We start from the raw sequence: 125,293 nt of genomic DNA on the forward strand, positions 1-125,293 counted from the left end.
GACAGACATTTGTTTGCACAACAAATATGACTACAACAAGCACTCCACACAGAGATCTGATCTGGATTTTTACAATTAATGGCAAATTGAATGTTTAGAAATGTAAACTGACATTTATACTGACACTACAGCAAAAGATAGAAATAACCAGGGGCACCTTAATGCACGGGCTATAAGGGGCTGAAGCCCAGGGGCCTACACTTGGGAGGGGCCCACTGGCTGCTGCGAAATTATATTTTTTGAATAATTATTTGTATATTTGGGAGTTTGCAGCAGTGACAACAGCATTCTGTAAACAAACTTACACACTCATTTTCAGCGACGCCCTGCTTGTAGTATTTGTAGTGAATGGTTCAGTTTAGGTTTCCCTCACACAGTTTGTATAGGCCTAGTTGGTATGTTCCACCGATAAAGCGTATGAGCGCTATTCTGTGTGCGTGTCTCTATATGAATGTGCTAGAGTCCTTCATCCCAGGCCAGCCCGGGCCCGATGGAACCCGACTTTATTACGGCCCTCGGGCCGGGCTTTGGGCCAATTTTCACGTCATAGGTCAGACGCGGGCCGGGCCTTGGGTCGGTTTAAGGCTTCTCCTTATTTTGATATTTTAGACATCCATCAATTAGTGATGAAAAAAATTGCCGCGCTGGTGGAAACCACATGCGACCGTGCTACCACGACTGTCAAGAGCGGCTCTACGGTGTGTAGTGTCCCGCAGCAGCAGCAGTGTGGTGCGTGCCATCAGCGCAGCTGAAGAGTTCTGCGTTCAAATTCACTCAATAGGCTAACGCTTGCCGCAAAGCATCGGCAAAAGTAATTACCATAAATGTGTCAGAGGGTAACAGTAAGCAGATATTTGAATTATTTACTAATAAATAGTGTTTTCTGAGTAGGTGTCAAGGATGAAGTTGCCGATCCTGACTCGCCATCTTCTCATTAGACGTGCCTTTAGAGAGAAGTGCATCTTTACAGATTGTAAAAGTTTTTACAGTTTGTTTCAAAATAAAAACGCATGTTAGCGTTATGCTACCTACCGTACCGTAATGCTGTTGCCCAGGGGCCTCTGGATATCTTAAAGCACCCCTGGAAATAAGTGACTTAAAACCATTTTTACCTGGTGAAAATACTAGTGTTCTGATCATTTTGGCCACCACTGTATATGCTAAATATAGAAAATGTGCAAGAATGGGGTTGTCAGTTTATGATTTAATTTAAAGAGACTAGAGAAAAGCTCATGGTCAAATATAAACAAGGAGACAACTGGGACAAGGAACTGTTTTGTACATTTTTTTAAAAAGAAATTAGAGTTTTGCAAATTTCCACTGTTAAAAAAAAAAAGCGTTAAACATACGTATCTCTCGTTTCACAGACACATGTGCCTAAAACACTACAATCAGGTTGAAACAGAGCATGCAAAGCTCTGCTCCTGATGATCACAAGATCCAGATCCCGCGTGCTGCCTGTTACAATGCTTGCTTTCATGCACTCATTGGCCATGGGGCCTTGTGATCCAGACAGCTAATTTAAGGCAGGCAAACACACTTGACCACATACTTGAAATCACAGACTCAAGAGAGAAATATATATTACAAAAATAATGCTTGCCTTTAGCAACACTTTATTTTATGGGCAAGCACTGCTTTATCATCTCTAACCTTACAATCGTGTTTGCATTTACAGTCTTATTTGCGTTCATTTAAATGATTGGGTTGGCAAAATAAAAAAACTGCAAAAGAAAAAAGAAATGAAGATATGTTGTAGAAGTCAGATGTTGATTAATTGTTGTTTTTTTTAGTGAATCAGACTACATTGGCGTATGTGTTTGATTCACTAAAAATGAACTGGGCTCATGAGAATCGTTTGTTCATGAATCAGTCTACACTGGTGCTGCTGTATATGTTTTTGATTCACTGTAAAGAAGCAAGCGTTCAAAAGAGTCAGTTGTTCATGAATTGGACTACATTGGGTGTACTTTATGATTTTGATGAACTATAAAAAGACTAGGGCTGGTCCAAATACCATTTTTTGAGCTTCGAAGCTTCGGTAGTAATCAACACCGAATATTCGAAGCTTCGGAGGGAGGGGCTGAACATATTCTTCTCCGTACAAAAAAACCACTCTACAAACCAAGCAAAACACAATACAAACTCCCTACACTAAACTCCTGCCGCATGCGGCTGACAAATTCCCGACAGTAAACTGCTGCTGCATTCTATTTATGACTGACATAAATTTCAAATGATTTTCAACGGTCGCTTTGACGCATTCAGTGTAGAACTTTCATACAGTCTATTGTGTAGACAGACTTTAGCTGTTGCGGCACAGCACAACACTATAACTGTCGCGTCCGGTGTAGACACAGTGTAATAAAGTGTGTCAAGAGTGTGTCTCTCTGTCTATTTGCATTTGTATTATGTTGAGAACCGTTCATCCAATCGACTTCACGCGTGGCGGGTGTGTTGCTGCGGTCCCAAGGGAGTGCAGTGTAACATTTTGGCGCAATATGGACATGCGACACGTTCAGAATGAATAAACTTTTAATAAACTACAGAACAGCTCGAGCCAGAAGCAGCGCGCCTAACGTGGACAGGGCTTAGCCTATATGCTCCGAGAACAGACACTGCACTAGTGATACAAAACACACAGGTCTGTTAAGAGCAATACTTTTAATATAGACAAATTATTATTAGGCTGGGCTACTGAAAGGTTTTTTTTTATGTATTCGCAAGTATTTTCCAAGCAAAATAAGTGCACGTTTTCATCATGTGTAAAATTACTGATTAACATGCCGGATAAAAGCAGTTAGTTTTTTTTTTTACACCAACAATATACTATAGGCGCCTATACTACTTACAGAACTACTTTCAAACTTGATGTGCTGTCCTTGTCCTCACTCAATTTAAAGTGCTCCCACACAGCTGAGGTCTTCTGCATTTTTGTCTTCTCTTCCAGATGAACTGAATCATGACGTTAACTAATGGGCTATTCATATTCAAGGGCAAATGGGAACCATTTCGCAGGGGATGCCAGGTGTTCGAAAAAAAAAAAAGAATATTCGAATCAGGAAAATCGAATGTCAACCCACCGAACGAATATTCGAATAATCGAATATTCTGGTCCAGCCCTAAAAAAGACACCAGGTCGTAGTGTCATTAGTTTGTGAATCAGACTGTATCGTTTGCATAATGTTCTTTTTGAGTTCATCCTGCAAAAACAACTCAACAGAAAGACATTTCTTGCCATTAGTTTGAGGTACAGAATTCTTTAATTGCATGACAGTCAATACAAGCCTACATTCAAAATTCAGTTTTTTAGTTCTAAATTCCACTTCTAAACTGCAATACAGGAAATACTGTTAAGTGCTGAGGATTTGGAAGGTAATCCCATGGAATGGATTTAAATGTTACAATGTGATAAACAGAGATTAAAGTCCTATATTATACTATAGGACTTGATTTTACCTTAAATTATTCTTAAGTCAGCCGTGATGATATCTTGTTTATATGTGCTTGATAGATTAAGATAAAGGTTTGAATGAGCCATTGAACCTGTATCTTAGCAATTCCGTGTTTATTGGATTTGATGTTGCCAAACCCCTTAACATTAGTTTTAAAATAAAGCTGATTCCTTGGATTAAATCAAGGGCTTGTAGCTGCAATTAGGGAATAACTATGGGACAGTTTGCTGGTAGCCAAGAGCATTTTAACTTAATTGTAAGAGTGGAGTAATGAAGTGTCTCTTTCTCACTCTCACACATTGAGACATATTGTACAGATGCACAAGCCAGCTGTTAAAACCCTGGCCTTTGCCAAAAATTGCCTCCATCCTCTTGAAGACTGTCTGTTTCTCTGGAGCCAAAAAGAGAACATGGGCTCATCTGAATCCAAAAAGGCCCTTATTATTATGGAAGTGTCAAATCTACCATATAGCTTCCCTGTAGAAAACAAACCCAGTAACAACAAGAATTTTTTTTTTTAAAAACAGACATTTAATGCCTTCTGTGGTGATAGATTATATCTGCACACAATATTTTTAGCAAGAACTTGCGGTTGGGTGCAAAGAAACAATTTAATTTGTGCTTGTTTCTTTACTAGGAGAGCTTAAATCAGTACTACAGTGGGCATAAATAATATTTTATCAGCTTTAGTTGGGTCTGTAGGGCTTTTGACAGAAAAAATCAAGTTCATTGCAAACCTAAATTTAAACACCTCAAAAAAAACAAAATCACTCATACAAAAATATTACAACACAAAACTGAACCCTTTCCAAATCGATGCTACTAAACTGAACCTTTTCCAAATCCAGTGATTAGTTCTTCCTCAAAAGCACTTGTATTAACCTGGTACCTTGCATTTCACCTCTTCTCCACCTCGTACTAATCTAGCTTACACTTAAAACTTGCTATTGTATACTATGGATAAAGTTGGCTCTTATAATGAAGTATTGTGTAAATGAAATTAAGTGTGACAAGTGCATATCACCTTCATTTCACCTTCTTCCTTCGTGTTCTTCTTCTTTTCATTCCCCTCCTCAGATCTTTTCCATTGTGATCTTCGGATGCATTGCTAACGAGGGCTATGTGAACCGTCCGAACGAGGTGGAGGAGTTTTGCATCTTTAACCGCAACCAGCATGCCTGTAACTATGCCGTGGGTATGGGATCCCTGGCCTTCCTCTGCTGTGCCGCTTTTATGGCACTGGACGTCTACTTTCCTCAGATAAGCAGCGTTAAAGACCGCAAGAAGGCTGTGTTAGCTGATATTGGTGTTTCAGGTAAACTGCTGATATTACATGTCAGCATTTTTCTATCACTAATAACGATGCATTTACTGCAAGCCTCTGGCCACACTCTTTTTATACTCTTTTCACCATATTAAAAGCTTCTCTAGGAAGGTAATGTTTCCCATAGACAATTGATTTTAAGGTGTTCTTGGTTCAAAAGCACCCCTAGAGTCTAGATCTGAACGTCCGCTGCTGCAGCATTAACTTAAGCTACACTGCCCTCTATTGGTAAAAGGTAACTTCAGCTAGACTTATTGCAGTGCTGTGCTGAATTTGTTGTGGTGCATCAGCACCATCTCTGTCTGTACATATGAATTGACTGCTTTGATCAGATCACTATTAAAATATGCTATCACTCTATTTTCAGTTTATTTGTTTTCAATCAAAAGCATTTATTGTAATGCTTCATTGATATGAAACCTGCACCTTCCCATTTTTCTTCCCCTCAGCCTTCTGGTCTTTCATGTGGTTTGTGGGATTCTGTTTCCTGGCCAATCAGTGGCAGGTGGCTAAACCAGAAGACAACCCCCTCAAAGAGGGTGGAGACGCAGCCAGAGCAGCCATCACCTTCGCCTTCTTCTCCATATTTACTTGGGTCTGTACTGACTTAATTATATCTTCTTTAAATTTTCATTTAAATTGAATGTTTCCTACAAAATCGAATTGATCTGAATCATATTTAATGTGCAAGATTTAATATCTATGTTTTCTTCTCCGTCAGAATTTTCATTTTATTATATAGATGATAGCTGGGCTGCTTGCTCTTCCCAAGGCCTTTTATTAGATCAGATTACACTGGTGATGAACCAGTAATATTTGTATGACTTCGGTAGTTTTATTGTTTTTCTTAATATGTTGAATTAGCTTCTTTATATTTTCAGTTTTCATTTCATTCTAGTTTGACTTCCAATAATTTTGTGTGTTTTAGTCATTTTTGTTTTTTTAAAACATATTGTACTTCTATATCACGTTAATACATTTTTTTATTTCAGTTTTAGTTTTAGTCATTTAAGTACTTTTTTAGTTAGCTGCCAAGTAATATTTCAAATTTCCTTTGAAGTGTTTTCATCTAATAATTGAATTTTATTAGATTGCATGCATGTCATGCTTTCTTCTCAGTGAATGGCCTGTGAACATCAACCACTGTACATGACCTGTGCTTCTGATCCACATGGCTTCATTCACTAATCTTCTTTCTGTACTTTGCTCTCTAGCTTCTTTTCCAGAGAATTCACTTATTTACCCCAGTAATCCTTTCTTCGCTGTTTGCAGATTTCTCTCTAATCTCTAATTCCTCAAAGCACTTCTCTTACAGAAAACACCCAGCTGCATCAATAAGATTAACCCGGTGTTTTTGAAATGTTATTCCTGTCATTCTTTCTGTTGACCGTTGGCTCTGGCTGATCTGTTTTTCCTTTAGGGTGTTCTTACATTCCTGGCCCTTGAGCGCCTAAAGAAAGTCTCATTTGAAGAGGAATACAACAAACTGTTCACCCCTCATACACCACCTCCATTTGTCTAGCATTTACCGCGCACATATTTGTTTACTATGCCATAGACATCAACTACAGAAGCACCCCTCAAAAAATCCAACAGTCATGGAGACCAATGAAGACGTGATGTTTTTTGATATGATATGTGGTTGTTTTTTGTTACAGTGCCATATCAAGCCCTGAATTTCCTTGTACGAACTGGGAAGAGTTTTAAATAACATATGATCCTGTACATATCTGCCTGGAATTATGAAAGGATAGGATCTACAGTGAGATGATCTAATTTTCTCCTTTAGGTCTATTCCAGCGTTTATCATACAAGTAAAGACTGGGGTTAAAGGTACAGAACTTTTCAGAGGTTTGGGGACAGTCAGATTTTTTTAAAGAAATTAATACTTTTGTTCTGCAAGGATGCATTGAATTAACCAAACATGGAATTCATTTATAATATTAAAAAATATTTCTATTACAAACAAATGCTGTTGATTTGACCATTCTTCAAAGAATCCTGAATAAAATGTATCACAGTTTCCACAAAAATATTAAGCAGCACAACTGTTTTCAACATTGATCATAAAAAGAAATGTTTCTTGTGCACCAAATCAACATATTAGAATTATTTCTGAAGGATGATGTGACACTGAAGACTGCAGTAATGATGCTGAAAATTCAGCTTTACCATTACAGGAATAAAATATATTTAAGAAAAAAAGTTATCTTTAATTGTAATAATATTTTACAATATTTTTGATCAAATAAATGCAGCCTTTGTGAGCAATAAAAAAAATGCAGCCTTAATCATCAAAAAAAACTTCCTTCAAAAACATTAACAAATCTCACCAACCCCAAACTTTTGAACTGTAGTTTGTGTGCTAGAAAATCAATGCTGTCTTGTTGATTGGTTTTTTGTTGTTTTTTTTAATTGCAGTTACAGTTTTAATTGACTAGGGGGCACCAGTTGCACATTAAAATGTTCAGCTGAGCTCTTTACAGAATTGTTTTGTAAAATAATGTAAGATTGTCTACTCTACAGGATTTGTGGCCTGATACTTTGACGACATTACATTGTCATTCACCTCTGTTGTTGTCATGGCATTTCATGATCTTATTTTAATACAGTTTGTTTACAGTTGAGCTGCTGTTGTTGCTTAAAATCTTTAATGTATATTTATCCTGTGATTGATCTTATAATGTATACTGGCAGATTAGTTTGATTAAATTGTCTTAAGTTTGTCTCAAGTTCTGGTTTTATGTTTTGTTTTGGATTTAGGTTTTCTAAGTGTATGTTAAAAGGGTTTGGTTTAAAAGGTTATAGCTAAATGTATTCACGACTCTATTAAGCTTAAAGCTGACTAACCATCTAAATCTTTTATATTAATCAGACTAATGATATTCTCTTTTTCTCTCTCTCTCTCTCTCTCTCTCTCTCTCTCTCTCTCTCTCTGGTCTATCCTGTCATTCTTGTTAATTCCTTTCATTTAATTCTTCATTAATTTCCCTAACTAATACCATTTCATTGACTATTCACCATCAAAACTGAAAATTCCTCCTCTCCTGTTGCCATAATCCTATCATTTGTATTGAATTCCCCCTGATCCCACCCTCTAAACCTCTCCTCCTGGCTTCTTCATTTTCCTAAAGGCTGGTCAAGCTTTTTTCGCATTCCAGAGGTACAAGTTAGGTGCGAGCTCGTCTCTCTTCTCTCAGGACTATATTGATCCCAGCCAGGATCCCGCAGGAGTGCCTGCTGCAGGCACAGAGTACACTGGATACAGCCCTGACATGGAGGCGAATTATGACGGCTCTGGTGGATACCAGAACCAAGACTACTAAGGTCAAGTATAAGGATGTACACAACAGCCTTAACAAGCTAGGCTGACTGGGTTACATGGGGAAAACTAAATATTTGGGGTGAAAAGGAACTTATTTTGGGGTAGAATATGGGGACCAAAGCAGGCTGACAGGAATTCAGGGGTTTGTTTGGTGCTAAAAGAACCCCTTTTGGAATTAACTTTTAGCGACAATACATGATTAACGAGCGTTTCATTAAGTCTATATTAAAATAAGATATTTTGCAGTTAAGAGACTGTGGCACAGGATCTCTAGAAAGTGAGGGGGGGTTGCCTTTGGTTTTGGGCTTATGGGTTTGATCAGACTGATTAATCTACAGATGTGTGTCCATCCTGGTTTAGTACACTTCATCCAGATTTGTGAAAATAAATCTAAATTAAACTAATGGAACTTTGTCTCTAAAACATTCATAGGAACTAACTAGCTTAATACTGGCCATACCGCAGAAGTGAGAAAACCTGACCAAACTAAATATTTCTAAAGACCACAGCGTCTTTTTGTTGGTAAAGTGTAGGCGCTTCAATGGAATATAGGCTATGTCATTTTTAATAGTAGCCTATCATGTTCGGGCTCTCTGCATAGCTCTCTGCTGCCATTTTGTCGATGCCTGAGGTTCTTAAAAGATAATTTTTAATAGTAGCCTGTCATGTTCGGGCTCTCTGCATTGTACCAAGAGAGAAACTGAATGGTATAGCCTATATGTAATACAGAGCGTGAAAAACCTCTGAGTCGCTGAACTACAATCACCTCTGAGTCTGCTGTTTTTTTAAATTGTGCGGCTATGATTTGCATTCTTTAAGGTAGGCCCTATGTTTCTTTACAGAAAAAAGGCGACATTTCATATGCACAGTGTTAAAACCACAAAGTATCCTACAAACACAAGCTCCAATAAAGCAAAACAATCCCTCAAAAATCAAACCATTTCAGCAAAAATCAAGCCATCACATCCAATATTCAACAATCAAAAGTAAAAATCAATAAATAACACAAACTAATTTGATGGTTTATAAATTCAAAACTATGGATCTATTGTAAGGCATCGCCATATAAACTATATTTCACGGGCAAAAAGCTCCATTGTCTATTGGCGATAGTTTAGCAATATACGAAAGCACGGCCCACCACACAGAAACTACGTTCAAACCAGTACATTTTCTTTTAGTGAACGGACAAATTCTCGTTACAAACTTTTCTTTTTCGCGGGTTTCTTCTGAAATGACTGAATTTAGCCCACAAAAATTCTCCTGTGAATTTGACCACACCTTTAATATGATAACCCTTACCAAAAAGTAGTATACTTCAAGTTTATTTTATTAAGTATACTTAAGTAAAGTTCAAGTATATTTAGACTTTTTGTAAGTATAAGTCAAGTATACTTAAATGTCATTTTAAGTATATTTTCTGAAAGTACATAAAGCCCATTTCTGAGAAGTACATAAAAAGTAAACTACAAGCATGGGTCAACTATAGATGCTGCTCCGTGGCCACCATGACTCACATAAAACTCCAAATTAATATTCCACACACGATTTAGGACCGCTGTGCATGTCATTTAACTACAATCACCTCGGAGTCAGTTCATGCATTTTAAAGTGTGACTTAAGAGTCCACATATGATTTAGGACCGCTGTGCATGTCATTTTCATCATGATAAATGTTTACATTTTTATCTAGACTAGACATAATGACCTTTGACGTTGTTATTAATAGATCTTTTAATCACGAATGTAAACAATGTGGTGCAACACTAAAATTCACTAGACTTTAAAACACGTTTTTTGAGAGAGAAAATGGCCAGGCTAACACTCAGCTGCATACTAATGCTTTATGCTTCACTCTTAAATGTGAACAAATACGAGGCAGAGCCCCTGACTGAGCATGAAAAATTAGCACATTGTCTAAATATGACAAATTAGTGCTAATGACTACAGAAGACAAACCCAGCCAATACCTCACAATTCTGTTAGGAAGAACAGACTAATAGACTTAATTTCAATGCTAATGTGTCAAATATTTAGGGCAAATGGTCATGTCATTATAATGGTCTGTCACTTGTGGAAATATTATTCATAGTTATGTATGCCAATGAGTTCCTTAGTAGCACCCCTAGTATTGTTCTCTTGTGATCTTTTTTATCATTTACATTTTTTTATCTATTTTTTGATCATAGTTACTGTAACATCTCTTGCACTAGAGCAGCAGCGTTGTGCATTACAGATCAATTATTTTTTATTTTAAATTAAGTTTAAAATAAAAATAAAGAATTGTTCATAATTATGTACCTGAATATATAAAACCAGCATATTTTTATTTAATGACAAAGATGTAATATATAATCAAGTACACAAAATATCTTTATAAATTTATTACCAAAATAACTGTCATAAATAATAATATCAATAGTGTATTTTGCATTTATATGTGTAGTAGCATAACATTTATCTTTTCTCTGTTTAGAAAGTGACATTGTTTTCTGAATCAGGAAACTTTTCTCTTATTTTATTTCTTGTTGAATCTCCTAAACATGGAAAGCTACAATACAATCAATATACTATATAGGTGATGTATCAGATGTGTTCTTATATAGGCCTACTGTATATGTGCAATTATGGAGCTGGGATAAAAATATATATATATTGTAAATTCTTTTGATGTGGTGACTGTCCATTAACTGAATCACTAGGTTAAAATGGCTCAGTGTATTTTGTCCTGTCTTGTATGTTGCTTGTCTGGTATGATGTCTGATATAGCTGAAAATAAAAGAAATTGACTTATGGATATAGTTGAGTATTCTTGTTTCTGTTCATAACTGGGTTTGTGAAAAATCATTTGAATTTCTTTTTCTTTTTATGTGTTTGTCTATAAGATTTTTTATTATTATTAATACATAAATTATATGATTTTTAGGATGTTCATGAAAAAAACAAATACAAATAAAAATTTATAGGGACCCTGTAGACCTATACAACCTTATAAAAATGTCTAATTACTACTGTATACTACCATATAAAAATCCTAATTTCGTATTTATTTATTGAACCATACATAAAAAGGATTTTATGCTTTAAAATAAATGTTACTGCACTCATTTGTAATGTTATGCAATGACATTCATTTATATTGAAGTATTGCTAGATACTTTTTGTGGATAGTGTATGAACATGCAATGACAGGAAAACAAATTTAGTGTGCATGTCATAATCTACAGAACCAGCTTCATTACTGGAGTGATGTGACATTTCCTGGTTCTCATGCTTGTGTAACTCCATACCAATTTCCATACCATAGAGTGCTGAGTGGCCACATTGCAGGAGGAGGACGGCACAAGGGTGAGATCAGTTCCTGTAATCGCCCGGTGCGTCACTGAGAGAGCAGTCAATGACAGACAGGGGACAGAATGTATGTGTAACACGAGAATATGACTGTCCACAACCTCTGTCCACACAGCACTATATTCATCTGATGAGTGAATACAGCGCCGGCGCTCACTTGGTCTGAACACATGCTATGACTATGCTTTTCCATATTAACTATGTTTTATAGTGGTTGTTTGAGAAGAGAGAGAAAAAAAAGTTACGTATCGAAACATTTTTAGTTATTGATCATAGTTTTACAACTTTGCAACAACATATATTTAATCTGCATACATAAACAAATAAATAAATACAGCAGCATATCGTAGAGTTTTTTTTTTCTTTTATTAAACAATGTTTATTTAAGGGTTTATATTTGCAAAAGAAGATTAGTACAGAACAGTTGCTGCCACATGTTTATAATCTCTCTGGTTCCAGATCCGAACACTGTTTACTTTCCATTGAAAGCCTTTTGATGTCCGTGAATAAGCTCATGGAGGAACAAATGTCATGCTGATAGTGTGATCAAGCATTTGAGCATCAGCAACATAATCCATTCAGATAATAACTTAAGAAACAGATGGATAGATAGATAGATAGATAGATAGATAGATAGATAGATAGATAGATAGATAGATAGATAGATAGATAGATAGATAGATAGATAGATAGATAGATAGATAGATAGATAGATAGATAGATAGATAGATATGTTTATAATGTGTCATGGAAATGTGAGTTGCTGGGGATTTCTTAGGTCTTATACGCATGTTCCAGTGCTGTGCTACAGTGTGTGTGTGTGTGTGTGTGTGTGTGTGTGTGTGTGTGTGTGTGTGTGTGTGTGTGTGTGTGTGTGTGTGTGAATGTTTTCTATGTGGTGTGTTGTAGTGTCCGGTATCATTGTAGACAAAGTACAGAGTGATTCCATCAGACAGAAATAGCAGCAGAGCTCTATAAAAGTCTGACACACGCTCCGGCACACAGAGCAAGAGACAGACAGACGAATCCTCCCTCAAACTCAAGAAGAGTCTTTAAAACAGTATTGTAAATCAGTTAAGATCACTGACTGACATTTAGGTTTTTAAGCCGCTCACAAACAGAAGTTGAAGATGCAGATGTCCACAGTCCTGGAGAAGAAAGGTGGATGCGTGGTTGGAGCCGAGCTCAGCTGCAATGTGAGGGAGGAAAATCCAAATAAGAAAGAGAGCTACATCGCTAACTGGGCGCAGCATCAATATGAAGACTCAACCTGAGGATCGGTGAGTGCATAGACATTCATGTCTATACAACTAGATGGAAGATATTTCTTTTTTAGAATTTATCGAATGTCAAGGATCTCTATTAAAGCATTCTAAATCTTTTAAAGCAGATTATGATTTATTTTTAATAAAAAATAATATCAAAACACACCACTTAATTAATATTTTTTGTCAGGATTTTAAATAGTCAATTTCCCTCAGCAGCAAAATTGCTAAAAAAAAAAAAAAAAGGAGACACACTTATTTTCAGATAACTGCTGAATTACACTGGCAAATATATTTTTCCCTTGTTTAGAAACAAGTCACAAAATGTTGTTATAAATGTATCCCAAAAAATTAAAACAACAATTTGCCAGTGACGTAAGAAAATACATAAGCTTCAATCAAAAAATATTCTCTATAAACAAATCTATCTTATGTAGTTCAGTTTATGTGGATTTAAGCATCTAGATTTAAAATAAATAATAATACTTTATTATAATTAATGTTTATTAAAATAATATTGAGGTTTAGCAGTGTAGCTTGCATAAAATATGTTTAAGCACACAATTAAATGTCAAAACTTTCATTCATAATTATCTAATTTTCTCCCTGTCCAGCCAATCGATGCTGATGTCAGACGACTCTCGCCGGGAGTCCCTGTCCCGTTACTGGCAGGCGCGTCCTCTGAATCAGGCTTGCCCATCAGGGGTGTTGTCAGAGTGGGGCACCATGGACACAGGTGTAAGGAAGCACCAGCTCTTACCCTACAGGAACAGCCTGCCCCTGCCCATCTTCAAGCCCTGCTGAACTGGTGTGTCCGCTTGGGCCGTGGAGCCCCACACACCCTGCAAGATCTGCCTCCCGCCAGGGTTCCCGACGGAGCCTGTCCAGATAAGAGACCAGTGGAACAGATCACCAGGGACCTGCCACCCGTCAAACCCATGCGAATGGAGTTTTGCTAAAGCACCCAGAGCCCTGGGCCGATCCATATCTCAGGAGGCCCAGAGGGGCTGAAAAGCAGAAAGACAAATATGATTTAAAGACTGTATGGACGTTATTAAATAATGATACAAAAGGCAGGATGAGACAGAGGGGGTAAGCAAGTAGAAACCAGGTTTTTTAGGGATAGTCAAACAGCATGTGCAGTGAGTGAAACTTCAAATGATGAAATGATGTTCATGATGGCAATAAGAAAGCTGATGAGCCTGATAATGATCTTGATGACAAGAATAATGCTTTGTGAATTTGAGTTGTAAATAGTAATTGCTTGTTTTGTATTGATTATGTTAAAAACACAGCACTTTTTGTTCGGTTGCCATTAACTGAATGTGCACAGGTTCTATTTTGAGCTCATGTGGATGTTTTTAACATGCTGTCAAGGTTAGTTTATGCAAAAAAAAAAAAAAAAAAAAAGATGTAAAAGAGAAAACTTTTATTTTTGTTAAAACATGATTAACAAATAAGAATTGCACTATTTATTGACAGTTGGTATTTGTCGTTGAATTCATTGATAGTTGATATTTGCTATTTAACTTTATCACTTCAATAAAGTTGTATTAGTATAAAATCAATTTTGTTTTGTTTTTGCTTTTATATTACTATTAATAAGAAAGAAAGAAAGAAAGAAAGAAAGACTGTGAGAAACAGGAGCTATTTTTCCTGAAATAGAATAGAATGGCAATATTAATCAGAAAAGGAGATCATTCCTTCCATAGCTGCCATCAATTTATTAACACGGCACTACTTTCTTCTTTAAAGGTGCACACATACATAATAGTAATCGTAGTAAAACATAATATGTTGTTGTCATAGTGATCTCTTTTTTACGGACATAATGTAAACACGATAGGATGAATCAAATAAAAAAGAATTTCTTGCCAAATCCGACATGACCCTCAAAGTATAAATCAGGTTTCTAGAGAGCTTTTCACTGGACAAACCTTTTAAATGCCCCTGATTAAAAGAATATTTTTGCCCATTTATATTACATTGATCATTAAAAGCATACAAACAAGGACTGTGCATAGGTTCTGTAATATGATAATCAGTTCTGGGATGGGAAATGAAAAGAGGAGAGGAATGGAATGTGAAGAGGCAGTCTGTGCCACTGTGTCATTAGTTTGTTCTTTATAGCAACCCTTAAAACACTTAAAAGCTCAGTTTATGGGTGTTCCAGTATTATCTGTCTGGTTGTTTTTTGTTGCTGTTGTTGTTTTACAGTAGTATATTATAAGGGAAAATGACCTAGTCTGCGCCCATTTTACTATATTTCATTGCAACAATCCCTGGCCATTTTTACAGTGTGTTAATTAAAAGGTTCATTTTTTTTTTTTTTTTTTTGCTTGAGAAAGAACAGAGTAATTGAATTCTGAAATAAATAATATATCTGCTTCGGCGTTTTTTGATGGATGACAAACAAGTCTAGTCTATAACAAATCACATCAGAAGCGTTCGTCAGTAGAACAGAGTGCTTCAAAAAGGACAGAAGGGTGAAGCTGTGCTGTGACTCTGGTACATGCTGTCTGCTTCGGCGTTCTGTGACTTTGTGCCAAAAATGTTATCATCAGGAGGACACACTGTCTTGTTCGAATGCATTAATATCTCTATTTCTTTCTGTCTCTCACTTTATTTATCTTACTTATCTTGCACTAATTAAAAGATATCCTTTTATTCTAGTCGTAATCATGGTAATTTTTCTCAGTATGTGCTGGTGTCACACTGACGGCTGTTAGATATTTATAACTAAATAAACAGAGCCAAAGGACGAGAGACTAACAGGACGAGAGGGAGGAGAGGTGCTGGTGCTGGTGGTGATGGGGGGCTTCTGCACCCCTCCACTGATCCTTTAATCCTGCTTGTCCTCATCTTTCTGCTGTTGGTTTTTTCAGCTGCTGCAAATGTCGCCACACTCTTCCTCACATATCAGCTTTGGAAACTCAGATTTGGAGTTTATTTCTGATTATTGGACATTACATGCTGCATAACTAATAATTAGATTGTATGTTGTAGAAATTGTTAGTATTTCAGATGTATTTTTGAGATAAAAAGTGATTTTAAGAAATCAAAATTCTAATTACATGTGCAAATTCTAACTGAAGTGTGAAGACTTTTTTGATGCATGCCAGAAAAAAAGAAGAAGCTGGGGCCTCATAGTCCATCGATGAACACATTTTAAACTGAAATTATTAAAAATAGTTGTAGTTTGGTTATATAAGTCTTTATACTATGATTATAGGAGTGATTGGAACATGACTGTTCATCTTGTTTAAGCACCATCTTGAAGAGCATGTGTATCCACGTGCAGTTTTGGTGGGGTGGGTTGTCAGCTGATTTTATTTTGACCCCCCGTCTGTCTCCTGGAAGCTTATGAAGAATCTTCACCATTATGTGCCAGCATCATTAATGTGCTTGAGCTCTCAGATAACCTGCATAACAGATATGTGTTATGAGTCATTGCATGGCAACACACACAGATACACATTTATTTAGAGAACGAGTGTTGTTGTGATGTTTTCTGCATAGTGCATTTTAAAAATCCAGAGCAAGTTTATCTATGTAAAACAGATTTCTGTCCCTTTGAATGCTTGTGAGACAATATAAACAGTGTCTTCTGTTCCTTTAAATAAATGTTCCACGTGCTTATAACTCCAAATGGAAAACTGCATGTGTTTAATTGGTGTGGTGTGGAGAATTATATTGCATAAGACAGCAGATCTGATGCATCAGTCATCACTACAACAGGCTTTAGAGACACACACAGCCTGTAATCCACACCAACTGCTAAGCACTTCAACATTAAGAGTGTGTGCCTGTATACACAGGGCACTATACTAATGACAACACACAACACTTTCAACAAAAAAACAAAAAATACAACACTAAAAAAAACACCTCCTAACACACACAAGACTAATAAATACAACTGAAAAAAAATGCAAAACCCCTTGTGCATTTGGGAGAAACACGCGCACACGCACACCCTCTTGTGGTAAGAGAAGGTATTCCTGTGCACCGGCAAGTTTTTCCACAGCAACATCTAAACTGTAATCACATTGCGTAATATGTGTGTGAAAGTATTTAAAACCATAACCTAGACCCAGTTATCCCATTCCCCAGCATCCCAATACATTCCAACATATCTTTTTGCGTCTATCCATTATTTCTTTTTTTTTTTTTAAGAGCGATCAGGTCATGCACAGACTTTCCTGTCTCTTTGAATTTAAATCTATATTTATTCACGGTGAGCTTGATTTCACCTAGTACAACATGTTCCTGAATCAACATCCTTGTTGATCCTGGAACAACATTCCTATCAACCAATCAGAACTGCGGGATAACTTTTCAGGAAATATCTGTTTTAGGCTCACAATCAGGGTTGGGGGGGGGAGGGGGATTAAGTTTTACATTAAGCAATGAAGCCTAACTTTTATAGTGGGATGCAATTTACATTTTTCCTTTGATAATTAAGTATATTATATACATATGCTATTTTCATTACGGTGCTGCAAAAACTCTCCTTCTCATTACTGTACAGTACAAGTAAATCCCTTCTGGATTCAACAAATACTACTATGTATACTTTCTATGATGTATACTTATTTGTACTTTATCTATTTATATTACTTATCTCATAATATAATAAATAATATTTTTTTTGTTTTTTTTTTTATTGATTACATTTTATTTTGGGGCTGCTGCCAAATGTCCCTACAAGTATAGTAATACCAGTCATTTTTGACCTTGTGGGGACATATTTTTTTTTGTGGAAAACAGATTACAAATCATACAGAATTAAGTTTTTATCTAAAACAGGAGAAAGTTTTGTGTCAGGGGTAGGTTTATACAGTATACAAATCATTAGTATTACATATATAAAATGTCCCCATAAACATGGAAACCCAACGTGTGTGTGTGTGTGTGTGTGTGTGTGTGTGTGTGTGTGTGTGTGTGTGTATGTGTGTGTGTGTGTGTGTGTGTGTGTGTGTGTGTGTGTGTGTGTGTGTGTGTGTGTGTGTGTGTGTTGAGTACAGACGTGGTCATACTATTTATGATGATGTGATGCATCTGTGCATTCAGAGCTGGATTAATGAACAGGCCTACCAGGCACATACCTAGGGCACTAGACCAGATCTCAACTGAGAGGGACCACCCCCTCTCTAATGAGTCCTCGATGCACAGGGGCAAAAGGTGACACTGCTGCTGCTGGTAACTACTAGAACGGGGGTTCTCAACTCCTGCAGTCTTTAGCTCCAGCCTTGATAGGGAGAACCCCAGTATCGCAAGGACACAACCCTGAGCTTTGTTTTTTACTTGAGTATGTCCATGACATCATCATCCGCTCTGCTCATAAATATAGAGTATAAAGCATAAGAGTATCGCAAGGACACAATATAACGCACTGTTGAAAATTACACACATGTGCAGGTGTGTTTCCATGGCACTGAATCACAAAATGGCTTTTGAACTGCCTTCATTAAGCAAGATACCAGAAGCCAGACTGATTAATAGCAAACTGTGAGGTATGATTTGATGTTTTCTTCACACATCACATGTCTCATGCTTTATCTCAAAAGTGCGATTTACTTATATTATTGTCTCTTTGGTAACCAAGTACAAGTTTGAAAAATTACATTATTGGGGGGAAAAAAATAGTTGGATACGGTTGAAATGTTGCCACAAAAGTGGTAAATCTTCTGAAAATTAATACAAACCTTCACGAAATAAATATTATAAACATGAAAGAATTAAAATCATGAATCCTTGAGATGTAATAAAATGCTGAGTTCCTAACATTCTGAGTCAACATTCAGTGACCTAGGCCATATAGCCAGAGAGGGAGGGAGGGAGGGGGGGGCTTAAGGATAAGGACGGTTAAGGGATAGTTGAGCAAATGGCTTTCTCTTAGATCTTTTCTTTAGATTAGACCTACTCATAACATTCTAACACCGCATCATTTCACACTGCCGGTACTGTTTCCTATGTTGTTGTAATTTGATCTGAACGGAAACAACGTATCGGCGTGACGCTGCTGAAATATTCTCCAAAATGGCACCACGGTGATGTAGAGGAGACAAATTGTTGAATAAAGTCGTTTTTTTTTCTTTTGCACACAAAAAGTATTCTCGTAGCTTCTTATAATTGCGGATGAACCACTGATGTCACATGGATTAATTCTCAGATCTCCTTGCTGCGTTTCTGGACTCGGGAACATTTCGATTGCATTGCTTTCTATGCAGGGTCACACAGATCCAGTTTCCATCAAAAATATCTTAATTTGTGTTCCAAAGATGAACGAAGGTCTTAGCAGTTTGAAACGACATGAGGGGGAGTGATTAATGACAGTATTTTCATATTTGGGTGAACTAACCCTTTAAATTTAATAACCTTGAGCATATTCAGAAGTAAAATGCAACATACACATCAGTGCAGCAGTAATATTAATGCAAAACCATCCTGACCAATTCTTTTTTTCAGAACAATAAGTCCACCGCATTGTCCTCCAAGTCGCTGAGGAGGTGCTGGCCATTCGCCAAGAGATTCACCTCCTGAAGACCCCAGAACACTTGGAGGCAGGGCTGGGATCAAAACTGATGTTGGTTTTCTGATGTTAAACCTAAGCTATGTTGTAAATAGTTGTAAAAAAGTACCTTCAGTAATGTATAGAACAATTTGGTTTAATGTATAAGAAATATATATAATATATTTACAGGACAAAAAAAAACATTTAGAAGAATGTTTTGTGAAAAAATTATAAGCTACATTAAAAAAAATTAACAATGTACATAATTACTTCTCTTTTATTTACACATGTGAATATGCAAAACAAAAAATACAAACTGTACAGAAAGTACTCAGGCTCATTTACAAATAAATTACACTACAAAAATTAATAATGTATACAACTTATTCATTTCATTTTGAACTTACATCACAAAAATAAATTACAGAAATTAGATTGTTTCATTGACAATGTGACATTAAAAAAAGATATTGAAAAATCGCAATGTACCTAGTTTTTCCACGGTTTTCTCTTGGTTAATAGAGAATGGCTAATAAATAATGTATTTGTTAAGCATTCTCTCAAGAAGAGAAAACAGTCCCTCAATTCTCTCCTTGCTCTCCTGTGCTCTTCTCTCCTCTGTCTCTCTCTGGAGTTTGATATCCTCCCTAAGCAACTCCACTCACTCCCTCACCTGTCCCAGGACATTTGCAATCCTAAGGCAGAGCAAATAAACCATGCCTGTTAACAACCACTGCACAATGAATTTCAGCAAAAATCGGTCTGTTAACTTGCTTACTTGGTATTTTTGAAAAGGCTACTCCACCCCAAAATGAAAATTTTGTCATTAATCACTTACCCCCATGTCATTACAAACCCGTAAAAGCTTTGTTCATCTTCAGAAGACAATTTAAGATATTTTGGATGAAAACTGGGAGGCTTGTGACTGTCCCATAGACAGCCAAATAAATAACAGTGTCAAGGTCCAGGAAAGTATGATAAGCTTCGTCAGAATACTCCATCTGCCATCAGTGGTTCAAACCATAACGTTATGAAGCGACGACAATACTTTTTGTACACGAAGAAAACAAAAATAATTACTTTATTCAACAATTTGTCTCCTCTGTCTCTCCAAATCAACATAGCGCCATTTTGGACAATATGAGCTGGATGCAGGCAGCTTACGTTCTTCTGTGTCAGCCGTGTCAGGATACGTTTTCAATAAGTGTATTTATGCGTTGATTTGAAAGAAAACAGCACATCCTTGTGTCTTTCCCCAGCAGGCTCCTTTTCTCCAGAATAGTCCTAAACAAGAGAAAATGGATACACTTATGAAAAATACAAAGAGAGGTTTGCAATCTTAACATTAGAAAATATGACACAGCAGGACACGCATACAAAATACTGAAGTGCTAAAGTTTGGTTCAAATATTTGTAGACATATCTTGCATGACAGCACTACAAAAACACAACAAAGAGAAAGACTATAGTCTTATATAATGGTTGTCTTATTGTTTGTGGGCTTTGTCTTAAAAAAGAAACTGGCTCTTGTTTACTTGTTCGCTAGGTATTTGAGTAAATGAAAACACACTTTGAATATAAATTTCATCGTCATCTGTCAGAACTTTAATCCTACATATTCTATGAACAAATTCCATCGTCATCTGCATGCAAGTGATTCTGGGATATGGCAGGGTGCAAAATGTCCATCAGATGTACACTTCCCCTGCGTCTCAATGTGACTACTTATACTACGCTCTTAAAGTATGTACTCTTTTGGTGAAGAAAAAGTACACACTTTTGAGTGAGTAGTAGAAGAGTAGGCGAGCTTTGGGACATAGGCTACTATAACGTCATACAATTGCTTCTTTAAAGGACCCCTCTGTCGTACCTGTTACACACACCCTGTCACTGTAAACTGGCCCGTCAATCATCCTGTCACAGTTAACATCCTCCACATTTAATTTAGTTTAACTTCCTACCCTACTGGAGAGAAAATAAGTAGCTCGTTGATCTGCCAGTTGCGGGTCTTTCATGCAGAGAACTCTGCTCATTTTCTCCATAATGATGCATTTAAAAGCTAACGACCAAATGCATGTTTACAAAAGCTTACATTGCTGTTGCAGATGAAATATAATACTGATAACAATAAATAAATATTTTCACCAGGTTAAAGGTTGATTATTAGTAACCCAAACCCCTTTTTGTAAACCTCTAACCGCCGATCGCGTGCATCTACCACGTTTGTAGTTTCTGTAGTTTTATTTAAAACACGTTTTATTTGTGTTTGTAGTTCTGGATCGAATCTTTTGCCAAAGCGCAATGGATTGTGGGCAATTTTAGCCATTAGAGTGTGCACAGATCCACACTTCAAAAATCGACCTGAAATAGTAGACCATCCGGGGACTTTTGGCATACTTTTTTCAGCATGCTTTTGGACACACTTATTCTAATCTCACATACTATTTAGGATGGATAGTATGGACATAGAGACGCAGGGCAAATTTTCCTGGGAAACAGAGGGTGCATTTGAAGTCAGCTTACATCGCGACGCTGTAACGCAGTCGCACTTCAAATGCGCACTTCGGAGTCCGTGCACTTCACTTTTGGACACAGCTATAGAAGGCAATAATGTACTGTTCGGTAGCTTCACGCTGAATCAGCCATGCGCAGTATCTCTTTTCATCATTTCTCATATAGGACGTAACAGAAAGAAACGGTTCTCGGTTCAGTGTAGGTACTGGTAATCCGAAAACCGACGCAACCGGTTCTTGACTCGAGAACGAGAACTGCTCTAACCCACACGCTGCACGCACGTACACTCTACTTGGAGTAGTTGTCGGGGAGGGGTTAGGATTAGGGGTGGGGTTGGGATTAGGCGATCCAGTAGCGATTTTCATCTAGGGTATGTATTATCTGTCAGGGGGGCACAACACACAGGCTCCAGCAGTGGGCATCGGCACGCTGATCTGCTCGTGTTCATTATCATTTCTCACTTCAGTGTACTGTTTGAGCAAATGAATTAGCTACTCCGGGATATTAGTTAATTTAGACTCAGAGGTAGTGTTAGCCAATTTAAAAAAAAAGTGAATAATTTATTATTAGTGCTTACTGGTGATGCGAAGCATTTCGAACGATTCAGTCCGATTTGGTGAACTGGTTCAACCGGTTCACAAAGAAGAAACTCCAAAATCGTATGCCCTTCACTCGAAACCTACACCACAACTCTACACAGCCCCAGACCCCAGAAACCTGTTAACACAAGAATCTGTTGAGAAATGACTGATTGTTCTGCTATTTCAAATATGAATAGCTTCCACTGCACTCACATTTCACAATGGTGCCTAGTCCAGAATTATGAAAACACACAGGTCTGACAAGTTTAGAATTGTGAATGTACATGCAGGTAGGTCTTTTCTCTGTCAAAGTAAACCACCAACTATCTCATAAGCAGGACAATGCAGCGTCAATGCATAGCATCGGGTTTGGTATTTATGTCTGAATATATTGGCTATTGAACTCATGACATTTAAAGGAAGATATCATTTTTCATATCATCATTTACTTCATCATAATATCACAGTTAAGTGATCACATGTGCATTTTAAACAATTTCATTACTTAAAGCATGAAGCAAGATATTTAAATTTTAGATATACATTTTTGATATTTATGATATTTATGTTTTTGGCAACAGGTGCTTCTAACTTTTATTTTAAATTTAAACAAAATCGAACATTTATAGACATTTAATTAGCTGGGAATTTCCTTCTCTAATTAAAAAAAAAGTTGAAGAGTCCTAGGCCTACTGCACAACATTATTTTACAATATTATGTAAATATTATGTTACAATAATGTAAATATTTCTCAGCTCTATTGATGATGATCACCTAACCACAGCTGTTTATGTAGGAAAAAGGTCATGTTACAGCATCAGCTCTTGCCAAAGACAGATTGTTTTATTTTATTTTATTTTATTTTATTTTATTTTATTTTATTTTATTTTACTTTGAGGATATCATGTAAATAAACAAAAAAAATTCAAACAAACACAAATACAGCCAAGTATGGTGACCCATACTCAGAATTCGTGCTCTGCATTTAACCCATCCAAAGTGCACACACACACAACAGTGAACACACACACACACTGTGAACACACACACCAGAGCAGTGGGAGCCATTTATGCTGTGGCACCCAGGGAGTTGGGGGGGTTTCGGTGCCTTACTCAAGGGCACCTCAGTCATGGTATTGCCGGCCCAAGACTCAAACCCACAATCTTAGGGTTAGGAGTCAAACTCTCTAACCATTAGGCCACGGCTTCCCCTAAACAAGTCCTAATTGTGAGGACAGATTAAAAATTGTGAATGATCAGACGAAATAGAGACATGACGCAGTTTTGTCATTTTGTCAAACCTTAACTGTTTGCACTATAAATCATTGTGTTCATAATTAAGTGAATACATTAAAACAATATGGTAAGATACTTATTTGCAATCTCAAGCAGCAAAATGAGAGGTTTTGTACAGCTAAAAATAGCTGGAAGCAAATGAGCCTGGAAGCAAGACCCATAGAATTTACAAACGGTCGCACCTTCTCAAACAGAAAGAATTAGGTGAATAACTTCAGTTCAATTCACCCTCAGATTACTGTGACAATACTACAATAATAATCATGTTTGTATCTGAAGATATATATGTGACAAATCACACAAATATAATATGAAAAATAATATCTTTATTTGTGTTTGCAAGTTTCACCAGGTTCTGGCATATTAGTTTTTTTTCACTTAAGAATAAATACATGACAAATCTTCTTGAACAAATAAGTACAAATAAGACAAATCACAGAGTTAGCCAGTGTGTGTGTGTGTGTGTGTGTGTGTGTGTGTGTGTGTGTGTGTGTGTGTGTGTGTGTGTGTGTGTGTGTGTGTGTGTGTGTGTGTGTGTGTGTGTGTGTGTGTGTGTGTGTGTGTTTTCAGTGTAAGCCTATTATACACAAAGAGAGAGAGAGAGAGTATAGTTCCCGGTCAGCAGTTATGAAAATTTGCTTAATTTGCTCAAAACAATTTCACTACTTCAAGCATTAAGCAAGTTATTTACATTTTTTATATTTATTTTTGAAATTTAAGATATTTACAACAGGTGCAAGTTTTAGTTTGTTTGTTTTATTTCAGTTATTTAATAGTGTTGAATTAAAATAAATTTGAACAGAGAAAAAAACATTGATTACTGAATTTGATTCATATTAGGTCTCAGAAAGCACTTTTACAGATCTCACAAACATTCACCGATATTTTCATGTGTTTATATGTTTAATCCACCATCCATACAGAGATGGATTAAATTAAATATATGTCTGTGAATGTTAGACCTGGTGGGGGTATTTTATAATACATGTATGGATACTTCATAAAATTATGAAGAATGATGGATTGGAGATGTTCTTTTTTCCGTGTTCTACATGCTTTCTGCAAGCTTTTTCAATTAATTTTCATAAAGTCCCACATCCGCAATAGACGTCTATGATTTGGTGTTGTGAAAAATACTTTTTTTTTTCTGAAAAAAAATAAAAAATCACAGATAAATGTAATGGAAGGTGGGGCCAAACAACTGTTTATAAATGCAGTGGTACTTGCTTTACATCTCATTAGAAACCTGCCAGTTGAGAAAACAGCAGTCAGATCACAGACCAGAAGACAAGCATGAGGTTAAACACAGCTTTGATTGTTGCCGGAACCATACTTCTCAACATAGCAGGTAAAATCTCTCTAAATATCTGTAACATTACAAGTAAGTTTAATAGTGTTTCTTTTAATTGTTTAATAACTGACAAGCAATTGAATTCCTAAAAAACCCTTGTGAACATACACAACACACTTGACTGAATTTGTTTCTCGTGTTAAATGAAAAAAAAAAAAAAATGTATCTAAAGAATGACATATGGTTAAATGCTTGAAATTGGTTTTGTAGATATATCTAAATTGAGCATTCTTATTAATTTCCTTACACGTGCAAAATGTATGTATATATTTTAAATGGATGAGTTTGAATTCCTTCAGTACTGTTTAAAAAGCCTCCTAGGATGCAGCTCAGAGTGTACAGAGCTGAATTATGAACGGCTGGTGACTTCAAAGAAGCTAAAAGTTTGAAATAAAACTAATAGTTTTGATTTTGTTTTGAACATGAACATTTGAACATTTTGGTCATCATATAAATCCTAAATAAATATAAATAAAAAATATACCAAACAAACTCTTGTGTTTTTTATATTATATTTTACTATTGTAAGTATACTGTATATTATAATCATTTTATTATTTTGATATTCCACTAATAAATATATTTAAAATTACAACTAGCTATAAACAGTTTATAGCTAGATTCCTTTTCATAGGTCGATTGCTAAATTGCTGTACGTCTAAAAATAAGTCATTTTTATGGCATATTTATATTTTATTCGTATAGCATAATTAATTATGGAAAAATATGGAAATTATGGAGACAGCAGCTCTAAACAACAATATTGCCATTATTTCAAATGATGCAATCTGTGAAATATGACTGTATTAATAATTATTATTAAATGAAATAAAATTGAGGCCATGGTTCCAAAGCAATGGCATGATTTACAAAAAGATTTCATATTAAAACACTTTAGTCATTTATACTTTGAAACTTCAATATGTCAAAAACTGACTGGTAAATATGAGCAAGCATGTTTCCATACATCACTTTATCAGCTCTGTCCAAAGTTATTGCCTACTTAACTTTGTATTTGTCTGCCTACAGCTTCCCTCTGCCAGTTAGATGGTAAGTTGTCATAATGACCACACAAATCTTGTTGCACACAGAACATTCTTCCATGACGGTGAGTCATTTTTACAAGCAATTCTCACATTGTCTTTCCTCTCATCAGAGTGTGGTCAAGCCCCCCTCAACAACAAGATTTTTGGAGGGGAGGCTGCAACGGCAGGGGCTTGGCCGTGGCAAGTCAGCATTCATATCACCTGTGATGGGGATCTGTGTTATTGTGGTGGGAGTCTGATCAATAAAGACTGGGTTTTATCGGCAGCTCACTGCTTGCAGGGGTAAGTTGAAACCTTAGATAAGGCTTAAGATACAAAAATAGATAATAATAGTGGGATTAAAGCAGACTTTCTCGTTACAGATTTGGTACATCTGATATTATGATGTACTTCGGGCGCCTGAGACGATCGGGCTTAAACCCTTATGAGACAAACAGGACAGCGAGTCGAATCATCATTCATCATACCTTTAACAATCCTAAAAATGACAATGACATAGGACTGATCCAGCTCTCCTCGTCAGTGACTTTCACTGATTACATTAGGCCAGTCTGTCTGGCAGCTGCTGGAAGTACATTTGCTGCAGGTACAGAGATCTGGGTCACTGGATGGGGTAAGCTACATTCGGGAGGTGAGTGTAGATTTGTCTGCCATTTAACTGAATACAAACAAATACTGTTAATCTCGACAATGTTTTTAAAAAGCCATTAATGTGTCCTCTGATCTGTGTCACAGGTTCCGTTTCCTGACATACTGCAAGAGGTGCAGGTACCAATTGTGAGCAACAGTGACTGTTATAATGCTTATGGAGGGCTCATCACAAACAACATGATTTGTGCTGGATTGATAAAAGTCGGGGGCAAAGGTTCATGTCAAGTAAGACAAAATTTATTCATGTTTTTAATTCGAAGCAATTTGCAAAAAACTACTCATCAGTTTTTGGTCATCTGCAAACTTTACACTGCCAGTGGCTTAGACTTTTACTCCACTGATCATGAACTAATGCACTACGACTGCTTTTACTACACCTGATCTGCAGAGGAAAGAGTTGCAATGCAGACTATATATCAATAGAGTAAACAATACAGGCAAAAATAAAGTGTATAAGTGTATAATATATATATATATATATATATATATATATATATATATATATATATATATATACTGTACACACATATTAGGGATGCACCGATAGGATTTTTTGGGGCCGATACTGATTTTAACAAAGACTTATTGGCCGATTCCGATACCAATACCAATATTTGTCACTTCCTCTCTTATTTTTAATTTTTGGCATCAAAATAGATAGTATTTTGATCATGTTTTAAATCAGCAAAGTTCAAAAACTCCTGCATTAAATTATACTAGCAGTTTTATTGCTGCATCATCAAATAATTTCTAATGAACATGGATTGGAACAATTTAACATTCAGCAGGCCTACATAAATACAACAGAGCAAAGATACATATTAAATAAACAGTACTTTTTAGGTAGGTTTAACAGTTTTCAGGTACAGAAATAAAGTAAACAAATGTAAAATAACACTTCACTGTATAAATTAAATACATATTAATCCTTCTTTATTGTAACATACTTTACTATGATTAATCTTCTAATTTGTTTATGTATACATTTTAACAAGTTTAAATATGTATGAGATCTCCTTTACTAAGGCGGGACTCTTATTTTGACGGGGTTTCTAGTCTACGGAGCTATATGAGTATGAAAGCACGCAGTTGTCAGTTTATTAAGCACCCTCCTAATAGGCATGAGATCTGTATATGTTGATGATAATGCAACTGAGATAGAGTTTAATGTAGGGTGACCAAACGTGCCATTTTACCCAGGACACGTCCTGGCCAGGATTTCTATATTGCCTAAAATATCCACGTTTTGGCTTTGTTTGCTCTGCGCAGACTAATTGTTGTATGACAAAGTACCGTGAGAGCTCTAGAGAGCAGACGGCTTCTTGTGCTTTTGAATCGCTCTCACGGTACTTTGATGTCATACACCGGTCGGTATGCTCAGTGCTGCTTCAAGTTCTCATGCACCACGATTGGTTGATTACGTACAATGTCTGCATGTTATTGGTCAAACGATCATTACCTTCATTAAGGGGATACTCCACCCCAAAATTTAAATTTTGTCATTGTTCACTTACCCCCATGTCGTTCCAAACCCGTAAAAGCTTTGTTCGTCTTCGGAACACAATTTAAGATATTTTGGATGAAAACCTGGAGGACTGTGACTGTCCAGACTGCCTCGCTTCATATAACCCAGATTGCACATCTGATGGCAGATGGAGTATTCTGCAGACGATTTTCATAGCTTTTATGGACCTTGACACTGTTATTTACTTGGCAGTCTATGGGACAGTCACAAGCCTCCCGGTTTTCATCCAAAATATCTTAAATTGTGTTCTGAAGACGAACAGAGCTTTTATGGGTTTGGAACGACATGGGGGTAAGTGAACAATGAAAAAATCTTCATTTTGGGATGGAGTATCCCTTTAAGTATGAAAACAGGAAACCAAAGCCAAAACCTGGATATTTTAAGCAATATAGAAATCCTGGCCAGGACGTGTCCTGGGAAAATGGCACATTTGGTTACCCTAGTTTAATGTGCACTTCTCGTGCTGTGTTTTGTTTAGCTCTTATGGTGATTTTCTTGGAGTGAAAAAGGACGCAATAAACTTAATAAAACATCAGTAAAGTTTTGGTCATAATTCAGATGAGGTCCGCTAAACTTATGAAAGTTACAGAAGTTATTTAGTCAAGAATAGCATGCAATCTTTTGTCTTTTGTTATTTGATTAGCATTAAAGTGCAGTGCCTTCACACAGTTAATTAATAAACCATTGGTTTGATATATCGGGCTTTTTCCTTATATAGCCGATATGCCAATGTTGCTAAATTGAGGAAAAATCAACCGATACATCGGTGCATTCCTAATATATATATATATATATATATATATATACAATCCTCAACATATATATATATATATATATAAAATATTAGGGCTGTCATCGATAACACCATAACGCATGTGATTTATTTTACAATCCCTAACGCATTAAAATGATTTAACGCAGTTAACGCAAAATTACTGAAGCACAATTTCTATTCTAAGCTGCTAAACTCCGGAGTAGATATATGCAGTCAGCAGCCGGTTGGTTTAGGGTTTTTTTTTTTGTATCGCAACTTGACTTCTCTAAAATGTAAAAAAGCTCTTTGCTGTTTCACTGTACACATACTATAACATTCTGTTTTTTTTTTCTTTAGTATGTGCTTATATGGGCTCCTTTGGTGTCCTTTTGGAGTTTCTAAGTCTAAGTCTCATAAGGAGCCACATGTATTAATTATGTGTTGCCTTTGACTTTCAAAGTAATGGTAGCTGTGCAACCGTATATAAAAAAAGTAAAAAAAGTAAAAAAAAAAAAAAAAAAAGTAAAAAAAGTAAAAAAAAAAAAAAAGTCACCTACATCTTGGATGGCCTGAGGGCGAGTAAAAATGTCAAATGTTATATTTATTGTTCTATTTACTGTATTTGCAATAGCAAAGTCTCCCGCCTGAGTGCACACTTCCAGTGTGTTTAAGGAATTCACTAATAATCTGTGCATACTGTGCTGATAAAGACACTTATATCACAGTAGTCATGTGTAAAATGAACAAATAAATAAATAACAACATGAATAAATGCATACATAAATTAAAAAGATAGGGACCTATACTGCAGTAAGCCCCAGTGGACGTTCAAAATGTTTTGGATTTCCATTTGAGGATGAAAATTTTCTCTCAATGACAATAGAAAAAAACCTCAGTGCTCCTAGACAGACAAACAATTGGAAAAGTACACTGCCTCAGAAAAAAAAAAAAAAAGCTTCAGTGGATACACAACCTGCATAACTTTAACCTTTGTGTCTGTTACAGTTGCTTGCTGTATATTGTCAGAGATATAAATGCTCAATGTTTGTCAATACAGGGTGACTCTGGAGGTCCAGTGGTCAGTTGGAATGGCTCCCTGTGGATTCAGTCCGGCATTGTGAGTTTTGCTGGAGTCAAATGTGATGACCCCAGATATCCCAGTGTGTTCACAAGAGTCTCTCAGTACCAGGACTGGATCGCCACTAACATAGCCAACAACACACCAAGATTTGTCGAATTTAACAACAATGGATTCAGAAGTTCACTCAACCTTTTTTTATTTTCAATTTCTCTCACATTCTCCATCATTCCTTTCACCTTCTCCCACTATCTCTCTTCCTGAAGACTGTTAAAACAGTATTTCTCAGGGTTATAAGAGAAAAGCTGTAATTTACTTGCTCTCATAATTAGGTTAAAAAGAAAGAATAGCTATATTGTTATTTTTGCCATTTATTCTTTCTGTTTTAAAAAAAAAAATCTTGGAAAGCTGATGTTAATGACATTAAAAAGACATAGACTAATGAAGTTCAGCATGCTTGAACCTTGTGAAATTTAGGATGTTTGATCAGCCGATATAGATTTATAGATAGCAATTATTTTTATGTTTATATGTCTGATAATCAACATGCAGATCCAGTGTATAGGGTCTGAAGCTCTGCAATGTGATCAGGGATGATGGTTGTTAAAAATATAATTATCTTTAATCAGTTACCATGTAGAGTGTGTTTTATCATATTTTTTTTTATCATTTTTTTTTTTTGTGTGTGAATGTGTGATTTTGATATATCTTTTTTTGTGTGTGTGTTTACAAATGTTTATATATAAATACATTTTTATATATAAATAAATGGAAATGTTTTTCAACTTTTAGACAAGATCCAAAAATAAATAAATAAATAAAATTTGCATATGTTTTTTTTTTTTGCTACATCAGGCTTTTATGGCTTATATGATACAGGACAACATGGAGCTCTAACATGATTAGAAAAAAAAACACCAGTTTTATTTCAGAAGCCTAAACTGAGCAAAAATATGCAATTTGACACAGTTGCTAATATTTATATGGCCAAAAGTAAGATTAAATGACATGAAAAAATGACACGCGTGTATAAAGGTGAAGTTACCGATGGAGTACCAGCAGGGCACAATAATTACCCCAATGCCAACAACTCCCCACGGACCAAAATTCTGGCGATATAGTGCATTAAAAGACGGATTTATGACTTCAAGATGCATACAGGCTGTTTTATACAGCACAGTGGTCAACTCTTGTTGTGTTTATTTGTGCTTTAGTAAATAAATGGAATGAAATGATACAGGTAGGGTTTCCAGCCATCCCATAAAATAGTCGATCGTCCCTTATTTATAAATGAAATTATTAATTTGATATTTGTATATATCGTGGGAAAGGGATCATGTAAAAAGTTCACACATTTACCATATTTTTAGCATAGTAATTGTCGCTCGACCATGTCATGTGTAGTCAATGCACAGAAACCACAACATGTAGTCTACCATGCTTCTCCCACCATACCTGTAGTTTGTGGTAGGTTATTTGTTGGTATGGTAACCACAAAATTTATAATTTTACCATAGTAACAGTGTTTACTGTCTATTCTTTCTATTTAAAGCACAGTATAACACTGCACTTCCCTCACCAAAAAGTAGTATACTTCAAGTTTATTTTATTAAGTATACCTAAGTAAAGTTTAAGTATGTTTTTAAGTATACTTTATGTAGCAAGTATACAAATATCAGTGTTATAGAAGTATACTTGTAAGTGTACTGTTTCAATACTCCTTGGGACTAAATTGGCCCACTTTCATATAAAAGTATACTTTAAGTATAACAGTAGCAAACTTTGAGTACACAACTAGTTTACTTCTATGTTTGTAGTTTGTACTGCAATTATACTAAAAGTGAACTTACAGGTATACTGATAGTTTAATAATTAAATACTTCATCAAACTACTAGTTTAGTAGTTTTATACTGCAAGTATACTCATAAGTTTTCTTTAAAGTGAACTTTACATCATACTTTAAGTATACTACTGTGTCCCTATTTAGGTTTTAATTTGTATATATTTTGTTATATGAATATCTGAACATACAAAACATCCAAAGAAAGAACAGCGTATCTGCTTGTAAACAAAATAATTTTATTCTAGCTTCATGCAGTCTTTTTTTTAAACACTTTAATGTGGGTGTTTCATAGAAAATAAAGAAATAACATTTTGAAAAAAAAAGCTGAAAAAGACTATGAATGGGATTCAGAATGATAATCAAATGTAGAGAATGTTATTTTGTCGATCAACACCCAAAGCTTGACTATAATTATTACCTCTTCATCAGTCGACATTTTATTCCATAACATTACAGTTTTGATGCTGTTTCATGTCAGATGAACTTGTTAGATTACATGTGTTAGTATCTGTTGTTTCTTTTTCCTTTCACTTGTGTTTTTTTTGGAAATTCTGTACAGAAGATGTGTACTAGTGCCCTCTACTGTATAACAATGAAAACACAAATTCTAGGAGCACAAGTATAGCTCAAATATATAGACTTTTTTGTAAGTATAAATCAAGTATACTTAAATGTCATTTTAAGTCTATTTCTGAGGAGTACATAAAGCCCATTTCTGAGAAATACATAAAAAGTAAACTAAAAGCATACTTTCCTATTTTTAGTTTACAAGAAGTATACTAATAGCACACTTGAATAAACTTCTTTTTCGTAAGGGTTACCATGGTTTTACCACAGTGACTGTACTTTTAATGTGGTATTTGTAGCACAGTCAACACTATGGGTTTACATGTGTAATGGCAGTAAGACGAGAGCGAGTGCTCAAAACTCAGATCGCATAATTTAGTGGAACATTAATATGGAATCATCTTTTGTAAAGAAGTGCATGAACATGAGAATTTATCATTATCTTTCTAAGTGTGCGCTCTTTTGGGCTAAAGGCTTAATAGAGCTGTTTAAAGTAGCCATGTGATCAAATTAATCGGCACAGATGCAATTCAATATGTCTTTCTTCTATGTGAAATAATCATAAATAGCCTACCACTTTATGCTGTTTGATTAAAGCATCGAAGGTCACAGTTGTCAACTGTTAGCTACAGCTGGACCGTTTAGCCCTTGCATGTGCAGGCTAATAATTTCTGACTGGCATATAACTGAACTCAAACAAACGTAGACGGGTGACCCTACAAGGCAGGGCCCATGGGCTGCAGTCCAGTTAAGCTCAATAGCAAGTCTGGCCATTTAAGAATATCAAAACAACATTTTGAATATTGTGATAACATGAGCAGAATCTGAAAGCTGAAACACTGATTTTTATTAGAAGTAACAAAGCACAGATTTCTGCGTTCACATGGTTACTGCATAAGTTTGAGCATGCAGGTCCTCTGCCACAGCACTATATGGCACACTTGGCAACTAAATGGTAACTATATTTTGCAGTGCATAAACTTCATTCAAAATCGGCTAGATGCCATCTGCCAGTACAATAAGCCTATGTGCAGTTTGCCTCAACTGATAACTCAAAAGATTTTCCTCATTTATTTGGCTGATATAACATGGAATCAAACAAAATCATGTACAGGTTTCAGAAAAAAATGACATCTGGAGCCATTAGTTACATTACATAAGTTACATTCCTTCCCTGTTTATTACAGAGTGCAGTTTGATTGTTCTGCACTTCCACTACAGAAATTAAGGCCAGAGACAAAGTATTAGGTTACTGTACTCTGGTTATTGTACCACAAACATGTATTTAAATACAAAGTGACGAGTGCATTTGTATTTTTTCATCTTAATAAAATGTGTGAACAATGGCTGTGTGTGTACATAACAGAACACAAGTACCACAATAATGTTAGTACACTGATAGTAATATTTTAAAGCATACTATAATATTTTAAAGTAAAGCAAATAACCAAAATGACATAAATCAGAGAATAAAGGCTTGGTCATTAAGAGAATACAAATAAGGAGAAAATCAGAGGAATGATTAATGATGTGAGAGAAAGGGGTGAGGCTGAGCTTGATTCAGTGGAGGTGAATGAGACAAATCCTGGTAGATCGCTGCTTATTTGAGAGCTGATCCAAGACTGGTATTGAGACACTCTTGTATAAACACCAGGGAACTTGGGTATTCCACAGTCTCGACCGAAACTCACAATGCCAGACTGAATCCACTGGGAATTGTTCTTATTTACCATTGGAACCTCCAGAGTCTCCCTGCATAGATTAAAATAATGTAATGTTAATATCTCTGGTAAAGCAACGTAAAGCAATTTTAACCTCACAACAGGGCTAAAATGAATATAACACTGCATGGTTTCTCACTGTAAAAGTTTGACATTGCAGTCCAGAGCAAGGAGTCATAACCACACGCAAAAGGTGGTGCTAACACCACATCTATATTACAAGTGTGAACTGCTTTACCCAGGGATAAAAGCGGGGTTTAGAAAAACAATAACTCAGGGATAAGCCAGTGTGGAAAGTGGTAGGTAGTGATATCATACCTGACATGAATCTTTCCCTCCCTCATTTAGTCCAGCACACAGCATGTTGCTTGTAATGATTCCTCCGTAGGCCGTATTACAAACACTGTTGTTTACAATTGGTATCTGCACCTCCTGCAGTATGTTTGGAAGCTGGGTGTCTTTAACATAAATGGCATGGTGGAAAGAATTAAATCATTTTTTGGATGCGACACTATACAAAGATTGAATCATAGATGGGTTCGATTGAACTCACCTCCAGAATTGAGTTTGCCCCATCCAGTGATCCAACTCTTAGTACCTCCACCAAATACACTGCCAGCAGCCGCCAGACAAACTGGCCTAATATAATCAGTGAACGTCACAGAAGAGGAGAGCTGCAGCAGTGCTATATCATTGTTCTGGTTAATTGTGCTATAGCTGGGATGGATGATGAGCCGAGTCACTGTCCTGGAGATCTCATTCGGGTTTGAGCCCGTTTGGAGATGACGGCCGAGGTAGATTTTTACATTAGATACAGCGGTGCTGTAAATAGAGACAAATATCAGTCTTAATTCCTCTACCATCTATCTGCATAGTGTTATATTATTTAGCACTTCATACCTTTGAAAGCAGTGAGCTGCAGACACCCAGTCTTTATTGATCAAACTCCCACCACAGAAATGACTTCCAGATGTAATTCTGTGAAGGCTCGCTTGCCACGGCCAAGACCCCTGAACTGCACCTTGTCCTCCAACAATCTTGGTGTTGAGAGGAGCCTGGCCACACACTGATGAGAGAAAAGAAGGATGATTTTTCTGGTTGAAATCAACATGAAATCAAAATTAATTCAATTTTCTTTCTGAATAATCTTGAGTAGTTTTTAAATATATTACATTTATATATACTTTTTTTCATAATTTTGTTGAAAGTGATTGTATGGGCATTAAGAGCACAGAAACTTACCATCTAATTGGCAAAGTGAGCCTGTAATAAGAAAAATGGAGAAATAACAAATATTTTGAGTTGTTAAATGGATTAGAGACTATAAAAATGAATGGTATTCTGTGTTTTAGTTTTCTTGACAATGACTTTAGTTCAGAACTGGTTGACACAGAGTTATGCGGGTGTTGATGCGCCGACACAGAGCTGATAAACTGGTTCTTTTGAGTGTCGTGTTATCTGTGTTTTTATGTCATTTCAAAACAGTATGACTGTATGGAGAGATATTTGGAATTGTATATCTATTTTTATACATTGTCATATATAATCAAAAAAATATAAATAACTAAAAGGTAAACCAAATGATATATTTATTTGTAACATTTGAACATTATCTATCTTTCTTTAAGGACATGTAGGCCTACCAGTGATTAAGCTCACTTACATTTTTTTACAACATAGAAGAATACCTGTACATGGAAAATTGTGTTTTCGTGATTATAGACTCATAAACACATATTAAATGCTCTTATTTTATTCAAAAAGAGAAAAGAAATTAATGAAAAGAGTGAATGAAAAGAAATGAAAAGAAAAAAGCCAACAGCCAATTTCATTGTACCCTTATTATTTTCAATAGATTTTTTCATCAGAAATAAATATGCTTGTGTTTAATAAAGTAATATAGGTAAGGCTGAAAACCATTCATCAGGCAAGCTAGGAAAAAATAATTCTGTTTGCAACTTATTCATTTACTTTTAATATTATAATGATATTGCACTTTGCTATTCTGAATTTTTAACGAATTTTTAATTTCAGGTGTTAATATTAGGTGTTACAAATAATATAATAGAAGTTAATTAACAAAAGGGGGCCCATCATCTTGTGGCGAATTAGGCCTACATAATTTAAAACCAAAATACAACTTTAATGTATTTTTTTTAAGGTTAAACTAAAGTTATTAAACAAGATCTTGCCTATTATTTGTTGCAGTGTCATACCAGATCTTACCTGCTATGTTAAGAAGTATGGCTCCTGCAAAAAACACACACAGCTTGACACAGCGTCATCCTCTCGTTATTGTCTGTGTGATGCTTGCTGTTTCCTTTACTGAGAAATGTCTAACGACAAGGAAAGCAATGTGCTGCCGCATTCAATAGGACCCTGTTTAGTTTACCTCTGACACACCTTGTTTTTCCTTCTAGCCTGCTGCAAGTGTTTAGTACACGCCCTGCTAATCTTTGATGTCTGGATGATTCTCTAATGCTTCTAATTTGATTTACAGAATGTCACTTTGCCACATGCTGCCATTAAATGGCGATTTTATACACTGGTTTTATACACAGGCCAATCGTATGTTACTACTTAATGCATCTTGAGAAAGTAAGCTTTAAAAAGTTACACTTTTTACTCCAGCCAACATTGTGTGGAAATTATGTTGCCACAAGATGGCATCAGTCCTTTGATCTCTCTCTTTTTTTTTAAGGTATGGAACTCATTTTTATTCAGAGGCCTAACCTGAGCAGGTGTGTGCAATTATATATATATGTGTGTGTGTGTGTGTGTGTGTGTGTGTGTGTGTGTGTGTGTGTGTGTGTGTGTGTGTGTGTGTGTGTGTGTGTGTGTGTGTGTGGCCAAAAGAGGAAATTCTGATGTAATCATTGAGGTCTTTATATCAGTAGAGCAGACTGCTTAATGAATATAAATATCAATTATCACTCTATATCTCCCAATAATTTGTCTTACTAAAATAGTATTTAGATGCTTAGTTTTACGATTAAAGCTCTGTAGTTTTTATTGTGAGGCGCAAAACATAATGCAATGCAATACAATTATGACTGAGAGGTGAACAATTAAACAATCCTCAGAAGCTTCATGTATAATATTTGATACACACATTTTAACATGCTTATAAGGTTTGCATGGTTAATCAATAAAATCAATTACATGATTGATCTCTCTTGTCTTCTGTTGTAAAAGACATGAAAGAGATAAATAATTTAATTATCCATTAATTATTTGAGTCACACTGAGAAATATGAAGTCATATAAAGTTTTTGTTTGTTTTTGTTTTTTATTGTTTTGAGTTTCAATAACCAGTATCTCTAAACACAATGCAGAGCACACATGCTTTAATTACTATTCAGACCCTGAGATTAAGTGTTATTGTAAATAATATAAAACTTTAATACACAAGTGGCTGCAGTGCATTTTTTATTTTATTTATTTATTTTTTGTAAATACAGTCAGTAAATAAAAATTCAATAGTCTCTCAAAAATCAGTTCAAAGCAAAGACAATAATTAGCTATGCATTATAATTGAAAGCATCACTTGGCGTCTCATATTTAGGCCAAATATCAGAAAGTCCACCCCCATTATGCAAAAAGTCTGAGGGCAAAAGCTTGCTGAACTTTATTAATGTGCAGATATAAGATTAAGAGCATTTCAAGAATAGTACATTTTTAAAAAGATAAAGAACAAACGAAAATATGACTATGCACCTACTTCACATATTTATGAAAACTTGTATAGCACAATTGTCCTCTTAAATGATACTCCATCCCAAAATGAAAATTTTGTCATTAATCACTTACCCCCATGTCGTTCCAAACCCGTAAAAACTTTGTTCATCTTCGGAACACAATTTAAGATATTTTGGATGAAAACTGGGAGGCTTGTGACTGTCCCATAGACTGCCAAGTAAATAACACTGTCAAGGTCCAGGAAAGTATGAAAAGCATCGTCAGAATAGTCCATCTGCCATCAGTAATTCAACCGTAACGTTATGAAGTGACGAGAATACTTTTTGTACACTAAGAAAACAAAAATAATGACTTTATTCAACAATTCCTCTCCTCTGTGTCTCTCCAAATCAGCGTAGCGCCATTTTGACAAATCTGAGCTGTATACATGCGGCGTACGCTCTTCTGTGTCAGCCGCAACACAAGGATATGTTTTTTACGTGTAATTACGCTTTGGTTTGAAAGAAAACAGCATTGGCGCAGTGCGGGCTGACACAGAAGAGTGTACTCCGCCTGCATACAGCTTAGATTTGCAAAAATTGCGCTACGCTGATTTGGAGAGACACAGAGGAGAGGAATTGTTGAATAAAGTCGTCATTTTTGTTTTCTTCGTGTACAAAAATTATTCTTGTCGCTTCATAACGTTACGGTTGAACCACTGATGGCAGATGGAGTATTCTGACGATGCTTTTCATACTTTCCTGGACCTTGACACTGTTATTTATGTGGCAGTCTATGGGACAGTCACAAGCCTCCCGGTTTTTCATCCGAAATTCTCTCAAATTGGTGTTCCGAAGATGAACAAAGCTTTTACGGGTTTGGAACGACATGGGGGTAAGTTATTAATGACAAATTTTTCATTTTGGGGTGGAGTAGCCCCTTAATCAAAGAACCCTGAGAACTGTCATTCAAATTATCTCTACGAAGAGAGATATAGGGAGCATATGAAAGGAATGATGGAGAATGTGAGAGAAATGAGAATTAAAAGGAGGTTGGATGAGCTTCTGGATCCACTGTTGTTGAATTTGACAAATCCAGGAGGGTTGCTGCCTATGGTATAGGTAATCCAGCCCTGGTACTGAGAGACTCTGGTGTACACACCGGGATATCTGCGGTCAGCACATCCATCACCAAAACTCACAACGCCGGACTGAATCCACAGTGAGCCATTCCTGGTAACCAATGGACCTCCAGAATCTCCCTGTTTAATAAAAAAAAATAAAAACATATAACATATATATATATCAAAATATACACATAAAAAATGTTTAAAACTGACTATTAAAATCTGTATTAATATATAATATATATATATATATATATATATATATATATATATATATATATATATATATATATTATATATATATATATGAAATATAAAAACATAATACAATAAATTATAACATTTAAATACAGCATGTATTAATCCACTTTAACCTATTCAAGAATGTATTTAAAAGCTACAGAATAAATGTGTGTTTAAAAATTATTTAAAAATGGCTAATGTTGAAGGAAAGGAAGACTATTCCATAATTTAGGACCCATGACACAGAACAATGTTTACCCTTTGACCCACAACTACTAAAACGAGGGAACAACTGGTTACATTTTCACTTACATTTTAATATGTTAATTCTTTTTAGTTTTAAATGTAATAATATTGCATACATTATATTTGACTGAAATGCTTGCTTATTTCATATTCTAGTAATACAGCTGTGCTGCTAGATGATTCGTTGTGAGGAAGGGGCATTGATAGGACTGTTACCGATTGCACTGGTTGAGCATACTGTTTTTATAATTACTACTGGCCTATACAGTGATTTAAGTTGTGTGTAATGCATAACAGTGACAGTGTAAAATATCAGTTCTTTGGTAGTGGCAAATTTAGAGTTGTAATGTTTGGGCTAGGGTCACTGGGTTAGTGTTGATTGCTCATTAGACTGTTTTTTTAATAATATCTTGCAACACTGATAGATTTTTTAATGGTAATGTAAAGCATGCAGGTGATCAAAAATATGTGAATTAGGGTTTTGTAATCTAAAAAAAGGTTCATATGAACGACTGATGTCTTACCTGACATGAATCTTTTCCTCCCTCATTTAACAATCCAGCACAAATCATATTGCTTGTGATGCCCCCTCCATAAGCATTATAACAGTCCCTGCTGCTCACAACTGGTATCATCACCTCCTGCAGTATATCAGGAAACGGACCTGTGACACAGATCAGAGGATGATTTTGGATGCTTTTAATGTCCAGTTACAGTGAATTGTTGAGCTTTACATTTCTGTTGTTTTGCAAGCAAATCTGCACCTCCAGACTGTAGTGCTCCCCAGCCAGTGACCCAGCTGTCTGTACCTGCAGCGAATTTACTACCAGCAGCCGCCAGACAGACTGGCTTAATGTAATCAGTGAAAGTCACAGATGAAGAGAGGTGGAGCAGTGCTATGTCGTTGTCATGGGTAAGACTGTTATAGTTAGGATGGATGGTGGCACTCGCTGTCCTGAGAACTTCATTAGGGTTTGATTCCGACTGGCTCTGACGTCCCAAGTAGATCTGAATGGTACGCGAGGAGCTGTGCCTAGTAAAAGTCTGTGTTAATTCAACTAGCATCAGTTCATAATAGTGTCTTGAGTTGTATTTAAACTTCATACCCCTGAAAGCAGTGCGCTGCAGACAAAACCCAGTCTTTATTGATCAGACTCCCACCACAATAACACAGACCCCCATCACAGGTGATATGAAGGCTGACTTGCCACGGCCAAGCCCCTGCCGTTGCAGCCTCCCCTCCAACAATCTTGTTGTTGAGGGGGGCTTGACCACACACTGATGAGAGGAAAGACAATGTGACAATTATATAAAATAAAATATAAAATTATATAATACACACAAGATATGTGGAATGATAGTTTTATGGTCGTTACATCCATGACAACTTACCATCTAACTGGCAGAGAAAACCTGAAAGACAGAGACCAAACAATTAGATGGATGCACTGAGTTGATGAACTGGTTTGTGTGGCCTGCAACCTCACTTTTTCACCTTTTACATAAGTGTTGGCACATCCCATTGGCGTAAATCAAGATAATAGCTTTACTGGGTTATAGTGTTAAAGGATTATAGCCCGGTTGTGAAATGATTTCATTGTCTTGACTCTTGCCAGGAAAATAGAAGCTGAACCGGTCAGTAATGTGAGCTAAATTAGGAGGGTTGTTTCGCGCAACATGCCCTCCAACCAATACGCCCCTATGGGTCGTTTGTCCAAATCCCTGAAATACGGCTCTCAACAGGACACTATCATATTAATGCTCTGTACTCTTTTATCTGCGCTATAATTCGGGTTTCGTATAGCTCAGTTGGTAGAGCGAGCATTGCGTTACACGACAACATGCAATCATGTGATCATGGGTTCGCTCCCAGAGAACGCACGCGCTCATAATACGTAGCCGTATGCATTGTAAAGCATGATTTCTGTGAGGGTAGGTTTAGGGGTGGGGTTATGTGTGAGCATACGTATGAATTAGCCAACTAGTAAAATATGTACAAATTGCTGTGAGATCGGGTTGGACCATGCAAAAAGTCCACAGACTGCATTTAATTTAAAACGCATTTTGATTGGTAATGACAGTCATATTTTCGTTTTTCGATCATTTTTTGATCATTTTTCATGAGGACACAGACACAACACGACACTGTTATGGGATCAGAATCCCGCCTGAAGTACTGCAGTCACGGATAAAAAAAAAAAAAATAACAAGCGTGAAAAACAAAGTTAAAAACTCAAATAAAAATATATTGCATACGATTTACAAATGAAAGCAAAGTTTTCAGAATAGCAAAAAATGGTCACGGATTGAAAAATAATAAACGTAAATAAAAAAAAAAAAACATTTTTAAAAAATAATATGCATGAATCAAAACTTTAAACACGTTTAAAATCATATTGCATAAAATTGAAATATTAATGCTAAATTCATAAAACAGCCAGAAGGTGGCGGCAAGTATCTTTAGAGTAAGACATTAAATTATTCATTCAGTGAGGAATAAAGTGAATCATTCAATATAAGGCTGCTGGACACTGTTCTGCTGTGGTTTTTTTTTTTTTTTTTTTTTTTTTTTTTTGACTCTTCATCAAGCAAAATGAGAAGATAGGTACAATATTAAACTCACTCAAAATGTACTTCTTGTTATATTGATTTTATACAACAGTTCAATAAAGATTTTCAATGGAGCTGATTGGAAAAACACTCTTCCTCTTAACTGTATGTCGTTTTATAATCTCAGAGTAACACAAAATGTCATCAATCTTACAAGACCATCAACCTTATCAATGACATACTATAATGAAACAAAAAGCTGCAAAGCTGTTTGCAAAAAACATGACAAAAATGACAAAATATTGCCTACAGGCAGTTAACATTTACGAGCAATATACAGCAAACTAATCAACTGTGGCTGGGATGTATCACTCTTACTCGTATTATCCTCTCCTAACAGTAATAACCATAAGTATAATGATTATTATCAGTCAGAAAGATGTTTCCCAGCTGACAGTACATGTGAACAACACTGAACATCGGCAGGTAGTGAGGTGCACTGGAGTGATGTCCCGCCCCTCTTCATCTGATTGGCTAGAGAAAATCCAGAAAAACTAGAACAATTATACCAATTAAATCCCTCAAACCCGCCTTTAGCTGAATTGGAAAAGCAACCAAACAACTGGAAAAGCAAGCGCAGAACATGGAAACAAGTGCGAAGGGAAAAACAGCATAAGCTTACAAAAAATATAAATATGAGCAGAAAATGTCTGAGAGCAGAAAAAAACAGAAAAATATAACCAAGGAAAACATGATTTTGTGCGCAAGTCAGACAATTTAGCATTAATATTTCAATTTTGTGCAATATGATATTAAACGTGTTTAAAGTTTTGATTCATGCTTATTATTTTTAAAAATGCATTATTAATTTTTTGATTTACGCTTATTATTTTTCAATCCGTGACCATTGTTTGCTATTCTGAAAACTTTGCTTTTATTTTTAAATCTTGTGCAATATATTTTTACTTGCGTTTTTAAATTTACATATAAACCTACCTAGAGGGACGTACATTAGGTGGGATTCTGATCAGATACACTGACATTATTTGTGCGCCCGCTAGAGGGCACTTAACCTTAAAACGTAGCATAAATATAGGTCGTGATAAAAAGGTGCTTGCACAAACGACCTAGAGGGACGTTTTTTGTTGGAGGACAGTCTGGTTTCACACTGTGTGAAGTAGCAGTGTAACAACAAAAGCAGGTTTATGTGCTTCGACACTGAAAGCATTTCTGTACAGAAAACAGTTTTAGGTAACTGCATTAAGTATTTGTTTTGATAATGGCCATCATTTATAAAATTGTTATGAGTAATTGGCCTGTAAAGGCTATGCTTGATTCAATCTAATTTGCATATATCATTTTCATATCGATTTATGGAATCAAACTGATATCTAAAAGGTAATTAAACAACAAAAAGAATCAGGTTTTAACTTTTTTTTTTTAAGTGGGTAAGTAGTTTGCTTAAGTGTTTTATGCTGCTTCATTAATTGTAACAGATAATGTTGATTTATTGTGTAATTTCACCATTTATTTGTTACTAGGCATGGCAAAATGGACTCACCAAAACTATGTGCAATTACACTTCTACACTGTAAAAAATGATTTTCTGAAGTTGTAAAAACTTTTTTTACTTCAGTGTGTTATTTGCTGATTCTTTGTAATTAATTTAATATCAGTTTCTAAGTGAAAACTGTTGCTATACCAGTTTTTCCTATATGCTTGTTATACACATGTTATGCACTTGTTATATGGTGTTTTTCCCTCAGCATGCAGGCTCGTATAACCCCACTATAAGAAACCCACCCTTAACCCATCTCCTTTAGAGAACTCTTTTAGAGACCGGTTTCCCTTCTTCATTTCATTGCAAAAACACTTGAACAAGGTGTGTTCAACTAAGTCTCTGCCTTTCTCACACAGAACAACCTCCTCGACCGCAACCAGCCTGGTTTCAGAAGTGGACATTCAACCGAGACTGCCTTGCTATCGGTTGTTGAAGCCCTAAGACTGGCAAGAATCGATTCCAAATCTTCAATACTTATCTTGCTGGATCTGTCCACTGCTTCTGACACGGTTAACCACCAGATCCTCCTGTCAACCCTATTGGCAAAGGGCATCTCAGGAACCTCCAGTGGTTTGAGTCTTACCTCTCAGATAGGTCCTTCAAGGTATCTTGGAGAGGTGAGGTGTCCAAGTCGCAACATTTAACTACTGGGGTGCTTCAGGGCTCTGTTCTTGGACCAATTCTCTTCTCTGTATACATGGCATCACTAGGTTCTCTCATTCAGAAACATGGCTTTTCACAACTTGTTCAAACTCTTGTTCTGTCCAGGCTGAACTATTGCAATGCTCTCTTGGCAGGTCTTCCAGCCAGTTCTATCAAACCTTTACAATTAATCCAGAACATGGCAGCAAGATCAATATTTAATGAGCCAAAAATAATGCATGTCACACCTCTGTTTATCAATTTGCACTAGCTACCAATAGCTGCTCTCATAAAATTCAAGGCATTAATGTTTGCCTACAAAACCACCACTGGCTCTGCACCCCTTTACCTAAATTCATTACTTCAGACTTATGTGCCCTCTAGAAGCTTGCGTTCTGCAAGGGTAACCTATTGTGCAGGGCAAAGGAATCCCTGAATCAGAGTCTTAAAGGGACAAACACCCAGACCATTACACAAGTGAACATCGCTTGATTGTGCTATCCCAAAGAGGCACAAAATCACTTTCACAGACTTTAAATTAAATGCTCCCTCCTGGTGGAATGGCCTGCCCAATTTTCTGCCACTTAAATGCTTAAATATACCCTAATTTTTCGAATTTTAGAAGTCGGCAAAAAAACACATAAAAAGGTGTTTACAATCATGAGAAACACGTAGTTTATGAGTTTGCACCAACTGCCATTTCAGGTATCAGTGTGTTTAGTTACAAAGTTCATTAGCTACAGGAATTCAACTGACTTGTCATAATTAATCCATTTAATCACTATTAAATCAATAAATCATTTAACCAATACCAAGATTTACCTGTTATGTTGAGAAGTATGGTTCCAGCAACACTCAAAGCTGTGTTTAACTTCATGATTCTGCTCTTCTCTGTGACCCGACTGCTGTTCCCTCTACTCTTGGTCTCTAATGAGATGTAAAGCATGTGTTGCTGTGTTTATCAAGCATTCTCTGCCCAATCACCATCAGTTTCTGCCTTTTATTGTGTATTTACTGTTGCACGTCCCAGTCACTTTTACAGGTAAAGTTAAGGATTACTTATCTTCCAGTTCAAGGTCACTTTACTACAGATTACCACATTACATTTCAATTGTCTCTACATGGATTTTTATGACGTTGATTTTTAATACAAAGCAGCATTCTGAATGAGCATGACAGAGCAAACATTATGTTATAAATACATAAGAAGCTTTCTGTTTTCTTTTTTTTTGCTATCGGCCTAATAAACTTTCCTGAAAATAAACAATATAACATCCAGTGAGTCTACGAATCTTAGTCTTCTCTGCTTTGATTATTTTATTCATCATCTTAAAATTAATTTGTGCTAGTTAAACAGAAAGATTCATATGTACACTTCTGTGAAAATATTTTGGAAAGAAGTCTCTTATGCTCAAATATTATTAAGTTTAAAATAATGGTTTTCTATTTGAATGTATTGTAAATAGTAATTTATTCCTGTGATGCAAAGCTGAAATTTCATTTCATTACTCCAATCTTCAGTGTCACATGATCCTTCAGAAAACATTCCAATAAGCTGATTTGGTGTTTAAGAAACATTTATTATTATTATTATTATTATTATGAGAAATGTTAAAAACAGCTTAATATTGTTTGTGAAAACTGATATATTTATTTCATGAATCTTTGATGAATATAGTTGAAAATAACAGAATTTGTTGCACATAGAAATCTTGTGTAAAATTCTAAATGTCTATCACTTTTGATCAAATGTTATTTTTTTTACTTTAACAGTAACATGATTTTTATTTATGCATACCAGTACATGTTGATTTTTTAAGTTAATGCCTAAAAAACACAAAAAACACTGATATATTTATTTTATGAATCTTTGATGAATAGAAAATTGATAAATGACAGAATTTATTTCATATAGAAATCTTGTGTAACATTGTAAATGTCTGTCACTTTTGATCAAATGTTATTTATTTTTATTTTTGTTTTAACAGTAATTCATATTATTTATGCATAAAGAACATATTATGTTGTATTTCAAAGTTAAATGTTAAAAAGTTCGAGAAAGAGAGAGAGAGAGAGAGAGAGAGAGAGAGAGAGAGAGAGAGTGTGTATGGACTACAAAAAAGTATGTAAAGAAACTGATTTAAATCTGTCTTTAATGTTAGTTTTTTAACACGTGTTGCTGACTTATCTTAATCAATGTTGTGTAAAATAAGTGATTTGTATACTATTTCTAACCAAGTGGCAGTTTCATAGAATTTCAAGTGTCAAGCATCATTTGCATTGATGATGACTTGCTTTAGCTAGTCATCTAATTTTACCGGTTTTATTATATGAACAAACTATGAATATTTCTCTCAGGTAAAAACACTTCCTTAAGGCCCGGGTGATGATCTCATGTACTGTACAATTCATTAACTGCACATTCACATGTGATTATAAGTTTTATTCTTTCTTAGTACGATAATTTTGATTATTGCTTAGAAATGATACATTTCACATTTACCAATTATAAATCTGCTCTTCATAAAGAATTTAATAAACCATTAAAAGGCAATGGATATGGTTCTTACAATGTGTTGATCATCTCTGAATTATTAGTAGCAATGGCGCGAGTACACACTACAAAAATTGTCAGCTGACATCCATGGAAACTAATCATACTTATTTAAATTCATATATACCTCAAACAAATCAATACATCATATAAATAAAAAAACAACTTTTATTATATAAACAAACATTCATAACAACTTTAATAAACAACATTCTACTAAAAAGTCTGTAATTTCATTATTTTTGCAAACAGTCATAACAACATGCATAAACATCAATTAGTTGCATTGTTATAACAAATCATAAAAATATGAAAATATACACAGGACTTTTTTACTAACAAGTCAGTTCTCTTTCAGGATAAACTATGGCTCATTCACAGGGCAGTACAGTTTCAATTAATTTATTTGTTTTGTTTGTGTTTCTGTTTCTCTTTTTTAAAAAAAAATTTTCATCAATAACACCTCCTCATCATAGTACAACATTATTAACTACTTTTTTTTTTGGAAAAAATAATTAGGCTATTAGTATCTGGCAATCAATTTAGGCTGCAAAATGTTTAAAAATTAACTTCATGTTGACACCCTCATTAAAGAGTTCAAAAGTAAATTAGTGTAACATATTTGTGTAAAAACATTAGCTTCACAGAGAGATTGGACCCTGACAAAATACCTTTGCACTTCAAAGTGCATATTTTCTATGCATAGTCATTATTCTTCCCTTTTTGTTATCCGTTTCGGTTAGATATTTCACCTTTGTGTTCTTTGATCAGTATTTCAATTTAACTGCACTAACACCATTGGATGAGAGCAGAATTTAAACTGAACACTGTTACTGAACTGAAATTAATCAACATTAAATTGACTTGAGCTGAATATTAACATTATTGCCTCCTGTAGAGCTGCTTTACATCTGAACTGAATTAGTTTAAACCATTTCTGAACGCTGCGTTGAAACATGAAACTAGAAATGAGCTTAATTGATAATATTGAAGCTGATGTATTACTGAAACAGCAACACTGTAAACTATAATCTATTAAATATCAATATAAATATATCTAGCTGAATAATATGATATCTATATAGTGCTGCTCTACAGCTGATTAATTAACTGATTAATTTATTAAATACAGCAATTTACACTATATACATGTATATTGTCCTGTTTATTGATGTGACTACTACGTAATTTCTTTTATATTAATATATATATATATATATATATATATATATATATATATATATATATATATATATATATATATATATAATATATATATATATATATATATATATATATATAAATGCCCTTATCAAGATGGCAGATTCCCAGCGCCACTCTTCACCGGAAACACACGGCAAATAATTTTGACCTTCCTTCCGGTTGGCTCCCGCCCCACGAAGCCATTTTGCGTTTCCTGGACAAAAAAAGGGGGTTAGATAGAAAGACAATCAGACACATAATAAAATTAGTCTTCAAATCATACCGAGAATCAAAAGTGCGGATGTAACAGTGCAATATGATAGGCGCGGGAGCGGGCAAGCAGGTACACCAGCCGCGGCCCGTATTCAAAGAGCAAACATTTGGCTAGCTGGCTAACGAACCGTTAGCGAAAGAGTGAGATAAAGACTTCATAGACACTAAAGTGTTGTACGATATTCACTATTGTCGTATTATACCCTTAAGCACGCTAGAAGGCGGACGTTGGTAGAAATATGGACTGTGTGTTGATCTGAAACGTCGCAGCGGACAAAAAACAGCAAAAGCCACGGTTATTAGCGGAGGAAGCCGGATAACTTTATTCACACGGAATAAAGAGCAGGATCGCCGCACGCCACGGTAAGACAGTCTGTTTTAGTTGAACACTTGAGTTTATAACACAATGGTGATTGTGAGACATTTACAGCTGCATAGATTTCAGGCTCTCGGTGTTGACAGACGCTCATCTCGAGCCTGTCATGAACCATCGTTACATTACAACCACGGGTTTGTGCCAAAATCATAACACAGTCATTCCCTTTTAAGTTAGTGGATATGTCTCAAAACCTAGTGAGCATCGGACACAATATTTAGTCTCTAATACCCCAGAATGCAGTTTTGAGAGACAGCTGGTGTGTTTCTCTATTGTTTAGTTTCCCCTTTCCAGCAGAACACCGGAAACCGATTCTGCCCCCCATCCCTGATTAGCATTTATACAATAGTATGCAAATCTTCACACTTTTTTTTTAAGCACTTGACAATTCATTCAACCCAACAAAAGTGCTGCACTGATTGAAACACAAAGTCCAAAGGTTTTCGTGATGTGAAAGGTGTGCTTCAGACACATTATGGACTTAAGTGCACTCAGTGGGTGGAAGGAAGAGCGCTACTGGGTATCCTTTAAGTACACATCAGGCTAAGTGTAATCAATACTTGATATTTATTGTGTAATGTTAGAAGACTGTCAAAGACCTCATCAATACTTTGTGAAGATGCACTTCTCAGTCTTGGTTGCTGCTGGTTTTGGATGACACACCCAGGTCTTGGTGCCTATAATAAGTGTGAACTGAAGATATAGATCAGGTGGGGTTAACCGATGTTTCATCCAAAAATTAAAACGCTCTCATAAATTACTCACCCTAATCCAAGCCTATATGAAGATTTAATGAAGAGATTTTTTTAATAAACCTGATGTATTTTACTCCTTTGATATAAAACCAGTGTGGCTAAAACGTTGATCCTTCTAAAAGTTCATAAAAGACATGGTAAACATAATAAAAATAATACAAAAAATAAAATAAAAATCAATTATCTGAGTAGACATCATTGCTTTATACGATGAACAGATTTAGTTTAGCATTTTATTCACATTTAAACAATTCATCAGTGTTTTTAGGAATTTTTTGAATCAAAGTTTGGGTTACATTAACTTAAAGTTAAGGGTCGGAGCCCTTTAGGTTTTTATAAAATATCTTCATTTGAGTTTCAAAGATGAACGAATGGGTTTGGAATGCCATGAGGGTGAGTCAATGGTGACCGCATTTTCATTTTTGAGTGTACCATCCCTTAAATATATATAGATATCCAAAATGTGCAAATTGAGAACTACTGTTCTAAAGAGTCGAATTGTGGGTTTTCCCTTAGATGTTACGTGGACCTCCTTTCTTTAAACAGGAAATGTGAAATATGCTTCTCCATCCCATAGACCCCCACCACCCTGTAATCATGCTGTTTGAAGCAAAGGAAGTACTGGTGATCCACAGAGCCCAAATGACATGTGCTTCTCCTTGATGTATTTTCTAGTCTTCATTACAGCAACCAGAAATTTCAAAAGTTTCCAATGCTGCTTAAAGCTTTGAAACTTAGATGAACTTGTTTAGCTTTTACTTTCTTGCTTGTCTCCTGCGGTGTGATTGAGTCACCGTCTGACTTATTGTGCAGGGGTGTCTGGTTGAAGTATCATATTTCAGTCTGAGTGTCTGTCCTGGAGTTGTTTTCTGAGCTGATTGTCCCAACACGTGTTTGTCGGGAACTGCCATATAGTTTTCCCATATCTCTAAAAATTTCATCATACAACAATTTACACAGAAAAACATCGATATACAATAACACAACAGCGGGCGAGAGAGGGAGATGAGAGAATAAAAAAGCGTGAATCCTTATAAGGGAAAACAACTAATGATTCCTAACACCGTGTCTACACCGGAGCAGCGTGGCGCGACAAAATACTATAGAAGCAATGATCTATAATAGAGATTCATTATATAGCCACCTTTTTCTTCAAAACGGAAGTAGGCCTATGGGTGAGACTTCCGGTTCATTAGCCGCTATAGGTGAATAACGAGGAGAATAACAATGTGCAGTAAACGGTAAAACTGTTTGCACTAGAAACCAGTGTGTTCATAATTAAGATGATACATTAAAATAATATGATAAGACACACCTACTTTCAATATCAAGCAGCAAAATGAACTGTTTTGTACAGCTAAAAATAGCAGGACGCAGATGAGACCAGAAGCCACACCCATAGAATTTACAAATGGCCACGCCCATTTTTACAACAAGAAAAAGGTGGATAGATCAGTCAATAGAACTCATTATAATCAGTGAGGGGCCGGTCACATTTTGCGCCGCTTTCTGCTTTTTTCCCCAAAGCGTTCAGGATAAATGGATTTGCATTGCAGCACTAAAAATCACTTACAGTAGCTCTGCTACTAAATTTATTTAAAAATGCCTATCCGTATACAGCTATGATCAGCTGTTCCTTCATCTTTGCTGAGCTTTCAATGTTGTTACGGGAAAGGATGAAGCTGATTGGTTGGTTCTTGTCACATGACATGCGGTGCACTTGCGGCATTCTGAAAAGTTTAAATGTTTTCATCTCGATGCGGCGCGGACGCGCCTGAAAAAAATGAGCGCATCGCACTGCGACCGCGTCGTTACCACGTTGCTTCCATTATGAGCACGCCTGCCGCGCGTCTTCATTTGAAATAACGAACTTGAACGCGCAAAAGAAGCTATATGTGAATGGCCCCTGATGCTGTCTACATGGATGCGGCGCGTCGTGACACCACAAATCCCTGACAGTAAACTGCTGCCGCACTCTATTGACACAAATTTTGAATGATTTTCAACAGTTGTTTTGTCGTGTCCAGTGTAGACAGTCTTAAGCTGATGCGGCGTCACGCAACAACTGTCACGTCTGGTGTAGACACGGTGTAAGGCGAGATGACTGAGGACAATGGTGAATGATTTGCAGATCCTCAGTACCACTGACAAACATATATAATCTTGTAAAATGTGTGGTAAGTACTGCCACTCCATAGAATAAACAGAGTTTGTGCGATTGCGAATCTCGAAGTGATAGTGAAACTAAAAAGTGGTCATGGATTCAAAAGTGGGGGGGGGGTGTCATGATGCCGGCGTAACATCGTGATGTCTATCAGCCATCGGGCCCAACCCTAGTGCCACGTCTATCATAGGTCCTATGTGCTCCATGTCAGACATGTCAGTTGGCATGAAATGAAAATTATTTCCTGAAAGCCTGTAATTGATCTTATTGTGAACAATCGCACGTGTTTCATTTATTAAAATAGGTTTGGCCTTGTAGTGTTCAAAATGTCATAACACAACTTTTCTAGTGAAACCAGGATTCTCGCACATCATTTAGTCCATTTAACCCGACCCTGCAAGCAGCTCAAAATCCAGTTAAACATCCAGTGAATAGAACCCACCCAACATTTAAGTTTTTCGATAATCTGTTATACTCAAATACAGAAGAAAAGGTCTGTTTAATTCAGTAATGCCACAACTTTTAAAGCCAATGGACCCTAATTGAAATGGACCCTATTTGCTTTCTTAATGAATGTTATTTCTTTTACAAACAGTGTTGTCTTAGTAATCTTTTATATAAGAAAACAACTCTCCTTTTCTTACTGATACATCACAGATCCCCATTTTTCAACCCCCTTCCCTTCAGCCATCTGGCTCCATTGTCAATTCCCAATAGATCACATCAAGTCCCACCCTGCTTTTTCCCATTTAATATTGTGTTTCATTCAGAAGCTTGTCAGATTACAGAGGTAAAAATAGGTTTCGAACAGTCCACGTTGACTTTATAGGCCTCACCCATCTCTTAAATTGAATATCTACGTGGTTTCTATTCATTTACATGTCTTTGAAATGTATCAAGTGCAAATCCTCATGTCTAGACTCAGACTGACAGTCTGTTGTGTTTGTTAAATCATAGTTTAGTATGCAAGATTGCGGTTTTTCAGATTTTAATTTTTGTGAATTGATACAACAGTGTGATTTGTGATTTTCACAGTTCTGCAACAGACTCAGTGAAGTCAGGAAAGGTGATACAGTGTGGAAAATTGTTTGGATTGTATTTGTGTTCTTATAAAACCTTGAGCCTCAAGAGCCAGTAAAGAGTCAAGACATCAAGATAAGAGCAAAAGAATCTCAAAAATTACAAGTCTCCACCTGTCTGATAAGCAAACTAATGTGAGAATGTCTTTATAGTCTTCATATTTGAGTGTTTTTTCATTTGAGTATAGTTGGGCTGCTACCAGCCAGTAAACATTTAGATCAGATTTCAGTATCGATCATCACCAGAGCATGGAGATCATGTGAGTAGTTTCATCAGGTCAGATTTCTGCCATATATTTTCTGTAAATCATGCCGATATTTTCCATTTGGCGAATTTGCTGTTTACTGCATTTGTTTTATTGACGTGCTTCTTATAGCTGTTTTTAGAGTAACATTTAATGAGATAAAAAAAGGGGAAATAACAGTAACAAGAATAGTTAATTGCATCACTATAATTTTGCCCAAAATATTTTTTCACTTTCTCACAAACATTGTACTAAACCACTCTGAATGAAGCCTGAATACATATTTATGTTTCCCACTGTGCATAATGTGTGTGTTTGAAATGCATATGCAAATGAGATGGAGGCCATCAGGATTTTCTTTACATTGAGAAGCATGTGTACTGTATGGATTGTGTTTGAATGTAAATTAACCAGATGTGTGATGCGTCGAATGATGGTCTGTTTTTCTTCACAACATGAGGATGATGAAAAAGAAGGAATGACACATCTGATTTTGAATCATCCAACCAGGGCAGATTACTGCATCTTCATTATTTATGCGCAGCACCGGGTCTCACAACTTTTAAGTGGGTCACAGACTTCGGAGTGTTTTATGGTGTATTGGAGATGCCAGATTGTGGCATATATACCAAGCAAGAGAAAAGATGAGAGGAGGTCACGTTTCAAGTTTAAAGTGGCATTTTGATTATTTTCACTCTTGGTTTCATTTCCGAAAAACATTTTCCCCTCAACCAAAACCGGGTTTTAAAATTATGCCATTTGCCTGCATTTTGGTTTAATTTATTATTAATTTGTTTTTGTTTTTTTTGGTCTATTTAAGCCCAGTTCAGACTACACACTTTTTTTGCCGGGCATGTGGTTTTGACTCCTAAAATTGTGTTGTGTCGTGAACAAGAGGGTTTTTCCTGGGTCAAAATTGGTCTTCGGTGGTGGCTGACCGACATGGTCATCCACACACAGCAAAGAGTACCCTAGTACCCACATGATCCACAAGCCCAATATTGAAAATAAATGTTAAATTTAAAATAAATACAAAGAAACGGTTTGTGATTTTTTTTCTTATCCTATTTATTCATGAAAAAAACTATCACTTTCAGGCTAGATAGTAAAAGAAAGCGATTACAACTTATTTTACATGTAAACATCATCGGTACCAAAGTATATTTGAAATGTCAAAGGTATCACAATTTATCTATTTGCAAATTATGCAATATATAATTCACCATATAAAATTAGCAGCTAGCTGGCAACAGCTTGCTTTGTGCTCTGATCTAGTTTCATCTCACTCCAGTCTAACTTTAAACTAAATGATTTTATAGCTAATTTACTACACATTGTCATAGGCCTATACATACTGTGGATTATTACGGCTAAATTTTACTAAACACTCTTGCTAAATGGGGGTAAGCAGACTTACTTTCTCATTTCAGATGTGTTTGTTCTTCTAAGAAGTAATGATTTGTGTATACACCGATTCAGACACTGAGGGGCAGACCGATCGCTTTAACCATTCATTATAATGAATCGGCTCAAAGGAATCATTAGGTCGCGTTTCGGACTTAAGCGGACGTGTTGTGTGGGAATCCTGGCTGTTAGGACATCGCGAAAGATTTGTCAACACACACACACAAACAAACAAAAAACACTTCATAACTGGATTTTTTTTTTTTGCGTTTATTTATGTTTAGTTGCATGTGCGGAATGCTTGTCACAAGTTGTAAGAGAAGATAAGGCAACTTTTTTTTTGACTGCAATTCACACTCCATGTGAAACATGGATTCGGTCTTCCGACCTTTAGGATCAGTTGATTTTGATCAGGGGGCAAGGAAGTCGACCGGAAGTTGAAGACGAGGGAGAGAGCAAAGACAGAACTGAAGACGGAGAGTGCGCGCGCGCGGGGGAGGGGCGCTGTGCTCGTTCTCTCAGTCACTCCGTCTGTAGCCTGCTTCACTCACAAAACACAATTACACATCAAATAAGGCTTTGGCGGGACAAAAAAGCGTTTTGGGCGGCGCCAAAAAAAAATTTCAATGTAGGAAAAACCCTCTAACAAGAAACATTTCAGACTGCACTTTTTTTTTTCTCCATTGTAAAATTCCACCTAGCAGGACAGATACCGTTGTCTCGCTTTCAATTCGTTATGTTTGAAAGCATGTACGAAGGCTAGGGCTGGGCAGTAATTCAATAACGATAATTATCGCGATATAATTTTCCTCGATAAAACAATATGAAGAGTTTGATAAATGTTCGATATAATGTTTATGCGCCAAAAGTGAAACAAAATAGCGCGACTCATTTGAATCATGCCACACGGACTGTTTATCCGCTCGGATCAAAGTTCAAACTGCCGCGCGGCGTGAGCTAACTAAAGCAGATGTGTTTAACCAGTCATGCGAGCTCTAAACATCGCTGTGAGATCCAGTGTGAAGTGCGCTTGAATTCAGCGATGAACACAAAAGACTCAGTGATTTAAACTAATTTAAAGCCAAATAGGTTGGAACACTGTGTGCAACGAGACAGTCAGAAAGCTTTTCAATCCACACGTCGCCATCATTTACCATGTATTTACTGTAGTAACACTCACTGCACCATGGTATTGTGGCAGAAATTTTGGATATTCACACTGAATTTTATTACAGCAGTAATGGTATATAATTTAAGTATGTATTTGTGATTAAGCTATAGCATGTGTGCATTTATACTGAAACTACCTTATACCACACAAATAGAATACAAAAAAACCACACAAAAACATTTTTACCATGGTTATACAATTGCAATAACGTGCAATATGTGTGCTTTTAACTGTATTTATCAAGATTTAAATGTATGTTACTATGGGAGACCAATGCTTAATTAAATAAATAAAACTTGGTCAGAATAAATGTAACCATACAAAACTGAGGTTGCTGCAATTTTTACAGATATTGCTGATTTTGATAATGAACAAAGATTTACCTCTGCATCCTAACTCAAGCTACTTACAAATGTGCATTACTAAGAGACAAAAAGTGATATTAATATTAATATTATCAGGCAACCCATACCTGTTTCTTGATTTGAAACAATATCACTCATTAAAGCATGCCGAAACTAAGAAATACATTTTTTCTTTTTAGATATTTCTTTTGTTAAGGAAAATTAATTGTCTGGTTTCTACAACTTTCACTTTGGAGCAAAAATCTGTCTTTAAACTCAAAAAGAAATTAAGATTTGACATTTATCGTGATAATAATCGTTATTGACTGATATGAAAAAAATTATCGTTATATCGCCCAGCCCTAACGAAGGCCTATCGGCCTGTGTCACAGATGTGACGGAACTCGTTGAGGAAGATGCTAGCCTTTCTGTGTTAAAGTCTTGAAGCACCGCTGACGTGACATTGGTTGTCGTCCACTATGACGCACTTCACGAGATGAATCGATTGAATCTTTCGTCCAGACGATCATTGTCATTTACGAATCCCCACGACACTCTGTGTCAAGCAGATTGTGCCAAAATCGGGCTAAAACCGTGTAGTTTGCTGAACTGGGCTTTACACTGCCATTCAAAAGTTTTTAATTTTTTTTTTTTAAAGTTTATGCTCACCAATGCTGCATTTAGTTGATCAAAAATGCAGTATTAATATTACTGTTGTAAAATGTATTTTTGCGATTAAAAAAAAAATACTTGAGTGGTCGATTAATCGGTTGCTTAATTGATTAATCTGATAAAATATTTAAAAAATTGCACATCCTGCCAAGTGTTGTTCCCCAAGCAAATGTGTAAATTGACAGCTTGGAATTACCCTTTTGGCAGGTGAACCGAGCTGTAAATATGTCTTAGCCATTGTTGTTTATCTATGACCGTGCGGTCACTTCACAGTTTTACCTTGCATAACCATGTAAACTGCACCTGTAACTAGAATGTGATTTTTGTTCCTAATATTTTCAGTCTGTTTACTTGGTACAAGGAATTGATGCCACATGGTGTTTTGGAGAAAAAAAAAAACTTAATAGCATCTTAGACAAACCAGTTGGTGAATTTTTGTACCGAGATAAGCCATTAGGTGAGTCGCGTGTTGGAACAGATATTGTCTTCGAAGACAGTATGTCCTTGATTCAAATCACTCACGTTACTAAGGCTTAAACTATGTATTATCTTCCTAATGAAAGTAGTGCCTGGTGACCTTAAGCTATTTTTACTACCTCTAAGATGTGGTTCTATTCATTTTGGACGTAGGGCTGTCATGATTGCTCAATTTATCTTGAGTACTCAGTTTAAAAAAATCCTTGATTACAATTAGAAGTAATCAGTAAAGTAATTTCTTGATTAATATTTACGATAATCGGCAGATTTCCGGAATAATCAATAATGACAGTCCTAATAGGAAGTCCTGAGTTATCTCTCAGTAAAGTTAAGGCCTGTTGAGCAGTTGAGTTGTTTTTGTGATGTTGCAGATAAACATAATACAACAACACAATTGCTTATTTTGCATACATAGTTACACATTCTCTCTCTCTATTTTTCTCCATCCTAGGAGCGAGTCATGCCTGCCAGTGTGCGTACTGGGACCCCAAAGGACTCGGAGGTGTCTGAGCTCTTCTACAGGGATGATCCTGAGAAGCTCTTCACTGATCTCCGCGAGATCGGTCATGGCAGCTTTGGAGCTGTGTACTTTGTAAGAAAGCCATGCCAATATTTGTGTGCCGTGGACATTTGTGTACAAGCTCTGTATGACCGTATATTTCTTTCAGGCTCATGATGTGCGTTCCAACGAAGTGGTGGCCATCAAGAAGATGTCGTTCAGTGGCAAGCAGTCTAATGAGGTCAGGATCAATATTATTTGAATCTCTGTAGTACTGAATCAGACTATTTAAAACTCACAAATCATGGTTTTACCAATGCTTGGTGTGTTGGTCCCCAGAAATGGCAGGACATCATAAAGGAGGTGAAGTTCTTGCAGAAGCTCAGACACCCCAATACCATCGAATACAAAGGGTGCTACCTCAGAGAGCACACAGCATGGGTAAGCACGCGCACATATGTATGTGAGCGACGTGTTTGTCTGCCGTGTGCTAATGTTGTCTGTCTCTCCTGTTAGCTGGTGATGGAATACTGTCTAGGATCAGCCTCTGATCTTTTAGAGGGTGAGTAGTTCATGTTTACCCTTCCTCACGTCCTCCTTTCTTTTCAAGTAAAGCTGTTTTGCTCTCCCTCAGCCACCCTATCTGACATTAGAGGTGTCCATTTATATTTGCTGTGCTGTAGTTGTACCATCATCAGTTGTTATATGCAGGTGTAAATACTGTAATTATCAGATTTCTGGATTGTGTTGTTTTCCCACTGTGAAATATTTAGTCTTTTTATCCTACAGTGCATAAAAAGCCTCTGCAGGAGGTGGAAATAGCTGCTATTACCCACGGTGCACTTCAGGGCCTCGCCTACCTTCACTCCCATAACATGATACACAGGTGAGACTCTTCCTACTTCCTGTTTTTATCTTTATATCAGCTCACTTTTTGAAGTTTTGTGCTGAAAGATGCATATGTCTTTATTTCTGTATTTTTCTGTTTCCAGAGATGTGAAGGCAGGGAATATTCTGCTAACTGAGCCAGGTCAGGTGAAGCTTGGAGATTTTGGCTCTGCCTCAATTGTTTCTCCTGCCAACTCTTTTGTGGGTACACCTTACTGGTAAGTTGTAAATGCACTTGATTTTTTGGTTGAAGGGACTATATTCTATGATTTGATTTTACTTGAAGTCATCTTATAATTATATACTTCTCCTAAATGAGCGTACACAAGTAATTATAGCATTTTTATACATTGATATAACAATACACTGCAGTTTAAAAGTTTGGGGTTAGTAATATCAGTAAGAAATTAATACTTTCATTCAGCAGGGAAACAAGTCTTTGGAAGTTAACACACTTGCATTGTCCCAAAATAATTATATTTAAAAAAAAACAATGCTATTCATGTAAACATTGAAGGACATTGTTTAAAAGTTCCATGTGACATCAATGATTCAACAGTAATGTTCTGAAGCTATGAGAATACTTTTTGTGCACAAAGAAAACAAAAAAACGATTTTATTCAACGATTTCTTCTTTCCGGTGAGAGTCTCTGCCGCCATTCAGGAGAGCATCATGATGCATGCTTGTGGTGCTGCTGATGTTGTGGTACTGATCCAGAAAAGAAGAAATTATTAAATAAAGGTCTTACGGTTTTGGAACGGCATTAGGGAGAGTAATTAATGACAATTAATGAATTTTTTAATTTTTGGGTGAACTATGCCTTTAACACTTCATACTTGTAAGTCATGACAGGGAGTGCAAAACATAAGTTTTAACACATTTCATGGCCAAATAGAAGGCCCATTAAGCCGTCACGTTACTGGCCATAAAATCTTTGTTTTAAATTGCCAAATTTGGCATAGTCTTTTCTGGGTGAACTGGGAAGAACCTGCATTGTGAATAATAAAGTGTCTGAGCAGTAGATTGTGCTTTTATGTGTTTCAAAAGAGCAAAGACAGTCCTGTTTATCATGATCCGTCCCCTCTCGTGTTTAGGATGGCCCCAGAAGTGATTCTAGCCATGGACGAGGGGCAGTATGACGGGAAGGCGGACGTCTGGTCTCTTGGCATCACCTGCATCGAACTAGGTTTGTGATGGTTTGAAACTGATCCATGACTTACGACTCCCACTGACCTCTGAAAGTTCAGGTCATGTCGAGTATTAAGGGCGCTTGTTTAGGCCTGCGTGCTTCGCTGCTTGTGAGTCTGTGTTGTGTCTATGTCTTTTGCTAGGGAAAGGGATTTGGGTTTTAGTGTCTAAGCTGCTTTGGGTTGTATTAAGCTAACTTCTAACTTCTCTTTCCGTCACCCTCAACCTCCCAGCGTTTTCATTTATTCACTCATACCACTCTATAGTCTCTATGTCACTGCAGCACTAAATCTGATCTCCCATCCTTTTCTTCTGACTTAATTCCTATTGTGTGTGTGTGTTTGCACTGGTTTTATATTTCTATTTGTCTTTCTGTCTAGCTGAAAGGAAGCCACCCTTGTTCAATATGAATGCTATGAGTGCCTTATACCACATTGCGCAAAACGAAAGCCCTGTCCTGGCGTCAAACCACTGGTGAGAACTTTGATCTCAATTTTCTTCCTGTTCTTTCATTCTCTTAACCGTTTGGTTTAGTCTTTTTCCTCTGCATTTGCAATCAATTTATTTGTTTGTCTTTTTTGCAATTTGTGGGTAAATTTCTATTTTACCAGCAGTTAAGTACATAACTCAAAGAATAATTCTAGAATTTAGTGCTACACAACAACAGCTGCATATATATGTATACAGCTGTATATGTGTGTGTGTGTGTGTGTGTGTGTGTATATATATATATATATATATATATATATATATATTAATATATATATATATATATATATATATATATATATATATATATATATATATATAGTAATTTATTGTAGTAAAATAATAAATCATCCATCATCAACATGTCCATGAATTATGTGCCTGTAATGAAAGGGAATGTTCTCTGATTCTGAGAAAAAAAAGAGCGGAGATTGTGTTTTGTGAAGATAAAACTCCAGTTTGGGTTTGATGCAGTAGAAGTTAGAGTTGAGCTGTTCGTCTTTATTTCAGCTGCTTTCTATCTCTGCTGAGAGCCTGTTATGCAAAGCTTTTGACTGCCGTGAGGAGAAACTGAAAGAGGTCATATACTGTCACACATGAGGTTTTGAGGATTGTCAGTTTTGATGGCGTCCTCTCTCATTCATAATATGGTCTAAAACCAGCCGTCAGATGGGAAAAATTTCTATTCACACTAGGGCTGAACGATTAATCGTATTTTAATCTCGATAACGATATCCACCTTTCTCGCTTAGTTAAAAATAATCGTCACGATATTGTCCGGCTCGTTATTTATCTTGTAAATAATTATCTTGCATTGCTAACAAGTCTTCATGCTTGTGGTTGCCAGATGTGAAGAGCTTTAAGCCCCAAAACAGCTTTTCTCCTTAAAGGATACACTTTCTGTCCAGTGTTTTATTTAATTTGGTGCAATCTGGCAACCCTGTGCGCGCTCACTGATGGCGGAACAAGCGCTGATGATGATATGAAAACATACGAGTTTAGCGATCTCTCCACAGCGATATTCTGCTTACATGAAAGGGTCATATAGAGAATGTGTGTTTTTTCACAAGCCATTTGTACTGTTTGTGTAATGGATCTATTGTAATGTTTCAATAATGGATCTATTGTGTTTGAGGAATAAATGCGCTTTTACTACCTGTGACAATACAATGGGGAATTTATTTTAAGAGTTTCTAAAGTTTTTACCAGTTTTCGTGTTGAAAATGGCATGGCAATGTTAGTTTTCAGTGTGTGTTAACGATCTTTGAGCAAATTTACTGTGCGATCTGAGTGTCTTTTTCCCACTCAGATCGCACAAATTGTCACTTAAAAAATGTAATGTGAATACAGATGACAAAACACTAACCAAAACCATGAGTCTGTATTATCATAGTATAGTCAGTGTATAGTCAGTGTATAGTCAGGAGGTTGGTTAAAGGACACATTAAATGTTATTGCATTTACCTGCTCAAAAAAAAAAAACAAAAAAAAAACTAATCTAAACTGGTTGACTGATTTTAGTTGGTCTTTGCTGGTCAAAGCTGGTCAGAAGGCTGGTTTTAGAGGGGTTTTGACCACTTCCTTAGCTGGTCAGACTGGGAGACCAACTGGAACAACAAACTAAAACCAGCTTGACCAAGCTGGGAGACCAGCTTAAACCAGCTAAGTTTAGGCTAGTTTTAGCTGGGGGGGGCGGGGTTTCAGCAGGATAGAATAATCGTTATTAGTAACCGTGATTATAATTGTAATCAAAATATTCGTGATTATCAGTTTAACCATTATCGTTCAGCCCTAATTCACACTTTAAATCACTGCAGTAAAACAATATAAGTTTACGATCTCTAGCCTGAAAAATAAAGCAGCATAATCAAGTGCTTAATCAACTTCTCAATTAACTGGAAGTTGCTGGCTGGAAGCCTTCCACAACAAATTTCAAAATGGCTGGGCAGCCTGTGTCCATTTGTCTATTGAAAATAAGGTTAATATTACATTTTTAAATAAAAGTTTTCATTTTTATTGCAGAGTCATGTTTTCTTTATGTTTGTCTTTTATGTATTCTGTGTGTGTTTAACTTCCTCTCTTTAATGCAGGTCGGACTACTTCCGTAACTTTGTGGACTCTTGTCTTCAAAAGATCCCTCAGGACAGGCCTACCTCAGACGTGCTGCTCAATGTGAGACTTGAACACATGAACACACACACACACACACACACACACACACACTTTCTGACTCTGTATTCATTACTTCATTCACATATTTTCTCTCCTCCTTGGAACTTTTGTTCTTGCTCGGACTCGTTCTGTCATCATTACCTAATCGCCTTGTTATTAGTTTGAAATAATCACACTTATGCACTTTATATTCCAGTACAATATAGAAACAAAATTGGATGAAATCATAGACTGTATAAAAACTTGGACATAGTATCCGTGACGTCACCCGTAGACTCCTGAAGAGCGTTTTTGAAGCTCAAAGTCATCTTGGCAGCGCATCACCCACGACTCTCCCAGACAATCGAAAATTAATTATTACGCCCTTAATTATGCAGAACTTTAAGGCTTAATATAATTTAAATGGATGAGTTCTAAAAAAATTCACCCCCCCCTCACAGTTGTCATGAAGGGCAAAATTAGCTATACATACCAAAATCATTTTTGAACCAGGCTGTAAATATGTTTTTTTTTTCTGCTGTAAATTTGGGCATTTTAACATGGGGAGTCTATGGGACTGAGTCACTTTTGCAGCCAGTCGATGAATTGCAGTTTTAGTCACTTCCTTGTTGGCTTCACGAGAGAGAGCGGGAGGTTGCTGCTCAGATGAAATGTCTTTTTCAAATACTGAAAAAGAATGTGTGGCAGAACCCACGTGAAAGGTGCGATTCTTAGCTCAAACGTGTTTTGAATATGGAAAGGGGTTTTTGAATATGGGTTTTTTGGCTGTCTGAAATGTGCAAATTCGACCACTACTTCCTTGGCCATTGCATGTGATCTATCAAAGAGCGTTTATGATATCTCATCAGCATATTTTTAAGACAGTATGACCTAAATTTGTAGACATTTGAAAAAGTACACACACTACTGTAACTGTATCATTCAGATGATTGAGGTCAAAGATTGTTACTGTTCTTGAAAGGACTTTTTATGATTACAAAAGCTGCATTCATTTAATCAAAATACAGTAAAACCAGCAAATATTGTGAAAAGTTACCGTTTAAAGTAACTGTTTTGAATTGTAATGTATTGTAAAATCAGATTTTTCTGCCAACCATCACTCCAGTCTTCAGTGTCACATGATCCTTCAGAAATCATTCTAATATTCTAATTTGGTGCTCGATAAATGTTTCTTATTATCAATTTTGAATGTTTGATTAATATAAAGATCACAAAACTGCTTTTTTTTTTTAAATAATTTTTGTTGTAACATAAATGGTAAATGTTGCAGTACTGAGTCTGAGCAGCAGCAATTATTTGAAATAGAACTCTTTTGTAACATTATACGTTTCTGTTTTGGAACTTTAACATATGATTATACAGGTTGCCATTGATTTGTATTATGCGAGAAACAGAATAACAATCACAGGAACAATAGAAAAAGGAGTAATAGTACAAATAAGAAACAAACAAAAGGTACCTTTACACTAGAGGCTGGTGACTAATAGCTCACACCGGATTCCTAATAAATCACATCTTAAGCTGTATTTGTACTAAGCTTATACTGCAGGTGATAAAATGGACAATTAAATCATAAATAGCTATTATTAGTATGGCAAATATAACTGCTGGAACTGTAGCTCATCTACCTTTACATACACACTGAGATTGTGTAATGAAGCTCTGTGGTTCACACCGGGTATTCCCTTCACAGCACCATTTCCTATGCCGAGAGCGCCCCCATTCTGTAGTGATGGATCTGATCACGCGCACCAAAGACGCTGTGCGAGAGCTGGACAACCTGCAGTACAGGAAGATGAAAAAGATCCTGTTTCAGGAAACTCACAATGGCCCCACACAGGAAGGAGGAGAGGAGGAAGAGGTACATCCAGAGGATGGCTGAGCATTGTCTTTGATTCTTCTGTCCTGTTTCTGCTCTTTTGTGATATTCTATACTGCAGAAAACAGGAAAAGACCATGACATGTTTTTTTGTTTGTTTGTGTGTGTGTGTAGGAAGCAGAGCAGTACCTCTTGCAGATGGGCACGGTGAACAGTATGGAGAGCTCTCAGTCTGTGCCCTCTATGTCCATCAGCGCCAGCTCCCAGAGCTCCTCGGTCAACAGCCTGGCCGATGGCTCCGACGACAGTGCGGAGATGGCCATGATGCAGGAGGGAGAGCAGACAGTCACGTCTAACAGCTCCATCATTCACCGCCCACACTGTATGTAAACGAGGCTGAACAATGTACAATCTTCTGAAACGGTCTTTTCCTTGACATATTTCTAATTGTCCATCTGTCTCAGGCACGTGATAATATTTACGATGACCCATATCAGCCAGAGATGGAGTCTCCGCAGCAGCCCTCATCGGCCGCTCGGAGGAGGGTGCACAGGAACAGAGACCATTTCGCCACCATCCGCACAGCCTCTCTTGTGAGCTCCTGACTGACCTGCAGCTCAAAGTCCATATTTTTTCTTAATATCGGAAGTTAAGACAGACAGCTTTCTCTTTCTCCCTTTCTTTGTTTCCAGGTGACCCGTCAGATTCAGGAGCACGAGCAGGGCTCAGCTCTGAGGGAGCAGATGTCCATGGTACAAGCGCATGAGGAGGCAGCACCAGAAACAACTGCTGGCTCTGGAGAAACAAACTCAAGTCGTGAGATGGATGAACATCAGCTCAGACTGGACAAAGAGCTGGAGACCCAGAGAAAACAACTTTAGCAGTGAAGCAGACAAGTTGAGTAAGAAACATCAGGCCATCCTGGAAAAAGAGGTGAGAAATAAAAAAGATTAAGATACTAGACCTTTCTCAATACCTTGTTCTATTATGTGCAAGAATGGGAATATCACATTCTTACAAAGGTTGCATGTATTTGATCAAAAATACAGTAAAAAAAATATTAACTTTAATATATTTTTTGTGGACACTGTCTGATACATTATTTGTCATTATTTTTGGTGAATAGAAACACAACAAACATAAATGTTTTTACTGTCACTTTTTGACATCAGTTTAATACATCCTCCGAGATGAATAGAAGTATTAATTCCCCCCAAGTTTTGAATGGTTGTGTTTATATATTGTTTTTTTCCAGATTAAAGCTGCACAGACGGAAGAGAAAAAATTTCAACAGCACATATTGAACCAGCAGAAGAAAGAACTCAACAGCCTGCTGGATTCCCAGAAACGCCAGTACCGGCAACGCAAGGAGCAGCTCAAGGATGTGTGCTGTCAAAGAGCCAACTCTCCTTATGGCTTCATGACTATGAATCAGAGTAACTCTGCTTGATGTAGCAAGAAATAATAAATTGGTCAAACTGTTCATGTCTTTTGCATCATATTCCTCAATCCCATCCTTTCTCCCTAACTTGCTCTTGTCACCCTGAAATCCTTTACTATGGCAACAGGAGCTGAGTGAGAACCAGTCCACGCCGAAGCGAGAGAAGCAGGAATGGTTGGTGAGGCAGAAAGAGTGTGTATGCAGCAGATCCAGGCTGAGGAGGAGGCTTCGTTGTTACGGCGACAGAGGCAGTATTATGAGCTGCAGTGCCGACAATATAAGAGAAAGATGCTGCTCGCGAGACACAATCTGGAGCAGGACCTGCTCAGAGAGGTTAGACAAACACATTAATGAATGCTTTTTCCCTTTCCTTTCTGCTTTCTACCTCTCTTTTTTTCTGTAATCTCATGCTATATCTTGATTTGTCCCTGTAGGACTTGAATAAAACGTCAGACTCAGAAGGATCTGGAGTGTGCTATGTTTGTTGAGACACCACGAGACCACTCAAGAGCTGGAGTTCAGGCAGCTGGGGCTGGTCCAGCACACTCGGGCCGACCTGATCCGAACTCAGCACCAGAGCGAGCTGGCCAATCAGATGGAGTATAATAAGCGGCGTGAGCAGGAACTCCGTCAGAAACACGCTGTGGAGGTCCGCCAGCAACCCCAAGAGCTTAAAGGTGAGGGGACCTTAGTGTTTGTGAGATGTACAAAACAGGGTTGGACTATATTCAGAATTTGCACACCAACGTGCAAAACCACACCGGGACGAATTTCGCGCGCGATTATCGCCGACGTTTAACGTCTCATTATTAAACAAAGGGTGCCAATGTGAGTGTGCACACCAACGTGCAAAACGCCAGACGTAAAAGCATAATTTTTTAAAAAACGCCTCAGGCTCGTTTTTTTGGTTTGACGCACCGCGTCAAAAACTATACGACCAATGAGAATGGCGCTTTTGCACACGTGTCTGGAGCTTCTGAAGTTACAGTAAAAACACAACTTGGGGGCGCTCACAACACAAAACTGTCTTGCTGAGCACACATACGTAACGGCGAAGAAGATATACGCCAAGTAGCGTCTACACTGCCGGGAAGAAATAAGACGAAGAAGATGCAAGGCAAGATGAATGTAGAGTTGCTGGTCTCGTTGGGTGTCGGAACACAAAGAACTATATGACAAACGCGACAGCGATTACAAAAAAAATCTTGATAAAAGAGAACTAGTATTTCTAGTATTTCTGTTTTACATTAAGCGCCATCTAATGTCAGGGAATGAATTTGCATGTGTCACTCGGCTCATCGTCAGCGAAAATCGCTTGGGTGTGAACACAAAAAACGCGTTGAAAAACGCTGGCGAATAACGCGCGCCGATATTCGTCCCGGTGTGTACGGCCCTTAAGAATGAATGCAATGAATTGCAAAATGGACAGATTATTTCCTAGTTATTATTATTCTAAGGTTATTAATCACCATCTAGAACTTTGCGCTTAAGAGCATTTTGGGAATGTAATTTAATCATTATTTTTGTCCAGTGAATTCTACTTCATTCAAATGCATTCCAATGCATCATGTTTGTTATATGAATTCAGACTGAATTGGAATTGAAAAGGCATTCTGAATTCAGATTTTAGTGTCACACAACTCTAATGTTCACTGACTGATGTTTGTTTTTGAAAAGAGACATGTTTGGCAGTTGCAAGCATGAGATACCACAAGGAACTTCTGTTAAACTGAACCATCTAAATGACACCTAATCAAACATTCTAGTGATGTAAATACAGAGACCAGAGGAATAGCTTATGTCAAGTGCTCAGGTATGTTTCTTGGCTCTTTGTTCTTTCAGACGAAAGAGCTCCAGATCAAACGTCAGTTCCAAGACACCTGTAAGATTCAGACACGACAGTACAAAGCCTTGCGCAACCACCTGCTGGAGACAACGCCCAAATCAGAGCATAAAACCGTACTGAAGAGGCTCAAAGAGGACCAAACACGTAAACTGGCCATCTTGGCTGAGCAGTATGACCATTCCATCAAAGACATGCTGTCCACACAGGCTGTGAGTAAGGCAAGGAGAGACCTTCTTTAATGCTTTTTCACTTTCAGTGGTGCACAACCACAGAATGACATGCAGTAGCCAGAATGAATAGTGCATGTATGCAAACACATATTTGAGTTAATGTCACATAAACCAGTCAAGAACATTTTTTCCCATTCCCATTATTCTCATTGGCTTATTGTAAAACTATTTTTAATAGTATTATAATACTAAGTCTGTATAATATAAAGGCAGTAATTAAGTGCTTTTAGTAATGTATTCATTTATTTTTTACATCACAATAATGTGAAGAAAAAACAACAACTAATGGACCTAAAATATGCTTAATTTTCTTTTAAAAAAAAAATAAATTATGTGTTTTATTTAGATTTTGAAGTGAAATATGATGGGAAATTTGACGGGGGGTTTTCCCACTTAAGCCACAGTTCCTGTACCACACTGGACCTAAATCTCTTTATTGGCTGCTTCTCTACTGATGTCCTGCCTCTTTGTTTACCCAACAGTTGCGATTGGATGAGACTCAGGAGGACGAGTACAGAGCGCTGCGCATGCAGCTGCAGCAGGAATTGGAGCTGCTGAATGCCTATCAGAGCAAAATAAAGATGCACACAGACACGCAACACGAGAGAGAGGTCAAAGACCTGGAGCAGAGAGTGTCTATACGGAGAGCTCTCCTTGAGCAGAGGGTGAGAGAGAGAAATGGGTTGAATATTCCTGAATGAATTGGTTATGATGGCAAAAAACCTGTTCAAAACCTAATGATCTGCTTTAAAGGGATAGTACATTTTGTCATCATTTACTCACAATGTTGTTCCAAACCTGTACCAATTTCTGTCTTCTGCTGAACACAGAAAATAATATTTTGAAGAATATTGGTAACCAAACCATATCTGGCCCCCATTGGCTTCCATAGCATTTTTTTTTTCTTTCTCATATTGTTTTCATATTAAACTGTGTGGTTACCCGCGTTCTTCAAAATATCTTAAATGTTCATCAGAAGAAACTCACTCTTGCAGGTTTGGAAGAACTTGAAGGCGAGTACATGACAGAATTCTCATTTTGGGAAACTGTTTTCAGCATTGATAATAATATAAACGAAACTTAACTCTCAATTGATTTCAATAAGATTACACTATAATCCTGTAATAAGCATCAAATGCATAGCCCACTTTCTCACTCTTTTTCTTTCGGTCACCTTCTTGCCTCTCTTCAGATCGAGGAGGAGATGTTGTCTCTGCAGAATGAGCGCTCAGAGCGAATCCCGGGCTCTGCTCGAACACCAGGCTCGAGAAATTGAGTCCTTTGACTCGGAAAGCATGCGCCTGGGCTTTAGTAACATGGCTTTGAGCGGCATCCCTGCTGAGGCTTACAATCAAGGTTACCCCAACCCTCCTTCATCCGGACCCGGGGGCTGGCCGTCCCGTCCCGTGCCCCGCTCAGGCAGCCAGTGGAGCCACGGTGTCCAAAACTCAGCGGCGCCACCCTCTTGGCGCAGTCAAAACAGTACAGCCGGCTTCAGCCAAGGGGAGCAAATCTCCAGCCGAGAGAGAGGGATTTAGACGGCATGGGCGCCCGTGGCTTTCCAAGCTCTCGCTCCTCCACCTCGTCAGCATCTTCGTCTTCGTCCTCGCACCATCACCTCCGCTATATACCACAGCAGTACCACCACCACCACCAGAGCACGCCACACCTGTACCGTGAAAACCGAGAGAGGGATTGGGGAGGAGGAGGAGGTGGTCACCACCACTCGTCTTCATCCTCCTCTCATGGCCACTCGCATCACATTTCTTCCCATACCTCTTCCCAGTCCCTTGCTCTCCTCCCTCCACCTCCTCCTCCTCCACCCATCTCCCTTTCCTCATCTTCTCCTCAATCCTCCTCCTCCTCTTCTTCCCTCAGAGTGGCTATGGAGGAAGGGGCGCGAGTGCTTGGCTGTGAGGGGCCCCAACCTGATGGCTTTGAGAAAACAGTCCAGGGGCCACTTCGGAGAACAGCCTCGGGCGGAGGTGCCGGCGGGTCGGGCGCAGATGGAGCCTTGAGCCGAAGTACGTCGGTGACATCGCACATCTCCAACGGATCCCACCTCTCCTACTCGTAGAGGGTCAGGCAGGAAGTTCAGATGGTGCAGGCGAACGTTTTGAGAGGAAAAAGGCCTTCACGTAGCTCATTTAGGAGTCCAACTGGAAGGCAGAGTGGAGAAACAGTATTTAGATGGGCACACCTTTACTTACAAGAAGATAGATCTCAGGGTTTTGGGATGCGGGAGGGCTCAGGGTTTAGATCAGGAACAGGAAAGACGAGAGATGTACTGTAACGGGAGCAGAACGCTATGCTGTTGAGTGTGTGGGAGGGAAGAGATGAAAATAACATTAGTGGTGCCAATACTGTAGATTGGGCTCATCCTCAGCCAGTTCATTTTAGTTTAGTTTTATTTTTAAACCGTCAGACAGAACCATTGAATTCTGCTTTCATGTCCAGGTTTTTTCTTGCACATCTAGGTTTAAGTTTTAAGATTTAAACATTAAAAGACTTTTCTAAGATATTATTTAATGCTTAATCCTGGATCATATTAAGCTGAATTCGTTTAGTGCAATTCAATTAAAGACTGGGTTTATTTTTTAAGGAATAGCTTGCCAAAAATGAAAAATCTGTCATTTATCTCACTCTCACGTTGTTACAAGCTACATATTTCTTCTTTTTTTCATAGAACACAAAAGGAAGATTTTAAAGCAGCACTTTTCCATGCAACAAGTTCTGTTAAGATCTAAAATGGACAAAAAAGCACCATAGAAGTAGTTCACTTGACTTCTGTGCTATATTCAGAGTTTTCTGAAGTTGTCCACCTGCTTTGTTTGAGCAGACTGAAATTGAAAATTCTTTAGAACTAGTACATTCGTGCATTAATCTTTTTGCAGAACCAAACATGGGCTTTATCTTTATCAGCTTTTTTTTTTTATTTTTTTTTTGGAGATGTGAACCTACGTTGTATGGAAAAGAGCTGCATTAAAGAGATTTTTCATAATTTATTCACCTGCATGTCATTCCAAAATTTTGATTATTCTTTCTGTGGAACATAGAAGATATTTGAGAAATGTGTTTATACATGGGAGGTCAGTAGTGACCAGTATTTGAAAAATCTTCTATTGTGTTCCACTGAAGAAAGTAAGTCTGTAGGCTTAAAATGACAACTTTTCATTTTTAGGTGAACTCGCTCTTTGAGCTCTTTCTCTTTTGTGTTCCACAGATGAAAATATAACAGCATATAGGTTTGAAATGACACGAGCGTGGGTGAACAATGGCAGAATTATTCATTGACTCTGTCTGATGAGTGTATCTTGATTTTTGAGCCAGAGGATGACGAGTCGTACTAATGTCAGTTTTACTGCTAACGGGAGCAGAGTGAACGAGAGTCGGATGCAATAGAAGGTGCTGTAGCATGTTTCAGGGAGAAGAGGCGTAAAACTGAGGAACTAAAAGGGGTGATTAAACTGATTTTTGTGTAATTATGTAGATAGCACTAAAAACAATACTAAAAGAACATCTCTCAGTGATGGGTTTTAAACTACATTTGTATTTGAGGTAAGGACAGGAGGCAGTATTTTTTTGTTTTATGATTTTTGTATTCTGTATTCTTTTCTTTTTTTAAAAAAAAAAACAATGTCCACATGTCATACTGCCATCTAGAGGCTCAGCTGACCGAAAGCAACTCCGCCCACTGTCCTTATAAGGGCAAGCTGCCATTTAAGTTGCAGTTGGTTTTAACTGGGCTATAATTCAGCATCTGTTTTTAGCGTAGGCATGATAAAATTACTTTTAAAAAGAGATTGAACCTGGCTGGGTTAATAAGCCATTTCCTTGACTGTGTAAATATGATGTACATGTCAAAAAAAAAAAAAGAGAGGTGGGTTACAAGTTTCCGTGCATGAGACTGATGTACAGAGACCATTTGTATACAAACATACACAACAGACGTTTATATATGACTTTGAGTATAATATGTGTGTATAATACATCACCTGTCAAAGGTTTGACGGCGAAAGTCGTAAGATTGTTTCCTGTTCAACACTTTTGATCTATATTGTACTTATACAACATATGTATATACAAGCACTAACTCTTATATAGGGTAATAATAATAGATACTGTCATTATTATTATTATTACACCTACTACTGCCGCTGTAATATTTGTGTTGTACACTAATTTTTAACTTTTTTTAAGACTTTTTTTTTTTTAAATCAATGCTTACCACTAGGTGGGAAATGTTGGCAGTGTCACAGTAAGAATTCTAAGTCTCTACATTTTAGATTAAAAAAACAAAACAAAAAGGGACTACCTATCCCAGCATCCTTGTTACATCTCCAGGGTAGGAGTCTGTTGTGCAGTGCGTTGTCAGGAGAGTAGTATTTTTCGAGCCAGTATTAAACTTGTACAGAACATTTTAAGAGATTTTTAGCTGTATAGAACATTTCTAGACGACTGTAAAGTGTCCTCAAACACCCCCCTTCGATCTAGGTTTTTTCCCTCCATTTTGTTTTTTTCTGGAATGCATTAATTTTTTTGCGCATTTTGAATTTATGCACAAAACGGACTCAAGGCATCACAAGCTGTTTACATTGACAACCAAAATCTCCAGCATACCCGTAAAAACGCGGTGTTGTGAAAGTCGAAGCTCGATTTTGCCAGTAATGTTATATTTTTCTTTCGGGAAAACCGAAATCTTTGTGCTCCCACACTGCCAGCTCTCTGTAGACACCAGCGTTCACTCGGACTCTCCCTTGGCTCTCCTGAACCGAGGAGACGTGCAGTACCTCACTCCCCTGTGCCTGGCTGATCACCTCTTACTCTGTTTTCAGTGTTCATTCCCAAACACGTTTTCCTCCCAGCACCGCATTCCCTTATTTCTTTCCTTACTAAACATCTATGGACAGAAGAGGAGAAAGAAAAAAAAATGGGCAACCATGTAATGTGTTTACAGCATCACATGCTGGATTCTTATTAGTGTATCCTCTTGAGGGGGTGTTTCAGTATCTGGTGGTAGGAAACTTAAGGTAAATGTTGTTAAATTGCTGTTATCGTCCTGCAGTGTTTGAAGAACTGGAGCTGCAGGGGTCTGGAAAGATGTGTGTGTAGCCCTTGCCGAAAATGTATTGCAAAATTGTGATGCTTGAAAGGGCGATGGAGAGCTTGGTTGTTCAGGGAGCTCAGAAAAATAGGCCAAATTACGTCAGGTGAAATGACTACAGGAGGACTCTTTAACACATGGGCTATAGATCTTGTACAGAAAACTTATTAACAAGTCATTAAAAGGATTCAAACAAAATGATCTTGTGTGATCTGTCTGCACTAATGCACATTTTGCTTTTAGGTCTAGCCTGTTTTTTGAATGGTGAGAGTGCGCACTGAAGGTAGAGAAAAGACCGTTTCCATAGAGAGGGGGAATCCTGAATGGGAATTACTGGTTGCTTACAAAAAAGCACATGTTGGTTCTGGTGTAGGGCTATTTTTAGCCCTAGTTACAAAATGATTCCATTCGGTTATAGGATTTTTTTCAGTTACATTCTGTACAACAGTAAGAAATTCTCAGCTTGGAACATCAACATGTGGCTTAAAAACATTTAGTATTATTATAATATCCTTTTTTTCATTATTTTAATATTCCTTTTTTTCAATCATTTTATAAACAAAAAAACTAATGTTCCCACAACTTTGCATGTTTTTTTATTCATTTATTTATTTGATTTTGTGATAACCTGGACTTAATGAACTAATAGAAAAAAATTATCAGTGAATAACTTCACTTAATATATGAACTTCTCCAGTGCTCTGTAATGGTTGTGTTCAGGTTTTTTATTATCTAATATAACCCTTCATTTTTTAAATCTAAATTAAAAGTATTTGTAATTTACATTTTATCAAAATAGACCACTTAACACAAAATAAACTAATGGCCTACTGACTGTATATTATCCCCTTGAATATGCATATTTTTGCAATTCATAATTTGATTTGAAGCGTTTCTAACTGATTGACCTATAAAACCATGGTTAATGGACAGATAGAGTAGGATCATCCCCCACGCTTTCACAGTGCTGTCACTCCCTGCGGTCCATTCGGAAGGGCTCCTCCCGATGCCCTAATCCCTTCAAAGGGTTTACCCTCCGGAGTGAGAGCTTCGAAGGGTTGAAGGGTGTAAGGGACCAAACAATAACTGTTTCTTGAAGTGCCCTTCAGCGTCATCATCACGTGCCCACACGGAGGCGTCGTCATCTTCAGAATCTGAATCAGAATGAGCTTCATTGCCAGCTATGTTTACACATACAAGGAATTTGTTTTAGGGACAGGAGCTCCACAGTGCAACAGAATGACAGTGACAACAAGACAGGAACCGCACCGATTGTCACGCGGCTGATTTGGGCGGGGTCAGCGTGGTATGTGGTGCGTTCAGTGGTACAGCACAGAGCGCGCCAATTGATAGTTTTCACGTGACGTCACAACACACTCACAGGAACGCCCACCCTGGAGAACAAAACGAAGCTCTGCTACACTGACCGCCCGTTATTGTTACCAGATTGCATTAAGTAGTAATGTAGTAAAAACGCAAACATTAAAAGGTGAAATTCAATAAACACCTTATTGATTATGTATATTTTGTAGCAGGCCAAAACATATGAACCCAGAATATAAAAACACAATGGCAAAGTTTTCACGTTAAATGTTTTCCCATAGAAAACCATTATAAGGAAAAACACTGAACATTAAGCGGATTGCGTTCATATTCCGACCTCATCATATGCTGCATATGCAAACTATGCATAATTAATATAGTGATTACTGAATTTGATCATTTAAATGTTAATGTTTCAAAAATATTATGGCACTTTAAGTGTTTTAAGCGACGTTTGTCGCATTGAATATTGCCGCGGGTGCTTTATCTGGATTGCAAATGGCCAAAACTATCATACCTTGTGTTTTTATTCTTTTGAGAGGTGAAAAAAATCTAAATATTCGCGGCTGTAAAACAGATCGAAAATTTATAGTTTTTGTGCTGCAGCTGTTTCTGTGGATGTTTGACCCTCCATGTCTTCGAGCCGTTCACGTGACTGAAAGCTATCATTAACGGGGAAGGATTCTCTGACTGAGTGCGCAGCGCACAGCGAACATGACGTCACAGCAGCCACGCACAGCCTCGTTTGGCAACGGAGGTCTTTAAGAGGGAAATAGAAGCCTGAAACCTCGAAAAGAAAATCCAGGCTTCTCCGGTCAAAACAGAAGAGGCTCGTGAGAATGGCCGAAGAAAATATCTTCACTGTTCGTTCCCCGAATTGATTGGTGAGTCTCAACCGAGAGACGTTAACGTTACCTAACGATCGTCAGCGCGCGGACAGAGTCCTGCGCACGTTTTCCAAAAAAAACCGCCGCTCTCTGACAGATACTGGTTATTTCATTCCAAATGTGTTTCCTTATAAGATCACACAAGTTTTTAGGTTAAAGAGTTCTAGCGTACAGTTTTCATGATTGTTTTTGCACAGCGTTTCCGTTTTTTGACTTCCTGCGGATGTTGACATGATGCTGTGGCTGTCACTGATGCTCCACAGTACATACAGTACCAGTACAGCTGTCTGAGCTATAACAGAGAACATTACTAAATCAGTGTATCATATAAAGAGCGATTAGAGTCGGTATGAAAATAAAATTCACTTCACACCATCTATTTTATAAAAGCGCATAATGGATCTTATTGTAAAACAGTTTATCTGTGCATATGTTATTGTCAACATTTTTGGACCTAACGTAGTAAAGTTGAATGAATTGTCCTAACTGATAAACGACAGACTTCTCTATGATGATGACACACGCTTACTAAATACTTATTAAAGTATTCAAGAACTTTACTTAAGGACTTATTACTCTGCTTAAACTCTGTCCTGTCATGTTTGTTTTCAGCTGCTCAACTTTTAAGTGTGACATGCACAATCTCAGAATATCTAATAAACAATTAGTTTCCCAGGTTTATAATTAATTTCCCCCCTGTTTTAGTTTAATCTGGGCCACAAATTAAGAATTTGTTACCACAACTTATTCATTTGTTCCTTTTTTTAGTAAGTCATGGCCACGTTGCATTAATTTGTTCCCTTGTTTATTTATTGTTTTTTCTCTCATTTTAGTTTATATTGAGGCCACAAATTAAGTATTTGTTTCTCATAGCTTTATAATTCCTCCCCCTTGTTCTGATTAAATCAACGGCTACAAATTAGGAATTTTGTTCCTACGCCTTCTAAATTCATTCCCCTCGTTTTAGTTAATTGGGGTCCACATTGTAACTTAATATCCTGACTTAATGAAATCAAAACTTTGTATTACCATTAGAGGGTAAAATGAGGGAACAAATACAAATTCTAATCTTTGGCCATGTTATGTTCATACTGTACATGCTGCACTCATACTCCCTTTGAATCTTTTGCCCACACTTTTGAATAGGATATGCCCGTATTGTACTGGCTCTGGTATCCTTCTACCTGATTGCCCTGTTGTCCGGGCCGGCAGTGTTTTGTTACCTACTGAGTGCCCTGTTGGGATGCCTTCGATGGACACACGCAGCCCGCGCTCTTAATAAAGGTAGAGATATTCAGCTTTTGTGTTGTATGTTTCTTCTACTTTCTATGCTCTTTTCCCTCTCTATGCCAATCCCTGCCTCTTTCTTAGTACAAAGTTTGGTGCCCAGGCTGGACATGTCGACAGACCGCTGGGCACCATGTTTCCTGCTGGTGAACCTGGCACTGCTGTAACCCTCCTACACCACTTTCTTGTTTCAAGCTCAGCATGTGTCTGGATGTGGCCAGCCACTGGCTGCAACCTGCACAGGGTGTGTCCAAAACATCTTTGTACTCCAATAGATTTGCGCAGGAAACGAGTCCTAAATCCCAAAAATGAGGCATTTTTGAATTTCCAGTCCCATCATCCCAAAAAAAAAAAGTCAATAGCTGTTTTTTCCACTGTCGGCGCCAGTGCGAGCCAGGGCTTAAAACGGGCCGGGCGAGGCTAATAGCCTCGGGCCAGTAAGCACGAGCCACAAAATAGCGCTGCGTTTCCACCGTCCGGGCCTGAAGCCGCTCCGCTGCGCATCACTAAAACCTTGCCTTTTTACACGCCTCTCAGGAACACTCATGCAAACCGCCATCGTTTTCACAACAAAGAGAACTTATCAGAAACTAATAAGAATAAATCACTGGAACATGCGCGATCACAAACTAAACACCATAACAGATCGGCCTTTTGTTTGCATGCTTGTTAAATATTTTAAATAGAAAAGGATCGATGTTTTACTATAATAAGTGATACATTGAGCATAAGGAATTTACTTTATCAGACTTGAAAATTTGTCACAGAAATAAATATTTCTATTTTATTTATTTTTAACGCGCTGAAAGCGTGATGAACATAGCCTGCTTATTCAGTCGAGACTGTTTTCTGTTTATTTGTAGTCACATACATCACATTTAGAATGAATGATAATTTTCTCTATTTTTATAAAAGCTCCCAACAGACAAAAACCATTATTATATTTTTATGACATGAGGCCTACGTGGAGCTAAACTCTCGAGATGAGACTTATGACAGATAAAATATGTTACTACAACGATTGTGATAGAGAATAAGAAGCTGACGTCTGATTTCTTCAAGCGGTCCACATTTACCTGTTTACTAGGTAAACGTTAAATACCTAGTGTGCCATATTCTTTTGCATCGCTTCTAAATAATTTCTTGCCTTTTAATGGTGATTATAATTCACATCGGATTGGATCGATTATTTCAAACACTCGCGGCTGACCGAAAGTGAGTTTTGAGCTCAGCTTATTTTTTTTTCTACAGTTTTATAATGCTGGTGTTATAGCTGGTTAGCTTTCTGGAAAATGATCCGCGGCACTGACGCTCTCCAGACGTGGGAGAAACTCTGCCTTTGTTCATAACCCACTCCTCTAGCCCCCAGCTGGCCCGCTTTGGCCCAAGGTTTTCGTCGGAGCCAAAAACCCTGGCCATTGCCCCGACCAGAGGGCACGATCAAAAGCCACCGCAAGTGACCGTGGAAACGTGGACTGGCAACGCACTAGCACGCCCGCTTTTTGGCCCGACAGTGGAAACGCGGCTAAGGTGTTTTCAGCCTGAAGTTTTTTGGTTAAAATGCTTGAAATAAGGGCTGCATTAAAAGCATGGTCTATATAGAAATGAATGTAATCTTTGGGTCTCTAGAAATCTCTCTTCATGTTTACAGATTTATCTCATCCCAAATTGGTAACATCATCCATCAGAGGCAGATCCTCGGCATAGGCTACATAGTCAGTTTGCCAAGATTGTGCAACATGGGACCCCACTGCCACCCTCACACATAAGCTCTCAGATGCACGCTTCACTTGTCTATTTTTTGGGTAGTTTGCAGTTTTGCTTTTCCTTTCATGCTGAAAATGCGAATTAAAAGCTCTCCCATTTTTTAATAAACCATCTCACTTCCAATTCCAAGTTCCAACGTCGTCTCCAATTAACAGTCGATGAAAAGACCCTGCCTTAGATGATGTGTTTCTTTTTTTTTCTTTTTTTTTGATAAATTTCACAAGTATGGAAGAGATGAATTGTCGCTATTTCCGTTTTATCATGAACTTTAAAAAACACCTTTTGAGCTATGCTTGAACCCACAATCTCTCAGCTAGCTAGATTTTCCTTATACACTTTATTAAATCGGTAACTAACTCTAACACTATTATAGAATTGTTAGTAAAACTTTTGTCTTCTCCATGGAGCCCCTGGAGTACTTTCATGGATCTCCACATCCCCACTAGAATCATTTTTTTTGTTTATGTTCTACATAAATCTACATAAATCATTGTTAATAATGAGTTGTTTCCTGTCTTCCATTTTTTTTTTTTTTTTTTTTCAGTTCCCATGATGTAAGGGAGCCACCAGTCACAAGACCAATTGACCTCTCAGGCAACCCCATCTTAAGGCTGTACTACACATCCAGGGTAAACACACTCACTCATTGCACATTCATTTCACACGGTCAGGAGCAGGTCTTTAGATGTTCTTGAAGGATGCATATCTAGTGAGAAGTTTTACACGTACAAGACTGTTTCTGACATCGTGTTTTTTCCACAGCCGTGTGTTTTTTTTTCATGTGTATGGGGAACGAGCTGTGTCTTCTGTCTGCTGTATATAATGTACTACATTGAGGACCCCCAAGTGAGTAATCAGCAGGCTTTACACTGAACTTCTTTTTCATACCATTATACTTTGTGTTATTAACCTCAGCAACTAGTAAGTGCTGCTGCACTTTTATTCATTTAAGTAGTACTAAATTCATAAGGAAGCACTGGGGCGGGTAAGCAATGCGATAATATATCTTAAAAAAAAAAAATTCTCCGCAGTGTGGCTGCAGTTGTCTGCTGGGAGTTTGCGGCTTGGTCTGTGTGCTGAAGTCTGGCATTAGTCTCCTCACCTCATCACCGCGTCCCGTAACATGGCAGCTAATCGATGTGGCTGACCGTGAGAGAGAGCGGAGGCAAAAGCACAATGAGACATGAGAGTAATGCAGAAACCAAGAAAAAATGAAACGAAGGCCGTGAAATAAGAACCGCTGGGCCATATAGACGAAGATGAGAGGCATGGAAATCAATTACGGGACCTTGCAAAGCCTTCACTGAGCCTTATATTTATTGAATACAGAGTATCAATGCTATAATGCCAGTGCAAATTCCCTTTCGAGTTTATCCATATTCTGTAGAATGTGCTTTGTTATTTCTGTTTATGGAACTAGTTTGACATGAGTGTACCATGTTTATGTCATCTTTGGAGCGTGGCATCATAATACATTTTGATTTTTGACGGTTATTTTATGATTGTTAAATGGAATAATCTGTATCATTTTAATGGGATTTAGAATAGCTCTGCGGTTTAAAACCAACATTTCCACAACATGGCGCGCATTCCACGCTTCCACTAAAAGCCACTCTAGTATTACAGTATTTGGCCGTTGTTTTACCATTACTTGTGAATATTGAATTGTTTGAACTCTTTGTATTAGCCTGTCTATTACTGTTTTGTTGCAGGTATATCAAAGAACTTTGAATATTCATATGAAGAGTTGTGAAGCTATAATTATATTAAACAAGTGGGCTCTGGCATCATTTTCGTCCATATCCTTCTTAATGTATTCTTGGTTTGTGGTAGAGAGGTAGACCATACTGTCTTTTAGTTTTACAGCCGTTGGTTATAACACTAATCAGAAATATATGAGGAGTTATATGATTGTGGAGGTAAAGTCCTTTTGTACTGCAACCTGATGATTTGACAATAAAGATATCCCTGACAACCAAGATGCAGCTGTTACTGGGGTTATATTATTTTAAGAAACGTTTTATGAATTTAATCTGCATATTATGTGTTGATGGCGTTTTGGGTTTATTGTAAAGGCTAGTTCTACAATGGATGAAAATAAGGACCGGTTTTGTGCTGCTGGTGTAATGTTTCGTAGAGAAGTTAAAGTGAACGTTTAAAGCACGTTCTTCTGAAGCGCCACGCACAGCCTAACACAAACGTTCTATTTCCTTTCAAATGCCCGAGCGTTCTATTCTGAGAATGTTTTGTGAGACTCAAAAAGCAGCGCACTGGGAGCCCAGAGCTGTTAGGTGTGCGTGAATCTGACTGATATATATGTGTTTAATCCGATGGGCGCGTACAATTATTATCGGCAGTGATTCTGGTAGCCGCTTATTATTTACCGCGGCTGCGTCTGCGTGCGTCTTTACCTTTAAGGGACCTGCGACATTTTTTCCCCCCATACGAACAGTCCAGGTGTCTACCGCTGAGAATCGTTGTTGTTGTAGGGCTAGTTTTTGGGAGAAGAAACGCGCGGATGCATGGTTTTTCTTTTAAAGCTGATCTCGATGTTTATGCTGTGTAATTTGAGTCGGCCGAACTCGAGCGCCGGGAGGGGCGCGGAGTAGGACACCGCGCTCGAGAACATTCGCGTGGAGCCTGCCTTTGGGCCCGAAGACCACAAGAGGGGGTGTTGTCACTCAAATATATACTATCCCTTTAAAACAACAGGGGGACAACGGCGGTGGGGGAGAGATAGCGGGGGCAGAGAAGACGGGATAAAAAAAGAACAAGGAAGAAAGAGCGAGGGTGGGGTCCGTAGGGTGAGAGTATTGCAGGAAAAAAAAAGGAAAAAAATGTCATCCTCTCGATTGAAATACCGAGGCGGCAGCCGTGGACGACGACCGGTGAAGCGCTCGCCAGACGCGAATGAGATTTAACGCGACGGCCGAGGCTCGCGCAGATGCCGCCTCCGGGCCTGGGATGGGGGAATCTTATAATAAAAATTGATGGCATTATTTTTAACCACGACATGCGAGCAAATGAAACATTAAACTGCCTTTTGAATTCTATTACTTTTGCATGAATTTATTGCACAGCGGTCTAATTAATATAAGAAAACATTACATGCAGAACTTCATTTTATATTATATTTTTAAGCATGGTCGGCCACTGCTACGTGACAATGCGCCGTTCATAAAACACTACTGTGACTGACAGCTGCCATTTCTTATTTTGTACCGCGTTTAGTAAATACGGTAATATATATATATATTATTTATGTGTGTCCTTGTAATATGCATTCTTTCACTTTTTTAAATTTCACTGTCATTTTATATTTGGTAGCTTTTTACATTTCATGTAGATTTGATAAGATAGTGGAAGGAGACGTTGTCCGTTAGGAGAAAAAAAATCGACTAGTTTGTTTCAAGCGGCGTCTGTGCTGTTCTGCACGTCATGATGGATGCAGCTTGGAGCAATTTCCTCTTTCAGGTAAGAAAATGCTTATGCGTGCTAATGCTGATAGCCTTTTAGTCGTGTAACGTTCATTTAAAATTGCGCATGTCATAATCGCTATCATTTGTCCATAATGGCACCGGTGTGCTTTCATTCACAAGGCACAAGAATGTTTAAAATCTGTGATTTTGCCCCTTCTCACGACAGACTCCGCCTTCACAGTCCCAAAACTGACTGCGACCCCTCCCAATCAGATCTCCTCCCGGAGCTCACGGATGGCGCTCAGGACCCGCCCTGCCCTGAGCACATATATCCCCGCCCCCATCCACGGTGGACAACCGCGGCGCTGAGCGAGGAGCCGTGCCGGGTGAGGGAGGGGCCAAAACAGGAGGGGGGAAGGGAGGTCACTGGGGACTGGAGAGAGAACCGAGGTTAGGGCTGGTGCATTAGTGGCTGGGGAGGATGTAAATGAGTGAGCATGTTAATGAGACACTTATTTGCATAAGGTCGGAATATCATTTAGGATGCCTGCATTTATTCTCTCTTTGATTTTTGTATCCGAAGCGTGTTGGGAAAATCAAATTCGCAAGATCAACACATGACCGGGATCGCAATGTTTGAATACAGAGTGTCAGTGGGGTTTCAGAAGTCAATATGTAATTAATTTTCTCTATACACTAATGTATTTTAGTGATCCTGCTTGATTGTCAGAAAAACAACACTACCCACAAAACCTGAAGAGGGATTGACCATTCAGAGACGTTTTATGTATCCATGGAAACAGAAACAGGGTCAATGAACCAGTGCTGTTATTGTTACTAAAACTAATAAAATGGTCATTACAAAATAAAGCAATAGTTGTAAAATGAAGTAAGTTATAAATCAATAAATAAAGCAATAAACTAAATGATCAATAATAGATGAAAGTATTAAAATAATGGGAAAAAAACTTCAAAGACAACTAGAAAAGCTGCTTTGGCAACTAAAATAAGTTTAAGTTAAAATATAAAAATACTAAATTAAAACTGACATGTAAAATATATAGTAAAATAAAACTATATATATATATATATAGATAGATAGATAGATAGATAGATAGTATATTATTAATATAAAATATATTTAAAAAAATTATATATAATAATGTAATAATAAATAGTGTAACATTCCTGCTGCTCTTTCAAGCTACTCTATATTTACACATTTGACTGTTTCCTATCAATTTATAATGATGTGTGGGTTCATTGAGTAGCTGATCACAGACATACACAGTCTAATATCATCGTCTTTTTTCTCCAACTTTTCAAAACCTTCGTGTATTCAAAGGTTTTTTATGATGTGATTCATGTTGGAGCTGCTTAGAAGTCTGTGCTTAATAATCTTTTTCAAATCCCAAGGGTAAAAACATTTCCGGGACCAAAGCAAATTGGGCCATTTTTTATGCATTTCATGTAGTCCTGAGAATAGCAATAAAACGTGCTTAGTTCTCTAATGGTAATAGAATAGACCCCCTAAACACACAGATAAAGCGTAGGTTTTCATAACTAATGTGCATTTTTGGCACATTATTGTGATGGCATTAGTGCTAAAACATTTCCTGTTTTTGTCAGTAAGTTTTTAAAAAGATAAAGAAAACATGAAATTTCACATCTCATTGTAATTGCTGCTTTCAAGCTTTTACATAGAAACTTTTTTAATACACAGCATAGCGTGTTTCTTGAGTATAGACCACACCTGTGTATGAACAGCATCTCTCTCTTTTTCTCTTTCCCAGTGAAGCCAGTCACTCGGCCGCGCCCGGCCCGACCTGCACACATCTGCTCCATATGTAACAAGCAGTTTAATAACAGTTACAACCTGCGGCGTCACCAGTCCGTCCACACTGGAGTGAAGATGAAGGACAGAGCCGCTAGAGAGAAAATAGATGGAAGCAAGGGCCGGAGAACGTATGGAGAGGCAGACCATCCCCCTTTCTCTCCTCCAGCTGTCTATACCTGCCTCCATACACAACGGCGATCGACCCCATGGCCCAGCCTTCCCCAATCAGCAATCAGCAGGTAGAGACGGTGGCTCTCTCTATCGCCCCGGCAACGGTCGCCATGACAGTGAACCAGCCCCTCCCTACTGCAGTGGTGGTTACTGGGACAATGGTTCAGGTCAGTCACTTTTTTGATCAAAAATAGAAAAAAAATAGTTATATTATGAAATATTATTGCAATTTAAAATATTGAATTTACTTTAAAATAAAAAAAAAGTATTTTTTTTTGAAACCTGTGATACTTTTTAAAGGATTGATTTTTTTTTTTGATGAATAAAAAGTTGTTTTTTATTTTTTAACTGTTTCAAATATTGATGATAAATCATCATATTATTAGACTGATTTCTGAAGGATCATGTGACACTGAAGTCTGGAGTAATGATGCTGAAAAATTCAGCTTTGCATCATAGAAATAAATTATGTTTTAAAGTATATTAAAATAATAAACCAAAAATAATAAATCATTATTTTAAATTCCAATTATATTTCATAATAATACAGATATTTTTTATCAAAGAAATGCAACCTTGATGAGCATAAGAGACTTAAAAAAACATTAAAAATCATTCTGATCCCACACACACACACACAAGTGTATACACACACACACACACACACACACACACACACACACACAAACATCAGAAAAAGTTGACCATCAACAAATGTTCAGTCCAACAGAAAAAAGTTGACCATCAACCAAGTTTTTTTTTTTTTTGCAAATTGTTTTAATTAATCTGATTACAGTTTAAAACCTTGATATGTTATCATGCCTTTATTTTTAGTAATAAAAAATTTAAGTTTAAATAACAATTAAATTTAATATTTAACATTTATTGAAAATATTTGTGTACGTGTATATATAGATCCATCCTAGAAATACATATATAGATTATTTTATTTTTATATTAATCGTAAAATAATAATAATAATTAAAACACTGCCAGAGTAAGTAAAAACGTTGCAGATTTAAATAAAGCTGGCTTGGAACAAATACTTTGTGATTATGGATAATTACTAAATTTATTTATTGCATTTTTTAATTTTTTCATGCAGTATCTAAAGTCTGCAGTACACAACATGACTTTTGCCCAGATATAAAACATGTCTGATATTTTGAGCTGTTTTTAGAACACATTGTTTCAATTTGTGATGTAATCTCCTAGCAACGTGGTGCATGTTTCTCTGTGAGTTTGTTGTGTTTGTAAAGATTTGAATGTCTGGTAGGGTGAGCTCCTCAGCCATTGCCTGTTTTAAAATGTATTCCAGCCTTAAGGGTTAAATAGCTGATTAGGTTTGTCAAACAAATCTCCTAGTTCTGGCAACACAAAAACATGATACGTGTGATTTTAAAACAGTAATGGGAAAACCAGAAACTATTTATGGAAAGTGTCATTTACCATAATTTCGTGATTATTTTCTCCATATGCCTGCTCTCCCCATAATGAACTAAAGTAGTTGCAGTCAGTTTTCAAACCATCCAATTCCCAAGACTCTGCCAAAATCAGGCTAACAACAGTTGTGTAACGTGGTCTCATACCTGCTCTCACCTCATTTGTTGAACACGTACAGTCAGTTGGTTAGTAGGTCAGTAAACAATGAACATGGTTTACCCCCAGAGAGATTTGCTTTGTTTGTGTCACTAACGACGGAAAAACTCAAGATCATAAAATCTGACATTCTGTCCGACATTGTTTTTCAGGCTGCCCCAAATACCAACATGAACGATAACCTAAATAATCCCACCCCGATCCAAATATCTATCCCAATAACAAACCCATTACCCATCAATCCGACACCCAATCCTAATCCCAACCCTAACCCCAATCCGGTCAGGAAGAACCATGCTTGTGAGGCATGCGGGAAAGCGTTCAGGGACGTGTACCATCTTAACCGGCATCGCCTGTCCCATTCGGATGAGAAGCCGTACTCCTGTCCGATCTGCCAACAGCGGTTTAAGAGAAAGGATCGGATGAGTTATCATGTTCGGTCACACCAGGGAGGAGTGGAGAAACCATATGTGTGTCCGCACTGCGCCAACTTCTCACCACAATAAAAAAAAAACCAGCACACCTGTACACACCAAAAAAACACACTTTATCCATGAGGGCTCTGAGATTATGAGGACATGAATTTTTAATGGTTTCTTTCTATAAACACATGCACGCTTGGTATAAACAAGAACAAGCTGTTTATCAGGCCGATTCACAGCAGGCTTCAACCGTGAGCATTATACTGTAGTTCTGACAGTGCAGGAGGACTGAATGTTGTCATTTCACTAAAAGCTATGGAGAGATGCCCTAATTACTAATTTGAGACTGAAAATGGGTTAGATGAGGAATAAGTGACCTTCTGTCTGTATTTATCTGTGTAATATATATTTAGACACATCTACATCCATATGCAGTCCAGTCAAGCTTGTAGTAAAACTCATGAGGCCCTGAGGTAATAAGAAATAATTTAGCAGCAAAATTTTAAATGAAGAAGTAATGCATATTTTATATACTTTATATAAACTACCTTTTTTATGACATTATTACCTTTATTTTTTAAGAGTGCATTAAGTTGATTGAAAGTGACAGTAAAGATTTGTATAATGGTATAATATATACATAGTTTGTGTGAAAGCATCTCCTACAGTAATTATTGAACACAACTGTACAAACCGTGTCCTGCTGTTTTAAAGGAGCCTTGATGCTACAGACAGAGGCAGATCTAGTTCACATGGAGATGGGTCCCTATTAATTCTTGTGTTTTTGTACATATTGTGTTTGTTGTTTGAGCCCTGTCTCTGTCTTCTCCAGGCCTGACCATCTTAACAGTCATGTGCGACAGGTGCACTCCACAGAGAGACCCTTCAAATGTCCGGTAATCATACTCTTCTAGTTTCTCTGTAAACTCTCCCGTTTTCTTGCTCATTTATCATTAATGTTAGTTTTTCCTGCATGCTCTGTGTGATTTGAAGTGCCGTTGATTACCATTGGAAATAATTTGACCTTGTGCCTTAGAATGTAAAACCCAAGGCAAAGCATTTCATTACAATCATTTTGGCTACGTCTGCATTAATCCGGATGCATTTTTAAACGCTCTCCGTCCACACTAGCATTTTCAAGCGTTTTCCAAAAGTGTCACCAGAAAACGTTAAATTTGCTTTCTGCACATGCGTAAGCCTCGAAAAAGCTCACTGCAGATGAGACACACAGAACAGACATGATATGTTTTCATGCAGTTCTTCTGACAGGATTATTTTATTTATGAAAATAACTCACTATTAACTGACGCATCCCGGTCCGCACACAGTCATGATTGTAATGGCTGATCTAAAACGCAACTGGCCACATGTTTTTCCGCAAATAGCGATCGCGAGTAAATTTGCTTTCATCTTTGCAGGATTGTGATATGAAGAGTGTACAGTGTAACACATCTGTAGCAATAGTGTGAATGTGCATGCATAGCACATCACATGCACAATACCAGTATAAACACGGATATCTATTGGTATAACATGCGTCACATGACTAAACTTGTGTCATCGTTTTCAGAAGCCTCAGTTTTCACAGTCCACACCACAACGCGAAAACGGCGTTTTCAAATTTATTCACTTTGGAGAGCGTTTTCAAAAAGCTCTGTTTTCCTTGATTAAAAACGCTGTGTGGACAGAAGGCCAAAACGGATAGAAAAATATGTGTTTTCAAACGAAAATTTTTTAGTGTGGACAAGGCCTTAGACCTCAAATATGAAACATTTTTGTTGAAAAATGCATGCATGTAAAATGCTTTTTCCAACTTTTTATTAGCTTTGTGGCCATCTGCTTGAAATTATACTTTAGCAAATATACATGATTAAAAATGGCAGCCTTTATTGGAAAAAAGACCAACATTTTTTTATATTAATGCTTTTGCTATAGTATACATACTACTGCTCAAACATTTGAGGTAAGATTTTTTTTAAAGAAATGAATTTTTAATTAAAATTTAATTACTTTTTTATTATTATTATTCAGCATGGATGCATTAACTTTCTATTCATCGCAGAATAATAATATATGTTGTTTGAGCATCAAATCGTCATATTAGAAAGATTTCTGAAGGATCATGTGACACTGAAGACAGGAGTAATGATGCTGAAAATTCAGATTTGTACCACAGGACTAAATTACATCTTCAAATATACAGGTGCATCTCAAAAAATTTGAATGTGGGGGTAATTCAACTCAAATTGTGAAACTCATGTATTAAATAAATTCAGTGCACACAGACTGAAGTAGTTTAAGTTTTTGGTTCTTTTAATTGTGAGGATTTTGGCTCACATTTAACAAAAACCCACCAATTCCCTTCACAAGGAGGGTAAGCCACAAACATTCATTGCCAAAAAGAAGCTGGCTGTTCACAGAGTGCTGTATCCAAGCATGTTAACAGAAAGTTGAGTGGAAGGAAAAAGTGTGGAAGAAAAAGATGCACAACCAACCGAGAGAACCACAGCCTTATGAGGATTGTCAAGCAAAATCGATTCAAGAATTTGAGTGAACTTCACAAGGAATGAACTGAGGCTCGGGTCAAGGCATCAAGAGCCACCACGCACAGACGTGTCGAGGAATTTGGCTACAGTTGTCGTATTCCTCTTGTTAAGGCACTCCTGAACCACAGACAACGTCAGAGGCGTTTTACCTGGGTTAAAGAGAAGAACTGGACTGTTGCACAGTGGTCCAAAGTCCTCTTTTCAGACGAGAGCAAGTTTTGTATTTCATTTGGAAACCAAGATCCTAGAGTCTGGAGGAAGGGTGGAGAAGCTCATAGCCCAAGTTGCTTGAAGTCCAGTGTTAAGTTTCCAGTCTGTGATGATTTGGGGTGCAATGTCATCAGCTGGTGTTGGTCCATTGTGTTTTTTGAAAACCAAAGTCACGGCAAACGTTTACCAAGAAATTTTGGAGCACTTCATGCTTCCTTCTGCTGAGCAGCTTTTTGAAGATGCTGATTTCATTTTCCAGCAGGATTTGGCACCTGCCCACACTGCCAAAAGCACCAAAAGTTGGTTAAATGACCATGGTGCTGGTGTGCTTGACTGCCCAGCAAACTCACCAGACCTGAACCCCAGAGAGAATCTATGGAGTATTGTCAAGAAGAAAATGAGAAACTAGAGACCAAAAAATGCAGATGAGCTGAAGGCCACTGTCAAAGAAACCTGAGCTTCCATACCACCTCAGCAGTGCCACAAACTGATCACCTACATGCCATGCCGAATTGAGGCAGTAATTAAAGCAAAGGAGCCCTAAACAAGTATTGAGTACATGTACAGTAAATGAACATACATTCCATAATTCCAAAAATTCACTAAAAATGTTTTTTTATTTGTCTTATGAAGTATTCTAATTTGTTGAAATAATGAAATGGTGGGTTTATGTTAAATGTGAGCCAAAATCATCACAATTACAAGAACCAAACACTTAAACCTCTTCAGTCTGTGGGCATTGAATTTATTTAATACACCATTCACAAAATATAGTAAAAAAAAAAAAAAAAAAAAACTTCCACAACACACTAAAATATATAGATACACACCTTTTAAAAAACCTAAAATAAAAATAAAAAAAATATAACACACATACTAACTATTTTTTTAGTGTATTTTTGATCAAATAAATGCAGCCTTGATAAGTATAAGAAACTTCTTTAAAAAAACAAACATCTTACCATTATTTTCTATGATAATCAACTGCATAATACTACAGTCAATACCTAGAATATAGTCCTGATCATTCTTGTAAATCATTCTGCATTGTGTGTTTTGGCTGTTTATTAAACTGAATTATGTGTTCTTGTATGTGCATTTGTGATCATATGTGTGCTGATGTACGTGTATGTGGGCTGCAGCCATATGTGTCTGGCAGTGTGTGAGACGAGGATGAGTCATGATGTGTGTGATGAAGGCAGATCGCAATAGAAAGAGAGTGTTTGATGAACCGTGTTGTTTGTTTGTGCAGACATGCGAATCCGCATTCGCTACGAAAGACCGGTTACGAGCTCATATGATCAGACACGAGGACAAGGTTCCCTGCCACATCTGTGGCAAACTTCTCTCCCCTGCTTACATCACAGATCACATGAGGGTGCATAACCAATCACAGCATCACGTCTGTCACCTCTGCAACCGCAGTGAGTATCATTGATTATTTTATCTGTGGTTTGAAAAGCATAGCTGTTCTTCTGATCATCTATTACCCTTTTTTAATCTATGTACCAAGTCATCAGTTTAGTAAAAATGGTAATATTGTGAAATATCGTAATTTAAAATAACTGTTTTCTATTTAAATATATTGTAAAATGTAATTTATTCCTGTGATTGCAAAGCTGAATTTTCAGCATCATTACTCCAGTCTTCAGTGTCACATGATCCTTCAGAAATCATTATAATATGATGATTTGCTGCTCTAGAAACATTTATTATTGAAAGCAGTATTACAAACAGTTGTGCTTTTTATTATTATATATGTGTGTGTGTGTTTTATATTTTTGTGGCAACTAATACATTTTGAACATTTATTGTTTCCTAGTGAAAGAAAGAAAGAAAGAAAGAAAGAAAGAATCATCTTACTAACCACAAATTTTGAACAGCAGTATAAACAGATATCAGAAGTAAGATAAAAATTCAACAGCTGTTCTGACAAATATGGCAAATAATTTGTTAATTATTTTAATTCAGACCAATAATTTTAGAGAGTCTTTTCAAATAAATGACTAAATAAAAATGAGAATTGGATTATTCTCCTTGTGCTATATGATGCAGCCAGTGACATCTCAGAAACACATGTTGACTATTTATTGTCTCACATTTATTTCAGACTATAACTTATGTTAATTAATTATTAATCTTTTACTATGTCTCTGTAGACCGAGCACCATCACTGAACAATAGTGAAGGAATCATTTCTATGAATCATTTTACTTCTTACTCCTTCAGCATAATTCCATTTACAAACAAATGATTCTAATGAGCTGATTCTTTTTAGTGAATCAAAAACGTACTCTGCAGCCACTGTAGTCCCAAATGACTTTTAAAAAATAATATAAAAGATTCACAAATGTTCAATTCTATATCATGGGATTTTAAACAAATAACAGTTGATCTGCATATTTTGGGAGCTGTTGTTAAGTTTTAAATTTAGGAATTTAATAATGTATCATGTTAGAAAGCTTCCCTGAATAATTTACAGCACTACAAAAGTAACAATAAAACAATAATGCTTTTCATAAAAATCCCTCTTGTTCGTTATAGGTTTCACCACACTGACGTACCTGCGTGTCCACGCTCAGAAGCACCATGGGCAAGAGTGGAAGGACAGTGGGGTCGGCCGTGGCTCAGGCCCAGGCGGGGTGCTGTTATGCCAGCTGTGCGGGGTACACTGCAAGACACCCACACAGCTGCAGGGTCACATGGCCACGCACACAAACCAGACAGACCCCAATGTTCCTTGCCCCATCAGCAGCAGCAGCAGTTCAGTGGCGTCAGTGGGCGTAGCCACTCCTGTTTCCAGCCCTCCGGTCACAGTCGGGCTGCTGGTGACTGACTGCTCCAGCATTGCTCCTCAGAGCCACAGCTAGCCAACAGCACACCACGAGGAGGGAGGGAGGGAGGGAGGGAGGGAGGCAGAAGCGGGGGGGGGGGAATGGGTGGGAGGGGAGAGGAATCTAAGAGGAAGGGCTAAACCTGGACAGGTGAGCAAAGAAGCGGGACGGTATATCAGATATTCACAACATATTTACCACGATTTTGCTGCCCACAGAACTGAATGTCACAGAGACTTTAATTTGGCCATCAACTGGCTTAATTAAATTAATCAATTCAGTGGTTCATTTGTATTGTCATTCACAAATTGTATGTCGAAAATCCCTACGTGGCATTTTACATAAACTACTATTAAAAAAATTTGACAAAATATGAAAGAGCTCTCGTGTTCACCAAGGATGCATTCATTTGATTAAAATATTGTAATTGTGAAATAATAATACAATTAACAATAATATATTTTATTTTGATATGCTTTAGAATTTGATTTATTTTTGTTATGGTTATTATTATTATCAATTTTAAAAAGTTCTGCTTAATATTTTTGAGAAATCCGTAATGCATTATTTTTTCAGGATTCTTTGGTGATTAGAAGGTTCTAAAGAACAGCACTTATTTGCATTAGAAATCATTTGTAACATTATAAATACATTTACTCTCACTTTTGATCAACTTAATGCATCCTTGCTAATTAAAAGTATTCATTTCTTTCATAAAAAAAAACTTACTGATCCCAAACTTTTAAATGGTAGAGTACCTTAAAATGTTTTAAGAAAAAAATATATTGAATTATGTTGTATAGGTAAACATTACTGCTCGATCTGTTTTGTTTTACTGGTGCATTTAAAGGAGAGTTATTAAAAATATTGTTTTCCTTATTTCATTTAGAAACTGTAAAAACATGCTCTTGATTTCTTAACAGTATTTAACTTTTTGCGTTCAATATTGTAAATCTACTTAACAAATTTAAATATACAGTATTTATATATTATTGTATACATATATGTGTGTTTGTGTGTGCATTTATTTTTCACAGCTATATTGGTCATTTTATAAATATTACTCAGTCCTATTGTTAAGTAATAATATGTTTTTGTAATTGCATTGTCCATCTTTTAAGATACAGTTTGTCACCAATCAAACCAAACAATGTTTTTCTCACTCCAGGCTGCCTTGGAAATGCCAACACAATGTAAACCTACCCATTACCCCACCCTCTCTCATCCACCTCAAATCTAGCTGGGACTGAGCAAGAACTGAACGACTCTCCTTAAAATACATGTGACTTTTGAATGAACTCGAGAAACATCACCCTGCTTCACACTCACTTTTATGTGCAGGCAGAGCAGCAAGTCTCCCTGGATCGCTTTTTCCCCATACGCTTTGATCTGCTCTGATGGATACAGACTGAAAGTGTTTAGACGAAGAGGCTAGGAAGATCCGATGGACGACTGGTCTGGGTGTCAGTACATTTCCCATTAGAGAAATCACTGGTTTTAAATGTAGGGCTGTTATTAAGTGCTGTCCCACTTAATTATAAAAGAAAATCCAGTGTTTTGGAATGTAGAACACAAAGAGGAATTGACACATTATGCCTCCCAACCTTTCCTTATATAATAATGGCTCATAGCTACATGATCTTGAAATCCAGACGAGTTACGTTTTATAAATGAATTTACTCTGTTGTAAGAGATCAATCCATCATAAATGATCTTGACATAAATGACACCTCCACTGAACTTGGCGATGAAATATTGAGGGAGTGCCAGTTCCTCTCATGGATCCCTGCTAAGGATTGTAAAAGGGTTTAAAGATGGTCACAAGGACAAAATATTTATATTTGTAATGTACGTAGTATGTGTGTACTAAAAAAAGCATCTATTCAATGCCTTCTTTGATATTTTTCTCATTGATCTTGATCTTTTTTTCATTAAAGAAGTTAAACAGATGTAATAATGTTGATTATGTTGCATAAGATCTGTAACCTATGTTTCCAGTTCTGTTTGTGTTGATGCTCGTTTAACGCCAATATGTGTCGCTGTGCTCTTATCCTAAATAATCTCTGTATAATGAACATGCACCTAATTATACTGCATTTAACTAACTGCTGTCTCACTTGTTTTATTGGGATATCATGTGTATGTGAAGTTACCTGCTGCTTTTCTGCAGCTGATACAGTTGCTACAGTGTAAACTGAAAAGGGATGACACTTCTCTGCGAATATAGTACATAATGATGTAACATTACATGTTTCACAAATACTACTTTTTTAATTAAAATAAAGATTTAAAAAATGTTTTAGTTAAACTTTTTTTTAATCTGAATGTATTTAACTATTAAATGTTGCATACAAAACTACAAAAAATTCAATGTCATTAACACTGCATGAAATATAGCTAGTTTTAGACACATCAAATGCCTGTCCCACCTTAGAGGTCTTGACCTTTTAAACTAGTTATATCATAGGTCATGATATTTCTGTACATGGCTTCAGTTTTTAGTTTTTATGGTGGTTTATTGGCATGGCAAATATTTGTACAATGTATTATTCCCAAAGCAATTTCAGCATTGTTTCAGCATTGCGAAACAATAAAATACAATAAAAAATGCTAAGTTAAAATAGTGAAAGACAATATAAATTATGGGGAAAAGCTTAATTGGTGGAGATATTAATAAATATTATATATAATATTTATATAATAAATATTGCTGTCAAATGCTTAATCGCATGCAAAATAAAGTTTTTGTTTACATAATATTTGTGTAAGCTGTGTATATTTATAAAGTATATATAAACACATGCATGTGTATATTTAAGAAAAGTATGTTATGTCTATATATTAGATATATTTATACATAACATAAAATATAAGAATATGAAAACATAAATGTATAAACAAAATGTATACTGTATGTGTGTGTATTTATATACACAGTACATATACATATATAATGTAAACAAAAACTTTTATTTTGGATGTGATTAATCGCGATTAATCGTTTGACAGCACTAATAATAAATAATATATAATTTATATAATATAATAATATTTATTAAAATTAAAGTTTTTACTTTCATTATGATAGGACAGTATTCAGGCTGGAAGTGAAGTTGGAGAGAGAAATAGAGAGAGAGAGAGAGAGACAGAGAGAGACAGGATTGGGAAGGACTCGAACTCGAACTATATATATATAGGTGCCTCTCAATAAATAAGAATGTTGTGGAAAAGTTAATTTATTTCAGTAATTCAACTCAAATTGTGAAACTCGTTTATTAAATAAATTCAATACACACAGACTGAAGTAGTTTAAGTATTTGGTTCTTTTAATTGTGATGATTTTGGCTCACATTTAACAAAAACCAACCAATTCACTATCTCAACAAATTAGAATATGGTGACATGCCAGTCAGCTAATCAACTCAAAACACCTGCAAAGGTTTCCTGAGCCTTCAAAATGGTCTCTCAGTTTGGTTCACTAGGCTACACAATCATGGGGAAGACTGCTGGTCTGACAGTTGTCCAGAAGACAATCACTGACACCCTTCACAAGGAGGGTAAGCCACAAACATTCATTGCCAAAGAAGCTGGCTGTTCACAGAGTGCTGTATCCAAGCATGTTTACAGAAAGTTGAGTAGAAGGAAAAAGTGTGGAAGAAAAGGTGCACAACCAACCGAGAGAACCGCAGCCTTATGAAGATTGTCAAGCAAAATCGATTCAAGAATTTAAGTGAACTTCAAAAGAAATGAACTGAGGCTGGGGTCAAGGCATCAAGAGCCACCACACACAGATGTGTCAATGATTCGGCTACAGTTGTCGTATTCCTCTTGTTAAGTCACTCCTGAACCACAGACAACGTCAGAGGCGTCTTACCTGGGCTAAGAAGAAGAAGAACTGGACCTGTTGCCCAGTGGTCCAAAGTCCTCTTTTCAGATGAGAGCAAGTTTTGTATTTCATTTGGAAACCACGGTCCTAGAGTCTGGAGGAAGGGTGGAGAAGCTCTTAGCCCAAGTTGCTTGAAGTCCAGTGTTAAGTTTCCAGTCTGTGATGATTTGGGGTGCAATGTCATCTGCTGGTGTTGATCCATTGTGTCTTTTGAAAACCAGAGTCACTGCACCCGTTTACCAAAGAATTTCTGGAGCACTTCATGCTTCCTTCTGCTGACCAGCTTTTTGAAGATGCTGATTCAATTTTCCAGCAGGATTTGGCACCTGCCCACACTGTCAAAAGCACCAAAAGTTGGTTAAATGACCATGGTGTTGGTGTGCTTGACTGGCTAGCAAACTTATCAGACCTGAACCCCAGAGAGAAACTATGAGGTGAAGGCCACTGTCAAAGAAACCTGGGCTTCCATACCACCTCAGCAGTGACACAAACTGATCACCTCTATGCCACGGCGAATTGAGGCAGTAATTAAAGCAAAATGAGCCCCTATCAAGTACTGAGTACATGTACAGTAAATGCACATATACTTTCCAGAAGGCCAACAATTCACAAACTTCTTCAGTCTGTGTGGACTGAATTTATTTAATACACGAGTTTCACAATATTAAATGTGAGCCAAAATCATCACAATTAAAAGAACCAAAGACTTAAACTTCTTCAGTCTGTGTGGACTGAATTTATTTAATACACAAGTTTCACAATTTGAGTTGAATTACTAAAATATATTAACTTTTCCACGACATTCTAATTTATTGAGAAGCACCTGTATATGTGTGTGTGTGCGTGTGTGTAATAAATTCTTAATTTGTAATATTATAATGGGACCATATAGCAAATATTGTTTCACTTCCAGTTTCTACACAAATTTTTGTATTAACTGCATTCATCAAGCTCAACCTTTCAAACCTGTTACCCCGCCTGTTACTCTGTTAAAAAAATGAACACAAAAACGATGAGATGATAATTGTGCATCACACAATTTTATAGTCTCAGATTCTAGTAAACAACTTAAAACTAATAATATTTCCTGAAGGTGATGCACCTGTTTTCATTTATCAAATTTTTTTTTTTAAGAAAAAAAGTTTCAGGTTCCGTAACCTGCACCCTGTTGCTGTAAAGCGGGGTGAGTGAGTGTATAATTAGCAGAAGACCGTGATCGGTTAAACCGCGTCCCTCGCATTGTTTACACCGGTGGTCCTCCCCTCCCCCACACACTCATCCCTCCTTTCTTTCACTCCTTCCCCCTCTCTTCCAACTCCTCCTTCTCCCTCTCCGCCGCTATTTCCAACAGCTGATTTCCAGACCAGAGAGAGAGGAACACGGCGAGACCGCTCAGGTGTGGAGTCAGCTGCAGCAGAAGGATTTAAAGCGGGCAGAAATGCGCGGAGAGCGCTGCGATCCGCACGCGTCCGTCATGAAGATCTGAGCTCCGCCGCCGTCCGCTCCGAGAGGTTAGCCACGGTGCTAAAGCTAACTTTACAAACATCTGCAGCCAACAAAACGACATTATCGGCCTTTGTCAAGAGTTACAGCTCGTGTTTCGTTTGCTTTGTGCGTTAGGTTGGACCCTATTCACTTTGTTATTATTTTCGCTTTGAAATAGACCATTTGTGCATATAAACATCATATATAGGTCACGGAGCAGATTAATTAGCTAGCTAGCCGGAGGGAACAGCTGGTGAGGTCGCGTTAGCTACATTATTATTAGAGTTAACTGGCTTGAAATTCTATCAGACTAAACAAAAAAATGTAGAGGATTGAGATACAGGCTACTGTGGTATGTGGAAGGGCTAATGGCAGCTTATAAATATTAACCTTGTAGCGAGTCACAAGGGTAACTTAGCTTGTTAGCTCGGGTTTATAGAGGAAAGAGCAGCTTGCGAACAAAGATGAGGAACGGGACTGATGTGAACTTCCCAGACGTGTTGCAAGCGCAAGTTTTTGCAGGCTATTCACACTGATATTATAGAGAAACGATCTGTCAGACCACCGACCGAGCACATGATTAAAGTGCATCAACCTTTGGCGTGCATTTGGTCTAGAAATGTTTCTGAGTGAGCTGCACTGTTGCAATGCGGCTGCAGGAAGTGAACACTGGCTCTACAGCTTGTTTTTATTTCCTAATATTTATCTATATGTTTAGGTTCAATATTTTATGTATTTATAGCTAATTCTTTTTGGACTGGTTAACTGTTGAGGAAGTCTTTACCTTAACAAATTACCATAGTGCATGTTATTCACACAACATCAAAAGGAAAGGAATAGTTACATTTATATGATACATGCATTTAAACATATAATATATAATAACATATAATATATAACGTGTTATGTAAAGCTTTAATGTGACCACAGTTTTTAAACCCCCCAAAATGTCAAAAGATATTTCTCCCCAACATTCTGAAGTCATGTGATAACTTTGTATGAGGAGCAAGCAAAAATAAAAGGCATATTTCTCTGGAAACTGCAATGCAGATTTTGATTGTCATTTCACTTCTGCATATTCAGACTTGGAGTTCGGTTATGACACACACACACACGAGAACTGATGTTGCAAAGTGATGAATGGCATTTAATTGAGATTCATGGGTTTCAACAGAATGTGAAGATTTTCAATGGATGATGCCTGTTTTATTACTTTTGTGTTCCATGAAAATTTAGTGGGAATTTTCTGTAATTTTAGTACATCTCAAGTTTAGCTGTTTTTTGCACTTATCAATTTGTTACGAATGTCCTGGTTTGCATCCAGGGTCCAGAATTAACACCTTGCCAAGCGCCAAATACAAGTGACAATTAGCTTTGGCTAGTAAATTTGCCAGGATTTTCTGTCAGTTAGGTACATAGTTTGGTCTCATAATTTAGAAATTTGTGTTTATAGATACTTTTGGACTACAGGTAATCAATTTAAAGGGATAGTTCAAAGGGAAAAATCTGTCATACTTTACTCGCCCTCATGTCACTCCAGATCTGAATGGCTTTCTTTTTTTACTATGGAAAACAATTTAATGTATATGTTACTGTGTGCTGGTAACTAAACCGTTTCAGTTCCCATTGACGTCCATTGTGTGGACCAAAAATACCATGAGATCAATGAGAACTGAAGCTGTCTGGTTATAAGCATTCTTCAGATGCTGACAGAATTGGTGGACAGTCGCTTTAATGATAATTCCTCACCTGTGTTTATCATGCAAGATGGCTTTCCATGGATCCTCTCGGCCAACAGTGTGTGGTAACTTGTTCCCTGGATCAGAGTTAGGCCACAAGTATTTTTGTGTCAACACCACGACCGGCACTACCTCAACGGGTCTCAGCGCAACACCAAATCCGACCGGACCCAACGCACCCGCTGGGACTCCCAGACACCCGGCGTCTCTCGGGGGCAGCGCAGGCGGAGGGGCAGCCATCCCGCAACCTCACAGTAACCCAGCAAGTGAGGTACCAAGTCCTGCTGAAATGGAGCCTGATCGGCCCATCGGTTATGGTGCATTTGGGGTGGTCTGGTAAGTCCCGCTGTCATCTTGGCACACTGATTTATGATGTAAAATATGTTTACAATTTAAAAATTCTTTTTCAGTGTGTTTTAAAGTTTCATTACAATTTGACCAAACCCCCAAAGTTTTGGCAGTGGTGTTATATTACATACTCTGGCTATCCTTTTGCATTGATAGGTCTGTGACGGACCCTCGGGATGGGCGTAAGGTGGCTCTGAAGAAAATGCCGAATGTCTTCCAGAACCTGGTCTCCTGCAAACGTGTGTTCAGGGAACTCCGGATGCTGTGTTTCTTTAAACATGACAATGTAAGTTTTGCGGGTGGGGAAGGGAAGCTCGCTTGCGTGGGTGGCCATAAAAAGAGAGAATGGGATTATTGTGAAAGACATTGTGTGTGTTTTCAGTTTTGGAACTTGATTGCATGTTTTTTGTAAATGATGGGAATTTGCTTTGGTAGGTGCTGTCAGCCCTGGACATTCTCCAACCTCCACAAATCGACTGCTTTGAGGAGATGTATCCTTCAGACTCATGCTTCACCTTTTATTCTCTTCATGCCTCAGTACTAAAGGGATTCAAGGGATGGTCCACTCAAAAATGAAAATTCTCTCATTATTTATTTGTACTCATGCCATCCCAGATTAATGACTTTTCAGTTGAAAGCAAAGATTTAAAAAAAAAAAAAATCTTTTTTTTTAGTCCATATAATGCAAGTGTACAGGACCCCCAAAGCTGATGCTTAAAAAAACCACAGAAAGAAACACAATGGTAACCCATATGACCTTCAGAGGTGGATTGTCTTCTTCTGTGTTGATCTGAAGAAAGTTGTTCTAAACCTGTGTGAGCTTCTTTTTTTCTGCTGAACACAAAAGAAGATATTTTGGAGAACGTTGGGAAACAAACAGCTGCTGACAGCCTTTGACTTCCATATTATGGGAAAAAAGTATAATGGAAGTCAATGGTTTCCGGCAACTGTTAGGTTACCCACATTTTTCAAAATATCATCTTTTGTGTTCAGCAGAAGAAAGACACTCATACAAGTTTGAAACAACTTGAAGGTGAGTAAATGATGACAGAATTTTTATTTTTAGCTGAACTATCCCTTTAGGTAGTTGATTTGTTTCCATTAGGAGTGTTTGACGGTATATATCATGTGGCAGATGGTATAACGTTTAACCGCAGTAGCTGTATTTGCATGTGTATCAGTGTTGTGCTTTGTTATCAATGTGAAAGTGGTAGACATTGAGTAAAGGCAGACCAGAATATGACCCAAACATGTGAAGACAAGGAAGATACTGTGTAAAGAGTTTAGCTGATTTAGCAAATTGGTGTATTAATATTGAATGTAACTTGCATATATGTGGATTTGCTGTTCTGCAGGGACTCAGAATTTGGAACATTTAGTCTTTATAATATTAATTTTTACAGCACAGGCTAGTATTTATTTTTAACTCCGGTTGTGCATAATGTGAAGCTGTTTTTGCACTTATTAATTTATGAATGTCCTGGTTTGCATCCAACGTTCAAAAGTAACACCCTGCCAAGCGTCAAATACAATTGAAAATTAGCTTTGGCGAGTAAATTTGCAAGTAGCTGTGTTAGGAAGTGCATAATGCAAGTAAAGTATTTATGTATATTTATTATGTATATTATTGTGTATATTTATGTATATGTAAATACACACATGTATAAAGGAAAATTTATTTATAAAATATAAATATATAATATAAATATATACATGTAAATTTTTTCAAAATGTACACTGTATGTTTGTTAATTTATATATACATAATAAATATACACCACAAACACACATATATTACATAAATAAAAACTTTTATTTTGGATGCGATTAATCGTTTGACAGCACTAGTTTACATACTATATGCATCCCTCTACATTGTGAGTAAATCTTCACTCTGGGTGACTAAATGATGGCTAATTTTAGCCAATGGCTAATAAATTCTCAGATTTTACACGGAGGCTAGTATAACTTTAGCACAGATATATTTTCATTCACCGAACACTCTGACTGATCGCTTCAGAGTTTCACTCTCCATCAAGCGATCTGTGATATTTCAGTTCATCTCAATGGATGTGCAGCGCACCTGTATTTGATGTACCGTAAACTCCGGTGTGAAGGCGCATGACTCGCCGCTGCTTTGGTCCTCGCTGCAGAACACAAGATCCAGGGGCGTGGTTGGATCCAGATCCAACTCCTCCCACCTTACATATACCTAAACCGGCTACTGCTTTCCCCATGATGTGGATCCAGCCACGCCCCCTGGATCTTGTGTTCTGCAGGAGGGGCTACTGCTTTGCTGAGAGCGCTGTGTTGTGTTTCTCACACATGCAAACAGAGAGAGCGTGAGTCTTCTCTTACATACCACGCTGAATCGACGCTCTACATGTAAACCATATTCTTTTTTGTATTTTTCTGTCAAAATAATGGAGTTCATTTAGAATTATTCAGCTTTTAGGAGCAAGCAGAAGTAGCAGCAAGCAGTGGGGGCGGGGCTAATGCGCAAACGGCAATCTCATTGGCTGGCGCTCATCTATTACCGTCCCTGTTTTGATTTCAGCAAAGCAGTTTGACCGAACACAGACAACATGATTAATATTCATGAACCCAGCAGTCCATCAATCCTTAGTGCCTTGTATATGTTATTAGTAGTAGTATTATATCATTAAATAGTGCTTAATTATCAAAATATCTTAATATAATGCTTGATTGACTGATTAAGAAGCTACGATTTAAGAAGCTGTGCCATGTATGTATGTATGTATGTATGTACAGTGTGTGTGTGTATCAGTCTGGTGAGTAAACCAAAAAATTTACTAGCCAACAGCAATTTAATTGCCAAGGTGTCCGTAGAGGGTTGTATATGTGTGTACTGTGTATATTTATTATGTATATGTAAATACACACATACATGTATAAAAGAAAATGTATATATAAAATATTTATATATAATATAAATTATATACAAGTATAAATATACATACAAATATTTGAAAAATATATACGTGTGTGTGTGTATTTATATATACATAATAAATATACACAGTACACACACATATAGTATGTAAACATAAACTCTTATTTTGAATGCGATTAATCATTTTGCAGCCCACTAGCATCTAGTAGAAGTTGTTATTGTGGCTGTAGGTGTTCTGCAGGTCAGTTGTTGTCTTAACTGGGTCTGTAGATACGTGATCACTGAGCTCATGCAGAGTGACCTACATAAAGTCATCGTTTCCCCTCAGCCTCTCACCACCGATCACATCAAGGTGTTCCTCTACCAGATACTCAGGGGTGAGTTCACATGGGCATATGTCACTTTTGGATTACATTTTTCTTTTCTTTTTTTAATTTTGGGAATCTGGAGTATTTAATCAGGACAGATGAAAGTTTGAGTGTTATGTGCCTGTATTGCAGAATGGGATTATCTTTGACCTTGTAATCATCCTGAGAAGCTTTAATCTTATGTTCTGAAAATAAAATTTGTTAGCAAAATCCCAGTGAACTGTTAATCTTGTTTGGGGCAATTTTTCCTCTTGTTGCTGGGCGAGTCCGGTGAAGCTTTTAGCTGAGGCTGTGTTTATAATGAATCTGGAGTAGGGATGATAATATTAATGGAGTCATACTTGTGAAATGTTTTGAATACCAAAATCTGAAATCATGCAATGATTGTACATAAAATGTTGTGCTAATGTTGCCACACTCTTAGTGGAGAGCAAGAGTAATTGTACCCGTAGATGAGATTGATGTGTGATTTCACAGGTTTTTCATTGGTGCTTGTCCACTCTGGCCATTTTATGGTTTTTATCGTTATTTTAGTTAGGGTTTTATTTTAAACACACTACTGTTCAAAAGTTAAAGGTTTGTTAGAGGTTTTTGAAAGAAAGTATATTATGCTCATCCAAGCTGCATTTATTATCAGAAATTCAGTATGTGCAATGATGTGAAAAAAATTATTGCAATATAAAATACGTGTTTTCTATATTAATATTTATTAATAATTTATTCCTGTGATGGCAAAGCTGAATTTTCAGCATGTCTTCAATAAAGTTTCTGATCTTTCAGAAATCATTCTAATATGAGGATTTGGAACTTGGAAGAAACATTTCTCATTATCAATATTTTTGTGGAAACAGTACCAGTAACTGTTTTTTAAGATCATGTTATGAATATAAAGTTTAAAAGAACAGCATTTTGTAACATTACTGTCACTTTTGATCACAAACTTCAGGTGTGTGTGTGTGTATATAAATATATTAATATATTCAATTTGGCTGGATTAAAAACAATATGTTTATTCTTATGAAAAAGCCCCAGATCCTTTAGATATTTCCTTTTATTTTGTTTTGTGTGCCTGCCTTTCAGCTTCATCTTATGACATGAACTAGTGAAGGCAAAGTACCACACAGGTGTTGGTTTTAGCAAGTACAGGAAGTATTAATTTCCTAATTAGCACAGTTGGCGTTTTGTTGTGTGATATGTTCTTCCTTTATGTCAGTGTCAGTGTCCTTTATGAGATGTCCTCTTTCTGTTTCTCGCAGGCCTGAAGTACCTGCACTCTGCAGGCATTCTGCACAGAGACATCAAACCAGGGAACCTGCTGGTCAACAGCAACTGTCTGCTGAAGGTAATGTGCACATCAAATGTGCTCAGTCAAATAATAATGGCAGAGCGAGATGTCACTTTTCCTTCTCGTTTAGATTTGTGACTTTGGCCTGGCGCGTGTGGAGGAGCCGGATCCTTCTCGTCACATGACCCAGGAGGTGGTGACGCAGTATTACCGTGCTCCAGAGGTTCTGATGGGATGCCAGCATTACACTTCATCTATAGACGTATGGTCTGTAGGCTGCATCTTCGCAGAGTTGCTGGGCAGACGTATTCTCTTCCAGGCTCAGAGCCCCATACAACAGGTAATAATGTACACTACCATTCAAAAGTTTAAAAAGGGGACTGTTTATTAAAGAAATCTGGGGGGGAAATCCCATTTACAGAAACAAAAGCAGCACCGCTGTTTTCAACATTGATTTAAAAATGTTTCTTGAACACCAAATCAGCATATTAGGATGATTTCTGAAGGATCATGTGACACTGAAGACTGGAGTAATTAAATAATGAGATAATGAAAATTAGTAATGAAATAATGTAAATTAGGCTTTACCATCACGGGAATAAATTACATTTAAAAGCAGTTATTTCAAATTGTAAACACATTTCAAAATATGTTTTTGTTTTTTTTGATCAAATAAATACAGCTTTGGTGAACATGAGCCTTCTTTCAAAAAACATTAAGAAAGTCATACCGACCTCAAAAGTTTATGTACTGCTACTATATATTAAAGGATTTATTTTTTTTAATATAAACTTTAATCTTGCTGAAAATGAGGTCTTTTTAATTAATTTGATTTTGAGAAATAGTGTATTAAAGTGTTTCTCCTTCTCTCTGTTTCTCTCAGTTGGATCTGATCACTGATCTGCTCGGGACTCCTCCTCTTTCTGCCATGGCATCCGCGTGTGAAGGAGCACGAGCGCACATTCTTAGAGGACCCCACAAACCAGTTCAGTACCCTCCTTTACAACGATTTATTAGTCCATAAAGATGTAATGCACAAATCTGTCCTCAAATCAAATACAATATCCTAACTTTTATTTGTGCTTTCTCTCTCTTAGCCCTCACTGTCTGTTCTGTACATGCTCTCAGATGGAGCAACACATGAAGCTGTTCATCTTTTGTGCCGCATGCTAGTTTTTGATCCAGTGAGTATGACGTTTCTAGATCACAATAACTGTCTGCATTTTGGCTTATGTTTTTGTGTGATTTATTTATGGCCTATACTTAAAATAGTTATGTTGAGGCTATATACACACTTCTGTATTTGTATTTGTATTTCATAACATTTACATATAAAGCACATTGTTAAAATAAATATGTGACCCTGGAGCACAAAACCAGTCTTAAGTTGCTGGGGTATATTTGTAGCAATAGCCAAAAATACATTGTATGGATCAAAATTATAGATTTTCCTTTAATGCCAAAAATTATTTGGATATTAGGTAAAGATCATGTTCCATGAAGATATTTTGTATATATCCTACGGTAAATATATTAAAACTTAATTTTTGATTAGTAATATGCATTGCTAAGAACATAATTTGGACAAATTTAAAGGTGATTTTCACAATATTTAGATTTTTTTTTTTTTCCTTCGGAACTTTTGGGATTACATAAATACACAACTGTGCAAGTAGTTTTTGGCAATTTTATTATTAAAATCTTACATATTGTGCCTTCGATATAATTTTGGATGAGTAATGAGAATATAGTGAATCATGATTGATGTCATCGTTGATACTATTACAGTTTAGAATACATGGTTTAGATTTTATTCCTGTGATAGCAAAGCTGAATTTTTGCATTATTACGCCAGTCTTCAATGACGCATGATCTTTCAGAAATCATTCTAATATGATGATTTGCTGTTGAACTTATTATTGTCTTATCACTGTTGAAAATAGTTGCACTGCTAAATATTTTTGTGGGAACTGTGATACATTTTTCAGGATTCCTTTAATATGTTCAAAAGAACAACATTCATGTGAAAAAGAAATCTGTTGTAACCATTCAAGTGGCTTAACTGTCACTTTTGGTCAATTTAATGTGTCTTTGTCCAAAGTATTAATTTCTTTCTTTTTTTTTTTTGGTATTATTTTGGAGTGAAAATGACTTCAGTTCTTCTTCTTCAGGTAATGGTATGTGTGTGTGTCTCCATCTATAGGCTAAGCGCATCTCAGGCAGTGACGCTCTGTCTCATCCGTATTTGGATGAGGGTCGTCTGCGGTACCACACCTGCATGTGTAAGTGCTGTTACTCTGTGCCGAGCGGAAGGGTGTACACCCGAGACTTTGAGCCGCCTGCGGATCGACCTTTCAGCCACAACTATGAGCAGAGCATGCACTCCGTCTGGCAGGGCAAAGGTGACTCACTCTGGCGCTTTGTTACGATTAAATCTCCATCATCTTTTGACATGAAGGACCTATTTTGATGACCTGTTTTCTCTCTTCGTCTCAGAGCTCATCCATCGTTTTATAACAGAGCACCAGCAAGGCAAACGAGTGCCTTTGTGCATCAATCCCCAGAGTGCAGCCTTCAAAACCTTCATCAGGTGAGTATAAGAACAAGTGTTTTTTTTCACAACTCGTCTCTTTTTCTCAGTATATGCACTCAAAATTAAAAATGAAACAGGGCTGTAGCCCCTGCCCTTTTTTAAAATGAATCAAAAGGGGCCCCTCTCAACAATGATCAACAATACAATTTTGGTAAAAAAAAAAAAAAAAAAAAATGCATTTGAATTATAATTAATATAACAACTTGTACAAAGCAGTAACAAATTGCTCAAAATTCAGAAAATTCCCATTTATTTTATCTGTCAGTCTGAGACGATGTTGCATGCATCTCAAACAAGCTGAAGTTTCATGTGACAATGTGAAGTGGAGCGATAATTTCCCAGTCTTATTCATAAATGAAAACCACATAGCCATTGTCTCTTTTCATATTTGTTAACAAATGTGAAATGGATAAAATAGAAGTTGTTGTGTTTATTTGTATGTAGCATTTCATTTACTCTAATTTATGTACTGCATATAATGGCACTTTTCCACTGCATGGTGCGGCTTTGTATGGTTCACTTTTGACACTTTTCCATTGCATGGTACAGCGCGGTACGGCACACTTAAATCGTACCACCTCGGTTGAGTTTCCAAGCGAGCTGCACCGATACTAAAATGTGACGTCTTAACCATAGACTGTATAAAAACATGGACGTTATGCCCGTGACGTCACCCGTAGTTTTCTGAAGAGCGTTTTTGAAGCTCAAAGTGGGCGGAGCAGGCCGTTGCCATCTTGGCAGCTCATCACTCCCAGATAATAAAAAAATGGACAAAAAGACGGGAGGTGGTTGCTGAAGCCACGCCCACCTAGCTCGACGGCAGTGTCAGCAGCAGCAATCCACCTGTCACTCAAGTGGCCACGCCCTTAATTATTCAGAACTTTAAGGCTTAATAAAATTTAAATGAATGAGTTATAAAAAAAATTCACCTCCGTCACAGTTGTCATGAAGGGCAAAATTAGCTATATAGACCAAAATAATTTTTTGCACCAGGCTGTAAACATGTTTTTTTTCCCTGCTGTAAAGCTGGGCATTTTAACATGGGGGTCTATGGGACTGACTTCCTTTTGGAGCCAGGCTGTAGCGGTTTTCTGCAGTTTTAGTCACTTCCTTAATGGCTTCACGAGAGAGAGCGGGAGGTTGCCGCTTGGTCTTAACACTGCAGATCGCTGATTGGTCAGAGATAACCGTTTCTATTAGCATCGTTGGATTTGCGACAAAAGACACCTAACCCGCTAGATTTAACTTGTCAGCAACAGCCACCACAGTATCGGTCGCACGACTTAAACAACTTTCTTTAAATATTCTTTTTTTAAAAGTCTGGCTCCTTTGTCTTTTTTTTTTTTTTTTGCGCATTTGTTATCACAGTTACACTGTCACAGCAGTAGAGGTGGTGCAACTAGTATATAATCCAACCCATTTTGAAGCGATACTAACTGCAGTGGAAAAGCAAGCTAGCCGAGCCAAGCTGTACCACGCAATGGAAATAAGCCATAATATACAGATTACATATTATTTATATAATAATAAGAATGAATATATTTATTTATTTATTTTATGGTTGTGATGTTACAGTGTGGTCTCTATAAAAACAATTTTTTGTATAGTTATTAAAGAGATGGTTTACCCAAAAATGAAAATTCTGTTATTAATTACCCTCATGTCCTTCCAAACCCATAAGACCTTAATAAATCTTCAGAACACAAATTAAAGATATTTTTGATGAAATCCGAGAGCTTTCTGACCCTGCATAGACAGCAGCGCAACTACTACGGTCAAGGCCCAGAAAGGTAGTAAAGACTTCATTAAAGTGCTTCAGCATAAATCATTTCATCATAATAAAATACTTTATGCTAAAAAAAAAAACAAAAATAAAAAATAAAACAAAAAATAAATACTTCAAAAAACAATCCACATACCGGCATAAAAAAAAACTACCAAAAACCATTTATTTCTGTTTTTATTTCTTTATATCAGATCCACAGCCTGGCATTCCTCAAAAGTATCAAGGAAAGAAGAGAGATGAGGGATGAGGTGGATTCTGGGAAATGTGGATCATAGGAGCAAGCATGCTTTGGAGATGAAGATGGATCACATGCTTTTGAATTAACTCTCAGCACTCATTCCAATTCGACATGGGAATTTTAAGAAAAACACTTTTTTTTTTTTTTCCAGATCCACTTACACGACACTGATGAATAATGCTTTTGATGCTGCTGAGAACACTTTTATACTGACTGTGTGCTTGAGGATTTTGGGAAATAGAATTTTCCACAGTAAAAAAGAAAATGGACTGTTGAATATGATTGAGCCAACGTCAATGTTGTGCAATACAGATATCTGGATTAATGCAAATGACGAGACTGCGCTGACCATGATTTCACTAACAGATGAGATGTCCATAGCATCGCCCCCGCGGCCATCTTCAATCTGCCGCTGTATCTCCAAACTCTGTCTATAGACTTTTATCACTGTGTTCCTTTTCTGGGTTCTTAGGTTTTATTCTGAAAATAATTCTGGTAACCAAAAGTTCTTAAGTCTTCTTACTTTGTTACTGCTTCCCCTTTCCGTTCTATGCCTTTCTGTCCGATATCACTCAGTTTTTCTAGATCCCTGAGCTTTTTTTTTCTTCTTTGCTCTTTTTTTGGGGGGGAACCTCTCAACATTTCTTATGAAGCACCCTGTGCAAATGATCCCTGAGCAAATGCATTCGAGATTTCGAGATAGTGGCGTCTCGTGATGACAGGTACTGTGCCGTTCCCACCTGAAGCATCTTCCCAAAGGTCCCGCCCCCCTCCTAGGACCAAACAAGAGCGCTATCAGCATCCCGCTCTCTGATTGGGCGAGGCTCTGTAGGCAGAGAAGATAGATTGAATATTATTTATTTTCTCTTTTTAATTTATTGTCGTCTTGTCCATCTTGTTCGGTGTTTGTGTTTGGCGGACCAGATGCGTGGGTTTCATGGCGACATGAGCGAGCCATCTGGTCCATGAGTGTTTTCGAAAAACTGCGGTTTCAGAGAGTTTAGGGAATGTGCAGTGTTGTAAAAAAAAAATGTTTTTTTTTTTTTTTTTCATATATATATTTCATTACCTCAACCGGCCCTCATTTCACTGGGCTGGTGTATATAGACTGAACCCAATCGTTTATCAAAAATGTACTGTAATGCAGTCGAATGACGTCAAGTGTGTGTGTGTGTGTGGAGCTCCTCCACTGGGCCACAGTCTCTCTCTGAATCCATCTGCTTTTCTTTTTCCTTCAGAGTGGATTGTCATGACAGTGGCTTATGGTTAAATATTAGATAGTTGTTGGGGAAATGCTGCTGTTTGTGTAATACCTCCAAAACCTCCCCGACTCATTTGTAAAAGTAACACGTCTAGAGCTCAGGTTTCATATTATACAATATGGACTAGACTGTAGACACTGTAGACGTGTGTCCAGGCAGTCGCTGGTGCTCTCTGGGTTTATTGCAGAGCTGAATACTCAAAAATGCCCAGTACTGTAAGCGTTTGCCTCCTACCACCAGGTGGCAACACAAGCGCAGGGCACAATTGGTTGTATCAAGGCAGTTATTGCTCATCAGTAATGTCTCTCAATGCATGTGTGTATGTATGGACTTCACTTGGATTTGCAATTGCAGTGCATTAGAGGTTTTATTTCAGAAACGTTTTTTAAATGTGCTGTTGCTATTTAATTTTATTATAGAAACGTTTTTTTCCTCTCATTTCCCCCCCCCATGTTTTGTGACCTTTTTTTTTGCTTTTGGTTTAAATTTTTTGTTTCTTAAGTTGATGTTGTTTTTATGACCAGTTGTGCTATTGTGTTGGTAGAAAAACTAGCAGAATAGTGACGCGAGTGAAGATGAGTGAATTGGTTCAGTCTTAGCGACTGCCAAGCAGAAAGTCAACATTTTAAGTGAATGGTGAATTTCTTTTAGTCGTAAGATAGATGTTAGAAATTTTTAAGAAATTCAAAACTTGATATTCGTGTTAATGACTATTATGGCTTTGATAAAATGATTGAACAGTTGTTTTAAGATGGTTATTACTTTCTTGTTATCTGTTTTTTTTTTGTTTTGTTTCTTCTTCTTTTTTTGTCTTTGCATTTTAGAAGAAAAAAAAATGTTTTTGGACTTTTTGTGTTCCCAACAAATACTTGAAGTTTTTAAGAGGAAAAAAAAAAAGAAAAAAAGAGAGACATGGATTATGGTAAATAGACATTAAAGAGACAGACACTGGAAACCTTGCCTCTGCATCTTATTGGTCTGTCATCAAAAATTGCATTGCGGGTATGGGACAGAACAATGGCATTTCAATTACAAAGATTTGAAGAGGTTTTTATGTTTTGGAACCAGGGGTGTTTAAAATCAGCATGAAATGAAAATTCTAAAATCTACGCGTGTGTTATTTTTATGTGTGTGGGTTTTTATTATTATTATTATTATTTTTTTTGTCATTTCGTAATGTTTAATCAAAATGTCATATCTGGACCTGCCGGTGAAAACAAACTTTGCCGAAATGTCGCTACTAACTTATCAAATTTAAAATAAAACAATAAAAAATAAAAAGTTTACATAACTAAGGTTTAGTATTTACAATATCTATTAATGACTATAAATATAAGTAGTTACATATACACCGAGGGCCTCATGAATCAAAGGCTTTGTGTATCATTCAAATTTGTAAAACCACATGTACATCAGAATCTGCACAAGGTTCATTTGAGTTTAAGTACATTCTCAAGCTTTTTCATGTTCCCAAGTCCCCAAAGTAACCACAAATGGATCCTAGGATACCTTTTTTTATAACTGCATTTGCATAAGATTTCCATATGCATATTGCCTTGCAGACACAAAATAGTGGTTTATACAGATTGCAATAAAATAAATATTTATCTAAAATTCCGTGAGACCAGATAGTTTTCAGATAATGTATTTTGAACACGCACCAAATATATTCTCACCCCACATGCAATTTGGGAAACCAAAGATGCTGCTCATAGGATTTATTTTGTGGACAGTCTTCACTGTAAAACATCTAATCACAGCTGCAGCTGTATATTTGATGATACAGATATCGAGACAGCAGAAGTAAGATGAACACAAGGGAACATACAGTGAAAAGCTGAACACTATGGTCCCCATATGGTGCAAAGACAGAGTTATCACTGTGAACTGTTAAGTTGGAATCCATAGTGACCCATTTCTTTGTGCAATCTTGTATAGTACAAGCACTGAAACAAGAAATCATCACGGACATAAAAACATGCTATCTCCGTAGAATGCCATAGGAAAGATTTTTAAAAGCAGCACATCCATTAAATATATTTTATGGCAAGTTTATTTTTAGGCTCCATGGGTCCGATGTATAAAGTGAAATTTACCATATACACACTGGTATTTATAAAAAAAATAAATAAACTTGGCACATGCACACTTAACTGGTGAGAGCGTAGTATTAACCACCTTTCCCCGTCATGCCTGACAATAGAAAATTGCATATTAAAAAAAAACACAATCTACTAACTGCTATTATGTAAAACATGCACTGACACTGATTTTTGTTGCACAACACATTCTGTCAAGTCAGGGACTAAGCGTTTAGCAAAAGTTATGTTTGATGGATTTGCTTAATAAGTTATTTAAAAAAAATGTAATGAAAGATTACGAGAGCATATGAATGTAAACACTGCAACATCCCATAAAAACAAGAACAGTCGAGTTTCAATTAATGGTGACTTTAAACTCATAGACTAAACTTACTCTCTGCCTGCGTGTATTAGACAAACAATACGTATTATTTGAGCAGAACATTCATAATTCTGTTTAGTACGGACTACTGAAACAATAAAAGATAACAAAAAGACGTCGGGCCATAAATAGTTAATGCGGTCTCGCGCTATCAGGTCACTTTGTTTTTACTCGCCATTGGTCAAATTTACTGTCAAGCAAAGCTTAAGCCAATCAATGAAGGGCAAATCTGTCGCGTCCTTCTCGTTTGGCCCATCAGCAGTTAGTTACTAAGACTCGCGGTGCAGATTTAAAAGTAAAATTAACCTCTTGTCAACGCATTTAGGACGGGGGCCTGTCGAGCAGACGCGATTTCTGAACCGAGAGCGATGAACAGTAAGTTAAACCGGCATTTTCCCGTTTCCGTGATATATGCACTAATTTCTCCGGTGATTTCATTTAAAGGTTATGTAAAAAGACAACGGAGAGCACGGCTGCGTTCATCCGCTCAGCGAGGCTCTTGTTAGCACACAGCGCTAGCGCGAGACCTAGCGTGACTCTCTGTCTCTACTTTGCATACAGGCGAAATACAATAACGCCATTATTTAGGTCGCTCTCGGCATTTGGTTTAGGATTTGCACATGTTTTGTAGTCAAATGTGAGCCATCCCCCCCTCCCTGCCTTCCCCGGTCCCCACTTGTTTTGTCTAATCCTAGCGAGGCGGTCAGAGAGGCAGAGCCAGGGACCAAAGTGGTTGTCTGGATACCTGCTTCTCTCCTCCTCCATCTGGTGCAGGGATCCGCTCTCCGCCGCGGCTAGCCTGCACTTTCATTTAAATAAGTCATTTGCAAGGCTAATGTTTGAGTGTGGCCGTATCTGACCACTGCAGCTTTTGATCTGCTGACTCAGCTCGAGTAAAGCTCTTTGTGAAGACCAGATGGACGCGGATCGGGTCTTTTATATGTAAGTTAGGGATGCATGCGCTTCCTGGACAGCTGGATGTGGACAGACGAACTTTACTGCACTACGATTGATCTTTCTCGTTGTTATATATATATATATATATATATATAGATATAGATGGCTATATATATAGTATATATATATATATATATATATCGATATATATAGATATCTATATTATATATATATATATATATATATATAGATATATATATATATATATCTATTGATCTTAGATATATCTATATATATATCTATATATATATATTATATATATTATACTATATATATATCTATATATATATATATATATATATATATATATATATATATATATATATATATATAACTCTTGTATTTTTCCGGCAGGTGTTGGCAATCCAAAACCTGTGCACTTTGTGGGATCAAGCGCTTGGGATAAATCAACATCATCATGTGGACCGTCTCACAGATGCCTCCTGGACCCTGTGATCCGATTTCTGGAAGACTGTGACAGGATTGTCCTTCCCCGTAACCGACGCTGCTCAACCTTAATGTAATCTTCTGCCTTTTTTGCTCCTTTTGCTTTTGTCCAATCTGGCCCTGACCCCCCCGCTGCTTTTCTCTAGTATCTTTAGGATTGCTTTAACCCGTTCAGACCCTATTATATGTTCTAACTTGCATCACCTTTCTCTGGTGTGTTTATGTGTAGTGCTGCAAAACTGATTAATATGGTTTCAGGAATGCATCGTACAGAATTTGTGCTATCTTCACCAAAATGATTTCTTTAGACCATGCCTGACCAAAGTTGTGGAATTAATGAAAGGCCTGTAAGAGCAACAGACGTCTGACCGGTGATCATGTAGTGAAATTCAACTTTGTGTATGTTTGGTGATGTTACATTGTAGGTGGTGTGGTATAGTAGTACATGAAAATCCATGAGCAGGTCATTGTAAGGTTTCAGGTTTGAACCCCGAGGACGGATGCAACCCTTGTTATTGGACCAAGTATGCGCCTATAATCTGTTTCTTTGCTTAAGATGCCATATGCATCAACAGTTATGTTTTAAATTAATGTTCATCCCACAATGAAATTCAAAATCTGTACAAATTAAATTTGTTGATTTTAGGTTACGCTTAATTTAAAGGTAGCCTTGTGTAATTATACAATGAAGCACTTCTTTATCAACAATATGCACTTACTAAAGGATTAGGGTTCGGTTTAAGGTTCGTTGCATGTAATTATGCATAATTTAGTGTTGTTACTATAATACATTTGTGACCTTGGAGTACAAAACCAGTCATAAGTAGCACAGGTATATTTGTAGCAATAGCCAAAAATACATTGTATGGGTCAAAATCATTGATTTTTCTTTTGTCAAAAATCATTAGGATATGAAGTAAAGATCATTTTCCATGAAGATATTTAGCAAATTTCCTACCCTAAATATATCGAAACTTAATTTTTGATTAGTAATATGCATTACCAAGAACTTAATTTGGACAATCATCAAAGTGATTTTCACAATATTTAGATTTATTTTTAATTTTTTTTTTTGCACCATCAGATTCCACATTTTCAAATAGTTTTATAGTTACCAAATATTGTCCTATCCTTACAAATCATGCATCAATGGAAAGCTTTTATTCAGCTTTCAGATTATATATAAATTTTAATATAAAAAAAATGACCCTTATGACTAGTTTTGTGGTCCAGGGTTCCATATGTATGTATATAACAATAACATACTAAATAATCGTAAATTAATAAAATGTATTAATTTTTTTAACAGTAAATTCATATGTATAATATTCTGGATGTTTTGGCTTTCCATTGTAATGGATATCGGAAATAATAAATTAAAAAAACACAATTTTGCAATTTATTGTAACTAATAGATCAATTTTATCGTATTTTTGTTATCTCTGGGTCTGAACGAGTTGCATGTCACGGATTGAACACTGCCGTACAATAATCATATTGTGTTTGGGGGCTCAGGGGGCGCATCCCCGTGTTTGCAATCGGTTGTTTTTTTTCTTCTCCATCATTTTTTTTTTTTTCTCTTTCTCCATCACCATGTGGGGAGGAAAGCGATTCATTACTGGCTGCTGCTGCACTCAACTCACAGGAGAACACAACACAAACACACACACACACACACACAGCCAGCAGGCCTGCCCTGCGCCTCGTGCGCTGCTGCTGCACTCACTGGCGAGGAGGACACAATAGGATGGATGCCGCTAGCCTGCTAGCTCTAAAGGTAGCGTTGTGAATGCGCGAGCCCTTCGCGATGCTTTGCTGTTTACACGAACGGAGAAAATCCGAGCGTGACCGAGATGACGTAAGGACCGGCGGAGGGTTTTATAATATCGTTTGCGCGAGATTAGAGTTAGTTTGAATCCGGAGAGCGTCACGTGTCTCGTCTGTGATTTGTTTTCGTAACAGAATTTGTCGCTGCTCGATCTCTTGCATTATTTGCGTGCTACATTAACAGATTTGTTCGTGCAGGCTTCAGAATAATGAATAGCTGGCTTTAGTTTAGCTTTGATGTCTGTTGCAGGTTCGGATAGAAGTCTTTTTACGCTGCTTTTGTGATTGGCTTGCTGCAGACATGCACTCACTGTCCCACTGTAGCAATATAACAGGAATAATACACTCCCTTTCACCTCCTCCCACAAGGTTACCCTCACTGTACCACGGGATGACGGCCTCCACCCTCCCACACACCCCCTTTCTTTCTTCTCGGTGTCCCCTCGTCTCGCTCCCCTCCCTTTCCCTGCAGTAATCTTTCTAAATCTCTTGCTTGCTAATCCTTTCCGTGCCTATTTTCGTACGGACCCCCCTCCCCCTAAACATCCCAGCTTCTTCTGCTTCAATATAAACATGGCAGTTGTCCTTACAAAGCAATAATGAGCTCAGTGAAGGGATGCAGTCTTCCAGAAGATATGTGTGCGATCTATCTGTGCCATGCTGTCACAATGCATACCTTGTAGTCTGTCATTTAAACTAGGCTTGAGAGATGAGTGGTATTTTAAGTTGATGTATGCACATTGATTTTAGTCTTGTTTGTCGAGTTTTAATGTGGATTATGTGGTCTAATTTTCCTTCTTTACTCTCCCCGTTTGTTTCATCCTTCTGTCTTGGCCTCGCCCTTCTCTCTTCTTTTTTCAGTGAACAGATTTTTGGTGAGAATCAAGTTATGAACGTAATGCTTATGATCAAGCAACAATGTTATTACAAATTAAAATACTTTTATTACTTGTCTATTTAAATCTTTTTTTTTTTTTTTTTTTTTTAAGATTGGGTTTTCATGAATGGATCCTATTATGAAAAATGTATGGACTTTTTAAAATGCATGTTTAAATGTGTTATATTTATCCTCTTTAGACACACAGTGACGTTGAGCAACTTTGCCCGAGATTATGCTGAGCATCCTTGCAGCTGGCTCCATATTCTTCCCAGGCCTCTTCCTGCTGTCCAAGCGATTCCTGAAACATGCTCCTGGGCTCAAATGGAGCGAGAAGGATGCTGTCATCGTCTCGTCCAGGTAAATAAAGGGAAGAGAAAGTGAGATGTGTTGAAAGATGCTGTCAGGCTCAAGCTACCTGCTTTCATTTACTTGTGTATCTGTGCTATTTTTTGTTTTTTGTTTATAAAAGTTACAAGTCCATCATTGTATTTTTGTGTGATTATTAAGGTTCAGTTAAAAGGATAATATGACAAACCAGTTGTTTTTAGTTGTTTAACTGTATCAGTCAATGTGACTCTTATATGTTGTATATGTAATATGCATAAAATATGCATCAATAAAACTGGCTCTAGCTTAGATTTTAAAAATAATTGTTAAAGTTACTAAAATATTTGAAGCTGGTTGCCTGAAATGAATGGGGATGATGATCCCATAATGATCAAATATCTGCAGATTCATCGGTCTGTTACTAAATGTGTTTCTGGTAAGTTTATGTGAAATGTGTCTGATTAAAATCTGCTGAGTAAAGATGTTGCATGTAAGGTTACATTTGATTGCAGTGCATGTCTGATGCATCATTGTGTTTTTCTGCTTAGCTAGGAGAGTTACGGAGTAATATCCTGCTTAAATGGCTCTTTCTTCAACTTGTGTCATCAAAATCTGCTATTAATGGTTTCGAATATCTCCTATCCAAGGGTGTTTGCAGTCTGTTTTGGTCTCCTTGCTATCTTTCATGAATGTTTTATTTTCTCTCACCCTTTCTCAGACTGGTGTCCTCCGTTCAGGCCATTATGGCATCCTCTGCCGGGTACATCATCGCCTGTTCATGTGAAGACATCATTGAGGACCAGTGAGTATCAGATGAACATTTGTAACAAGATATAACATTTAACATATTTTTTCTCTTTTCTTTTTTTTGACAGTTACGATTGAGTGTATATGCAGGGCTCTGTGTTTTACTATGCTCAGCACTGTTTTACTTTGGTGTTTGTTTGTTTTCCCATGTGCATGTGTCCCTCTCGCCTCTTTTCACTTGTGTTGCGTTTGCATATACAGCTGAGAATTCTCTCATTTTCTATGGAATTGTTCCCAGATGTGTAGGAGTGTGAAAGTATTCCCTTGACTCTGAGTGTTTCTAAGAATGTGCTATTCCTCCAATGCGCACCTGTAATCTAATTAGAAACTAATTAGGTTGCGAGCCTATCTGTAAATCCACTGTGGCGCACCAAGCCGGGGGGAAAGGGAGCGAGAGAGAGAGTAGACTGGCAAAATACTTTGGAAAAACTTGACGGTGTCAGACTTTTTAAGACAGCGTTAGTCAGCGATTGTAGTTAATACTTGAAAGCCGCGTCTTTACACTCTGTGAAACCCATTAAGGAGGTTTGTGGGAAAACGGTTGGCTCTAATTTGATTTGCCTCACCTAATCGAATTGTAAATCTTGTTTTGAGCTGTTTATCTTGTTTAATTTTTCCTTAACCCAAAGACACACAAGTAAATTAAGAACGACAGTTCAAATAGGTCAGAGCAATCATGTTTCATAAATGATTTAAGCCAGGTAAATTCAATTACTCCGTGTATGTGTAGTAAATGCATCAGTCAGGATACAGGAGGGCTGGGAATTAGACACAGGCCAAGTCACATGCTAGGCCTGTTTTAAAGTTTTATTCGTCAGATTTTGAATTTATAAACGCTTTTTTAGGTTTTGGAAGTATTATATTAATAAAAAAGTACATCAGTATTATGATTGCTTCAGTATGTTTTTGATTATTCATGACTGTAATAATGGATTTGTAAAGTGTATATTTCTATGTAATATCTTAACAGTAGTTACTGAAAACAGTAGGGATGCACAGATTCCACTTTTCCCTGAACAGGCCGATACTGATACTTTTATTTTTGGTACTTGCCAATAACGAGTACCAATACCTGTATTTTCATTGCATTTGTGAATATTTTTTTTTATTTTTTTTTATAAATACTGGGTACAAAAACCAAAAGAATATGTATAATGTTAGTTGGCTTAGTTCATTAAGCAAATAGATATTTCTATAACACAAGTCACATTTTTTTCAACTGAAACGTGTTGCGACTTATATTCCAAAGTGACTCTTATAATTAAATTAACATCAACAATCAAAACATGCCCAATAATGGTGGAATACGTGATTTGGAGAAGAAGAATCGTTGAATAAAGTCATCATTTTTGTTTTCTTCACAAAAAAAAATCATTCATCTACATAAAAAAAAATAAAAATCAATCACTTAACTCACACTAACTAAACAAAACAATGTCCTTACTACCTTTCTGGGCCTTGACTGTAGTAGTTGCATTCCTGCCTATGCAGGGTCAGAATGCTCTCAGATTTCATCAAAACTATCTTAATTTGTGTTCTGAAGATTAATGAAGATGGTGTGGGTTTGGAACGACATGAGGGTGAGTAATTTTTTTTTTTTGGGTGAACTATCCATTTAAATCCTTTATATATTTTTTTCATCTTCTTCAAGAGAAGATGCTTTTTGATCATAGACTGTATAAAAACTTGGACGTTGTGTCTGTGATGTCACCCGTAGATTCCTGAAGAGCGTTTTTGAAGCTCAAAGTGGGCGGAGACGGCCGTTGCCATCTTGGCAGTGCATCACTGCCTGTCACTCCCAGATCATCGAAAATGGGCAAAGAGGCAGGAGCTGGTTGCTGAAGCCACACCCACCTAGCTTGACGGCAGTGTCAGCCGCGTCAATCCACCTGTCACTCAAGTGTGCCACGCCCTTAATTATGCAGAACTTTAAGGCTTAATATAATTTAAACATATGAGTTATAAAAAAAAATCCACCTCCGTCACAGTTGTCACGAAGGACAAAATTAGCTATATAGACCAAAAGCTTTTTTTTGAAACCAGGCTGCAAACATGTTTTTTTTTTTGTGCTGTAAAGTTGGACATTTTAACATGGGGAGTCTATGGGACTGACTCCCTTTTGGAGCCAGGCTCTAGCGGACAGTGGATGAATTGCAGTTTTAGTCACTTCTTTGTTGGCTTCACGAGAGAGAGCGGGAGCTTGCCACTCGTTTTTGATGCTAGAAATGCTCTATAATAGAAATTGCTATTCATTTATGCTGTTCAAAATTTGCTTTTGAAAGAAGTCTCTAATTCTCACCAAGGCTGCATTTATTTGATCTAAAACACAGTAAACAAAATGACCATTTTTCTGTTTGAATGTATTTTAAAATGTAGTTTATTCCTGTAAAGCAAGCTGAGTTTTCAGTAGTCATTACTGCAGTCTTCAGTGTCTATATTTTATCGTTGAAAACAGTTGATCTTCTTATTTTTGTAGAAACTGTATTAGATTTTTAATGAATAGAAAGTTCAAAAGAATAGCATTTATTTATAATAGAATTTTTATACCATAGTAAAATTCATTACTGTCACTGATCAATTTAATCCATCTTTGATGAACATAAGTATTAATATCTTTTACTGACCCCAAACCTTTGAAGGGTAGGTATGTTTAATTTTCAGAAATAGACACATTTATCCTCACAAATCACATTTGTCTCAGGAACGTGTAGAGAGTAGTTTTACTGCCTCTGCAGTCTGACTCTACTTGATTTGCTAGTCAAATTATAAGGGAACACATCACCCAAAAATGAAAGTGTCATCATTTACTTCCTCTCATGTTGTTCTAACCTATATTAATGCTTGTCTCACAAAATGAGAAATTGATCTCTTCTGTAATTCCCAGTAGTAGTAGTAAGCACCTTGGCTTGGACTTATGGTTCTCAAAGGATTTTAAAAGTGATTTAGAAAAGGAGTTAAATGTGAAATAAACGCTAAGTTGCCTTTCTGAGCATTATATCTATAAATATTCAATATATAGAAATATTGAGTAATGAGTGAAAACAATCATGGGAATGTAATTATGTATATAAACAGGGGTAACTGTTGCAGAGTAACCCTAAAATCTCATCTCGGGGTTTCTCACTCTTGTTCTTTTCGTTCCTCATCTCTTTCTTCTCTCTTTCTCCAGGCACTGGCTTACCAGCAGCTATATCCTCTTTGCTGTCCCCTACTTCGTCTATGACATCTATGCCATGTTCTTGTGCCACTGGTACAAACTTCAGGTCAAAGATCATGAGGAGGAGAGCGAAGCCAAACCGATGAGGTCAGCCATCAGCGGCTATCTGCGCCGAGAGATCCTTATGGTCCTGCACCATGTCGTCATGGTCACTGTCTGTTTCCCTGTCTCTGTGGTGAGTGGAATGAGGGTTGAGTGACTTTAAAACGTTTTCTCATAAACACACACATATGAAGTGCATCTTTTTAGAAATACGATTCCGGAGGCCCATCAGAGCCAGTCTGACCATGTGTTTGGAGTGTAGTAACATAGCTGTGGCTTGATGACTGTTTAAGAGTGATTTGATGGGATCATGGTCTGTGGGTGGCTTGAAGTGTGGCTGAGTCAAACTTGTCCTGAATGGGTCTGTGTACTTTCACCCTGTAATCATGCTCTCCATCACTCTCCATCTGTATCCATGGAGACTGTTGCTGTCGGCAGCAGTGCAGCAGCCAGCACCCTGGCATTAGCTGCACTTAAATGGCAATGAGTGTTCTGTCCTGATAAGACAGAGAGAACCTCTACAGCGCTTTCCTCTGATAAAACCACACTAAGCTTTCCTTCATCTGACACAACACACAAGTAAAAATTTTTCTTTTCTTTTCTTTTTTCCATACACCCTTCTTCTCTTCGTTCTCTTTCAATTTCCTTCCCTTTCCTCTTCCCCTTTCCTTTTCCTCTCCCTTCCATTCCCTTTGTACTTCTTTCATTTACCTTTCCTTTTCCTTTTTCTGTTCCACTTCCCCTTTTCATTCCCTTCTTTTCAATTTCCTCTTCCCCTTTACTTATTAATTCCTGTATTTACATTTTTTTCTTCTTCTTTCCCATCCTTCCCTTTCCTCTTCCTTTCCTTCTTCTTTATTCCATATTCTCCTTTCCTTTCTTACTTTCTCTTTTCTCTTCCCTTCCCTTTCATTTGCCTTTATGTTCAATTCCCATGCTCTTCTCTTGCTTTCTTTTTTCCCCCCTTTTTTCATTAATTTATTTTCAATTCCCCTTTCCCATCCATCTCTTTCCTTTTCCTTCCCTGTTTTCCGTTTCCCCCCCCCTCTCTTTTCTTAGTTCTGGAGACAGGGAAAAGGGGATTATTTCCAGGGTGTGATGTTCCTGGCAGAACTCAGCACCCCATCTGTCTGTCTTGGAAAAATACTCATCCAGGTACTACACTACACACACCCTGTCTTTCTGTATCCCTCTATCTTTCTTTTGTTTAGTGACTATCTCCAAAACAACCAAACAAAACATATCACTACACTACCCTCTCTTTTAAATGAAATGTAAATTTAAATTCTAAGATTTACTAATCTTAAAACATCTATTGATTGGCAATCTTTCACAGACTTTTTTACTGTAAACAACTCTCTCGAACACATCTCCTTCACTGCTTCTGTGTGGAGTGTGTAGTGGGGAATATTGAATCATGGTTTTCAGGGTTCATTGCTCTGCCTATTAATATTTTTCTATCTGTTAAACGCTCTCTCTTTCTCTTCTTCTTGCTCTCTCCTTTGTTTTTGTTTTTTTTGGCCTCAGTACAAGCAACAGCACACTCTCCTACATAAAGTCAATGGAGCTCTTATGCTGGTCACTTTCTTCATCTGCAGAGTTCTTCTCTTCCCCTACCTCTACTACGCCTACGGCAGGTAAAGATCACTGTTTAACACTCTCACTCATTCAGTCTTTCACTCACTTATATTTCTATTGCTCATCTATTCCTTCTTTTTTTTTATCTTCTCTTTCTCTCCTGAGTCACACTGCCTCTGATATTAACATGGATACTTAAATCTTGAGATTTTCAGACGCATATATTTCTCACTCGGTCTCAACCCAGGATTTGATTTGAACATGAGACATTTACACATTCCTCCTAAAATGATTGTAATAACCACCAAGGATCAGGAGCTGTGTGGTTTTGTATCGATCGTAACACCAGGACACCCCTCATCAGTCTGGATGGCATGTTCTAATTTTAAAATTGCAGGCCTGATGTCTTATTCATAAGATTGGGAATTTGAGCATCCTTAGACTTAACACTTGTGCTCCTAGTAACATTTTCTGATTGTGATCTTTACTGGCAAACTAATATATTAGGGATGGACGATAATATCAGTACGTTATCGGAATCGGCTGATAAAGGCTGTAAAATCGGCATCGGCCCAAGAAGAAAAATTAGCCGATATGCCTTGCCAATTAGATGAAAAAACTCACTTGTGCTCAGGGTGTGCTGCTAACGATATGCTCATGTCAGTAGTGGGGTCATTCTCGAAGCAAAATACCGCCTCAATTGTGATATAAATTCAACAGACAACACATTTATTTTGAAAATGCACACACAGAATACCGCGTCCAGTGTGCGATAGAGTCAACAGTCACTAGTGCATGCAGCAGCAACACCATCCAGTGAGGCTTTTTCTTTATTTAGGGGTGCTGTAGGCCTACTTGTAATAAAATAAAAGTAAAATACACACACACACACAAAAAAACATTAGGATAGTTGTGTTTCTGAATAAATAAAGACATAAAATCACAAGTCTGTTTTGTTTTTAAAAGTCAGAAGCTATAGCTTATGTGAATAAAAATCACAAACATGACACATGTAAATAATTTATATACAGATTTGTTCATTGATGTGAAAAATATATTTTTAAATGAATTATGAAAACTTAAATACAAGGTACTCTTTTGCTTTAGGCTATCTACAAATAAAAAAGCAACAGAAAAATTGTTTATAATCTTTGTACAGGAGATACTTGTTGTTTCCAAAAAAGGAAATATATTGGTATATGCATCCGCTATCGGCCAAAAATATCGGATATCAGTAAAAATCCAATATCGTGCATTCCTAATTTATAATAATGGTTATCATTATAATGATCATCCTTGGTGTGAAAGGAGTCCCGCATCCTAAATAAAAGAGCCATGTGCCAATCGGTAAAGACTTTGCATTACTGCAGCCATTGGTTGATACTGTGGTTTCCATAAAACATTTTGCTGAGACACACACACTTGGGACTGTACATGTGCATTGGGTGGACCAACCTGAAACATGCATTTTTTTTTTTTTATGCATTTCCCCATTAAAGAGTGATCAGACTTTTCTTGAAATGGACTTTGATTATAAAAAATACTGATAATTACTTATTCTCTATATGCTGACTATATGCAAATATTTGTTTGTGCTCATATCACAGGTACGCCTCCATCCCCTTCTACATCGTGCCGCTGTCTGTGCCCTGGCAGTGTAACGCAGGTGCAGCTTTGCTCATGGCCCCGCAGGTCTACTGGTTTTCCCTCATCTGCAGGGGCGCCTTCCGTCTCTTCACCAGAGCCTCACGGCACAAAGCTGCTCCTAGCAGCAAAGACTCTGAACCGAAAACCTCACTCCTGCCCCCTGCCAACGGATACAGCCCCAGAGAGACCGACTCGCACTGAGAGAGGAGTAGAGATAGAGATGTAGGTACAGGGTTGCTAGATTTAGACCAAACAGGAAACCGAAGGCAGACTGACTTATTATCCTTGGCTCTACCTTAGACCCAGTGGCGTGGGTTAGCAAACAAAGAAACTGAAGGTCTGTACCCTCGCTATTCACCATCCGTCATCCTCTCATTGAGAACAAAAATAAGACTGCAGACCAAACCAAACAGATTGTTTTCTCCCTAACATGCACATTCTCTATGTTGGAGCAGTAGGTCGGCGAAGTCTCATCTGCTGCTTTGCAGGGTTAGTGCGTCATTTGTAGATTACCATGGTCATAAGCTTCAGAAAAAGGGACTGATGTGGATGAAACAGGAACAGTATTTAAACCGATGGATGGATGGAAGGATTGATACATCCCTCATGTCTCTCTTTGTTTGCTACAGCTGCAGAGAGGATACGAAAAAGGGAACAGAAAGTTCTCCGTCGATCTGTACATAAGGTTTTATTAATATACTTGCGTTGGACTCCAAATAGATTTTAATTTAGATTTTAGATTTTTTTGTAGACCCTGTTTGTTTATTATATATATTCAGTTCTGTTCCTAAGAACGGGTGGATTAGTTTAAAACAAAACCGTTTCACAAAGTTGTTTGGTTCAAAACAATCCTTCGGACCCTCACTGTGGGTGCATGGCCTCCTTCCAGCTGTTTCTCATCGCAGCTAAAAAAAAAAAAACAAGACGGCAGCAGCTGCATCCAGTTAGTTAGTGAATCAGCAGTTATAAAGTAGAAGGGGGGTCACTGAAAGGATTTGGATGAGGCTGAGGTAATGCATTAGCATATCTCTGCTGCAGTGCTCCAATCCTTTTAAGATCCAGACGTCAGACAGAGGGGGAAGAGACCGAGCTGCCCAGTCAAATACTGCATTTGAAAACCAGACTGAAGTTGGCAAGGCATTCGGACGAACCTGAGCCAGTCGATTTGTACTCTGCGTACAGTTTTATGTGAGGAGGCTGCCAGCATAAAGGACCTCGCTAACCTCTGATAGATCCACACCACACGATGGATTCTATGCTACCACTGATTGTAATCCGCTCACTGAATGGATAACAACTGCTGTTTTTTCTCCACACTGATGAGATGTTTCTCGTAACAGGCAGTCGGCCTTCCTTTCTGTCCCGGATATATAGGAGGTCCACTGATTACGTGTTTTGTCACCCCAATTAGTCCTCGCTTTTATGGTAAAAGTGTCATTGGCGTAACAATGTTTTCTCATGCCTCCCTCAGGCCTGATTGTTGTGCTATGCTCCCAACAGGGCTCTGCCAGTTTGACATTAAACAGTATTATTAGAGGTGGAAGTGAGAGGATGGCACACAAAGTGGATTCTAGACGTGAAATCTTGCACTGAATTATCCCACGGAGGGGTGCTAAACAAACATCCAAGTCTGTGAGATACTGTAATAATTTTAAAAGCACTGTATAGATCTTTTTAGATCGACGTCCTGGATATAGTTTCTGGACCACTATAGTTGGAGTCTTTTAGATTAGTCATGTTTCTGTTAGGCACCAGGACGTTTTTGTTTTGCTGTTTTACAGTTAGCTCGTATGCCCAAAGGCATCAGTGTAGCCTTAGAAGTGATGCTTTCCACATGCTCTTTACACAAAGCACTACACTGGGCCTTCACAACACTTACTCAAAGGGACTGCCCAGTGCTGGACGTGAATTAGAGGCCAGTGTTTTCAACTATAGCAAAGTGTACTGGTTTGGGAACTGGTTAAAAATCATATTTTTGAACTAGGAACGATTGTATCTTCTTTACATGTAATTATTCTTATTGTTAATTTATTTCTTTTAATTTATGTATTTATTTAGCCAAGTCCGAATGTACATACGACTTCACATCTAAATGTTCTTCTATTGTAGGCTTCTGTTGATCTAGCTGCCTGAAGACTGTTCTGTGATTCTGGTTCTCTCGGCTGAAATATACTCTCTCTATCTCCTGCTGTGTTCTGATGCTGTGTGTGACCTCCTTTTGTCCTGAAACAAAGCCTCTGTGTCACCTGCTTACTGTGTGAGATTGTGTGTGAGAGAGAAAAAGATAAT

At 37.2% G+C, this 125,293-nt stretch overlaps 4 protein-coding genes, 1 long non-coding RNA gene and 4 pseudogenes across 9 annotated transcripts in view; 8 read left to right on the forward strand and 1 right to left on the reverse strand.

The window, feature by feature from the left end:
• LOC109057144 (synaptogyrin-1-like) overlaps nucleotides 1-8,166 on the forward strand; it is a 14,098-nt gene extending 5,932 nt beyond the window's left edge. The window contains exons 2-4 of one of the 2 annotated variants that reach the window (XM_042720600.1): nucleotides 4,533-4,770; nucleotides 5,229-5,374; nucleotides 6,200-6,751. In XM_042720600.1, coding sequence (XP_042576534.1) covers nucleotides 4,533-4,770; nucleotides 5,229-5,374; nucleotides 6,200-6,301 — 486 coding nt within the window. In that variant the 3' untranslated portion in view covers nucleotides 6,302-6,751. Of the gene's footprint in view, nucleotides 1-4,532; nucleotides 4,771-5,228; nucleotides 5,375-6,199; nucleotides 6,752-7,913 lie in introns of those variants that run through there. The other variant, XM_019074359.2, reaches the window with a different exon arrangement.
• A 4,217-nt stretch (nucleotides 8,167-12,383) lies between these two features.
• LOC109057145 lies at nucleotides 12,384-14,284 on the forward strand (annotated as a pseudogene).
• Nucleotides 14,285-24,869: 10,585 nt separating this feature from the next.
• Nucleotides 24,870-30,664, forward strand: LOC122136884 (trypsin I-P1-like). The gene is made up of 6 exons (XM_042721472.1): nucleotides 24,870-24,977; nucleotides 26,010-26,030; nucleotides 26,137-26,308; nucleotides 26,389-26,671; nucleotides 26,762-26,902; nucleotides 30,014-30,664. Exons 1-6 carry the CDS (start codon nucleotides 24,923-24,925, stop codon nucleotides 30,296-30,298), a joined length of 957 nt encoding a protein of 318 aa, XP_042577406.1. The 5' UTR covers nucleotides 24,870-24,922; the 3' UTR covers nucleotides 30,299-30,664.
• A 2,604-nt stretch (nucleotides 30,665-33,268) lies between these two features.
• LOC109084431 lies at nucleotides 33,269-45,122 on the reverse strand (annotated as a pseudogene).
• A 3,002-nt stretch (nucleotides 45,123-48,124) lies between these two features.
• Nucleotides 48,125-69,622, forward strand: LOC109084451 (annotated as a pseudogene).
• A 13,610-nt stretch (nucleotides 69,623-83,232) lies between these two features.
• On the forward strand, nucleotides 83,233-90,968 carry LOC122136805 (annotated as a pseudogene).
• Nucleotides 90,969-90,983: 15 nt separating this feature from the next.
• Nucleotides 90,984-93,013, forward strand: LOC122136572. The gene is made up of 2 exons (XR_006154237.1): nucleotides 90,984-91,058; nucleotides 92,077-93,013. It is a non-coding gene; the product is annotated as an uncharacterized LOC122136572 (long non-coding RNA).
• Nucleotides 93,014-96,058: 3,045 nt separating this feature from the next.
• On the forward strand, nucleotides 96,059-107,700 carry LOC109062396 (serine/threonine-protein kinase NLK2-like). The gene is made up of 12 exons (XM_042720601.1): nucleotides 96,059-96,305; nucleotides 98,047-98,354; nucleotides 98,523-98,652; nucleotides 98,802-98,857; nucleotides 101,551-101,657; nucleotides 102,905-102,990; nucleotides 103,064-103,273; nucleotides 103,817-103,918; nucleotides 104,031-104,117; nucleotides 105,137-105,335; nucleotides 105,430-105,523; nucleotides 107,504-107,700. Exons 2-12 carry the CDS (start codon nucleotides 98,047-98,049, stop codon nucleotides 107,550-107,552), a joined length of 1,428 nt encoding a protein of 475 aa, XP_042576535.1. The 5' UTR covers nucleotides 96,059-96,305; the 3' UTR covers nucleotides 107,553-107,700.
• Nucleotides 107,701-111,495: 3,795 nt separating this feature from the next.
• Nucleotides 111,496-123,729, forward strand: LOC122136573 (ceramide synthase-like). 4 transcript variants are annotated; one of them, XM_042720603.1, is made up of 8 exons: nucleotides 111,496-111,650; nucleotides 112,587-112,752; nucleotides 115,584-115,743; nucleotides 116,432-116,515; nucleotides 119,690-119,912; nucleotides 120,839-120,934; nucleotides 121,307-121,416; nucleotides 122,965-123,729. In XM_042720603.1, exons 3-8 carry the CDS (start codon nucleotides 115,619-115,621, stop codon nucleotides 123,203-123,205), a joined length of 879 nt encoding a protein of 292 aa, XP_042576537.1. In that variant the 5' UTR covers nucleotides 111,496-111,650; nucleotides 112,587-112,752; nucleotides 115,584-115,618; the 3' UTR covers nucleotides 123,206-123,729. The 4 variants fall into 4 exon arrangements, with proteins under 4 accessions (XP_042576537.1, XP_042576540.1, XP_042576538.1 ...); XM_042720604.1 differs by lacking the exon at nucleotides 111,496-111,650 and adding an exon at nucleotides 111,971-112,217; XM_042720606.1 differs by lacking the exon at nucleotides 120,839-120,934.
• Nucleotides 123,730-125,293: the final 1,564 nt, after the last annotated feature.

This window comes from Cyprinus carpio, chromosome B3 (assembly GCF_018340385.1).
Source record: "Cyprinus carpio isolate SPL01 chromosome B3, ASM1834038v1, whole genome shotgun sequence".
Lineage (NCBI taxonomy): Eukaryota > Metazoa > Chordata > Actinopteri > Cypriniformes > Cyprinidae > Cyprinus > Cyprinus carpio.

What these genes read in the sequence shown, in the direction of transcription:
- LOC122136884 (XM_042721472.1), top strand. Translation starts at nt 24,923, where the DNA reads ATGAGGTTAAACACAGCTTTGATTGTTGCCGGAACCATACTTCTCAAC. An exon ending in GCAGCTCACTGCTTGCAGGG is followed by an intron (nt 26,309 to 26,388) that starts GTAAGTTGAAAC and finishes TTCTCGTTACAG; the next exon opens with ATTTGGTACATCTGATATTA. An exon ending in CGGGAGGTGAGTGTAGATTT is followed by an intron (nt 26,672 to 26,761) that starts GTCTGCCATTTA and finishes TCTGTGTCACAG; the next exon opens with GTTCCGTTTCCTGACATACT.
- LOC109062396 (XM_042720601.1), top strand. Translation starts at nt 98,047, where the DNA reads ATGGCTTTCCATGGATCCTCTCGGCCAACAGTGTGTGGTAACTTGTTC. An exon ending in GCATGCTAGTTTTTGATCCA is followed by an intron (nt 104,118 to 105,136) that starts GTGAGTATGACG and finishes CTCCATCTATAG; the next exon opens with GCTAAGCGCATCTCAGGCAG. An exon ending in GCCTTCAAAACCTTCATCAG is followed by an intron (nt 105,524 to 107,503) that starts GTGAGTATAAGA and finishes TCTTTATATCAG; the next exon opens with ATCCACAGCCTGGCATTCCT.
- LOC122136573 (XM_042720603.1), top strand. Translation starts at nt 115,619, where the DNA reads ATGCTGAGCATCCTTGCAGCTGGCTCCATATTCTTCCCAGGCCTCTTC. An exon ending in GAAGACATCATTGAGGACCA is followed by an intron (nt 116,516 to 119,689) that starts GTGAGTATCAGA and finishes CTCTTTCTCCAG; the next exon opens with GCACTGGCTTACCAGCAGCT. An exon ending in TCTGTTTCCCTGTCTCTGTG is followed by an intron (nt 119,913 to 120,838) that starts GTGAGTGGAATG and finishes CTCTTTTCTTAG; the next exon opens with TTCTGGAGACAGGGAAAAGG.